This window comes from Pan troglodytes, chromosome 9, assembly GCF_028858775.2.
Source record: "Pan troglodytes isolate AG18354 chromosome 9, NHGRI_mPanTro3-v2.0_pri, whole genome shotgun sequence".
NCBI lineage: Eukaryota > Metazoa > Chordata > Mammalia > Primates > Hominidae > Pan > Pan troglodytes.
Genome location: NC_072407.2, coordinates 37,696,905 through 37,821,706, shown reverse-complemented (window position 1 = coordinate 37,821,706; position 124,802 = coordinate 37,696,905). Strand labels below are relative to the sequence as shown.

At 41.4% G+C, this 124,802-nt stretch overlaps 3 protein-coding genes, 1 long non-coding RNA gene and 1 pseudogene across 9 annotated transcripts; 4 read left to right on the top strand and 1 right to left on the bottom strand.

Annotated features, from left to right (window-relative positions):
• Positions 1-7,745: 7,745 nt before the first annotated feature.
• Positions 7,746-38,839, bottom strand: LOC107967061 (uncharacterized). Its single transcript, XR_001707236.3, has 6 exons — positions 38,674-38,839; positions 38,062-38,171; positions 37,088-37,239; positions 34,240-34,273; positions 8,051-8,134; positions 7,746-7,929 (listed from the first exon to the last, which is right to left on the bottom strand). It is a non-coding gene; the product is annotated as an uncharacterized LOC107967061 (long non-coding RNA).
• On the top strand, positions 25,509-26,356 carry LOC738658 (transcription factor Spi-C-like; annotated as a pseudogene).
• A 37-nt stretch (positions 38,840-38,876) lies between the features above and the next one.
• Positions 38,877-72,453, top strand: FBXO3 (F-box protein 3). 3 transcript variants are annotated; one of them, XM_508358.8, is made up of 11 exons: positions 38,877-39,042; positions 42,615-42,704; positions 44,425-44,588; positions 54,823-54,937; positions 57,450-57,654; positions 58,925-58,970; positions 61,795-61,879; positions 62,740-62,862; positions 64,495-64,610; positions 66,086-66,276; positions 71,325-72,453. In XM_508358.8, exons 1-11 carry the CDS (start codon positions 38,939-38,941, stop codon positions 71,499-71,501), a joined length of 1,416 nt encoding a protein of 471 aa, XP_508358.2. In that variant the 5' UTR covers positions 38,877-38,938; the 3' UTR covers positions 71,502-72,453. The 3 variants fall into 3 exon arrangements, with proteins under 3 accessions (XP_508358.2, XP_016776142.1, XP_009458473.1); XM_016920653.4 differs by lacking the exon at positions 71,325-72,453 and adding an exon at positions 70,251-70,636 and having other exon boundaries at positions 38,900-39,042; XM_009460198.5 differs by lacking the exon at positions 71,325-72,453 and adding an exon at positions 67,344-70,636 and having other exon boundaries at positions 38,900-39,042.
• Positions 72,454-77,172: 4,719 nt separating this feature from the next.
• Positions 77,173-108,420, top strand: CD59 (CD59 molecule). 4 transcript variants are annotated; one of them, XM_054661179.2, is made up of 6 exons: positions 77,220-77,294; positions 80,068-80,183; positions 82,211-82,255; positions 91,235-91,319; positions 96,228-96,329; positions 103,320-108,420. In XM_054661179.2, the coding sequence occupies exons 4-6, from the start codon at positions 91,253-91,255 to the stop codon at positions 103,583-103,585; spliced, it is 435 nt and encodes a 144-aa protein (XP_054517154.1). In that variant the 5' UTR covers positions 77,220-77,294; positions 80,068-80,183; positions 82,211-82,255; positions 91,235-91,252; the 3' UTR covers positions 103,586-108,420.
• Positions 108,421-112,878: 4,458 nt separating this feature from the next.
• Positions 112,879-115,425, top strand: C9H11orf91 (chromosome 9 C11orf91 homolog). Its single transcript, XM_016920652.3, has 2 exons — positions 112,879-113,460; positions 115,167-115,425. Exons 1-2 carry the CDS (start codon positions 112,965-112,967, stop codon positions 115,250-115,252), a joined length of 582 nt encoding a protein of 193 aa, XP_016776141.1. The 5' UTR covers positions 112,879-112,964; the 3' UTR covers positions 115,253-115,425.
• The last annotated feature ends 9,377 nt before the right edge of the window (positions 115,426-124,802 follow it).

Here is a 124,802-nt window from a genome sequence, read left to right as displayed (position 1 = left end):
TTATGACTTAGCTAAATTTACTTAATAGTCCAGGAGATTTTAAAAAAGATTCCTTATGATTTTCTATAAATATGACCATGTCATCAGCCAATAAAATTTGTTTCCTTCTTTTCCTATCTATATGCCATTTTGCACTTGCTGAGACCTCCAACACAATGTTAAATAAAACTAGTGAGACCAGACATCCTCCACTTGTTTCCATTAGTAAGGAGAAGGTATTCAGTTATTCAGTATTCAGAAAGTACTCAGTATTCAGTGTATGTATATATGTATATTTAGTGTGTATATATATGTATCCAGTAAATTTTATATATATAATATATAGTATATCTAAATATAGTATATCATACCATTAAGTATGATGCTGTAGGTTTTTCATACATGCCCCTGATAAGGCAAAGGCTGAGGAAGTTCCCTTAAATTCTAAGTCTGCTGAGATTTTTTTTTTATCATTAATGGGTATTAAATTTTGTCAAATATTTTTCTGTATATATTTAGATTATTATATGGTTTTTCTTTTTTAAAAAAGTATAATGAATTACATTGATTGATTTTTGAATATTAAGCCAACCTTGGATTCCTGGAATTAATTCTAGTTGACCATGATGTATTTGTGTGTGATTGATATATATATATATATATATATATTTAGTGTGTGTGTATATATATGTATATTTAGTGTGCGTATGTATACACAGTACATAATTATATACATAATATATCTAAATAATATATGCATATGTTATATATAAATACACATACATACATACATACAGTCTTCAATTTGCATTGTTCCAATATGTACAAATTTCAGTCACCATGGGTTAAATAAATAACACGAGGGTGACCCAAAAATATCGTTCAAATCTCAAATCTCAGTTATCAAGGCATATTAACTGTAAGTAGTCGCATAAAGTGCAAACTTCACTGCTGGCTCCTCAGTCCAAAAGTCACTATATAAGTGACAGATGTGCATCATGATCAGTGACCAATCATGACACTTCTTTCAAAGCCTCTCTGATCTCTTACTGCACAACTCTTACTCAGTTCACACACAGACAGCAAAATATGTTGCTGTGTTACCTCCCCGTCTTCCAGTGATAAACTCATGTGGCATTCTATAAACAGGTAATCAAAATGAAAAGTGAGAAGGGTGGAGGTGAAATCTGAGTCAAACCTAAATGCAGTTAAAGATTAAATAGTTGACCATAGGAATGCTGATGCTGCTGTCATTTGAAACTACATCTGCAGCCAGAGGAACTTACTGAAGGTAAACTTATTGACATAAAGGTATAAGCGGTTATGACAAAAAAGATGATGTCTCAGAGGAAGTGTCTGTACTTAACTTTCCCTGCTTTCTCATTTCCTGTGCACTATTTTTTCATTTGTTTTCCTGTGAAATATATAATACATACATATACCAACATAACAATGTAATGTGCTCAGTTCAAAAAATTATAAAGTGCACATCCTTCTCCCTCCTGCCCTGCGGATGTATCCATCACTCTAGAAGTTGTGTTAAATGTTTCCATGTGTTTTTTTTATTGTTTTACTACACAGGAATTCATTCCTAAAAAATGCTTATCTTTTTCTCTTGCCTCACTTTTACTTTATGCAACTATCATTTTTCATGTCTATATTATATTTTTGAGATTGTGTCTGTATTGATTTATAGAACTGCAGTTCATTCATTTCCCCTGCAGTACTGCATTCTGTTTTATGACTGTATTATACTCAGTATGGATTAATCCCAGTCATGATGTAGAGCAACAGAATCTTATCACAAGAAATGACATACTGTGTGGTTCCATTTATATGCTCAAGAATATGCTAAACTAATCTGTGGGAATAGAGGTCAGAACAGTGGTTCTCTTGGGCGGGGGGCATGGAATGGAATGGGAAGGGGCACCTTTGGAAGTGTTGGAAATGTTCTAAATCTTGAACTGGATGGTGATGGCCCAAACATAATCATATTGAAGATTTGCAAATATTCACATTTACATGTTTAACAAAAAAGCTTAAAAAATAAATACATGAAAATATCGAGTTTATAAACAAGTATTAATATAAGCAAATATAAACAATTATTTATAAATTATTTCTGGAGTTTATAAACCAACACCTATGGCCACTTAAGAGATATTTTCAATACATAAATGCTGAGCTCTGAATTTTTCCCAGTTGTTGCCATTCCACTAGGCATGTTTTATGAAAAAAGTGAAGGGACACTGTGTATAGGGGTTTATAAGATTAGCTATTTAATATTTTTTAAAGATAGGCTTTCATGAGTTCAACTACGTTTTTCATTGAGAAATCTAGACATGCATTAGAAAGTGGCTTGCCAGGCATGGAAGGCTGGGGGCTGTGTTTAAACCTGCATGCCCATGTTGCCTGATCAAAATCCTTCACAAATGGTTTCTTCATGAGAATCTGGTCTTTCATCATGGCGGTCACCTTAGTCCTAGGGGAAAAGGATAGGATTTTTTTTTTTTTTGTCCTTCTATGTCATGAATTCTTTGTTTAACATCAAACTATTCTTACTGCTGAAATCCTACACCTGTTAAAACCTTACAGGTGAGGTGATAAAAAGTAAGGAATAAGATCTGAGCTGGAATTCTGGCCTGGTCTTTTACTGTCACTTAGAACCAGGCCTGGCAAAGGGCGAATATATGAGAAGGAATAGCTACCCACATTATCATTATTGCTTTTATTATTGCACCTGTTCTTGATGATTTTATAGTTTTTTTCTCTAAGAACAATGTAAAGTGTTTAGAAGCCCAATAAAAAGCATTGAGAAATACAATACAAAACATCCAAAAACTGCCCTTTATTGGAGTAACTCTCTCATGCCTAATGGTTCTGGGACTCCAGCTCCTCTTCTGTGCATGCTCCAAAAGAGGAACCAGTATGCCCGCTCAGTGCTTCCTTAGGGGAAAGGGACACCTTTCTCTGCTGGATTGGCTGGGCAGGTAGATGGGATCATCCCTGCCAGCTGTTTCCTCTTTACTTCAGAAGGCTGTGGTGAACCACAAAAGAGAGAGTGGACATGATGCTTTGAAAAGTGTGTATCGCCTTGCAGACAGAGGCTAGCGTCCATTACCTACTCTCATTTCTCCCCATCCCAACCATATAAAAACGCTGGGCAACCCGCCAGGATGTTTAGGAACAAATTATTACCCACCCATGCTTAGGGAGGCCCCAGTGAAAAAGGCCTCTTCCAGAAATGCCCAGCATCAGGAACAAGGACTCTTCCAAAAACACTCAGTATTAGGGAACAAGGCCTCTTCCAAGAACACCCAGCACTGGGAAAATGGTGTGCCTGTGTGGTGGCCGGGTGTCATGGAAAAAGGACAAAGGCAACCCTCTCCGGTACCATGTGGTATAAAATGCAGAGGAGGCCTTACTGGAGAGAATCCTACAAGAGGAGAAGTGGAGTGTTCATGAACCTCAGATCCATCCTCCCAAAGACAGGCAGGCAGAGCAGGGCAGTGCTGGGCTGGACGTGTCACAGACAACCCTGTGGTATCGCAAAGCACTCAAGACGTACGGGGTGGGTGGTGAGCTAATGCTGTGCTTCTAGAGCTTTCTCAGGTCGGGGTTTTTGGGGCTCCCCAAGAATGTCCTGCCTGGAGAAAGAGGAGAAGAGAGAGGGATGTCTCTTCACTCTGAACACCACTATCCCGTGGGGTCGTGATGTTCCCCGAAACTGTCAGACCTAGAAACGCCCCCAGTATGGAGTCCCTGCTGCTCACCAAACTTCTATTCCCAATCTTTTCTCCGGCCCTGTCCTCCTCCACAGCCCACCGTTAAGGGCATTCTTCTACTTCAGTATTCCATTCTACTCCACAAATACCTCTGGACACCTTCCAAAAGCCACCTCTTTTCTGTGTTGGGAGGATCTGGAAAGCATGATCCTAAAGTAGCCCCGGGTGCTGCCTCCCTCTGGGCCTCCAGTCTGGCTGCCCCCAGGGGTGTCTTTCTAAGGCCCAGCTCACAGGCGCCCCTCCCAGGCTCAGACACCTCTCGTGCTTCTTCAGGCATCCAGGCCGAGATCTAGAACATTCCATAAAGGGCCTTGAATCCTCTGTCTGGGAGTCAAGGTCTGTACTCTGGTGTTGTGCCCTCTTCCGTCTCCACAGTGTTAACTTCCTCTGCTGTCTGGCCCTCACCTTCCCCCACTCGTACCTGTGGCCCCATGAACACCCATTACTTCTCCTGATCCTCTGGTTTGGTTTGAAATGTGGCCCCCACCGTTCATAGGTCATTGAAATCCAACCAATCTCCTCCTCCTGCCTCATCTCCAGGAAGCCCTCCTTGACTGGACTGTGGCTGTCCTCACTACCTCACTCTCCCCATCCTCACGTCTCCTGAAACGCACGGGCATTGAACCTCATGCACACGTGGTTGGGAGGATCTCCAGTTGATTTCTGTAGGCCAGTTCTGAATTCTCCTGTCAGTGAGGAGCTCCTTAAGCCAGGAGGGACTGCACCGCTCTGCTCTCGGAGGGGAGGGGAGGAGTGGTCCCTGGTGTCCTCTGATGCCCAGGCCCAGCCGAAATATGGAAGACCACGTGCTACAGAGAGGAAGGAGAACTGGGCCGAATGTTAGGGTCCTGGGTTCTGGTGCTGTCTTCCAAGTACCCCTAAGCCTACTGTTTCTATCTCTGGGCCTCAGCTCCTGAAGCTGCAAAATGGAAACAGATGGCCTGGGCTGGCTGATTCCTAGAAGCCTTTACAGTTTTCACAGATTCAGTCCTCTCCGAGTGGTTTTCAACGTTGTGCATCAGACTCACCTGAGGAACTTTGAAATAATGGCGATGTCCACGCCCCACTCCCGAAGACAGGAGATGGCAATTGAAGTGAGCCCACCCACCTGCAGTTTTCTAAAAGCTCATCAGATGACTCCAACGTGCAGACTCAGCTAGCTTGGAGAGGAGGGCCGCTCATTAGGACCTGTCTGTTTTCAGACAAAGCGATGGACTCATGCTGCCCCCTGGTGGTCAGATTGCTCACTTCAGGCAGTTCCACATCTTAGGGTCTTGCCGTGGGGCAGGAAAAATGTACCCAATGAATAAGGATGAAAAGAGAAAAAGAAAGGAAGAGAAGAACACTACCTGGCTTCTCCATGACCCAAGGATTCACCGACTCGTGAGTATTCCCTTTCCCCACTGTCCCCTACAATAAAGTTTATATTATTTATAATAAATAAAGAGACTGAGTCCGGGGGGCAGTAATATCTGACTTTGAAACCAACCCAATAGTCCCATCGACAGTTTTGGGTGTTTTTTGTTTTTTGTTTTGGATAAACATAGAAATTGACCCTTATGACCTTAAAGCTTGAAACTTACATTTGTTTTTATCAGAATTTCAGAGTTTCTTCCTCCAGGAAAGGACCAGCAGGCCTCTCCAAAAAAAAAAAAAAGTATCAAAGATCTGAAACTCACCAGATCATTGCAACCAGACTAGAAACTCCAGGCCCCTCATTCATCATGATTGCTTCCTGACCCTTCCCGAGTTCCTGTTTTCTCACACAGTTACATTCCTTCCCTGCTGTATAAACCCCTAATTTTAGCTGGTCAGGGAGATGAATTTGAGACTCCTCTCCCAGGGAGATGATTTGAGGCTGACCTCCCATCTCCTCAGCTGCAGCACCCAATTAAAGCCTACTTCTTTGGCAATAATTGTGGGGTCAGTGATTGGCTTTCTGTGCCGTGAGCAGCAGGACCTAAGCCGAACCCCTTGTGTTTCGGTAACACGTTAGGCATGAAAAAGCCCCCTCTGGATCCACAGGCTGGGTGTAAGGGGAATTCAGAAGGTGACAGGCTTGGGGGAGCTTCTGAGACAGCAAAGCCAAGCAGGACACTTGAGATAATGAGATGTTAAGTACCTGGAAAAATGAGTACCCAGTGCTAGGTTTATCACTATTCACCAGTCGCCATGACATTGGGCAAGCTCATTTCTCTGAGCCTCAGTGAGTGCTGCTCACTATTCTGAACACCAAATGTGTTCCTGGACAAAGTCTGTCAAGGGCCACAGAGATTTAACCGATTCCACACTCTCCAAACTCCTGCCCATTCCACATGGAGTAGAGTTTCCCAAACCTGGTTGGAAGTCAGCAAAAACTGGGGAGCTCATTTCTTAAACATAATATAAGAGAATGTGTTCAAAGTATCATTTTATCATCATAATACAATCTATATAATATGTTACTTATAAGAAAAATGAATTTAAAAAGCAGGTATGTCTCATAGGCCACAGCTTAAGGACAAGATTCGGGGGAGTGGAAGTAAGGAGTAGGCTGGATAGCTCCCCAGTGCACAGTGGCCCACAAGGACCACATGGAGTGTGTCTGTTTCTATGGGTGACACCAGGCTGGGCAGTCTCCAGCATCAGCATTAATTATGCCAAGACTCGCTCTGTCAGGCCCCAGATCAGGGGAGACTATGTGTAGGATATTTGGACGACCCCACACATGGCCCAAGCTCCTTCTAACCTTCTGTGCCTCATAACACCCCTGCTTAATTCCAGCATCCCTCAGCTCTCACCTCAAACATCACTTTCTTGGGGAGGCCTTCCTTCACATCCCAATCAAGTCAAACGCTCCAGTTCAAATGTTCTCAAAATGATCCATTTCTCCCTCAGAGATCACAGTTTAATTCATTTTAAGAATTGTTTTGAGTCGCTATCCCCCAAATGAATGTGAGGCTTTGACAGAGGGGGCTGCCTCTGTATCTCCAGCACCCAGCACAGCACCTGGCCCCTTTGCAAAGGGCTCAATAAATTGTTGAATGAGTGAATCCCATCTTCAAGAGAAATAGCTCTTTTCTGATTGTTCCTTATTTATTTGTTATCCTAAATTTTCCTACCATTAATTCAAGTGAAAGTAATTCATTTTAATGTGGTCTGTATAGCTACTTTTTATTTATTTCAAAAAAGAAATACTTTATTTCTTAAGATAACTTGAGAACAGGTTATTCATACATTAGAAATAGGGCTAGGGGCCATGGCTCATGCCTGTAATCCTAGCACTTTGGGAGGCCGAGGTAGGAGGATTGCTTGAGGCCAGGAGTTTGAGACCAGCCTGGGCACAAAGTGAGACCTGTGTCTCTTTAAAAAAAAAATTTTTAATTAGCTGGGTATAGTGGTGCTTGCCTGTAGTGGCGCACCTTTAAACCCTGACCTGTCTGGCTAAAGTATTTCATGAAGCCTGTAGTCCAGATACTTGGGAGGGTGAAGTAAGAGGATCACTTGAGCCCAGGAGTTCGAGGCTGTGGTGAGTGATGATTGCGCCAGTGCACTCCAGTCTAGGTGACAGAGTGAAACCTTATCTCAAAAAGAAAAAAAAAGAAAGAAAGAAAGAAAAAGAAATAGCTGCAGATTATTGATCTCCACCTTTTTGCAATAAGATTTTCTTCTAGCATCCTTCTCCTTGCTGCCCATGTGCCCATTGGCTTTTCAGCTTTGTTTTTGAGAGAAAATATGAACACACACGCCTCCACTTGAGTTGTAGTATACTCACTATACAGGCCAAAGGTAACGTTTAGCTTCATAAAATTCCATCTGAACATAGACAGTCATTGTCCGAAACTCACAGTCAAGAATTGTGATTGTTTGCCTTCCATTGGTTGGGTTGATTCCAACAAGACCTTTGCTGCTTAAAATAGGGTCCCAGCATCAGGAACACATTAGCATCACTTGGAAGTTGTTAGAAATGCAGAATCTTAGTCCCCATCTCAGACCAAAGAATTAGAATATGTGCTTTAATAAGATACCTCAGTGACACACATGCAAAGAAAAGTTTCAGAAATGCTAGATTATCAAGCTGTTCAAAGTTTGTGGTTCTTCTGAGTAAAGCAGAGTACTCATGGCTGGGTCTGGAAAAGCTTTTCTCTTACAACTCTTCATGAAATCTTAACTGAATGTGAAAAGGCTAAAAAAAGGTTTAGTTAGTAATTTTCCAAGTAATCATGTTCGACAAGCCTGTATACTGCTTACAAAATTCGCATTGGTCTTATTTCTCTGATGAATGCCACATACTCACTTCTCTTTACCTGTTTCATGTTTGCATAGGTCCAGCAAAGGGATGTTTGGTTGGTCAGTATCACTGAGCTGTGGCCATGTTTAGAGGCTCATTCCTAGAAAAATCAATTAACTTTCAATTAGCAATTAACTTTCATTGCAAACAAAACGAAACAAAACAAAGAAAACCAACTTTAAACCTTGACCTGTCTGGCTAAAGCATTTCATGAAGCCATGGAAAACCACACGGTAAAGGATAAAAGATGGGTAAGTATTGAATATACTACAGATGTAGATTAGTGAAGAGGAAGGATAACTTATCTCTTTCATGGGTGATCAACTCACAAGAGCTCCTCATACGATGACAGCTGGTGGCTGGAATCAGCTCACTTTTGAAGCTCTGATTCCTCCCTAAGCAAACAAGCAATCATGTGGGGGTGTGAGTGTGTGTGTGTGTGTGTGTGTGTGTGTTGTTGTTGTTGTTGTTGATGGTTTCCTTTTCCAGAAAAAAAAAGATAACTAAATTAGATTTCTTACCATTATCATTTTTATATTAGTTTAGATATAAAAAGCCAGGTTTCTGAAGATTTGACTACCATTAAACAAGATGAAAAAGACTTGATAGACCAAATAATGGTGAAGTTGTAGGCAAAACTAAAGCCTGCCCTTTTATATCCAGTCAGCCAAATTGCCCTCCCAACACTGGATGTCGCAGACTCTAAACCAAATAATGAAATGTTACAGCTGGCAGAGCTCGTAAAAATCTAGTCTAATGCCTTATTTGTTCATGATGTAGTGTAGATGACACTAAGAAATTAAAGTGACTGGCTATCAAACCAAAAACTAGCATCTGGGTCTTCTGATTTGGAATCAAGCATTATGATTGTCTGAACCGCTCTATACACAAAACATAATACCTCTCCTTATGGAAAAACAGCAACAAAACAACAAAAATACATAAGGGCAGGGACTGTGACTGTTTATCGCTTGATCTCGGATAGCAGAAAATCATGTATTTACTAGCACTCAATAAGTACTTGTTGAATGACTTGCAACAGATGAAGATTTGTTAAATATCTACAGAGGGTAATTATCTACTGTAGATATTAGTTATATTACAAGTATATATTACTATATAATTATATATTACTATAATTAGGCAGTATATAGGGGCATGTTTACATTATTACTTTCATTTTATACTACTTTATTATCACTACCATTATTGTTGTTATCAGAGTCGTATACAGCTAACACATAAGGCAAAGATAGAGGTCATCATTTTCCCTCGTTTGGGAAAGAAGAAAAGGAAGACTGCTAGAAACTGGGTGTATATCATTCCTTGGAACCTGTAGATTTCTGGCTCTGCCTTCTACTGCCATTTACAACCAACCCTGGCACATGATAAATGCTAGATAAATGGCAGCTCTGAGTATCACCACTGCTGTTGTCACCATGTTACCATCATGGCTTTGTGCCAAGCCTAGTGCTCCATCTTTTCTTTTTAATTTTTTTGGGGGACTTGAGGGGACGAGGTCTTGCTTTGTTGCCCAGACTGTTGTCTCAAATTACTGGGCTCAAGCCATCCTGCCTCAGCCTCCCAAAGTGCTGGGATTACAGGCTTGAGCCACGACACCCGGCCACCTGCTCCATCTTGATTTTCCCCTGACCCATATGGATCCTGTGAATCTACCATAACAACTACTTCTCCCTAGGTGGACTGACCTCTCTGAACTTTGGCACTCACATTTTACACAGATTACAAAGCACCTGCTTATTCTCCTCCTGTCTAGTCAAATTACCAAGAACAATCTTCAGGTTTTGGATTTTTTTTTTAATCGAGTTTGTGAGACCCAATACAAATAAATTAACATGTACATCAGGCACTAGAGCAACAGACAGACACAGAGGAGAGAATGAATATATCTGAGTGTAGGACCCCAAAGAGGGCCGAACTGATCCTGACCCCAGCAGGGACCCAGGAACCTTCTAAGCCAACTTTTCCCGAGGAATATTCCTCAGTTACTTCCTTTGTATCCACATAGCACTTATGTTAGTGGCATTTAGACCAAGTCAGAGGATTCCTACAAATTCAGAGGGCTTTTTTTTTTCCTTTTCTTTTGTTGGTAAGAGAAAAAATATATTTTAATGATTCAATCAAGGCAAGTTTTAGGGGTACAGGTCACGTTTGGCCATGTGCTTGACTGTTTTAGAAGTCACAAGACGGGGTCACAATGAATATATCGATCAGGATGTCTGTGGACCCAAGCCTCACATGATATGTTATAGAAGGTAACTGTCACCTTCCATAACAATTACACAGAGTGATAAAAGAACAGACTAATAATAGTGATAACAGCAGCCATGTAAGCTCTGGTTCCAGCAAATTCAGGACATTTGGAAGCTCCTGAGGAGGCAGTGTGGGGCTGGGGACCAGATCCCAGATCTAGTCTGAGTTCCTGCTGACCTAGTCTCTGCAATTCCCTGAAAGCCATTCCAGGTTTTCCCATTGGGCCATAAACCTGCCAGGGTTTTTTGTTTGGAGAAGTAGTGAATTCCAGGCCAGATTTTTCTCTCAACCCATCAGCTGGGGCTGTGAGCCCAACTGCAGCCTTAGCCTGCGCTTTGCTTCTGCTGCGCTGGGTTGACTCAGCCAACCTCCCGGGTTGCGAGCGATGAGCAGCCTCAATACCCGGTTTCTCTTTCTGCAGCGGGTTTACCTCTCTTTCAAATGGCCCGCTTGCTTTGGGGCTTCAATGCTGGCAGAGTCCCTGCCACTCCTTCACCCTCAATCCCAGATATTAGAGCAGACTACCAACAGCTTGGTTCCTGAACTCCAGGCGGCTTCAGCTACCCTTGGGCTTGCAGGCACCGGGATCCTGGTCACCCAGTCTCCAGCCCAACTTGTCAGCTGACAGGACCCTTAGGAAGGAATGTTTCCCACCACTTCCAAAAATTAGAGACCACTTGGATGTGTGCCTTTGTGATTAGAACTGTCACGTAAAGGGCCAAGGACCCCACTAGGACCACACACCAGGACAAATAGAGTTCATGCAGGAAAGCTAGGACAGGGCAGGCAGGACCTCCTCCCCACCCCGCCTTGTCACACAGAGAGATGCGCACTCTGCACTTAGGTCTGTGAAAACAGCTCATTGAAAATCAACAAAAGGCGGAGGAAACGAATCTTCAGGGCAACCTGCATTCGTCCCTCCTTAATCAAAGTAGTGCCTTTCTTACCTCCAGGGCTTTACCAGCACAAACAACATTTCATTAATCTTTGTAACCCCACCAATACTGAGAAAGTAAAAATCGGCGCTGCCATTCATCAGGCTACGATAACAGACAGATAAAGCCAGCCGCAAAGTTAATAGCAAAGGATATTTCTCCCAAGGACACACTGCTGCTGAAAGGTGCCGTATGACCCCCTTCTTAGAGTGACAACCGCTTTCTTAATGAGTAACCCTGTCCTCTGACATGGGAGACTTTCAAAATTTTGCTGTTTGAAATTACATCAGTAACAATGAAACATCCCACTCTTACCTGGGGGAACTAAGACAGAGAAGCGACCTTGATTTACTGCCCCGGCGCAGAGGTTCAGATAAAGGTTTCTGGACACAATATTGGCATTTTCTTAATAGTGTCCAAGGAAATATGATCCCGTGTCCATTTCAGTCCAGACCTGATGATAACCCTTTTATACTCACACCGCATTGCTTAACACACATTAAAACACTCCTTCATTTAATTTTACAAAGACTCCATCTTTTCCAGAACTTTTATAGTTAACTATTTCTTCCTTCATTTGTCGAGAAGTTCCATGATTCTTCCACTATGTGATTTTTCTTATTGCAATCAGCCAAAAAACAAACAAACAAACAAAAACTGACTTTTCAGACTACAGATTTGTCCCTAGTTGTCTTAGGCTAAGTGGGCCATGACAGTACCAAGCACAGGGACTTGCATTTAATAGCGATGTACCTACTTCTGATGGATTCATAAACAGTCCATGTGGACTGTGAAATAGATGAAGATATGGTGTAATTATATAGAGATTGGCAGTGTTCATTATCCTAAGTGAGTGTATTTCCTTTTTCAAGTATTATCTAAGTGTTTTCCTAAGAAAGTGAGGTATATGAGAAAATGACAAATTTCTTTGTTTATAAAGTATACAATTCAGTGGTTTTTAGTGTAGCCACAGAATTGTGGAATCATAACCACTAACTCGAAGACTTTTTTTTTTTTTTGAGACAGTTTCGCTCTCGTTGCCCAGGCTGGAGTGCAATGGCTCAACCTCGTCTCACTACAACCTCCGTCTCCCAGGTTCAAGAGATTCTCCTTCCTCAGCCTCCTGAGTAGCTGGGATTACAGGTGCCTGCCACCACACCCGGCTAAGTTTTTGTATTTTTAGTAGAGACAGAGTTTCACCATGTTGGCCTGGCTGGTCTCGAACTCCTGACCTCAGGTGATTCACCCGCCTCAGTCTCCCAAAGTGCTGGGATAGCAGGTGTGAGCCACCCCGCCAGGCCCGGGACATTTTTATCACGCCAAAAAGAAACCCCATAACTATTAGCAGTCACCCCTGATTCCTTCCTTCCCATGTCCCCTGGTAACCACAAAACTACTTTCTGTCTCCAGGGATCTACCCTTTCTGGACATTTCATTTAAACGGAAGCACATAATATGTGGCCTTTTGTGACTGACATCTTTCACTTAGCATAATGTTTTCAAATTTCATCCATGAAAAAAAAAAAAACCGGCTCATCCACGTTATAGCACGTATCAGTTCTTCATTTCTTTCTCTTTCTCTTTTTTTTTTTTTTTACCAAATAATATTCCATTGTATGGCTATACTACATTTTCTTTCATCTATTCATCAGTTGATGTACATTTGAGTTGCTTCCACTTTTTGGTTATTATGAATAATGCTGCTATGAACATCTGTGTACAAGTTTTTGTACGAACATATGTTTTCCATTCTCTTGGGCATATATTTAGAAGTAGAATTGCTGGATCATATGCTAACTCTGTATTTAATTTTTCAGGAACTTCCAAACTGTTTCTCAAAGTGACTAACAATTTTATATTCCTACCAGTAGTATATGGGTGTTCCAATTTCTTCACATCCTCATCAACTCTTTTTATCTGTCTTTTTTACTATAGCCACCCTAGTGTGTGAAATTATGTCTTGTCATGTTTTTACTTGCATTTCCTTAGTCACTAATGATATCGAGCATCATTGGCCACCTTTGGAGAAATGTCTATTCCTTTGATCAGTGTTTAACTAGGTTGTCTTTTTATTGTGGAGTTGTAAGAGAATTTCTTTTCCTTTTCTTTTTTTCTCTTTTCTTTCTTTCATCTCATTCTGCTGGAGTGCAGTGGCACAATGATAGCTCACTGTAACCTAAAAGCCCTGGGCTCAAGTGATCTTCCTTACTCAGCCTCTCAAATAGCTAGGACTGCAGGCATGCACACCATGCCTGGCTATTAAAATTTTTTTTTGTAGGGATGGGGGTCTCACTATGTTGCCCAGGCTGGCCTCAAACTCCTGGCCTCAAATGATCCTCCCAACTCAGCCTCCCAAAGCACTGGGATTATAAGCATGAGCCACTGTACCTGGCCTGTAAGAGTTCTTTATATATTCTGGATACAAGCCCCTATTAGGTATTTTGCAAATATTCTTTTTACTATATTTGGTCTCTATATTTGACCAATATATTCTCCCAATACATTAGCTGTTTCACTTTTTTCATAGTGTCCATTAAAGTGCAAAAGTTTTAAGTTTTGATGAAGTCCTACTTATCTTTTATTTTTCTTTCATTGCTCATGGTTTTGGTGTCATATCTAAGAATTCATTGCCAAGATCATGAAGATTTACCTTTATGTTTTCTTTTAAAGGTGTTTTGGTTTTAGCACTTATATCTGGGTCACTGATCCATTTTTAGGTTTTTGGTTTTGTTTGTTTGTTTTTGTTTTGTATATGTTGTGGTAAGGGTCCTGCCTCATTCTTTTGCATGTATATATCCAGTTGTCCCAGCAGGATTTGTTGAAAATATTATTCTTCCTCCATTGAATTGTTTTGGCAAAGTTATACTTTGTTAAAAATTCAAAATGTATGAGTTTCTTTCTAGATTCTCAGTTGTAGTACATGATCTACATAACTGTCCTTATTTCAATAACACACTTTTGTATTTCAATAGTTTTATGGTACAGGTGGTTTTTGGTTACATGAATAAGTTCTTTAGTTGTGATTTCTGAGATTTTAGTGCACCTGTTATTCTAGCACACTTTTTTTTTTTATTATTGCTGTAGCTTTCCAATAAGTTTTGAAATCAGGATGTGTGAAGTTTCCAACTTTATTCTTCTTTTTCAAGATTATTTTGGCTATTTCAGGTCCCTGGAAGTTTCATATAAATTTTAAGATCAGTTTGTCAATTTATCTAAAGAAGCCATCTGAGATTTTGATAGAGATTGTACTGAATCTGTAGATCAGTTTGGGAAGTATTGCCATCTTAATAATAACTACTTTATTTCATGGATGATATTGGATCCATGTTATTGGATCCATGTTATTGGATTCCAGTTATTTGGATCTTCTGGAATCTATTTCAATGACATTTTATAGTTTTCAGTAAACAAGTCTTATATTTCTTTTGTTAAATTTATTCCTAAGTATTTCATTTTGATGCCATTTTGTTTTATTTTCATTTCTGTATTGTCTATTGCTAATACATAGCAATACAATTTCTTTTTGTATATTGATCTTGTATCCTGGCACTTTGCTGACCCAGCTCAATAGCTATATTTGTTTTTTGTGTAGATTCCTCAGGATTTACTATATACAAGATCATGTAGTCTGCCAATAGAGACAGTTATACTTCATCCTTTCTGACCTAGAAACCTTTTTTTTTTCCTTGTCTTTTTCCTGACTGAAACCCCCAGTGCTATATTGAGTAGAATTCATGAGAGTGGATATTCTTGTCTTGTTGCTGCTGAGAAAAGCTTTCGGTCTTTCATTATTAAGCACAGTGTTTGCTTTGGGGTTTTCATAGATGCCCTTTATGAGGTTGAGGAAGTTTCCTTCTATTCCTAATTTGATAAGTGGTTTTGTGGTTTTTGTTTGGTTTGGTTTTGTTTTAGCATAAAATGGTGTTGGATTTTGTTGGGTTACTTTTTTCCACATCTACTGAGATGATCTTGTCATTTTGCCCTTTATTCTATTAATTAGTGTATTAGATTAATTGATTTTCATATATTGAACCAACCTTGCAATCCTGAGATAAATCCCACTTGGTAACGGCTTATAATCCTTGTATGTGTTCCTGGATTTAGTTTGCCGGCGTTTTATTTTTTATCACTCAAATGGACACAGTATAGTTTGCTAGGATTTTATTGAGAATTTTTGCATCTATATTCACAACAGTGTTAATCTGAAGTTTTCTTGTGATATCTTTTTCTGGTTTTGGTACAATTTGGTACTTTCTATGAGGCCAGTATTATTCTGGCCTCATAGAATGAGTTGTTACCTCCTCTTCTATTTTTTGGGAGGGTTTATGAAGGATTGGTGACAATTGTAAACATTTGGTAGAATATACCAGTTATGTTATCTGGTTCTGGGATCTTCTTTGTTGGCAATTTTTTTAAATTGCTAATTCAATCATTTTACCTGTTATAAGTCTATTCAGATTTTAATTTATTTTCCAGTCAGTTTCAGTAGTGATGTCTTTCTAGAAATCTGTCCATTTCATCTAAATTATGGAATTTGCTGGCCTACAGTTCATAATATTCTGTCACCCAGGCTGGAGTGCAGTGGTGTGGCTAATTTTTTGCATTTTCAGTAGAGACAGGGTTTCACCGTGTTAGCCAGGATGGTCTCGATCTCCTGACCTCGTGATCCACCCACCTCGGCCTCCCAAAGTGCTGGGCTTACAGACGTGAGCCACTGCACCCAGCCCATAGTATTCTTTTTATAATCTTTATTTGTGTCGGGTTGATGGTAATGTCCTCTCTTTCATTCTTGATTGTAGTAATTTGAGTCTTCCTGTTTCCAAGTTAGTCTAGTGAAAGGTTTGCCAACTTTGTTGATCATTCAAATAATAACTTTGTTTTCTTGATTTTTCTCTACTGTTTTTCTATTTATCTTATTTATTTTATAACTCTTATTTCCTCTCTTATGCTTGTTTTGGGTTTAGTTTGCTCCCTTTCTAGTTTCTTAATGTGGAAAGTTAGATTATTATTATTTTTGTACTTGATATCCATCCCCACATCACCCCCATCCCCACCTTCTCACTACCCTTCCCAGACTCTGGTAACCATCCTTCTACTCTCTATCTCTGTGAGTCCAGTTGTTTTGATTTTTAGATCCCACAAATAAGTGAGAACACGTGATGTTTGTAGTACTGTCTTGCTTATCTCACTTAGCATAATGACCTCCAGTTCTGTCCTTGTTGCTGTAAATGACAGGATCTCATTCCTTTTTATAGTTGAATAGTACTCCATTATGTACACATACATTTTCTTTATCCATTCATCTGTTCATGGACACTTGGGTTGCTTCCAAATCCTGGCTATTGTGATGTGTTTCAACAAACATGGAAGTACAGATACATCTTCAATACACTGATTTCCCTTCTTTTGAGTATATACCCAGCAGTGGGATTGCTGGATCATACGGTAGCTCTATTTTCAGTTTTTTGAAGAACCTCCAAATTGTTCTCCATAGTGGTACTAATTTACATTCCCACCGATAAAGTACAAGTGTTCCCTTTTCTCCACATCCTCGCCAGCCTTTTTTATTGCCTGACTTTTGGATAAAAGCCATTTTAACTGAGGTGAGATGATATCTTATTGTAGTTTTGATTCGCATTTCTCTGATGATCAATGATACTGAGCACCTTTTCATACGCCTATTTGCCATTTGTATGTCTTCTTTTGAGAACTGTCTGTTCAAATCTTTTGCTCATTTTAAAAATCAGATCACTAAATTTTTTTCCTATAGAGCTGTTTGAGCTCCTTCTATATGCTAGTTATTAATCCCTGTTGGATGGGTAGTTGCAAATATTTTCTCCCAATCTGTAGGTTGTTTCTTCACTTTATTGATTGTTTCCTTTGCTGTGAAGAAGCTTTTTAACTTGATGTTATCACATTTGTCCATTTTTGCTTTGCTTACCTGTGCTTATGGGATATTTATTACTCAAGAAATTTTTGCCCAGACATGGCCAGATGTGATGGCTCATGCCTGTAATCCCAGACTTTTGGGAGGCTGAGGCAGGTGCATTGCTTGAGCCCAGGAGTTTGAGACCACCCTGGGCAACATGGCAAAACCCCATCTCTACCAAAAAAGTACACAAATTAGCCAGGTGTGGTGATGCATGTCTGTAGTACATCAACTCCCTCCAGCTACTTGGGAGGCTGAGGCAGGAGGATCGCTTGAGCCCAGGAGGTTGTGGTTGCAGTAAGCCATGAGCATGCCACTGTACTCCAGCCTGGGTGACAGAGTGAGACCCTGTCTCAGAAAAAAAGAATTTTTTGCCCCGACAAATTTCCCTAATGTTTTCTTGTAGTAGTTTCATAGTTTAAGGTCTTAGATTTAAGTCTTTAATCCATTTTGATTTGATTTTTGAATATGACGAGAAATAGGGGTCTAGTTTCATTCTTCTGCATATGCAATGATTGCTTTCTAATTTCATTCCATTATGGTCTGAGAACATACTTTGTATTATTTCAATCTTTTAAAATTTATTGAGATTTGTTTTATGGTCTATACTGGAGAATGTTTCATGAGAAGAATGTGTATTCTAGTATTCTCGGGGGAGTATTCTATAGATGTCTGTTAAGTCTTGTTGATTTGTGTGTTGCTTAAGTCTTCTATTTCTTGTTAATATTCTGTCTAGTTGTCTTGTCTAGAGTTGAAAGTCAGGTACTGAAATCTTCAACTATTATTGTAGAAATGTTCATTTCTTCTTTCAGTTCTATCAGTTTTTGCTTCATAGGTTTTAAGGCTGTTAGGTGCATACATGTTTATAATAGTTCTATCTTTTTAATGGATTAATCCTTAATTGTTATAAATTGTATTTGTCTCTAGAACAATTTTTGCCTTAAAATCCATTTTGTCTGTTATTAATACAATCACTCCAGCTCTCTTTTGGTTATTTTTCCTTAGTATAGCTTTCCATTCTTTTACTTTCAACCTATTTGTTTGTTTGGTTCTAAAGTGTTCTCTTTAGTCATCATATGGTTGGATCCTGTTTGTTTGTTTTTTAGTCCTTTCTGCCAATCTCTGCCTTTTAATTGGAATGTTTAATCCATTTATATTTAATCCAGTTATGGATACAGTAGGATTTATGCCTGCCATTTTGCTGTTTGTTTTATACAAGTCCTGTATCTTTTTAAAATTCCTCTAGCCTCTGATTTTTCTTTATTCATGTGATCTCAGAGCCATTTACTGAAAAAATTCAACCTTTCCTTCACTGACCTGTTATAGCACCTTCACCATATATTACATTGTCCATATATTCCTATTGCTTTTCTGAGCTGTCTATTCTAACGCATTAGTGTATTTTTTTCTATCTTTACGACAATACTGCCCTGAATTAATTGTTATAGATTTATATCTGGTAGGGCAATTCTCCCCATCATATTCATTTTCATCAAGAGTATTTTGGCGTTTTTTTGGACTAGTGCTTTTTCATCCAAATATTTAAATAAGCTTGCCAAATTTTACCAAAATATCCATTGAGATTTGTATTTTTATTGTTGGATGTTCAGATCAATTTGTGATCATTTATATTTCTATGATATGGAGTTTTAAAATCAATTTATTTGTAGTAAGTTAAAAAGTTATAGCTCTTCATTTATTTAGGTATTTTAAAATGCCTTTTATTGGTTTTATAATTTTTTCCAATAATTCTTGCACAAGTTTTGTTAGATTTCTTTCCAGGTTCTATTTTTCATTGCTATTGTAAATGTTACCTTTTTAAATTTCAGCTTTCTAATTGTGTGGTTTATGTATAGAAATATATATTTTTTTCTTTTTGAGACAGAGTCTCACTCTGTTTCCCAGGCTGGAGTGCAGTGGCGCAATCTTGGCTCACTGCAGCCTCTGCTGCCTCCCGGGTTCAAATGATTCTTGTGCCTCAGCTCCGAGTAGCTGGGACTACAGGCATGCACCACCATGCCCAGCTAATTTATTTGTACTTTTAGTAGAGATGGGGTTTCACCATGTTGTCTAGGCTGATCTTGAACTCCTGAGCTCAGGCAATCTGCCTACCTTGGCCTCCCAAAGTGCTAGGATTACAGGCATGAGCCACTGTGCTTGGCCTAGAAATATAATTTAATATATTGATTTTATATTCAGGAAACTGAAGATGCACTTATAGTAACTAACATTTTTCTGTAGATTCTTTTGGGTTTTCAAAATACATAATGATATAATCTGCAAATTATACAGTTTTATTTCTTCTTTCCAATATCTTTTACCATATATTTTATTTTCTTGCCTTACTTCACTGACTATTTAGTACAATGTTGAATTTAAGCAGTGATAGTGGACATTCCTGTCTCATTCCCAATCTCAAAGGGAATGTTTCCAATATTTCATCATAAATATGTTAGACACAAAAGACTATCTATTGTATGAGTCCAGGCATAGGACATTCTAGAAAAGGCATAACTCATCTATAGTGACAGCAGATCAGCAGTTGCTTGAGGCTGAGGCTTGGGGAGGAACTGGCAGCAAAGAGGCACAAAGGAATTCTCTGAGGGTATTGAAAATGTAGAACATTGTGATAATGGTTACACAGGCTTATACACCTGTCAAAACTCATTGAACTGAAAGCATAATATTGTATATAAATTATACCTCAATAGAGTTGGTTAAAGCACCCTAAGAAAGCTTTCTTCTCTCTACTGTACTGTATATACAAAAAGGTTTTGGGACCCTCACCGTATACGTGTGATTCTATTTCAGGTTTCTTCATTCTGTTTCATGGATCTGTCATTTATTTCACTAATACCACACTGTCTTGATAATTGCAGCTTTTTTTTTTTTTTTTTTTTTTTTTTTGAGATAGAGTCTCACTCTGTCACCCAGGCTGGAGTGTAGAGGTGCAATCTTGGCCCGCTGCAACCTCTGCCTCCCAGGTTTATGCCTACATAAAGCGATTCTCCTGCCTCAGCCTCCCAAGTAGCTGGAACTACAGGTAACTGCCACCACGTCCGGCTAACTTTAGGTATTTTTAATAGAGACAGGGTTTTACCATGTTGGCCAGGCTAGTCTCAAACTCCTGACCTCAAGTGATCCACCTGCCTTGGCCTCCCAAAGTACTGGGATTGCAGCCATGAGCCACCGCGCCCAGTCTGACTGCAGCTTTTATTAAGTCCTGAAGTTAAGACCTCCAGACTTTTTCTTTCTGAAGATTGTTTTGGCTATTCTAGGTCCTTTGCCTTTTTGACTAAATTTTAAATTCAGTTTGTCAATTTCTACGTATGGAATATATTTTTGTTACACAAATCAAATTTGCTGTTGCCTTTCCCTGAGGAGAATAGGTTTCTCCTAGGACAGCTTCACCTTGTTTCCTTCAAGGAAGCAGCATGGTAGAACAGGAAGAGGAGGTGCTTTGGAGATGGATCCATCATGTGTTTCCAGCACACTGCTTCCTGATTTTGTGTCTTTAAGCATGTCTCTTGGCATCTCTGAGACTCAACTTCACTAACTACAAAATATGAGTATGCGGAGCTATTCTAAACTTTTCTCTAAAGGGGCGGGACACTATACTCAAAGCTTCCTTGGTTAATATTGCTCTCCCTTTGTCTCTAGCATTGGGCAGAGCACAGTGCTCCATCAACCTTCATTCCTGCCATTAAGCAGTGTCAATTTGCATTCCCTTTCACGTTCTCTTTCCTCTGATCCTTCTGTAGAAGGATTCCTCCACTTCCCAAGTACAGTTTTTGTTTCCTTCTTTACACTCTGGTGCCACCTAGGACATATTATTATTCAAGCAATCACCACATGTGTTAGTCCATTCTTGCATTGCTATAAAGAAATGCCTAGGACTGGGCAATTTATAAAGAAAAGAGGTTTAGTTGTCTCACAGTTCTGCAGGCTGTACAGGAAGCATAGTGGCATCTGCTTCTGGGGAGACCTCAGGAAGCTTCTGATCATGGCTGAAGGTGAAGGGGGAGGAGTTGTCTTACACAGCAGGAGCAAGAGAGAATGAGGTGGGGAGGTGCTACATAAACAACCAGATCTCATGAGAACTTACTATCTATCATGAGAACAGTACCAACAGGGATGGTGCTAAACCATGCATGAGAATTCTGCCCCCATGATCCACTCACCTCCCACCAGGCCCCACCTCCAATATTGGGGATTACATTTCATTATGAGATTTGGGCTGGGACACACATCCAAACTATATCACCAAATATATTATAGTTGTTTCTTTACTTCTATGGCACTTTTAGGTAGAGACTTTATTATTCTATTTTGTAATTTCATGTTTATTTCATAGAATGGCTTCTCTCAGCTTGATAGAATACACATATTTTCTGCACAACTGCACTAGAAGCGTCTTGTGAGCAAGGTCTTGTTCTCTACTTTTTTTGTTTCCCTCATAACATTTATGCTTTTAAATACTTGTTATGTGAATGACATTTAGTTAGGATCATGGGAGTCATAAAAAATGAATCAACAATAGCTGTGATGTTGAGGTACTGAGTATTATTCAGAAACTATTTCAGGGGTTTATTTCAAGGGGAAATAATAAGACCCGCTAAAATAGACTGCAGGTTGGAATCACAGTGTTTTAGAACTGGAGGGAAGAGTCATGATTATCTCTTTCTTCTCCCTCATGTGGGAGGATACTGAAGCCCAGAGAGGTGTGACTTTCCCAAGGTCATGGGTCATCAAATGCCCAGGGAGGACTAGATTCTAGCTCTTCCAACTTTCTAGCAGTCAGAATCCCCTTCTTGTCCTACTCAAAAAAAAAAAAAAAAAAAGAAAAATGGCCAGCCTAGGGTTGAGGTTCATCCTTTTCAGCAAGCTTGGGACCATGAAGTCTCAATGTAGCCAGTGCACTCTATAGTAGCCATGAAATGATAGATGCTGGCCTCAAATACCTTAACCAACCCAGCATTAGTAAAGAGCTGCCCTCTTGAACCATAATTGTCTTGTAGTTCTAAAAGCTTTAATACCTCTTCTTCCAAAATTATAAAATGACCAGTTACCACCACAACAAAACAACACAAATGTATAAAAAGAACTAACCATCTTTTTTCATTCCCTTTTATTTTTCTCGCTCATCTTTTCTAGAATCTCCCCCTCTCCATCCCCAGGGCACTAGTTTTAACAGCTACCTTTTTCTATCTTCTATGCTTTTACAAACATACATCTCACACATACGTATACACATAGTGAGAGGATATGATTGTTTCTTCTCCCTCAAGACAGAATCATACTAAATTTAGAAGTTTGCATTTTGAAAACACTCATAACAACAAAGATAACTTAAAATACCTTTTTGGAAAGAGAAGTGATACGGACCTTATTTTTCTTATTCTATACTTATTATATAAAATACTGAAACTTAGTCATGGGATAGTCAACAGATAAATTCCTAAATATTTAAAATTAATGAAAAGATTTCCATATGGCTTTAACAGACTTTCCATTATTTGACCACACTTGGATCCATGCAATATATTCTTTTCATCGGATAAAGTAGGTATTAAATATATCTTTGCATGCTAACATCATCAGCTCATTACAGATAAGATATAAAATGACACATTTAATTTCTAGGAAGTTCATTTTCCATCATAATTGCTAGAAATATAAAGCAGGCTCTAAAAATAGATTGCCTGAATCAAAAGAATTCTACCTCTAAAAGAAAGCACATTATTTAAAATGATAAAGCTGTATAGTTAATAGTCCCATAGATGTCTAGAACTGATTAGGCATGAAAAATAATTCCAGCACTTTAAAAACAATCCCCCACTGTTACCACCACACCTAGACTTCACTCCCTCTCTACAAGCATTTCGCTTGGCAAAATCCTACCATCCCATAATGCTCAACTCAGCTGTCACATTCTCTGCGAAGCTTTCCTTCACTGGCCTGCCCTCCACTAAATTAATCACTTCCACCTTTGTACTTTTATGACACTCTGCTGAGACTGATTTTATCCTGGTTAATCCCACTGTGAATGTCAAGTTTTTCTTGCCTGCTGAACTGTCAGCAAAACATGAGAGTGTTCCATGTGGTCCCTCTTCCTTTGAGCACGCACACGTGCACACACACATACACACACGGAGCAAGATATTGAACTTATCCATCAATTCCACTATTTCCTACCCCCAATTCCTTCCATATTGCCTTTACCTTAATTTATCTATATATTGCTTCCCCCGAGTACATTTGTTCTTTGCTAACTTGAGTGGGATGCTTTGTATATTTACTTTTCTTTTTTTTAATACAGAAAATATTCAAGTTTTAAATTTGCTTGTAGGTGCAGTTTTGGCAGAAAAATTTTTAAAAATTATTATATGCCATTCTGGTTGTCATTCCTGTCAAATAATTTTGTAATATCAGTTTTAACTTCTTCTTTGACCAAAGAGTTTTTAAGAGGATGCCTTTACTTGTTTGTTTTTTGAGGTCAAATGGTTGGGCTCTGGGGATTACATATTTATTATTCATTTCTGGTTTTACTATATTTGGGTCAGAGAATGTGGTCTATACTACTTCTACATCTGGAACTCAATATTTTGTCTGCGGCTATTTTGGGGAGCCAATTAGAAATATGTGACAAACTAAAAAATTCTGCAACTTTTGACCCAGCAATGCCACACCTAAAATGTATGCAGTGAGCATAACTCATTGAAACAATTCACAAAAAATGAATGTTTAAAGATATTTATTACTGCATTGTTTATTATAAAAATTTCTAAATTTCTCACAATAAGAGACTGATTAAATAAAATATGATGCATTCATATTAAGGAACACTCTTATAGTCATTAATAATGATAATGTAAGTGAAAATTTCCTAAGAAGGAAAATACTTCACAATTTGTTAAAAATACAAGCTGTAGAATAAAAGAATAACCATTTTAAAAAATTTTGTACATTTTTTTCCTTTCTTTTTTTTTTTTTTTTTGAGACAGATTCTGATTCTGTCACCCAGGCTGGAGTGCAGTGGTGCCATCTCGGTTCTCTGCAACTTCCGCCTCCTAGGTTCAAGCAATTCTCCCACCTCAGCCTCCTGAGTAGTTGGGATTACAGGTGCCCGCCACCACGCCCAGCTAATTTTTGTATTTTTAGTAGAGATGGGGTTTTGCCATATTGACTAGGCTGGTCTTGAACTCCTGACCTCAGGTGATCCACCCACTTTGGCATCCCAAAGTGCTGGGATTACAGGTGTGAGCCGCCACACCCAGCCACATTGTACATTTCTTATATGTCTATGTTTATATGAGGAAAACACACAACTAAGATTTCATGGGACTTGGGGAAGGCACAGTATTTTTTCTTTATATATTACTATGAATTATTTGTGTAATAAAAAGAAGTGTTTGTTGAAGAAATAGAAGTTTCCAGAAGGCCTAAACTGCTAAGTAAGGAGGTTTGGTAATACTCTGTGATCAACAAAATGCTATAACAGATTTTTTTGAAAGCAAGGGACTGACATGATGAAAGCATTGCTTTAGGAAGATTAATATTATAGACATGTATTTTTTTCTTTTTCTTTTTCTTTTACTTTAAGTTCTAGGATAAAAGTGCACAACATACAGGTTTGTTACATAGGTATACGTGTGCCATGGTGGGTTTGCCACACCTATCAACCCATCATCTAGGTTTTAAGCCCTGCATACATTAGCTATTTGTCCTAATGCTCTCCCTCCCCTCGCCCCCAACCCACAGCAGGCCCTGGTGTGTGATGTTCCCCTCCCTGTGTCCATGTATTCTCATCATTCAACTCCCACCTATAAGTGAGAACATGCAGTTTTTGGTTTTCTGTTCCTGTGTTTGCTAAGGATGATGGTTTCCAGCTTCATCCATGTCCCTGCAAAGGACATGATCTCATTCCTTTTTATGACTGCATAGTATTCCATGGTGTATATGACATGTACATTTTTTAACAAATAGACAAATGTCAGCCTGTAATTGAAAGAGAGTAATCAGGAAGCTGTTCTGATAGCCTGAATAAAAGGAAATAAGATGAAGGGGGGTGGTAACGGAAAGAGTCAAGGTACATTTATTATAAAGAAAGCCTTGATTGCAAGGTTAACCCACACACAAACTGTGGGTTAACCACTGATAACTTCCACTGTTTCACAAAGCCCACTTCAAAAACTGAGTGATATGGGAGAGGCAGACATGTGTTTCAGGAGACGGGAAGGTTATTTCCACTGTGTACAAGTGGATGCTGCTTTGGACACTGATGGACAGAGCCATTGCACTGGAAAATAATTTTTTATTTTCATGATAGCCTACCGTTGAATTTACCATTCTGATATTAATGAAACATCTCTATAAAGGGTTGAAGTGTCTTCCTGCAACAATTGCTAAGGAACAGAATTGTCAATTTATTAATGAAATATGACATGTGTTGAACAAGAGAAGCTGGGTCAAGCATTTGAGGATGCTTTTGAGGTTCTGAGGCAACATTCAACTGGAGATCTTCAGTACTCGCCAGATTACAAAAATTACCTGGCTTTAATCAACCATCGTCCTCATGTCAAAGGAAATTCCAGCTGCTATGGAGTGTTGCCTACAGAGGAGCCTGTCTATAATTGGAGAATGGTAAGTAACAGTGCTGCGGACTTCTATTTTGAAGGAAATATTCATCAATCTCTGCAGAACATAACTGAAAACCAGCTGGTACAACCCACTGTTCTCCAGCAAAAGGGGAAAAGGCAGGAAGAAGCTCCGACTGTTTGAATACCTTCACGAATCCCTGTGTAATCCACAGATGGCATCTTGTTTTCAGTGGGTAGATATAACCAAAGGCATCTTTCAGTTTGTATCAAAAAACAAAGAAAAACTTGCCGAGCTCTGGGGGAAAACAAAAGGCAACAAGAAGACCATGACTTACCAGAAAATGGCCAGGGCACTGAGAAATTACAGAGGAAGTAGGGAAATTACCAAAATCTGGAGGAAGCTGACTTAGCATTTCAGTGAGGCCATTCTCCAAAGACTCTCTCCATCCTATTTCCTGGGGAAAGAGATCTTCTACTCACAATGTGTTCAACCTGATCAAGAATATCTCAGTTTAAATAACTGTAATGCAAATTATAATTATACATATGCCAATTACCATGAGCTAAATCACCGTGATTGCTAAATATACTCTCATATTTCATGGTTTACAGAAATCAAAAATCCCTACAAGTCTTAAGGATTTCTCCCTCTCTCTCTTTTTTCCCTCCTCTGAAGAAATTTAGGATTTTTCTCTTAAAGCAAATACTAAAGAGGAAAAAAATTAACTATATTGTTGCTTTTATCAAAGAGCATGTAATCTATACTAACTTGTTGGGAAATTCTACCAATGAACAACTTTTTTATAATACTTTGTGAAGATTCAATGAACAACTTTATTGTTTCAAATGATCAAGCACATTTGAAAGTATAGACTAAATGTCCTTGCTCTGCTCTTACTTTCTTTTTTAAAATTTTTATTTTTTTATTCTATTATTTTTTAAAGAGGTGTCAGCCAAGATAATCTTTTATTTTTATGGATTTAGGAGTACAAGTGCAGTTTTGTTGCTTTGATATATTGCATAGTGGTGAAGTATATTGTGTAGCATCCTCATCACCAGAATAGTGAACATTGTACCCAATAGGTAGGATTTCATCCCTCACCCCTCTGCCATCCTCCCACCTTTTGGAGCCTCCAGGGTCTATTACTCCATTCTGTATGTCCATGGCTAAGCTCCCAACTATACCCACTTTATTTTATCTTAAAAATTGTTTTCTTTTTCTGCATACGTCAATGGATGCAAAGTCTTTTTCTTCTTTTTTTCTTTTCTTTTCACAGACAATGACTTCTTTTTTTTGTTTGTTTGTGTGTTTGTTTTTGGCTGCTAACTCCCAAGCACAACACTGACAGTGACTTATATTTTTAATTTTTTTAAGAGGCAAAGCCTACCTCTGAAGCTCTCTTTTCTTTTCCCACTTCAATAAGCTGATCTAAATTCTTGTTATTCTCTATGCAACCACCTTCTTCTAGATTAACAGTGCCAGTACAGATGATTTTATTTATATATTGATTTCAGCGTTTTCTTGTCATGTACTCAGGTGAGAAAATTCACACCTTTATATCTGATGGCTTTACAAAAAAACTTTGTCAATGACTGCATATGATAAAGCCTTTGTGCCAAAATGGATTCATGGCTTTAAAAACATCACTAGAAATGTCTATTCAGGTTCCTTACACATTTTTTTCTTTCCTTCTCTTTTATCTTACCCATTTTTACAACTTAAAGCTTTTTTTTTTTTTTTTGTGAGACAAGGTCTCACTCTGTCACCCATGCTCAAGTGCAGTGACACAAACATGGCTGAAGCCCAGCTAATTTTTTTTTTTTTTTTTGTAGAGATTGTTTTGCCATGTTGCCCAGGCTGGTCTCTAACTCCTGGGCTCAGGTGATCTGCCCATCTTGGCCTTCAAAAGTGCTGGGATTACAGGTGTGAGCCACCAAGCTGGCCCCAAAACTTTTTTAATGTTTAAATTTTACCACTATATTAAGGAGGAGTTACCCATTTTTTTAATTGCCTTTTTTCTTCCTTCTTATTAGGGAGGGGTAAGGAAGAAGACTTGGTCAGCAGAAAGCAGGCCTTAATTGCTTTTTTGTTTGTTTGTTTCATTGCTATTGAGTTGTTTGAGTTCCTTATATGTATTGGATATTAACCCCTTGTCAGATGTCTGGCTTGCAAATATTTTCTCCCATTCCATAGGTTGTCTCTTTACTCTGGTTTCCTTTGCTGTGCAGAAGCTTTTTAGTTTGTTTTAGCTACACATCATGAACTAAGAAGCTTTTTAGTTTGATGTAATACCATTTGTCTATATTTAATTTTGTTGTCCGTGCTTTTGGGATCAAATCCAAAATATCATCACCCACACCAATGTCTTGTATGTTTCCCCTACGTTTTCTTTCTTTTCTTGCTCTTTCTTTCCTTCCTTCCTTCCTTCTTTCAGCTGTCATCTGACCCCCCTGTTTTCTTCAAGTAGTTTTAGGGTTCTTGGTCTTATGTTTAGGTCTTTCTTTTCTTTTCTTCTCTTCTCTTTTCTCTCTTTCTTTTTCTTGTTGACAATTTTCCTGAGCAAACTAATACAGGAATCTTTATGTTTTTAATCCATTTTGAATTGACTTTGGTATATAGTGTTGAAATAAGGGTCCAATTTTATTTTTCTGTTTGCCAAAATTCAGTTTTCCATACACCATTTATTGAATAAAGCTGTCTTTTTCTTTTTGGCAAAAAAAAAAAAAAAAAAAAAAAACTGAGTGATATAAGGAATAAGGCACCATGGGAGCTATCCAAAGCAAAGTCAGCGTCCATGTTCATCAAGGTGTCCTCGATCTGAGTTATGAGAACTCTCCATCCATTCCCTGAAGTCTAAATGGGAGGAGGGTATTGTTGCTTGTGTTAATTAATTATTTCTTGTGTCTTAGCTTGGGCCTACCCTTGTATAATCTCAGTGATGTGGGGCCTAGAAGGCTGAAAACTACATTTCCCTGATGCTTTAACAAGCTGAGTTTCTTTTAGATACTGGGAGGTACTCATAGAAGAATGGAAAGCAGGGAGCGAGGAGGATTCTCTCGCTGTTTTTCAGCTTCTGCAGGCCTTCCTCTGAAGGTCAGGCATTCTGAACCCCAGCCCCAGAGTCCCCTTTCAGTATCCAAAGCATTAGGTATGAGGTTGTCCCATATCAAAGGTCCAAGTACCAAACAAGAGGCACCCTCTTCAAGTAGGTCCTCTCTTCATAGCACATGTCCTGTATTTACTGATTGTGTCCTGTATCCTGTGTTGACTTTGTCAGGATGCCCTAAGTGCCCTCTATTCATATCTTTCAGTAAACAACAAAATATTGCCAGTTAGAGCTACTTTTCTGCCATAGTAGTTAAATCTTAAGTAACCTAAACGCAACATAACTAAAACCCATACCTCCGCAAATAAAGTCCATATGGTCTCTACTGCAGATTTGGCTGAGAGTAGACCAAAAGTGGGGATTCAGAGGAAAAAGTACTGATTTTTCATATTCAAGAAAGGAAAAGATGAGGCAGGGTGCAGTGGTTCATGTCTGTAATCCCAGCACTTTGGGAGGCCGAGGCAGGTGGATCACCTGAGGCCAGGAGTTTGAGACCAGCCTGGCCAGCATGGTGAAACCCCGTCTCTACTAAAAATACAAAAATTAGCCAGGCATCATGGCGAATGCCTGTAATCTTGGCTACTCAGGAGGCTGAAGCAGGAGAATCGCTTGAACTCGGGAGGCGGAGTTTGCAGTGAGCCTCGAGATTAAACCACTGCACTCCAGTGTAGGCAACAGAGAGAGACTTCGTCTCAAAAAAAAAAAAAGGAAAGAAAGGCAAAGATGATTATTTGGTCCAAGTCCCAAGTCATGAACAAGTAACCACCATTAATTAGAGATCACTTATGGTCTGAAAAATCAACCAGTGACAGACTCACTCTAATAACCACACATCTAAAAGTCAGTAAATCACTGATAGCCCCAAGCTTGTGAAATTCAGCCAGTCAGTGAGAGCTAGCAGATATTCAGTATACCAGCTCATAATGCTATGTTAAGCATGTTTTCTCAATAATGAATGTTCAGTGGGCAAAATAATAAGTTGGCTATGAACACTGTATAAGCTGTTACAATGTAAATGAAATATAGACAGTAAATGCAAGGAATTTTATAAACAAATTCTGCAAAACTAAGAAAACTTAAGGAGAGCCAAATCATCAGGGAAGTATAGTTCAATAAAGAGGTAGGTAATTTATGTGCTTCTTATTTCAGCTATTTCAGATAAAGAATGATTTTTATCATGTTTTATGTGGTATTCTTATTTTATTTCAAAGTATATACGCATAGGCAAGTACAAATAATTCAAATTTAACATTTTTGGGTTTTGTTTTCCATTTTAGTTCAGTTATTTCCCTTGTTTTTTGTTGGTGGTGGTAATGCTGATGGCAGTGGTGGTGTGTGAGCCTGTGTGTGCCTGTGTGTGTGTGTGTGTCTGTGTGTGTGTGTGTGTGTGTGTGTGTGTGCACTAAATGTGGCAACCCTACCTTCAAGGTTTTGAGCATCTGCTGTGTGTTACCTGCCATGAGATACAAGCACCAGCTGTGAGGTGTCCTCTTTCAGAGATCTCAATGCCAACTTCGTGGGACCTCTCCTGAGAGATCAGAGCATTAGGCCCTCAGGGAGCCCATGGACCACCAGCCAGTGGTGGCTCCTCTTTTTAGCCCTGAGGTTCTATAACCAAAGATCTTTTCCCCTTTGCTTCCACAGCCCTATGGTTATAACTATTTCTGGCAGTCTGTCTTTGTTCAGGATGCTGTAACAAAATACTGTAGACTGGATAGCTTATAAACAACAGAAATTTGTTTCTCACAATTCTGGAGGCTGGGAAGTCCAAGATCAAGGTGCCAAGCAGATTCACTGCTGAGGGCCCACTTCCTGGTTCATAGATAGTACCTTCTAGCTGTGCCCTCACGTGGTAGAAGAGGCAAGGCAGCTTTCTGGAGTTCCTTTTATAAGGGCACTAATCCTGTTAATGACCTAATCACCTGTCCAAGGCCCCATCTCCCAAAACCATCACTTTGGGGGTTAGGATTTCAACATATGCAGTTTGGAAGGACACAAACAGTCAGACCATAGCACTGTCTTGATTTCTGGATTAGCTCAGCATTCATCCTTTGCTCTTTCAACGTTCCCATATATGTGTAACAATTCCTTGTATTAAATCTCTTTTGAAATACCTAGCATGGTTTCTGTTCCCCTAAAGTACTTGGATACTCTCAACTGTGTGCTATTCCAAAAAAAGAGTGTGAGGAGAGAGTGTCCTCTTTCTGATTATACTCTCCTCTGCCTGTTCCTCAAGTCCTGGGTGCCTAGTTGTTTGGTCAAGGCAAAAGGTAGTATGGTGCTGTGTAACTTGTAGCCCAAAACAGCTAAACCTGCTAGGCTTGTAGACATCATCATGTCACCGATGGACAGACTGGCACAGTTGGCCAAGAGTATGAGCTTTTTCAGTAACAGTGGCTACTATGTGTGTTGATGAAAGAATTCCTGGTTGGGTATCCCTGGTCTTTTGGGTGGTTCCATTACTGTGGTGAGTTAGAGCATAGATTCAATGGGCTGTGGTAGGTAGACATGATGCCCATATATGCTTGATCAGTCTTTTCAGGCAGCTGTTTTCCTCTAGATTTTGTCACTTATAATCTTTTCAATGGGGAGATCCCATAATTATGTCCCAAAGGCACATAATTAATATGTGCCTTTATTAATTCAGTCTTTAGGTGGCCCATGGCCTGACTAAATAGCTAGGCTATTACTGATGTTTCTGTGTGTGATGGCCATGGGAATATGCCACTCAGATCTCCTGCTGCAGGTAGCATAGTTGACAGACAATGCCAGTCTGCGGCTCACCATGCTTTTGCATCAAAACCATACCTCCCCTGGGCTGCTCCTAGCCAATGGCTGAGCATGGCAGGGGATTAGTGCAGGCCAATTCTGTGTGTCTCTGGACTTTCTACCAGACAGCTTTGGCTCAAGGACTCTCCACTGGCCTGTCTGAGACATTCTCAGAGCTGCAGTCCAACCCGAGACTCTCCCTGCCAAATCCTCCTTCTTTCATCTTCTCTTTTCACAGGTGTCAGACCTGCATCGCGGTCTGAAGGCACTCCTTGCCTACTCCTGCTTCTTCTCTTTTATCCTTCATAAGACTTTCCTGCCCTCTGCCCAGCCCCCGAATATATCTCTCATGAATCTAATCCTATCTTCACATTTGTTTTTTGGAGAATCCTAGTTGACATATTGTGTAAAGGTTCATTTCCATCAATCTGGGAGCAGTATGCTCTACAGCCAAGAATAGCACCTGAAGTTTGGCCAATTATTCAGCATGCAAGCGTTGTGAGCCTCAGCAATTTATGGCATTGGTATTCCACGGAATTTGCCCATCTCAGAGGCAAGCTATTTCACCAGTGAACCATGCTTCTTGTCAGATGCAAGTCTTGTCAAAGAGGCCCCAATAGGCCAACAGCTTAGGTTTAACAGTAGGTGGGTCTCTCCATGTCTAATGGGTGGGCAGCCACCTGTTGTTCCTGAAGTTGGCTAAGGTATTGGGGACCAGACTTGAACCTTGTAGGTTCAAGTTGTAGGTGCCATTGGTTGTAAGTGCCATTTCCATATTGCTACAGAACTTTCTGGGTATCTCAGTTCAGACAGGACCCAATGCAAAGTGACAATGTCAGGTGGCAAAGTCATCATTTTTCCTTTCAGTGACATTCTCTTTTTCCAGAAGGGGCTAGTTTCAGGCACAGCAGCAGAAGAAAGTCCTTGCAGGCTTGTCCTTGGTAAGAAGGTGGAGTCTCATTTCCAAAGCCTGTAATCACTGTGTGATTGATCATTGATATCTGTAATTCCATCTGAATAAGATAGGAGGCTCCAGGACAAGGTTTGCTTTACTGATGCCTGGATCACTTTCAAGGCTTCTTGCCATAGGTGTCCCCTTCTCAAATATAGTTAATTATTGGGTATATAAAGCCTGTTGTGGAATTTCCAGGTATAAAGGGTGATGTTTCCAAAACAGGCCAATCAGAGGTTAGGCATTCATCCCAACAGCAGCTAGTGGCCACAAGATTAGAACTTTGACTTTAATAGAGGATAGACTGTCTTTTTGGGCTGTTGCACAAGAAGCCCCCAAAAAAGATGGGTGGCTGAATTGTTTCTTCTTCCTTGGAAGCCCATTCATCTTTGGTCAGCTTTTCTAAGCTGGAATGCAGTGGAGTTCATGCAGTACATTTGGTGTTGAGGTCATCGAGAGAGTGGAATGTTTGGCCCCAACCAGCAGTTCTCATTTTGTCAGCATTTGTTCAGCTCTCTGACAATGTACAATGTACTCCTGGGGAGTTTGTTACAGTACTGCTTGCCTTGGTGGATAAGGGCAAGTGATATCAGTCAGAGTCCTCTCAAGAAACAGACAAAACATGCAAAGGAACATAACTAAACAGAATTCAGTGGAGACAATACTAAGAGAGTTATGAACCGGATAAGGGAACCAATGCGGGACAGTGAGGTGCCCAGGGATTAGTAATGGGGTGGGGGAGGGAAGCCGTTACCAACCCTGAAAAAGCAAGAGGCACAGTTCTAGCAGCTGGAGGGAGGGAACAGTATCATCAGAGCTAAGTGAGCTGGAGGTAGGAAAGCAGGCGCTGACAGGAGCTGTCTCCACCGAGGAACACAGCCCCAACCAAAATCCCAGGAGGCGGAGATGTATAAATACCTGAATGTCACTTTTCTCTCCCATTGTTCTCTCTTTGTTATCTGGCTTTCTCTTCCAGAAGCCAGATAACAAAGAAGCCCAGGTGAAGAAGTACCTAAAGATCAGCCTCCTAGGGCATGGAGAAGGGTAGAAAAGGTATAAAGAGTATTTTTTCTTTTTTTTTTTTTTTAAGTATGAGCTGGATGTGGTGGCACAAGCCTGTAGTTCTAGCTACTCAGGAGGCTGGGGTGCGAGGATCGCTTGAGTCCAGGAGATAAAGACCAGCCTAGACAACTGAGCCAGACCTTGTCTTTAAAAACAAAAACAAAAACAAAACAAAACAAAAAACAAACCCCAGCATTAATCTATCCAAGCCTGCATGCCAAGTATCACTAATGGCACAATTCTAGTTCAGCCACTCATGATATCAGACACTACAAGAATAGTGGCCACTGACATGTTTAAGCCTCAACAGGGTACAGTAAGGTTCCATATACTAGTGGCTTCCCCAGCCCTATGGGGCTATGGAACTGGTGGATAGTGTTGTTCAGCACTCTGGCCTCTATTACGTCTCGGATAAGAATACTGCATTTTCTCTCCACCTGGTAGGAACCATTGTTTCAATGATGCAATCTTGGCAGGCTTCGGGATTACAGGCCATTCTTGGTCACATCCTTAGCCCCATATTAGAAGCCACCAACAGGGGACACTTTAAATGTATCTTATCAGAAGATCCACTCACCATGCACCCAGAAGGTTCCTATCAATTATACAGGCTGCAAAAAAGCAAGAGACATGTCACAGACAAAAACAAAGAAACTAGACATTGGTTGGGCAAATTCAGAAATATTTAAAGTATCCCTTAAGGAAGGAGCAGGGAACCAAGTCCTAGAACTTAGTGTGTATAGCTGCTGGAACTGTGCCTATAAATCTCTTATATCTGGTCCAGGCTTCCCGTTAGCCATGAGTTTGTCTGTGGTTTTGCTGCATAAGAGCAGCTAAATCCATTCCAGATTTTTGTGTCACCCCATCAGCCTGGCTGCTTTTCTGAGTGAGTAGCAGTGGCAGCCCCTAATCTCCACTCATCCCTGCAATTTTATCCTTCTCCCTGTTTTCAGCCATAAAGCGTAATTCTCCTGAATATTCCTGGGCTCCACAGGGGCGGGTCTCCTTTTTACCAATCACTGGCAGTCTTGCGGCCCAGGGTTTTTCTTTGGGTGTCACACTTGTTTGGGGGAATTAGTGCCCAGCAGTCCCACCATGATCCTCCCACCCTTTTATCTTCTGGGTTCCCAAATGCGAGGGCTGCCTCAGCACAACCAGGATTGCTGACACTGGGGCTTGGGTGACAGGGCCCCCTGGGAGAGAATGCTTTTGTCCCTGGGAAGGCCCAGTTGGACAAGGGCAGTTCCAAAAACACTTAGCACCGAGGCAAAGTGGAGTTTAACCTTCATGCGTGCGACTGCCTTTCAGGGGCCACAGACACACACTACCAATGCCATGTGGTATAAATACAACTTGGGTGGGGGAGGGGGATACAAGCAGAGAAGGAGGAGCATGTAAGCAACCCCCTTTCCCCATCCCACCATCCATCCCAGCCCCCAGCTTCCCTGTCCCGCTGAGAGATGTGCCAAGGCTGGGTTCATCTCGCAGAGTTCAATACAGAAGGATCTTAAACTCTGTTTTACAAATGCTGAGGTGGAAGCCGGGGATTCGGGGCACCTCTAGGCTGCCATTTAGTAGGAACTTCTAGATCATCCTGTTTTGCCTCCAAGCTAACTCAGATCTGCTGAGGCAGCGAGTTGCTAAACCATGAAAACAGGTGAGAAAATGAGTCTCCAGGGCCATTTGAATTTGCCTCTCCCCAACCAAACCATTAGGGAGTGTCTGTCACTTTCTAAAGGGCAGGTATGGCACTGTGTTCAGCTTGATCTCTCACAGTCCTGAGCCCGGATGCTTGTACTTGATAGGAATTAATGTCTGAAGGATTTACCTAAACAGCCAGTGGGAACCTCAAAGCCGATGAAACTACGATATGATTACCAAGAGGTAGGGTGTCGTTGCTAGGAGCTACTCATCATAAATAAGATGCCACTGGGGTTCTAAAGGAAACACGTAAGACTGTGTATTTCTCAAGCATTGTCCCTCTCTACTCCTGAGAAAAGGAGAAACCTTTTTTTAAAAAAAAAAAAATTCTACATCTGAACCCTTCTATTAGAACCTTCTGATTTCTTTTTAAAAAACATTTATTTATTTATTTAGAGACAGGGTCTCATTATGTCGCCCAGGCTGGAGTTCAGTGGCGCGATCACGGTTCATTGCAGCCTTGACCTCCTAGGCTCAAGCTATCCTCCCACCTCAGCCTCCTGAGTAGCTGGGACTATAGGCATGCACCACCATGCCTGGCCTTTTTTTTTGTAGAGACAGGGTCTCTCCAGTGTGGTCTGGAACTCCTGGACTCAAGCAATCTGCCTACCTTGGCCTCCCAAGGTGTTGGGATTACAGGCGTGAGCTACCACGCCTGGCCTTAGAACCGTCTGCTTTCTGATCTACCATAGAAATTAAAATGATAAGCAAATACTATTTTAGTGAAACTCTTTAGAAACCAGCTTCCAAAACAGTGAGCAAACTTGGAGGGACTGTTTCTTCCACCCAAGCTTAGCCCTGGGGATGTGAATAGCCAAATTCTGGACTCTCTCTTCCTACCTACCCCTTTTCCAGCCAGTATTGGGGGCAGGGTGGCAGGGGGTGGGGGAAGGGCAATAGGAAGCCCCAGCTCAGGAAAGGGCTCTCCTGGGTCCTGCCTACCTGCATTGCTCCCCCAACCTCTACCCCATGCCTCATACCATGCTGGGGAGAAAAGTGGAGCCTGAGCCAAAACCACCTCTCCAGAGGGGCCTGGGCTAGTGCAGCAGGGGATGGCAACCTGATGGCACTTTGCAAGGTAGGAAGTGGCAGGGCTTAGCAGCCTGGAAAAGAGGTGCTGAGGGCACATGGCAGAAGCTGTAAGCCCAGCCACATGGGAGAAGCAAGTCTTCCACCTGGCCAGACGCGGTGGCTCATGCCTATAATCCCAGCGCTTTGGGAGGCTGAGGCAGGTGGGTCACTTGAGGTCAGGAGTTCAAGACCAGCCTGACCAACATGGTGAAACCCTGTCTCTACTAAAAATACAAAAATTAGCTGGGTGTTGTGGTGTAGCTGTAGTCTCAGCTACTCAGGAGGCTGAGGTAGGAAATTCGCTTGAGCCCAGGAGGCAGAAGTTGTAGTGAGCTGAAAGCATGTCACTGCACTCCAGCCTGGGCAACAGCAGAGAAACCCTGTTTCAAAAAACAAACAAACAAAACCATAAAAAGCATGTATTTAGTGGTGCGCATTGTTTTTTCTTTTTGCATCAGGCTCTAATATGGCTTACATGGCACTGTGGGATCCTGTTTTTGTTTAAGAGTTTGGTATTTTGTTCACTGTGAATTTTTTTTGCATTAATTTTTATTTTTAAAAATATTGCATTAAAATGTTATTTATTTGATTATTCAGTTTTTTGGCACCTCTTCTTAAATTTGTGCCCCAAGCAAGTAGCTTTCTTGCCTCACCTTAGTTCTGGCCCTGACAGTTTGGTAGCTTCATACTTTGTCTTCTGCATTAGGTCATAGCTGCACCAAGTCCAAGTGCAATAGGACAGCAGAAGCAAATGCAGTGTACCTGAAACTCCTACCAGCTTTTGGATTTAAAACAGGTGGCCCATCTGAAGGAGAAAATGGAGACAAACATAAATCAGGATCAAATACCTTTACAAGCATTTGTCTATGTAAAAAGGTATGGTTCCCTTGTAAACAGAAATGATTATTCTGTCTTCATTCATCCATTCAACCTGAATTTAAACTTTCCAGTTGTTGAATAACTTGCTAAGCCCTGAAATTAGAAAGATGAGTCAGACTGAGAGTTTACAGTTTGACGAGAGAGACACAGAACAAGTACTTGAAATCCAATTCAATAAATGTTCTTCTAAGCATATGCATAAACAATTTGGAAGCACAGAGATGTAGGCAGAGTTTTTTGTTGCTGTTGTTCTGTTTTGTTGGCTGGGTGGCAGGGGTTATAACTATTAAGCAAAACCATAAATAGAACGCATTAATGGTATGAAGAATGGAGGAAATGGATTTTTTTGGGGCGGGGCATATCACTTCCACTCTTCCAAATAATTGAGAGAAACTTTCTCCAGGATATGGAAACGTTTGGAGAACTTAGTGACTGATGCATGTATAAGCTTGGAAAATTAACATTTATTGAGTATCTGGCCAGGCACTTTACATAAAGCGTTATCGCCATCCTTAGTTCACCAGAGGGGTGGTTTTAGAGATGAGGGACAGTCTCAGAGAACTTAGGCGTATCTACGCCAGCATTTCACTAGTAGTGAAATAAATGACGGGCGTGTGAAGTCCAGGTCTGTCTGGATTCCCCAAAGCCCCTTACACCATACCACCTTTGGAAAAGCAATGGAAAAGAAGAAATCAGGCAAGAGATGTATGGACCCATTATACTTCCCCCACTCTCATTTTAATATCACCTTGGCAAAGCTGAAGAGCAGACATCTTCGTGCCTCCATCAGTTATGCCCTCTGGGAGTCTCAGTTCATCCCTTCACACGCGGGATACTTAACTCTGCGGGATCTAAACCCTGGCCAAAATAAATTTTAAAGCTGGAAAAAATCCACACTGTACCCTTTGCATTGCCCTAATAGGCTGAAAATAGCCATGATAACCAAATTAAGGGACAGCGGCTGAGACTCAGACTCACTCCTTGTACACATTTTACTTAGGAAGGCGGGGAGGGGCGTGAAGTTAAGCCCTCAACAATTATTTCCTTAATTTGGGAGAAGGGCCTTCAGCTGGCGTCCCTGGCTGATTCTCAGCTCTGCTCTTGCTGAGTGGACAAGTCTCGGAGCGGCCCTGCTGTGTGCGGGGCACAAGCGGGGTGGGGAAGGCTGAGCGGGGAAAACGAGGGGTTCTCGGGTTGGAAAACAAAGAGAAGGAATGGATTTGGGGACCAAGGGCGTGGAGGAGTGTCAGATTTTGAGCGAGGCTTCCTGCATACTGAGTGTAAAATTTCGCAGGAGGAGTTGGGCAGACCGAGGCAGATTTGGCAACAAAAGGGTCCCGGGCTGGGCAAGTTTACGAACCGGGATGCGAGAACAGAGCTGGAGAGATTTGACGCGGAGCGCGAAGAAAGCGGGCTGAACTCGCACTGCGCTGCTGGCTCCCGGCTAGCTGGCGGGGTCTCCAGGGAGCCGCACCTCAGCCCACCCTGAGGGCGGGGCTGGCCCGGCGGTTACATAACAAACCTGTGAGAGCGGCTGGGGGCGGTTCGGGCGCTGGTGGGGGCGGGGCAGGGGCGGGGCCGGGGCGGGCCCGGGGCGGGGCCAGACCTGCACCGGGCCAGGCAAGATGGCGGCCATGGAGACCGAGACGGCGCCGCTGACCCTAGAGTCGCTGCCCACCGATCCCCTGCTCCTCATCTTATCCTTTTTGGACTATCGGGACCTAATCAAGTAATGGGACGACACGCATGGCAGGGGTGGGGGCATGGGGAGAGGAGGCGGTGAGGCAGGGGGAAAGGGGGTCGGGGCCGCTGACAGGACCCGAGCTTCCGCGACACCAGAAGGTGACGCCAGGGCCGCCCTCATCCTGCGGAGCCACCGGGGACCGGGGCGAGACGGGGGCGGAAAGGGTCTCGCCCTGAGTCTTCCTCCTGTCCTGGACCCAGGTTTGAGAAGCGACGAGATTATCTCTCTCCCAGGCCTCGGTGAGGCCCACTTGCAAGAGAAGGAGGTACTGGCCCTCGTGCCGCACCGCCGCGCTCCGCGGACCCCCGCTGGCCCCGCAGGTGCCCGCCCGGTCGGGGTCAGTCCCTGCTGCTGTGTAAAAGCCCCTGTCCCGGCCAGGCGCTCTTCTCTGCTGGGTCCGGGGTCTGCGGAGTCTGGCGCCGGGGTAGGCAGGTGGGCGAGCGAGAGGAGAAGATAGGCAACCCCTTACTCCCCTGGCGCGACTTCCCCAGCGCCAGAATCGCTGTCCGGGCTCACTTTCGGACTTCAATGCGTGAGAGTTGTTTTGCTGTCAGCATTGCTCCTTACGGTTCGATGTTGGATTTTATGTTTTGGTACTGACTTCCGGTGATGCCATACCGGTGACTATCTTTTCTCCTGGACACCTTGGGTTTCCCACATTACTAGCATCTGTTCCAGAAATAAACACCGGTTGCTGATAAGGGTGGTTCAATGCCCAGTTTCTTCAGAACTTGGGACTGTCCGGGGTGGTGGAAGAAATGGCGCTGCCAGCCCGCCCCCCATCTGTCAGGATTGTTTACACCCTTGACAGGGGGTGGCATGGCTGTGAGTTTCCTGTGCTACCGTATATATTTGCAGAGGATGCAAAGTCGCCCTCTTAGGATAGGTGGGCGAGATTTGTTTTGTGTTTGGATTAACCATTAGATTCTAGCCATTTGATGATTGTGCCCTGTGTTATTAGAGGTCTTTTTATAAATACAGATTTCTTGGAGTTACAGATAGTTGTTGGCCTAGCTAAGCGGTGATAGAGAGATACCTCAAGTTTTTGGTCACTACCTGTACTGGTCGCTACCTGTACCTGCTAGCAATTTTATTTTTCTAGAAAATACTTACAATTTAACTAACAGTCTCCAACTTTTGATTGCTGCCAGAGTGATCTTTCCAAGACACATCTGGTTGTCATTCTCCTTAAAACCTGTGACACCCCTATGTTTATAGACTATAACCTAAACTTCTGGGGCATTGAAAGCTCTTATCATCTGGCTTGTATATCTAAGGTCCTCCAGGACTTATTTCTCCACCACTATCACATTTGCACCATCCATTCTAACCAAATCAGACCTCTGCCAGCATACAACACACTTGCACTTTCTTTTTTTTTTTTTTTCCTGTGGCTCAAGCTCTCGACCTTGCCTGGAATGCCTTGCCTACCTCTTCTCAACTTGGCAAGGTGGAGAAGATGCCCTCTCTACCTTCTTCCTGCAGAATTGATTTGCCATGTCAGGTAGATGGCGTGCTTCTTGATTGTAAGGGCTGCCTTGCTTATCTTCCTATTCAAAGATTTTTTTTTCCTCGAGGGCTTGCTATGTGCCAGTCTGTTAAGTGTTGAGGGTACAGTAGTGAACAACGCAGATAAGGCAACTCTTATGGAGCTTACAATCCAGTGGGCAAGCGCATAATTGCAAGAGGTACTAAGTGCTGTGAAGGAAATAGATTGCTCTGTTAAGGAATAGGAAGTGAGAAGTGATCAAATCGGAAGGAGCTGCCATATATGAAGCAGGGCATATGCAGTTCTGGCAGAGGGAAAAGTATGTTCAGAGATTGACGGGACTGCTGAACGGTACTGTTCAACAGCATGGCCTGGTGGAAGATACAGAAGGCTGGCGTTGCTGGAGGTAGGGAGTGACTCACAGACAGTGATGAGATGAGGGTGGTGAGATCATGCAGGACCTTGGGAACCAAGGTGAGGAAGTAAGAGTTTACTTTAAATGCTTTAGGTAGTAATCACAATTTTAAACAGAAGTGACATGATCCCTCTGTAAATGTCTGTGGAAATAAATTGAGTTGAATACCATTTGAATTTTATCTACAGAAAGGTATCCAGTGTATTGCAGCTTTTTTCCTGCACCATACAGCCCAATTTTGTCAAGGGTCTAGTCTAGTGATAAGCTCTGAAGTTTTTGGTATGTATTTGCTGAACTGGATTGGGTTGGATTGGATTAGTACACTGGAATCATGTAGCATCAGTTGCATAGTTTGAATTGAGATGATCTGATACCCTCTCCATTTCAGAGTGATTTATTCTGAAATGGAGTGAATAAATGCCACACTGTGCATCAGAATGACCTGTGCATCAGAATGGCCTGTGGCACTTTTTAAACATACAGATGCCTGAGGTACAGATCTCAGTCCAAACCGACTGGATCAGAATCTTTAGAACAGTAGTTTTCACTCTCGATGTGCATTGAATTCATCTTTCATGCATATTCCAGATTCTTTTATGTCGTTTAGCTCCTAGGGCAGTGGAGGGACAGGAATCAAGAAGAGGGTATGGAAACTGAATGCACAAAACTGGAGGCATTCCTATGTTTACAAAAGTTAATTTGGGCATCTCCTGAGCTTGGCAGAAAAGGATGAGGATGATGTTTCTGTAAAATCTGAAAATCAAACAAAGGCAATTTTGTTTACTATAGATTGGTTTTTAACACACCTTAGTCATGGCCTTGACAAACCTGATGTGATTTAAGATTCTGTTGATTAGCTATTGCCCAAGTGAGATCTTTGAATACCTACTTTCTATTAATATAACTTGTAATTTCTCTCTGGAAAGGATAGAGTCCTAATCTTAGGTTCATTCTTTTTACAAATTAATTATGTAGGGTAGAATTTACAGGATTGCAACACTGTTGTGTTAGAAATCTTTATATAGTAAGAAAGTTATTTGCTTCTAATATTCGATGTTTTGGGGCAGCTGATAACTTGTGTAGCCATGACTATTGAATCAGAACTGTTATGATTCAGGCACCCTCTATAGGTGGACTTTCCAGTAGTTGCTTTAATGAAAACGTGGTTTTTGTGGCAATACTTTTTTCCTTTAAGTAAAAAATTTTAAAAAACAAAAATAAAAAGTCTGTGTATTTAGTAGCATACATCTTACAGATCTTGGGAAAAAACCCCAAGTCCCTTTGTTTATGACTAAATAACTTTCTTCCTATATGTAGAAATGAGTATTGTCCTGATAATAAGCATAGGACAACTCCTTGATTTGAGATTAACTCCAATGGCATATATGGTCTGTAGATATTTTTGTGAAAAATTACAATTGTAGATGTTTCAGGGTTTATTTGTGAACTCAGTTTCACTACTAACAAGGCAATTATACTACTTAACATGTTAAACAGGTTTTAGAGAATAGTTTTGTAATTATAAGGGTAATAAGTGAAAAATAAGAGAAACAAAAGGCATAAAACAAAACTTAACAATGAATATTTTAATCTTTATTTTTAAATTGTTTTCTTACTTTTTTTAATACTATCGGTGAATCTGGTTACTGCCAGCTGTTGTTATGTCAGTCGAAGACTTAGCCAGCTATCAAGTCATGATCCGCTGTGGAGAAGACATTGCAAAAAATACTGGCTGATATCTGAGTGAGTATTCGAGGAATATGTACTTCTGAAAACTGGCCCTTGGCTTCTTCCATAACACTAGTTTGTCCTGATTCTCCTCTCTAACCCTTGTCTCTTTATCTCCTTTGGTGGCTCTTCTCGTGCCTGCTAGTAAATGTTGGTATTTGCCAAGGTTCTGTCCTTAGCCCACTGCTGCTCTCCCTCGCTGAACTCTACTGCATGCATTGTTGCCATTTATAGTGACTATCTGCATGCTCCTAACTCCCAAACCTGAATCTCCCTCCCTGACTTCCCCACTGAGGTCTAGAATTGTTTGCACAACTGTCTGTTGGACCTTTCTATTGGCTGTCCCACACTTATTAACTGGATTCAGTAAATGTTAACAAATTTGACAGAATCAAAGTACAGATGACAGAAAGTGGGAGTTGAGAAAGGTGGAAGAAATGAGTAGGAATGCTAATATCTTTTCTTAGATTAAGTGGAGTCAGGTAGTGACTAAAGTTGGTGAAGTAAGAAGCGGAGGTTTAAGCATATTATTTAAAGCTGCAAGCTTTAGACAGAAGTGAAAATTAATAACAGAGCTATCAAACATTGGGAGGAAAAAGAACAGGGTAAGGGGAATTTTAAGTATTGCTAGATCTTCCCGTGTTTCCCTTTGGGGTATCAGTAGATACATGTGAAGTTGATAAATCAAGAATTAGAGGCATAAACATTTAGAACTATAGAGGTAACTTCTAGAAATACCTAAGATTTCCTTTGAGGAGTTGGACTTAAAACAGAAGAATAGTTTTTCATCGTAAGTTCTTTGTTACTTCTTAGTTTTAATAATCTATGTGTATATTATTTAGATTAATAAAAAGATGCTCCCCTTCCCTCTTCTACCCCCACAAAAAAAAAAAAACCCACCCTGAATTGTTCTTTTCCCCATTCCTAAACCTGTCCTTCAGCATTCCCAGTCTTCATAGCAGCATCATCCTCTCAGGCATCCAGATCAGAATTAGGAGTCATCCTAGGCGTGTCTCTCTCTCTCTCCCCACTTCTCTCCCTCCTTCTATATTCATCACAAAGGCTTACCAAGCCTTTCTTACTAAGCTCGTTAGTATGTTACCTTAAGGCCGTCTGTGGCTGCCTTACCCTCTATCACTTCTGATTCTTAATTTTATACTTCATTCTTTCTCACTGGTTAGACTCTTACCTTTTTTGAAGGCAAAAAATGTGCCTTATTTTTTTATATCCTCAGTGGCTAAGTGGACACTCAATAAATGCTTGGGGAATTTTACCAAATAGGAATGTTGAATCATGTAATTACTTTCATGTTCTATGATTCTCAACTAATTCAGTGTAGATATGTGTTAGATTAATATTATTATATCACAAGATTCTAAGTATTCTCTAAAACAATACATAATGCCTTTAAAAGTTTATAATTGGTATATTTTTAAGAATAAGTTGAAATTTATACGTTATTACTATTCATATTTTATTAAAGATTAGAAAACTGAAAAAAAATAAGTAGAAAGAAAAGGAGAAAATGAGGGCCTAACAATTCCACCATGCCAGTAGTAACTTTTGTTAAAATTTTTTTATGTATATATCACTTTTTGCTATCTGATCTTCATTTGTGGCTAAAATATAATGAAAAGGAAGAGAAAAGTACAAGTTCCTATATGTTGTAGGTATCTAAAATAAATGCTAATATTATTTTAAAAGATTTTAAATCTCATGTTTTTCATCTATTTAGGGAAGAGAAAACACAGAAGAATCAGTGTTGGAAATCTCTCTTCATAGATACTTACTCTGATGTAGGAAGATACATTGACCATTATGCTGCTATTAAAAAGGCCTGGGATGATCTCAAGAAATATTTGGAGCCCAGGTGTCCTCGGATGGTTTTATCTCTGAAAGGTACTGGGAATGCAGGGTCCCTTTCCCCGTTTCCATTACTGTTAGTATAAATAGGTTAGTTTAAACAACTTTGAATCTCTGTCATCTACGCAACTGTGTTAACCCAACTTTGTCTGTGATTTACTGTTCATATTTGGCCATGGAAGTAGGACCTTCACTCTAGTGCTTACCCTGTTTTTTCTCATCCTTGGGACCCACATGGTTATTTATCAGAAGGGAAAGCTGAACTTTTATCCTTATATTTGTTTTCTATTAAGAAAGTAGTAATGCTAAGATTGTGTGAGAGTAACTACGGTGATTTCTTTTAAAAGATTTTTTTTTAATTGTGAAATTTTGCCTACTGTATCAACACTGTTGATACAGTTTCAGTACAAGTTGATACTATTTTCAGTACAAGTAAATGTCTGATAGTCTAATATTCAGAAAGACCCTTGGTGTTTACCTGTGTAAGAGCAGCCTAGTAGAGTAAGGAAAACTTTTATCCTTATTTTGACATTTGCAAAATAGTAGAACTAAGATTTGAACTGAGGTCTGTTCAACTCCAGAATATGCTCTTTCTATTACACCATTATTGTCCAATTTTGGCAAGAAGTATTAAGCTATTTCCATTAATTTGATTTAATTAATGATCATGAAAAGAGACAGATTGTAGATTGATTGCTACTTACCTGCTTTACCCTCCAAGTTTTTTTCAGATTTCTACACTGAAAGGCATTGTATAGATGTTCGGTTTTGCTAAGCTAAAATTGGAATCAGTTCTTCTCAAATATTTTCTTCCCTTTAGAACTAAAGACTCTTTTGAAACAGTATTCCTTTTGCATTTTGTGTTTCCTCTCTAATTTCCCATGCAAATATTACTTTCATACAAATCACGGTTGCATGACGAGGTGCTTGAAACTGAATTGCTAAAAGGTAGAAGAAAGAATGATTTGGCAGGAAGAGTAGGGCTTTGAAGGAAAGTACCCTTGATTAATATTCTGAATAGCTTCTTTTCTTAGAAGAAACGAATAATACTATTTACTTGGTATGTAGGGTTGAATATTTCAAGAGGAAACTAAATCTGAAAATAGATATTTGGTGATGATAAGGTAAGGGCTTACAGTAGCTATTATTAATTAAACACAAAGCTAGGCACTGGCTAAGTATTTCTTGAGTATTACTCCATTTAATTGCAAAAGTCCTATGGGATAAATAATTACTATTCTCATTTTATAGGTGGATTACCCAAGGCATGAAAAACTAAGTAAGTTGTGGCCAGGCGCGGTGGCTCACGCCTATAATCCCAGCACTTTGGGAGGCCGAGGCGGGTGGATCACGAGGTCAGGAGATCGAGACCATCCTGGCTAACACAGTGAAACCTTGTCTCTACTAAAAATACAAAAAATTAGCCAGGCGTGGTGGCATGCGCCTGTAGTCCCAGCTACTCAGGAGGCTGAGGCAGGAGAATGGCGTGAACCCGGCAAGCGGAGCTTGCAGTGAGCCGAGATGGCGCCACTGCACTCCAGCCTGGGTGACAGAGCAAGACTCCATCTCAAAAAAACAAAACAAAACAAAACAAAAACTAAGTTGTTTAACCATCACAAAGGAAAGGCAAAACCAGGATTTGGATATAGAGCAGACTCCAGGGCTATGGTCTTAACATTGGCTGAAGGGAGACAGGACCTATCCTATTATGTTTGGAATGTCTTAGAATGTATATTGGACTAGAAGAGCTAGTTTAAATATTAGGACATTTGGAATATGATATGGTATATGGTTCTGCTCTTAGGCTCAGAGCTATCAAGAAGATAAAACTAAGGATATGTAACAGCTGCTGCTGCTGCTTGTTTTTCTTTTCCTTTTTTTTTTTTTTTTTTTTTTTTTGGTGCATGAATTTTGGTAGTTCCAGGCTCCCTGTACTACCTAGCAGTTGGAAGTGAGGTTGTCAGATAATTCCTTGACAGCTCCTGTTTTACTCCACAGTGCCAGTTCTCTGGGGCTTTGCCATGAGTTGGAATAGGATAAAGGCTCTTTGATGTCTGCAGTGCTGTGGGTTCTTGGAACCGTAGGCTTATGAATTTTAAAACCAAGTCAGGAACCTAGCTGCTCACCTCAGCTGCCACAGTCTCTGATTCAATTGCAAGGTTATAGAGGTTGCAGATAAAAAGGAAAATCAGAAAGCAGATAGGCATTGGACTTGGAGAAATTTTTATGGAGCATCTTGAAATTAAGATATATTGTTGTCACATATTTTCAAATCTCATATTTACCTTAAGTTTTGGCTTAGAATTTTAGAGTTGGAAGGCAACTTAGAGACTGTTTAGACGAGGGGTTGGCAAACTTTTTCTTTAAAGGACCAGACAGTAAAATTTTAGGCTTTGTGGGACACATGGTCTCTGTCACAACTCTTCAACTCTGCTGTTGTTGTGGAAAAGCAGCCAAAGATGATGCATAAATAAATGAGTGTTGCTGTATTCCAATAAAACTTTATTCATTCAAGGAGGCAGCAGGCCAGGATTTGGAGTGTGGGCTATAATATGCCCATCCTGATTTATGCTAGTAAGTTGAAGAAACATACCCAGAGAGTTTAAGTGACTCATGCAAGGTATCAAACCAGTGACCAAGATACAACTCTAATCTAGGCTTCTTGGCTCCTCATAACTTTTTCACTGTTTCCTTCTATGAGTAGGTTAAGGGGAAAAGAAAGTAAATAAATATTTACTGAGTATGAGTAAAGCACTTTATTAATCCTCACTGTAATTCTCTAAGGTAGGTGGTATTATCCCCTTCTTGAGGATGAAGAAACAGGATTAAAGAGGTGAAATAGCTTGCTAGAAATCATGCAGTCAGTGTGTATCAGTCCATTCTTGCATTGCTATAAAGAAATGTCTGAATCTGGGTAATTTATAAGACAAGAGGTTTAATTGGTTCACGATTCTGCAGGCTGTACAAAAAGCATGGTGGCATCTGCTTCTGGGGAGGCCTCAGGGAGCTTTTACTCATGGGGAAAGCAAAGTATGAGCAGGCGTGTCACATGGCAAAAGCAAGATCAATAGGAAGAGGGGGAGGTACGGCACACTTTTAAATAGCCAGATCTCATGAGAAGTCACTCACTATCTTGAGGACAGCACCAAGGGAAGGATGCTAAACCATTCATGAGAAAAAATCCACCCCATGATCCAATCACCTCCCACCAGGCCCCCCTCCAATATTGGGGATTACAGTTCAACATTAGATTTGGGAGGGGACAAGTATACAAACTATGTCAAAGTAGTAGAGCAAAGATTAACTCTGGTCTTTCTGCCTCCCAAATTCTATTACAGTTGGATACCTCTTTCAACCTTGATTTTACTGTATTGTAAACATACATTTCCTTTTAGTTTTCTTTTTGCCATGTCTATTTTTGTCTCTCTTCTTCAAGAAATTCTTAGTTTGTTAATGTTACATGTTAAGTGTCTAACATGTGGCACATACCATATAAATATTAGTTTCTTTCCTCATCCAGTAGTTCAGGTTACCATTCAGCTTCGTTTCTTTTATACTAAAATTTCTCTTTTTTTAAAATGAACTTTTTATTTTGGAGTAATTTGAGATTTACAGAAAAGTTGCAAAGAGAGTTCAGAGAGTTCTATACACCCCTCACCCTTTACCCTTATATATCCCACTGTGGGACATTTATGAAAACTAAAACATCTTCATTGGCACATTACTATTAACTAAACTCCAGACTTCACTTGAATTTCCCCCGATTTTCCATTATTGTCCTTTTTCTGTTCCAGGATCCAGTCCAGAATACCACATTGCATTTAGTTGTCATGTCTCCTTGGTGTACTCTGATCTGTGGCAGTTTCTTTGTCTTTTATGACCTTGACAGTTTTTTTGTTTGTTTGTTTTTGCTTTTGTTTTGAGACGGTCACTCAGGATGAAGTACAGTGGCATGATCTTGGCTCACTGCAACCTCTGCCTCCCAGGTTCAAGCGATTCTCCTGCCTCCGCCTCCCAAGTAGCTGGGACTACAGTCACGAACCACCACACCTGGCTAATTTTTGTATTTTTAGTAGAGACAGGGTTTCACCATGTTGGCCAGGCTGGTCTTGAACTCTTGACCACAAGTGATCTGCCCGTGTAGGCCTCCCAAAGTGCTGAGATTACAGATGGGAGCCACCGCACCCAGCACCTTGACAGTTTTGAGAGAGTACTTGTCAGGTATTTTGTATTAGGTTAGTGCAAAAGTAATCGCAGTTCCTCAAATCAGCTTCGTCTTGATATTTTACTGATGATTAGACTGGAGCTGGAGTTATGTTTTTTTTTTAGAAAGATAACTGCAGACGTGAAGTGCCCTTCTCATCACATTATATCCCGCGGTACATGCTGTCACTAATGGTTTTAAGTAGCATACAGAAATAGGCATAAATTGTAAGTGCACAACTCATTGAATTATCACAAGGTAAACATGTCCATTGTAACACCCTCCAGATCAAGAAGTAGAATATTATCTGTACCTAGAAGCCCTCCTCATAGTCCTTCCCTCTTTCACAGAGGCAACCACTATTCTGATTGTTAATGCTATTGAGTAGTTTTCTTTTTTGAACTTTATGTAAGTTGTAGATTATTTTGTATGGATTATTTCTACTTTGTTTGTGAGATTCAATCTTTTTGAGTGTAACAGAGTTTGTTCATTTTGGCTGCAGTATAGTACTCCATTATCTGAGTAGACTATTCCTTCTACTGTTAATGGATATTTGGGTTATTTCTATTTCTGGCTATTACAAATAATGCTGTAAATTTTTATATACATTGTTGATGTCTATATGAGTATATTTCTACTGGGTAAATATCTGGCATTGAGTTTGCTGGGTTATAGAATTGCTTATGTTAAACTTCAAAAGATGGTGTTTATTTTTGAAAGTAGTTCTACCAGTTTACATTCTTACCAGCACTTTAATGTTGTCATTCTTTTTATTTTAGCCTTTTTGGCAGGTGTATAGTGGTGGTTTTAATTTGCATTTCCCTAAGGATGTAGAATAATGACAGTTGTATTTCTATCTTTCCAAGCCTGGTATATCATGTATTTCTTTTTCTTGCCTTACTGCACTGGCGAGGGCCTTCAGTACAGTGTTGGAGAGGAGTAATGATAGGATAGCGGGCATCCTTATCTTTCTGATTGCAGAGGGAAAGCTTTAAGCATTTCACCTTTAAATAAGATGTTTGCTGTAGGGTTTTTTTTTTTTTTGTAGATATTCTTTATCAGATTGAAGATAGTCCCTCTGATCCTAGTTTGGGAAGAGGGTTTTTGTTTTTGTTTTTTAAATGGATAATTTCTATCAAATGCCTTGTCTGCATTATGATTCTCATGATTTTTCTCCTTACTCTGTTAATGCAGTGAAATGCATTAATTGCTTTTCTGAATGCTAAACCAACTTTCTATTCCTGGAATAATCCTACTTTGATTGTAATATATTATCTTTTTTATATGTACTGGATATAATCTGCTAGTATTTTATTGGAATTTTTACATCTATGTTCATGAGAGTTTGGCCTGTAATTTTCCTTTCTTGCAATGTTCTTGTCAGGTATTGGTATCAAGATGATGCTGGCCTTATAAAACGAGTCGAGAAGTGTTGCCTCTTTTTCTGTTCCCTGGAAGAGTTTATGTAAGCTTGGTCTTATTTTTTGCTTAAATGATTAGTAGAATGCACCAGTGAAGCCATTCAATTCTGGAGTTTTCATTGTAGGAAAGTTTTAAATTATGGATTCAATTCCTTTATTAGATATAGGACTATTTTGATTTTCTATTTATTCTTATGTCAATTTTGATAAGTTGTTTTCTAGGAAATTGTCCACTTCATCTATTTTCAAATCTATTGACATGAAGTTTTTCATAATATCCTCTTATCTTTTTAGTGCTTGTTGGATCTGTGGTGATACCACGTTTTCCATTTCTAATATTAATTATTTATACTTTGGCTGTTTTTCTTCATCAATCTTGCTAGATGGGGTGAATTAATTTTATTAATCTTTTCAAAGAGCTGGCTTTTGCCTTTGCCAATCCTTTACTGTATGTTTGTTTTTTATTTCATTAATTTCTTTGATGTCTTCGCTTTGAATTTACTGTGATTTTTTTTTTTTCCTGACTTGGGATCATTGCTTAGATCATAGATTTTCAGCCTTTCTTATTTTTTTAAATGAATTTAGAGCTCTCAATTTCCCACTAAGCACATTAGTTTGTCCCATAAGTTTTAATACATTGTATTTTCATTACCATGCAGTTCAAAGTATTTTCTGATTTCTTTGATTTCTTCTTTAACCCATGAATGATATAGAAGTGTATTACTTAATTTCTAAATATTTTGGACTTTTAAAGTAATCTTTTAAATATAATTTATATTTTAATTCCACTGTGATCACAGGATATACTTTATGTGAGTTCAGTCATTTAAAATTTGTTAGGACTTATTCTGTGGTCCGGTATATGATCTATTTTGGTCAGTGTTTTGTGTATACTTAAAAACAATGTATTTTCTGCAGTTATGGAGTTCAATACTGTATATATAATTAGGTAAAATTTGTTAATCTTGTTCAAATCTTCTACACTCTTACTGAATTGTGTATTTTGTCTGCCTGTTCTGTTAGTTATTGAGAGAAGTATGATAAAATCTATTGCTGTGGTAGGCAGAATTCTGAGATAGTCCCAAAATTCCCACCCACTGGTGTACATGCCTGGTATAATGATCTCTCCTTGAGTGTAGGTGGTACTGTGAAAATAACTGATTTTCTTCCATTAGATCATATTATATGAAAAAGGTGAAGGGATTTTGCATATGTAATTAAGGTCCCAAATTAGTTGAATTTGAGTTAATTATTAATCAAAAAGCAAATTATCCTGACTGGGCCCCACTTAATCAGATGAGCCTTTAAAAGGGACTGGGGGCCCTTCCAGAAGTCAGATTCAATGTGCCTCTCCTGTTGACTTTGAATAAGCAAGCTGGCATATTATGGAGAGGGCCACATGGTAGAGAATGGTGGGTGGCCTCCAGGAGCTGAGGGCCTCAGTCCTAAGGAATTGAATTCTGCCAACAACCAGTGAGCTTGGAAGAGGATCCTAAGCATACGATGCATAAGATGAGATAGCAGCCCCAGTTGATGCCATACTTTCAGCCTTTTGGGGCCTGAGCAGAGGATCCAGTTGAGTCATATCTAGACTCCTGACCTACAGAAACTGTGAAATAATAAGTGCTTTAAGCTGCTAATATTACAGCAGGAGAAAACTACAGCCACTGTGATCGTAGATATCTTTTTCCCATTTTATTTGTCATTTAAAAATATATTTTAAAGCTCTTATTAGGTACATAAAATTAGAATTGTAACACCTGTGTAGTGAATTTAACCTTTTTGTTATTACGAAAAGTCCTCCATTAGCTCTAATAAAGTTGTTTGCCTTAAAGTCTCATTTCATGTGATTTTAGTAGAGCTACTCTAGCTTTGTTTTCTGTATTTACTTTAAGATGTGTCTTGTATATAATTTTTTGTTTTTTATCTGATCTGTCAGTTTGTCTTTTCATTAGATTATTTAGTCTATTCATATTTAATAGATTTACTAATGTGTTTGAGTTGAGCTATACCATGTTTCTGTTTTTCTATTTGTCCCACCTGTTCGCTGTTCCATTTCTGTAATCTTCTTAATTATGTTTTATTCCATTCTCTTCTCCTTTCTTTTTTTAGTGATTAGAGATTAAAACATTGCATCTTTGACTTTTTAAAGTCTAATATAAATTAGTATTTTTTCCACTTCCTGGACAATGAAAGAACTTTAGAATGCTTTAACTCCAATCACCTCCCGCCTGCCTTTTGATTTATTGTTTTTGTGATTTTGTTTTTTAACATATTTAATTTCCCTGAAAACATTCTTATTTTACATATTCAATATTCTTTTAGACTACCTTCATATTTATCTTTTCTGGTTGCCCTTTATTCCTTCCTGTGTCTTCATGCTTCCATCTGGGATCATTTTCCTTCCACATGAAGAATTCCTTTTGGTATTTCTTCTAACTGCTGCTGCTGAATTTTTCTTTCATTTATCTAAAAATGTATTTATTTCATCTTCATTGTTGAAGATATATTCACTGGTTATAGGGTTTTGGTCAGCAGTGATTTTTCTTTATCAGTTTGAAGATATCATTCTTCTGACTTCTATTATTTCTTTTCTTTTTAAAGACAGGGTCTTGCTTTGTTGCCCAGGCTGGAGTGCAGTGGCACAGTCATAGCCCATTGCAGCCTCCAACTCCTGGGCTCAAACAATCCTTCCAGCTCAGTCTCCCGAGTAGCTGGGACTACAGGTGCGACACCATCCCCGGCTAATTTTTAAGGTTTTTTTTTTATAGATGGGGTCTTGCTATGTTGCCCAGGCTGGTCTCGAACTCCTGGCTTCAAGCCACCCTCCCACCTCAGCCTCCCAAAGTGCTGGGATTACATGCATGAGCCACTGAGTCCAGCTAACTTCTATTGTTTCTGTAGAGAATTTAGCTGTCAGTCTTATTGTTTCTCTTTTGAAGGTAATTATACCCTCACTTTACCCACCACACTGCTTTTAAAATTTATCTTTGTCTTTGATTGTAGCAGTTTTCCAAGATGTATCTAGATAACTTTTCTTTGTAATTTTTCTCCATAGGGTTTATGGTGCTTCTGAATCATCGTTTGACATTTTCATCAATTTTGGAAAATTCTCTGCTGTTATCTCCAAATACTGCTTCTACTTCATTCTGCTTTTCCTCTCCCTCTGGGATTCTAGTGCATGTATCATAGACCTTTCTGCCATGTCCTCCCATATGTGTCTTAGGCTCTTTTTGTGTTTTTGCATCCCTTTTTGTCTTCTGACCTGGCTTCCAGTTTATAATTCCCTCTTTAGCTTTAAAACTATGATTTGCTGTTAAACCCTTTCAGTGTATTCTTATTTTAGTGTTTGCATTTTTCAGCTCTAAGATTTCCATTTGATTCATTTTTATAGTTTCTAGTTCTCTGCTGAAATGCTCCATCTTCATTTAATTCATTGAATATATCAGTTGTGGTTATTTTTAAGTCCATGTTTACTAACTCCAATAATGATGTATTATGGATTTGGTTCTATTTTCTATTTTTTCCTCTTTCTTTAGTCAGATCTTGTCTTGGTATAGGCCTAGTTCTTTTTAATTTATTGCTAGACATAATTTGAATTTTGGGGTAATGTTATTTTCTTCTAGAGATTACTTTTGCTTTTGGCTAGCAGCTAGTCAATGGGCAGATCACTGTAATGCAATCAGAGATTGATATGATTGAAAGCTGGGCTTTAGTCTTTGTGAGAACTAGTCTTATTTTCAGTTCATCCTTTTTCCTAGGATGTCAGTCAGAATCCTAGCCCAAAAACCTTGGGTTTTACCAGGTCCCTCTCTCCTTTGTGGACCCTGAACTCTGTTTGTTTTGCCCTCTAGCCCTGTGGTACTGCCTAAAGCTTTGCTCAGCTTCTTGGCCACTCAACCTCATATTTGCTTTCAGAATTGACAGCAATTCTTGTCTAAAGACAAGGTGGCTTCCGATGCCTGGCTCACCTCTCAGTCTCTCTCTTCTCCTGGACCTCTCTCCCCTAGCGTTGTGACTCTTCGAAAGTCTTCAAGCCAATTTTTTGTTTTCACTATTCAGCAAGAGGTTTAGTCCAACAACCTGGTGGGCTGTTGCTGAATGTCGATCTCATCTCTTGGTATTTGTCATTATTTCCCACTTCTCAAAGCTAGAATATGTGGCAAGTTTACAAATATGCAAAATAGAGTTCAAGTTAATGGCCTCCTCACACATGAACCATACCTTATGTCCTATATTTCCCATTGAGAGTCAATGTTAAAACTCTTAAATAACATCAGTTTAGAGAACTTCCAGGGGTTTTGTTTTTTTTATTTATTTATTTTAAATAAAGCAGTATGAATATTTTAGATTTAGGAAATTTAGAGGTTTGTGTTATAATGTGAAAACATTATTGTGGATCTCATTGGTGCCCACTTTCCATGTTTTACTAAGTGCCAGTGTTTTCCCTGTTGGGAGGAAACTAAGAAATTTGCTTTCTCAGTGCTTCAAATTAGTTTTCAATTCATTTCCTTCTATTTCAGCCATATATTTCGGACAGAATTCACTCATTCCAAGATTGTTTCATTAGTTAGCAGATAGATTGCATTTCTTCTTAGATTTAAGGCTGTTTCTTCACAATTCACTCTTTTTTGTGCCTTTATAGAGGGTGCTCGAGAGGAAGACCTCGATGCTGTGGAAGCGCAGATTGGCTGCAAGCTTCCTGACGATTATCGATGTTCATACCGAATTCACAATGGACAGAAGTTAGTGGTTCCTGGGTAAGATATTCAATGTTTTGGTTATTTTTAATGATGCAAGTTATTTTTTAGAATGAAAGTAAATAAATTGTATTTGTAGTTACCCTTAACAAATTAAAGAAGCATGGGAATTCCCTCTTTCTCCTTTATAGCAATCCATAAGACAAAATCTATAGCTTGAATTAGATTTTACCAAAATAAATATATCTCATAAAAACACAATTTTTAATCAATATATTTGTATAGTTAAAATGAAGTCTGGTATGGGATGGGGGATGGGACATACAGTAAAGGTATGTGCGATATATTTTAACCAAATTCTTCAGAACTCTTGAAATGTGTATCTTATTACATACAGGCCAGGCAAATTATTTTGGGAGCTTGACGCAAATTCTACCTACTATACATGTAAAGAGCAATCATTTGTCCAGAGCTGCATACACTACACTAAATAAAATTGTTTTGTCATATTAAACACAGTCTATAATTGAATGGCCTGTTTAAAATTTAATTCTAAAGAATGAAGTATTTATTGTGGAACTTTTTTTTTTTTTTTTTTTTTGAGACAGGGTCTTGCTTGGTCCCCAAGCCTGGAGTATAGTAGCGTGATCTCAGCTCACTGCAGCCTTGACTCCCCTGGCTCAAGCAATCCTGCTACCTCAGCTGTCCCAGTAGCTAGAAGTACAGGCGCACCACCATGCCCGGCTACTTTTTTGTATTTTTTGTAGAGATGGGGTCTTGTCATGTTGCCCAGGCTGGTCTTGAATTCCTGGGCTTAAACAATTCCTGCCTCAGCCTCCAAAAGTGCTGGGATTACAGATGCAAACCACTGCACCCAGACTTTTTTTTTTTTTTTTTTAAGAGATGGTGTCTTGGTGTGTTGCCAGGCTAGTGGTATTTAACTCCTGGGCTCAAGCAATCCTCCTGCGTCTGCCTCCCAAGTAGCTGGGGCTACAGGCATATACCACTGTGCCTGGCTCAGCTTTTTTTTTTTTTAAAGATTTGTTTTATAAACTTTTATTATTTTAAATTTTTATTTATTATTATTATTATTATTAGAGATGGGGTCTTACTATATTGCCCAGGCTAGTCTTGAACTCCTAGGCTCAAGGGATCCTCCTGCCTCAGCCTTCCAGCCACTATATCCACGTTACATTGTGGAACTTTTGGGTAAAAGTAGACCATGCAGTAGTCATCAAAACTCACCCACAGTTTTAGAAGGCATATATGCTTTGAATGGGTCTACTCCTTTTGTACTTTTATGAAAGTAAGCTATTTCAGAGACATTGTGCTTGTGAAATGCTAATAAGAATTTAAGGAGAACTTTGCATTGTTCTTATTGGAACCTGGTGTTCCTTTGTATGTGAAGAATCATGTGAGGCTCTGTTACAATTTCAGATGAGGGTTGAATGAGTACAGGGAATCCCAGAGGTGATCACATTGAGATTATAAGGTGGTATTCAGAAGTCAAATCTTGGGGGCAGGGCGTGGTCGCTCACACCTGAAACTAGCTCTTTGGGATGCCAACGCAGGAGGACTCCTGAAGTCAGGAGTTCAAGACCAACCTGGGTAGCATAGCAAGATCCTGCCTGTCTCTATAAAAAATTAAGTTAAAAACAATTTGCCAGACTTGGTAGCATGCACCTATAGCTCCAGCTACTCAGGAGCTGTGGATCTCTTGAGCCCAGGAGTCTGAGGCTGCAGTAAGCACTGCACTCCAGCCTGGGTGACAGAACAAGATCCTGTCTCAAGAAAAAAGAAAGAAATCAAATACTAGGCATGGGTCAGACATAGAAGTCAGTTAGGACTAGATGACCCTAAATTATTGGCTATTTTTTCCTATTGAACTGAAACTTGACAAAGTTGAAAAATTGTCAGATTTTAAGAGCAAACAGGAGAGAACTTTGTTAGAAGAGTTGCCCAGAACCGACATGACCGATAGGTCATAAATTGCAACACAGGGATTTTTATCTATACATGGCTCAAGCATTGAGACTTAGGAATCTCATCAAGGAATACCTTGATACCTGTATTGCTATATATATATTTAATGAGATTAATCTATACCCCAGGCATCCAAGTTTTTGAAAATTTGGACAAGGTTTAAGCTGCTTTACATTTATACTGTCTGGTTGCATAGGGTAAGCTAAAGGTTGTATCAAGATAACAGCATCAGAGAATTTACTTCTTTAAACATTAAATTGGCCACACATACATGGCTAGCAAAACACCAGCAAATCAATATATCATGGCAGGATAGATTCTTGAAAACAGTAAAACTGTATTTCTTTTTAAAACATTGCCATTTAGACATTTAATTAATTTTCAATTTAAATCAGAATCTTTTTTCCAATCAAAAGAGTTTGAATTAAATATTTAGAAATTATAGTGCTTTGGGTATTCCTGATTTAGAATTGTCATGTTAATTAGTACTTATAAAGTTGTGAGTGGGAAATTATTATTCATCAGAAAGATGAAGCACAGCTCTTTGGCACTGCCGTGTATTACATGTTTGAGTCTGTATGCTCCTCAGGTTATTGGGAAGCATGGCACTGTCTAATCACTATCGTTCTGAAGATTTGTTAGACGTCGATACAGCTGCCGGAGGATTCCAGCAGAGACAGGGACTGAAATACTGTCTCCCTTTAACTTTTTGCATACATACTGGTTTGAGTCAGTACATAGCAGTGGAAGCTGCAGAGGGCCGAAACAAAAATGAAGTTTTCTACCAATGTCCAGTAAGTAGAACGTGTGTTTAAATATGGCATTAAGATGTGTTCTGGTGGTTGTATAAATGCATGCATTAGGTATTTTCAGGATTGTAGAATGGGTATAGAATATTATGCATTTTAGTTATAGACCTCTCTAACTAGAGTTAATATTCTGACATAATGGCATGGAACCCAAGAGAAAACTTGACAGTTGGACATAAAAAACTGGTGTATATACAGAGGAAAAGCTGCAATTTGTCTTAAGGTATTTTAAGGAAAATTAATGAGGAGCTTTTTGTTGAAGTAATTAATTGTAATATGTGTTTCAGACTTTCCAAAAATTTAGCCTTTGAACATCCTTTGATTCATGCTTTGAGTGCAATAGAAACTTTTAAAACTTTGTTCAGTGGGTATTTGACATATCGAAAAATGTAGTTCTTTTTTAGGAGACTTTTATTGTTTTAATGTAACCCCAGAAAATATGGTATTGGTTTCATTTAATAAAAATGAAAAAATAATTTTCAGTTATCAGTAATTTCTCAGTTACACAACCTCTGCCTTCATTTTTGCCTAGATATGAACTTTTTACTTTAAAAAGGAATTTAAAATAGAAAATTCTAAATTTTGGCTGGGTGTGGTGGCTCATGCCTGTGATCTCAGTACTTTGGGAGGCTGAGGCGGGTGGATCAACTGAGATCAGGAGTTTGAGACCAGCCTGGCCATCATGGCGAAACCCCACCTCTACTGAAAAAAAAACACAAAAACTAGCCAGGTGTGGTGGCGCATGCCTTAGTCCCAGCTACTTGGGGAGGCTGAGGCAGGAGAATTGCTTGAATCCGGGAGGCGGAGGTCATAGTGAGCTGAGATCGAGCCACTGCACTCCAGCCTGGGCAACAGAGCAAGGCTCCCTCTCAAAAAAAAAAAAAAAGAAAATGCTTTTCATAGTTGAGACATGTGACTCTATATAACATTTTACATATTTAAAGAGCTTTTATAGCTTTAACTTTTTAAAGCATTTTCATACTTTTTATCTCATTTTTTTACTTGATGTCTCTGTAAGGTTGTAGGATGGTAGCTTGGTCTCTCCATTTACTGAAAGAAGTGAGCAACCTAGAACTGTTCAGATCTCTTGACTCTGATTCAGAACCCTTTCTTCTAGGATAACAAGCCATATATCTTCTTATCTCAACTTTATTTTTATCTGTTTTGCCTCGTCTCCAGGGAAAGATACAGATAATGAACAATGAAAAATTAAGTAAAATGTGTTTTTATCGATTGTATTCTTTTTCTCACCTAGGACCAAATGGCTCGAAATCCAGCTGCTATTGACATGTTTATTATAGGTAGGAAAGAAAAAAGTCTTTTTTCCCCCTTCTTCTTCTTCCTGGATGTAATAAAAAAATTAAAATGGTAAAAACTTTTTCAGCTACTTTAGCAGCTGGCAATTTCATACTTGGATTTCTTTAAGGTTTGCTGGTTTATAAAGTACTGCATCTAGGTTTTCATTAGAACCGTTTTTGTATTGAATATTTTTAATTTTGAAAAAAGCCAGTCCATATACAATCTCACGCTCTGAGGACTCTTCTATAAGGCAATGAAATACGTAGAAGTGCTGTGAATGTGTATATATTTTTCTTAACATGCACATGTATTATTCATTATATTCATGTATAATTGGGGATACAGATATATAAAGCAACTTTAAACTTTTTTTCTTTTGGTGCTAATGCAGTAGCATTAAGATACTAAATCACATTAGAGACCTCCAAAGCAAGTCTTTAGGGACTAATATAAACTCTATGCCTCCTAAACTCCTTGGTACAACTAGTTTTTCTTGGCCTTAAAAGAGTATTTCTTATAGGTTTTGAGAACCCTTCAATTTGTAAGTAACTACAGCTCACCCCTTTGCTATTTATCCCATCTTGTCTTGTTTGGATTTTGATCATCCAGAGAAGATTCCTCCAGACTGTCCATTCTGCTTTTTAAGGGTACTGACTGACATACATTAAACATCTCCATATATGAATAGTAAAGGGTCCTTGTAGACTGAGGCATTTGTATTCACTTCTGTCTTCTCATTGGAACTTTGAACAATGTATAAGTCTCTATTTGTTCCATACTATGGCACATTCCACGTTCATGGTGTACTTCATAATATCAAGATCTCACTCTTACCTAGTAAGTTATAAAAAGCTTTTAAATGTAGGTCCTAGGTTTCAGCTCACTCTGACTCATGTGGTCTCTGGTTTCTAAGTTAAGCACCCTCTGGAGGTTTTTCCTGTGCTCATTGCCCTCGTTGTTATTTTTGCATAGCACACACTTTCAGAGATTACCATAGTGGCTGTGGTCCAGCAGTGCTACTCAGTTTATAAATGGAAGGCAGCTGAGTGCTAAGGTAAGCTGCTGCCCAGCCTCTGTGAGTTCCTTACTCTTAGTTTGGTGCTCATCTGACATGGTATGTAGAACCTCACCACTCCAGCAGAGTACTAAGGTGTAATAATACTATGCCAGTAGCTGGGATTTCTCTTAAAATGGGAGAGCAAAGCAAAAGATTGAGAGACACTGAGAAGAGATGAGGTGAGAAGTTAATGCAGGGAGGAAGGACGAAAAAGGAGCTTCCTTTCAGCTGCCTTGATAAAGCTCCAGAACCATCAGAGAGACCCCAACACATGGGCTTACTTTAAAAGGTAAATTACCTTAGAACATATAAATTGCATCTTGATTCAACTAAGTTTGCTTAGACTGGTAACACACAAAATGGCATATCCTGGTGTTCAGTGTACTAATAATAGATATTTAAGAAAACTGGAATCTGTCAGATAAGTTTAGTAGTGAATGCTGCCTAGTCTGTCCTCATCTTAAAGAATACACTCTGGTACGTATTGTAATAAAATAAGGTAGATTAAAATACACCATGCCAAATTTTTTTATGCAAACCACAAATTTGTTTTTACTTATGTAACTTTTTTCCACAAAATATACATATATATGATTTTTAAAAACTCAGAGAAAGTACTAGTGCTAAAAATGAATTTTAATGACATTCTTTATATAGCTTCTTAATATCTTACTCAAAGTAGGTACATGATCAGTGAACCTTGAATACAATAGTGTTTAATAAATAATGGGTCAGAATGGGTCATTAATAGATATTGAGGAAAGAGCCAACTATTATAGTTTGCCTTCTCTCAGTTGATGCCTTTTAAAAGTTTAAAGCCTTGTACCCTTAGATATAAGCCAAATTGTATCTTTTATCATTCCCTAAATAGAATAATTAGTAAACACTATAAATTTAGCATCTGACATTCAGTGTGACAGAGTGTAGAAACTGGGTTAATTGAAACCAGATTACAAAGAAATTCATTGTTGAACAACATTAATTAAAGGACTAATATATTCTAGGCACTGAGATGTATTAACAGTAAATAATGGGGGGTCTGACAGAGTTATGTTAAATATTACCTAGAAGGGGTGAACGTTATTAATTCATGTAAATACTTGTTATAATCCAATCATTAGATCACAGATATATGGTCTGGACTAGACTGTTCCAGTAATCCTTTTCTGCTTTGAGCTGGTCACTAAGAAGATGGAGGACCGCTGTGCAATTAAATCTATAGTAGTGTGCAACTAGACCACTTTGGGATTGGCCCGATGCACAGAACTCCACAATGCCATGTCCCTGGTAGATGTCCAGACTGAGCCTGGCTTCTGCCAAAATTTTGTGCTTGAGTCAGGATGTACCTGGACCAGGGACGTCTGAGAATAGGTGCTGATATTTTTCTTGTAGTTTCTTCCAAGTCATAGCTGTATTTTCTTTGTTCTATATGTTCAATAAATTACAGACAGAAGGCTTTTCATTCTTGAACCAGAATGAATTAAAGTTTAAAATTTGATTAATTATAAGTGTAAAAAAATAGTCTGAAGGTCATTGGAGGATTCTCTAACAATAGCTGGGGGGATGAAGAGGGGGAGACTCCCAAGGAAATAAGGTGGATAGAATTGAGAATAGAAATTGATCTTATAAATAATTAGTACAATTATATCTATAAATGTTTCTAGTTTTGGTATCACATTCTAAAGCATAGAGGAATTACAATTGTTTCCTGTATAGATTTTACAAAACTATTTGTTCTTTTCTTTTTTTCTCCCTTTCCTGGTTTATAGGTGCTACTTTTACTGACTGGTTTACCTCTTATGTCAAAAATGTTGTATCAGGTGGCTTCCCCATCATCAGAGACCAAATTTTCAGGTATTTTATTTGGGTCTTTTTGGATTGAAATGATTGTAAATCAGAGAAAAATGATAAGTCACAGATCATGAAATGAAGTTTCCCAAGAAGGTTGATAATAGAACCTCTCTATTGAGGTTGATAATAGAAGATTGTCTTCAGTCTCACTATTTTATTCTCACTTTAAAGCCAAACATCTAAATGCTTAGACAACTGGTATTTTTCCTATCCAGAAGAGTCAAGAAAAAGCTGATTTTGATTTAGAAACTATGGGCTAATAGTATCTATATAATTTATTTTTGAAAAAAACCAAAAAGTTATTTGGCAACTGATAGATTTATTATGAATAGCAAGTCGGTAACTGTTAATTCCTGGCAAATATTTGTTACCTCTAAATGGAACATTCAGGTATTGTAGGGAGTACTGGAGGTAATACTGGTTCATAATAGCCTGGTTGGCAGAAATGATAGATTGATTATACATTAGAGGCTTCTGAGAACAGCATACTTGCACATTTTTATTGTCAGAGCCATCATTTAGCATTGGACATCATGCAGCTGGGTTTTCAGATGTCCCAAAAGTTTCCTTAGCCCTGGAAACTGAATAAGCTCATTTTTGTTTCCAAGCTAATTACCAATCCATTATTTGAACCACTGATCATTGAACCTTGATTGCTGTCATTACTGATCCAGAGTCACCAAGGTTTTGTAGTTTGTTTCTAGTTTCCTTCTAAGTTTAATAGGACTATACCCAAATATTATTGAACTTTTCTGGGTCTGAAATATGATTTAAATTTTTTGTCCTAAAGTATAACCTATTTTGCATCATATCTTTTAAATCCTGTAGTTGATTTTAAAATGTTTAATTTTTAAATTACCTAGATATGTTCACGATCCAGAATGTGTAGCAACAACTGGGGATATTACTGTGTCAGTTTCCACATCGTTTCTGCCAGAACTTAGCTCTGTACATCCACCCCACTATTTCTTCACATACCGAATCAGGTGAGAATTTTAAATGGGGTCGCCTTTCAGTTAATGGTGGGATATATCCAATGGACATGTTGCTATTGTCCCATTTGACATGATATGTAAGACACATTTTGAAAGAACTTGCTGAAGTTTGGAGGAAGGTGGATACATTTTCTACAAGATAGTGTTCATGGAGGACTTTGACTTCATATTAACCTCTAAGTTAAGTTATTTCTTGAAAATATACTGGGTATTAAGTATTGTGCCAGGTACTGTGGAAATGGACCACTAAGTTGTAGTCGTCATTAAAGCTCCAAGTTGTAATGCATTCTAGAAGCTGTCAAATTGCCATAATAAAGTCATGCATTTTAAATTTCATCTGGCCTATTTATATTCAATTAAAAAATCTAATAAATGTGTATTGAGTGCTTCATGGATGTCAGACATAGTGTTAGACATTGAATTTTATTAAATAAGAAGCAAATATTTTAAATTTACGTTAGTTAGAAGTATTCTGTGCTATGACACAAAGATAACTCATTGCCCTAAGGGATTAAGGATACTGTGCTTTAAAATATATTTTTATATATTTTATGTAATATATAAGTATATTTTAAAATACACATACATGCATATATGCATACTGGAAGTATTTGAGTAAAATATAACTACCAGGAAGCATCCTAGGATTTAGATACTGTATGCAACCTTTGCTATATCCAAATACACATGTATAGATATTTGTCATTTACTTGTTTGATTTAGATCCTGCCTAGGATTGAGATGTGCTCAAAATAAAAATACCAACACATACTTATAGGGTACTCAAAGTGAAAATAAGAGACACCAGATTCCTAGGGAAAGGGGAAAGTGATAGCATTGGGAAACAGAGTCAAAGTGTAATCCCAGGCTGGACATGGTGGCCCACGCCTATAATCGCAGCACTTTGGGAGGCCAAGGTGAGAGGATTGCTTGAGCTTGGGAGTTCAAGACCAGCCTGGACAACATAGTGAGACCTTGTCTCTACAAAAATTTTTTAAAAAATTAGCCTGGTGTGGTGGCCCAGCTACTAGAGGAGCTGAGGTGGAAGAATGGCTTCAGCCTAGGAGGTCAAGGCTGCAGTGAGCCCAAGATTACACCAGTGCACTCCAGCCTGGGTGGCAGAGTGAGACCCTGTCTCAAAAAAAAAAAAAAAAAGTGTAATCCCAGTAACTGGTGACATCTTGCCTTAAACTGTCTAGAAACTAATGGAAAAAAGGGAAATGGGTTGTATAGTCTTATGCAGTTAAAGAGAGACTTTCAGTTCTCCGGAAGTTTTTCATGGCACTATATTCTAGAAAGCATTTGCCAAATTGATCTTTATTTGAACAGCGAAAGATTGTTGTCACCATTATGTTGCACATTTTATGTTGCCCTTTCTGTTGTTGATCCACACTGACAGTCAAATGCATAAGTTGAGTGAAAGCATTTTTGTAGGGGGATCAAGTTAATGAAGCCAGTATCTTTGAGAACTTAGAAAAATAGATGGCTAACATGGACTTTGGGTTGGGTTTCTTAATTTTTTGGAAATTTTTCTTCATAGTATTAGCCTGAATACTGTATCTCTTAAACCAAAGAAACAAAGAAGCCAGATTTTTGTCTCTACCACCCCATTCCCTTCTCTAGGATTGAAATGTCAAAAGATGCACTTCCTGAGAAGGCCTGTCAGTTGGACAGTCGCTATTGGAGAATAACAAATGCTAAGGGTGACGTGGAAGAAGTTCAAGGACCTGGAGTAGTTGGTATGGAACCCAAGATTTAGGTTTATACATTAATTCCTTAGAAGAAATGTTAGACTTTGCATCCTAAATATAACATATAAATGTATAAAGGTCATTATCCTATTAATTTAATCCCTTAAGCATTAACTTTTCTGAAATAATAGCAAACTTAATTATTCAGGGATTGATTTCCCTTTTTGTGGATCACCTGGAGTCCTTTGCTTTTCCTTCTTTTATTTTTTTTTAACTGGTTCATTATTCATTATATTTTGTGGGTTAGAACACATAGGGCAGAAAGGGGGAAATAAATTTTGTATTCGTCATGTTTTTTGAAATTTGGGGGAAAATGTTAATGGCATGAATTTTTATTGTTCGTAGATTTCAGTCACTTTAATTCTGGTTACCATTGTCATTTGGCTTTCTTAAAGATTATGATTATCTGAAGTCTCTGATCCCTCAGATTCTTCAGGTTTGAATATATGCTCCAGGAAAATAACATATTTATGCTATGTACTTCTGTTATCAGTTCTAAGCATATACAGAATTCAGAATTCAGTTTAACGTTTTCTAAATTCATTGCCATGGATAGATCTACATGTTTACTTAACAAATTTTTTTCCTGGGCTTCAGTCCAGGAATTTTTTCTGGATCTAGTGCTAAGAGAGAGGCTTTATTAAAGCCACAGTTCTTTTTCTGCCATTTGGTCCAGTGGTATAAGGACTCTCCCTTGTGAGTGCCATTTTGTCTGGTCTGAATGCTTAGGACGCATCTTCACAATTTTATGTTTTTGTTTCTTGCTACTTTAAAAATATTTAGATTACCTTATCTTTGAACTGGTGTCTGTGATGCTTTTTATTACTCATGTCTTAAAGGTTGTGTCTTCAATGCCTCAAAGCTTTTTGAAAAAGAAACATGCCTGTTCTGTTTTTTTTTTTTTTTTACTAGATACTTCCCACTTTCTACATTGTAGGGAATTTGAGGAATACATTTAAAAAATGTTGAGAGGGCTAAGCGCAGTGGCTCACGCCTGATATCCCAGAACTTTGGGAGGCCAAGGTGGGCGGATCACCTGAGGTCAGGAGTTTGAGACCAGCCTGGCCAACGTGGCAAAACCCTGCCTCTACTAAAAATACAAAAATGAGCCGGGCATCATGGCAGGTGCTTGTAATCCCAGTTACTCAGGAGGCTGAGGTGGGAGAATAGCTTGAGCCCAGGAGGTGGAGTTTGCAGTGAGCTGAGATCACGCCACTGCACTCCAGCGTGGGCAACAGAGCAAGACTCTGTCTCAAAAAAAAAAAAAAAGTCAAGAGGAATAAAATACCTACTCATTGTCCTATCACTGTTAACATTTTGTTACATTTTCTTTTGGAATTTTTTTTTCTAACTGTGCATTTACTATTATATAGTTTACATAATGCCATGGAGACCATACCTTATTTATTGTAATAAAGAAATGAATTTTATACTTTGGTTTATTGTTACTGTTTTCCCTGCAGGTGAATTTCCAATCATCAGCCCAGGTCGGGTATACGAATACACAAGCTGTACCACATTCTCTACAACATCAGGATACATGGAAGGATATTATACCTTCCATTTTCTTTACTTTAAAGACAAGATCTTTAATGTTGCCATTCCCCGATTCCATATGGCATGTCCAACATTCAGGGTGTCTATAGCCCGATTGGTAAGTTAAATTTTCCTCTAGTGCTGATTTACATGACTTTGTAGGGTTAACACTGCAGATAAGCCAGGCAAATAGTTTATAAATAGTGTTCCAGAGAACCCTAGAGATTTTGAGAAAGTATCTTAGGGATCATGTGAATTTGTTGAGAGAAATGGACAAGTAAATGAGGCTCCATAGTCTCTAACCAGAGAATTTCTGCTGTTTTAAAGATTCAACTTGTTTTTCACTGTTCAGTGGCCTAAATGTAGATTATGAGAAATACCACATTAGACCAGTTAGAATCAGCTTTAAGACTGCGAAAACAACTTCTTACAGTGTTTTTGCTCAAACTTCCAATTTAATGTCAAATAAACAAATATTCCATAAAGATCATTATAAAGAAAATTTAATGTGTAGATGTGTACTTTTGGCAGTCTCTCTGGGATCATTTCTTAAGTCAACTAGGTATATTTTTTAAAATCTTGTTTTTAGGGTTACCTTATGACAAGTTTAACAGTAACTCCAACCTTAGAGACTATAACATGATTAAAGAAAATTATGAAGCTCCAGTTATACAATGGGGATAAAATATGAATTATATACCCAGAATGCAATTGAGTTGTAGGTGTTGAATCTTTGGAAAATGCCCTCTAGCTTCTGGAATGACCCTGATGGATGGGTTTAAGTTTGGAAAGATGGACATGATATTAATCTGACCCAGAGCTGACACATTTTCAACTCCAGTTTGAAAAGAGAAGGATGATAATGAGACTTTGGGCCATTACCTGTGTGGCATATCTAGTGAAAAGAATCTACAGTGTGCGTTTGGAAGCGAAGATTTAGATTTCTTCCCAGTGGAGGAATGCCAGAAACTGTATTTCCAGTACTGGGAATTTGCTGCTTTGCATAACAGAATTCCTTTTTTGACTGGCCCAGTATCTGTATGAGTTTGGAATAATCTTTTCCCTTAATGTTTGATATGATTCATCATTGAAGTTATCTGGGGCTAGAGTTCTGTTTGTGGGAAAATTTTGAAATTTGAATTTAATTTCTTTAATATTCATATTTTCTATTTCTTCTTGTTTCAGTTTTGGTAATTTGTGCCTTTCAAGGAATTTGTCCATTCCATCTAAATGTTGAATTTATTGGTATAAAGTTATTGACAGTATTCCCTTGATATCCTTTTAATGGCTACAAAAGCCATAGTCACTTGTCCTCTTTTGTTCTTAATATTGTTAATTTATATCTTCTCTTTTGTTCATTGCTTTAGTTAGGGGTTTGTAATTTTTATTGATCATTTAAAGGAGCAACTTTTGGTTTTACTATTTTTCTCTATTTGCTTATTTTCTATCGCATTGATTTCTGCAGTTATCTTTATTTCTTTCCTTCTACTTTGAGTTTAATTTGCTTTTCTTCTAGCTTTTTTAAGGTAGAAGTTTATATTAGTAATTTTAGACCTTTTCTCTCTCCAAGCACTGTTTTAGCTGCATTTCACAAGTTTTGATGTGTTTTCATGAACGCGTAGTTCAAAATAGTGTTAGATTTCCCTTGTAATTTAATTTTGATCTATGACTTTTCTAGAAATGTGTTAATTTTCAAACATTTGGGGAGTTTTCAGTTATCTTTTGGCTATTGATTTTTTAAATTTATTGTGGTTAGAGAATTTGCTGTGTATTTTCAATCCTAAATGTTTTATGGCCCAAAATTATGGTTTATCTTGGTAAATGATCCTTGTATATTTGAAAATAATGTACATTCTGCTATTTTGGGGAATATTATTCTATAAATGATAGGTCAAATCGGTTGACAGTTTTTTTCAAGTCTTCTGTATACTTGCTGATTTTTTTTTTTTTTTTTTGGTCTTTGTCCTATCAACAAGTGAGAGATGATTGTTGAAATCTCCAAATATAATTATAGTTTTTTGTTTCTCTTTTTAGTTCTGTCAGGTTTGCTTCATGTATTTTGAAGCTGTATAATTATATGCAAATATGCTAAGGATTATTATGTATTTTTAATGACATAATTCTTTCATCATTATGAAATCTCCATCTTTATCGCTGATAATATTCCTTGTCCTAAAGTTCAAAGAGCATTGAGGTGTGTTTTGGCAGGCAGTTGAGTTACTATTGGGTCGACTTGATCCTTTGGAATCTTGTTTGTTTTTAATGTTTGTTAGGGTGGGTGTAAAGTTGTCTTTATTTAAGGACGGTGGTTGTCAACTTTCAGTCTCATGACCCCCTGAAACTCTAAAAACTTATTGAGGACTCTGAAGAATTCTTGCTTATGTGGATTGTATTAACACTTACCATATCAGAAATTAAAACTGAGAAAGTTTCACAATATTTACTTATTAGTTCCTTTTCAAATGACAATAATAAACCCATTTCATGTTCAGCTCTCTCTTAACTATGTTCTTTCTTATTAGTTTTCATTTCCTTCTAACCACAAATAAACATATAAAATCTTGACCTGCCTTGTGGAAAATGTTTTCTCTCAAGGATGAGAAATAAAATGAGAATTCTGGACTTACTTCTTATCAACATTAAAAAAGCCATGGGGGTTGTATTTGTTGACCTTTCCTGTTTGTATATTAGTTTCCTGATATGGAGAATTGTTCTGCTTTTTTGTCCTCTACCAGTCTGATTAATTCGTAGGCTTAACACTTCCTTTTTCTTTCTCCTTGGAATGCCTCTTGGGATATGCATTAGTTGGTCTTATGTCTTTTCTTGGTCTAGGTGGTGTGTGTGTTTGGCTTGTTTGGGGCACTTTTAGAGGCTCCAGCTGCACATTTCCACTCCTCTCTGTGTGTTCCTCTCTGCATCTGCTGTTTGTGTGTGTACACTTTTTTTCTGAGCAATCTTTCTCCTTAGCCACATTGAGTTCTTTAACAGTTTTTCTGTTTTCTTCTTCATTAAGATAATTAATAATCATACTACTCAGATATCATGTTTTAGAACTTCCTAAGCCTTTCCCTTTCCCACCTTTTGGACCTCCTAACTGAATTTCAAAGTCTTCATTCCTTAGATTAAAAAAATAAATCCAAAGATAAAAGAATGTAATGTCTTATAAGTCGTATCAGTGTATATTTTCTCTGTTATTGTTGTTAGTGTTATAATAAATCCTAAGTGACACAATTCCTTTCTCCTACATTAATTCATTTGCTTGTACAACAACTGTTTATTGAGCACTGTGATTAACAATATAATCAAATTCCCTGCCTTGGAATTTACATTCCAATTCAAAGAGACAAACTGTAACAATAAACACTATGTCCTTATATTAAGTAGTAATAAGTGCTGTGGAGAAACAGCAGAGTAAAGGGGATAAAGAACGTATTGTTAGGTTGTTCTAATATAGAGATGTGTCAGGAGAGGCCTTGGTGACATTTAAGCTGAAACGTGAAAGGAGCAGAGGGAATTAGGTGGATATGTGGGAGACGAGTGGTCGAAGCAAAGGAGCAGCACATGTGGAGGTTCCGAAACAGTAATGTGCTTGGTGTGCTTGACCCAAGGAGGCCAGTGTAGCTGGAGTGCAGTGAACAACAGGGAGAGGGGCTGGAGATTAGATCAGAGTGTTAATGGGGTGGTGGATCACGTAACACCATAAAAGCCTTGGTGGAAGGACTCTGGCTGACATCACGCCCCAAGTTGCCCCATACTTTCCAGAATACCAAGTAGGTCCTTGCTGTTCAGAATTCTGTTCAATGTAGCAGCCCCTCCCATTGCGTCTTCAAATGTGTGAGAGAGAACATTGACAGCAGAGTAAGTCATGGCTTGATTACAGACATTGCATGGGCAGAATTGACATTTCCAAGAGATATTCAGATGCACGTTCAACATCACTACTGTCCTAATCTGAGAGCCTCCAACAAGGTAATTTTAAAATAGAGGCTGTCATTTCCTTCCAGTGTGGGTTGATCTTAGGGTATATACTTATAACGAATCGGCAAAGTGACACTGTGATTTCTGAGTTAGAAAAAGGTAATATTCCTTCAGCCTAGGGTTCTGTCTTTCTCTCCTGGGACATGTGTCTTTGACACCCTGAGCCACCATGTAAGAAGTCCAGCTACCATGAAGCCGTCATGCAGAAGAGACCATGTAGAGACATCACACAGAGATAGAGGGAGGCACCCAGGAGCCCCAGCTGTTTCAGACCCCAGATATTTGGATCATCCTGCGTGGGTACCAGACATGTGAATGAAGAAGCTCGTGAGATGACTGCAGTTCCAGCTACCATCTGACTGCAACATCACGGGACACCCCAACCCAGAACCACCCCACTGAATACTTCCCAAATACCAACCCACATGAACCATGAGAGATAATAATGACTGTTGTTGTTTCAAGCCACTAAAAAAATAAAAATATTTTTTTAAAAAGTAGAGGCTACTGATGGTTGAATTGAAATGATGTGTCTTTATGGTAGGAGCTCAATAAAAATCTTAGATCTCTTGTTGACAGTGCATAAAAGTTACCAGTAGAGGTCATACTTGATTAATATTTTCATATCCTCTTTTCTGTAAGTATATAGCTTAATAATTATTATTCAGTATATGAATATAAGCTCAGTAAAACTGTATCTTGGATTGTTACAAGTGGTCTGTTTGCTGCCTTCTGTGAATTACCAACTACTGTGTAAAAAATAAGTACTGGCTTAGTGAAATATTTACCATTAAAACCATACTGAGCTGGGCTGGGTCGCATGCACCTGTAGTCCCAGCTACTCGGGAGGCTGAGGTGGGAGAACTGCTTGAGCCCAGGAGTTTGAGGCTAGCCTAGGCAACATAGCAAGAAGTCGTCTCTAAGAAAAAATAATAATTTTTTTAAAAAGAAGATCTTCCATTAAACAACAACAAAAAAACCACACTGAGCATTATTTAACACAAGATATAGAATCCACTCCAGAATCTTGCATCAGCATGTGTGTTGTGAGAATCCACTGTTCAAGTCTATGGAAATTCATATTTGGCGTGTCTGGTTGTTTGAATTCTAGATAAATGAGAATTTACATGAAATAACTAAAAAACTGATAGATGCTCTTCTTATCAAAAGATTGTTTTCTCTTTCAAGGAAATGGGTCCTGATGAATATGAAGAGATGGAAGAAGAGGAGGAGGAGGAAGAGGAGGAAGACGAGGATGATGATTCAGCAGATATGGATGAATCAGATGAAGATGATGAAGAGGAGAGACGGAGGAGAGTCTTTGATGTTCCCATTCGCAGACGCCGCTGCTCACGCCTTTTTTAGCAAGCCTTCTGCTGATGGAAGCACTAGGATGATTCTAGGCTGTTAAATAGATTTCTCAATAATGTAAATAACTAAATTGTTCTCTGCATATAGCAGGAAAACTAGCATGAAATATTGTTTCAGGCCCTGGGTTCTATGTGACACTACATTAGGAATTGGATTGTTTGGGTTTGCTTTGTGTTTTTGAGGTAGAGGAAGAAATGGGAATCTTTTTTTTCTCTTCCAGGAGTCAGTGGAAGAATAGTTCTCTAGCTAAGGAACGGACATACCTTTGTTTTAAAATATTTTATACTTACAAAAATCTAGAAATGGAGAGGGAACTGTTTTGAATAAGGATTTAAAATACCTGCACAAGGATAGAGAGAAACTATGTGACTCATTCTATGAAAAGACTTCTTGCAGTTGTGAGTTATTTAGAAATGATCAAAATTTGTAATTAGGCTAATCCATTTAGTGATTCCTAATATTTTGTACTCACAGAGAACTAATTGACTAAACAACTTGAACGCTAGTGGTTTGTCCTTAGACAATCTGTCTTTGAATTTAAAGTCTTTATCGCTAAGACCTTGACTTTAAATTTTTCATCACTACAACCTTCAATTTAATTTCAGGTCTTCAACATGATGACCTTGGATTTAATTTAAAGTCTTCAACACTATGCGCTTTATCATATTATTCACAGATGCATTTTTGAAATGTAGTATGTAAAAGTATGTAACGTGCTATTTATTAACAAAAGATTGTTCACAACATCCCATGTAGTTTAAATTTGTAAATACTGCTTCTGTTTTGTTTCTCCTTTATACACTTGACTGTCTTTGTGATAAGTGACATGAATTTTATGTTAGGATTAAGTATGTTTTCCTGAAGCTTGGATTTTTTTTGTAATTATATAATTGAGAGTTAAGAATGAAATCCTTCAAGTGTTAAAAACTCACATTTTAAAAGCAAATTTTGGTTCCAATTCTGTATTTTGTATAATTGCGTATTTTCCATAAACTAATATTAGTCAGCATTTGCTTTTAAGGTAGAAGATGGGATGGATTCTTGCTGACCTGCTGCAAAAGTAGCAGGTCCACTCAAAGTCATCTCCTAGCTTTGACTGTACTGTCTTGTGTGCCCCACCATCCATTTTCCCCCAAGAACAGTTATTTTGTAGAGAAAACTAAGAAAAGGAAGTGGCATTCAAGGCTAAGCAGCTGCCATCAGGGAACATGAAGACAAACTTATCCTTTCATTTTCACACATGTCAAGGTGTTCTGAAATAGACTAAGTCATTTTTCATGTTTACTTTTCATTTAATAGAGTATAATCAGGCTATCAAATCCTATTATGGCTATCCTTTTTTTTTTTTTTTTTTTTTTTTTTTTTTTTTTTTTTGAGACGGAGTCTCACTCTGTGGCCCAGGCTAGAGTGCGGTAGTGTGATCTCGACTTACTGCAAGCTCCACCTCCCGGGTTCACGCCATTCTCCTGCCACAGCCTCCCAAGTAGCTGGGATTACAGGTGCCCACAATCACGGCCGGCTAAGTTTTCGTATTTTTAGTAGAGACAGGGTTTCACCATGTTAGCCAGGATGGTCTCGATCTCCTGACCTCATGATCTGCCCACCTGGGCCTCCCAAAGTGCTGGGATTACAGGCGTGAGCCACCGCCCCCGGCGGCTATCCTTTTTAGAAAAAAAGTCAATTGTCTTTATTTAGTTTGTTATAACAAAATACCTTAGACTGAGTAATTTACAAACAATAGAGATTTATTGCTCACAGTTCTGGAGGGTGGGAAGTCCAAGATCAAGGCATCAGCAAATTTGGTGTCTGGTAAGTACCCACTCTCTGCTTCAAAGATGGCACCTTCTTGCTGTGTTTTATGTGGTGGAAAGAGCAAACAAACTTCCTCAGGCCTCTTTTATAAGGGCACTAATCCCCTTCATGAGGGCAGAGCCTAAAGGCCCTACCTCTTAATACTATTGCTTTAGGGATTGGATTTCAACAATTTGGGGGAACAAAAACATTCAGACCATAGCGTCAAACCACTTAATTTTTTCAAAACCGAACTTTTCCAATAAAGCAGTATCAAAAACTAGTAAATCTTGGCAATTAAAGCTGGCCCTGGAATCCCTTGCCATTTTTTCTTTCTCTTTTCTGATGACCTCTCTATTTCCAGAGTACTTATGATGCCCCAAATCTCCCTTCCAACCCTGTCTAACCTTTGCTCCTCAGAATGCTTTGATTTGCTTTATCCTCTCATCAGAATTCACATTCTCTTAGTATGTTGAATGAGTGACCTCTAGTTCATACTGAGGTGTAGTTTTTTGTTTGTTTTTTCAGACAGTCTCGCTGTGTCTCCCAGACTGGAGTGCAGTGGCATGATCTCGGCTGACTCCAACCTCTGCCTCCCAGGTTCAAGTGATTCTCATGCCTCGGCCTCGTGGGTAGCTGGGATCACAGGTGTGCACTACCATGCCCTTTTTTGCATTTTTAGTAGAGCCAGGGTTTCACTATATTGACCAGGCTGGTCTCAAACTCCTGTCTTTAAGTGATCCTCCTGCCTCCGGCTCCCAAAGTGTTGGGATTACAGGTGTGAGCCACCGCGCCCGGCCTAACGTGAAGTTTGTTGGTAACAAGCTTCTGTATTTTCTGCTATTGGCAAGAATGCTTATTCACACGTAACAGGAATTTAACAGTTGGCATTAACGTTGCCCAAACCAGACTCTACTTTTGGTGGTGAAAAGGCCATTTCTGGCTCTGAGGCCCCTTGAAAACACAACTGATTTTTTTTATTAATTTCTCTGAGGCTTGATATATCACTAGAATAAGACAAATACCTAAATTAACAGTAGCTTAAATAGTTTGGGGGTGGTTATTCTTGCGAATAGTCAGAGGTAGCTAGTTCAAGGCTGACATGATGGCACAGTGGTGTTATCAACAGTCCAGATTGGCTCCATCTTTCTGACCTGCCATCCTTAGCACAAGACTTTTCCTCTCAAAGAAGATCATGGTTGCATACTGGCTGCTGCAGGCATATTGTATTCACAAAAGGATGATGATAACAAGGTAAAATGAAGTGGAAAATGAAAAGTGAGGCATGAGGCTGGAGAGGTAAACTAGCCAGGTCTCTAGCAGCCGTGTGGAGGGCAAGCAGAGAAGGGGCAGGGGATGCAGGAATTAACATGGGCAACATGGGGACCTGGTATTAAGGAATTGTAATGGCTCAAGCAACGCAAACTACCGATCTGAATTAGCACAGTAGCAATGTGAAAAAGGAATGATATTGAGATATTGAAATGGTAAAATAGGCAGGAATGGCTGAGTAGATGTGAGGGAGTGGAAGAGGTCAACGTTGATTCCTAGGTTTCTGTCTTCATTTATGAAAAAAATTCAGGAAAAGCAATCACTCTTTAAAGATGAATTCAGATTTGTGCACATTAAGTTCAAGACGTCTGTGGAACATATAAGTGGAGATGTCCAGCAGTCAGCTGGATATAATTATGAAGATAGGGGGAGTGGTCAGGGATGGAGACAGACTTTTGAATCATCTGCAAACATACATCCCAAGGTAAAAGAGTAGATACACTATAGTCTCCCAGGGAGCACACATAGCCATGGTTCTCAGTCTAATCCTGGGACACCAAATTATTAGTGGGTAAAGGAAAAGAATCTCAAGACCGAATGGTCAAGAAACTGGGAGGCAAACTAGGAGAGAGTGGCATCTCAGAAGCCAAGCGTGTCAAGGAAGGAATAGCTAATAGGATGTGTGTAAGGTAAGTACACGAAAGAGCTTTGGAATCCATCTTAGGAAATATACAGTATTAGCTGTTTTAAGGAGACATGCTTTAAATATCAAAGCAAGTCATCCTGATTTAAAAAACTCCCATTTGTATAGAGGAACACCAGGATTTGAGCACCACCAAATGGAACTCATTCCCTGACATCCCCAAGCCATCAGAATAACAGTAGAAGCGTTACCAAACACCGCATATTCTCACTCATAGGTGGGAATTGAACAATGAGATCACATGGACACAGGAAGGGGAATATCACACTCTGGGGACTGTGGTGGGGAGGGGGGAGGGGGGAGGGATAGCATTGGGAGATATACCTAATGCTAGATGACGAGTTAGTGGTGCAGCGCACCAGCATGGCACATGTATACATATGTAACTAACCTGCACAATGTGCACATGTACCCTAAAACTTAAAGTATAATTAAAAAAAAAAAAGCGTCAAGACAGTTACTATATGATTTTCCCTGCAAGACATTCAGTAATCTATGATTCCCCCGGCTTAAATTTTATCTCATGCCTTCTTCCCTGACCAGTTCAACACAAGCAGCCCTGAGATGTAATATCTTCTCACCCTGACCCTCAAAGTGTGTCTCATGCTTTCTAACAGAGGCCATCCTCTTGGAGGAAGACTTGTACTTTTGGCCTGTAGCCCCACCCTCCCTCCTATAGCGTTCTTACAGTCAGTTCTGCAGTGAGTGGGACACTTTCCAAATATAATAGCAAATGGAAACTTCTAATTACATCTGCACATAAAACTAATGTTCCAAATGGTGGTTGCGGTTCTGGTGAGTGCTTATAATTTTTTGTTACCTCAGCATCCATTTTCGAATATGTTTAACTTTTAATAACAGAAGCAAGTCTCAGTCACCATTGACAGTTTCCAGTACTACACCCCACGCAAATGGCTCTAGCTGGTGGCCAGAGATAAACATGCAGTGATGTGATAACAGGGCACTACTGCAGCTTCAAACTCTGGTTCAAGTTCCTCCCACCTCTGCCTTTTCACCTGCTTGCTTTAAATCCACCAGTTAGAGCTCTCCAGAGGAAACTTAACTGGATAAAGTTGCTGGCCCAAAGGTCCGTCCCTCCCTTCCTTCTCCCTGTGCTCCCTGATCTCCGTGTGTGTGTGTGTGTGTGTGTGTGTGTGTGTGTGTGTGTCCTCTAGGCAAGCTGTGTACCACCCAGGGTCCGTAAGTACTAAAAACTCTTAAACTTTCACACCGCTGTGTTATTGAAACCATGCCTACAATCCAGTCCCTGAGGGCGAGGCCACCCTGAAGGGACAGACTCATGCAGGCGGATCCCCTGCTCTTGCTCTTCTGTCCCTGCCTCTGGTGGCTGCTGGGGAACAGTAGCTACCAGCTAAGTTGATAGAGACACTCGAAGAGGTTCATTCAAAACACTGGTCCCCGAGCAGCCCAGTAAGCTTTTAAACGCATAACATTTTGTTTGGGTCTCAAACAAGTCACAAGGCACGGATACGGATGCGGCTGTGGCTGATGGCTATTTGGATGCTGCCCAAGCCTCGCAGTAGGAAGCAGCTTCAGACTACAGCAGGGCCGCATAGGCCGATAGCCAGGCCCTGGGGCACCCAGGGCACCAGCAAGACGCACAGAAACGTTTTGGAAAACATTTTAATATACTTAAAAAAACGTAAAAGGGAAAATCAGAAGTCTTTGGAAGTTTCCTACTGTTTTTATGTCCCATAGCAAATCCGAGGAGGACGCCCCAAACTTTCAGTTCCCTGGGGTTTTGAAGGTGCTCATTGGGTCCTGGCCACCCGGCCTTCTCAGAACCTGGGCCAGGAGGCTGAGCTCCGCGCGGGGGTGGAGGGAGAGGAGGAGGGTCCTGCCGAGGCGCGGCTGCGCGGTGCGGGAGCCCGGAGCCTGGGACGGCAAGGGCATCCTGAGGGGCGGGGCCGGGGGCGGAGCCTTGCGGGCTGGAGCGAAAGACTGCGGGGGCTGAGCGCAGAAGCGGCTCGAGGCTGGAAGAGGATCCAGGGCGCCGCCAGGTAAGAAGGCCCGAAGGCCTGCTGGGGTTTGGGTGAGCCGAGCCGAGGTGGCGGCGGCAGTCTGGGCCCGGGCGGAGGGTCTGTGGGGGCTACCCCCGTCCTCGCTTTCCACTCGACCCCTGCCGGGCGAGCCTCCCGAGGCCTGGCCCTTCCAACCCGTCACCGCTGCCCGGTGTCCTAGCCGAACGCTGGCTTCATTTTATCTACGAGGAAGGAGAAACGGGGAGCGCGCCCTCTCCCAGAAGCAGCCCCGTTACCCCCGTCGCGCCCCCCATTCCCTCGGGGGCAGCCTCGCACCCGGGCCCCTGCCATCGCTTTCCTCTCAAGGGAAGCTCTAGCGGTTCAGAGAAAGTGCGCCGGGGGAAAGGCCAGCCCTCCGTGGTCACCGCGGTTCCTCTCTCCCCTCGCGGTCTAAATGTGTAATTTTGAAAAGCAGGTGTCGGGCGAAACAGACTTTTTTTTTTTTTGAGATGGAGTTTCGCTGTTGCCCAGGCTGGAGTGCAGTGGCGCGATCTGGGTTCACCGCAACCTCCGTGTACCGGGTTCAAGCGATTCTCCTGCCACAGCCTCCTGAGTAGCTGGGATTACAGGCATGCGCCACCATGCCCGTCTAAATTTTGTATTTTTAGTAGAAACGGGGTTTTCCCGTGTTGGTCAGGCCGATCTTGAATTCCTGACCTCGTGATCCGCCCGCCTCCGCCTCCCAAAGTGCTGGGATTACAGGTGTGAGCCACCGCGCCCGGCCGAAACGGACGTTTTAAGTACAACGTGATGTTTTGTTTTCTTGGGTCGGCTCGGGCCGCACGCTTCTTAGAGTCTGACTGCTGACTTTTCAAAAAACAACATTAACCCGGGAGGCTGAGGTAGCGGTGAGCCGAGATCGCGCCATTGCCCTACTGCCTGGGCAATTAAGAGCGAGACTCCGCCTCAAAAACGAACAAACCCCACAAAGAACAAACAAACAAAAAAACCAACATTAGGCAGTGTGCCTTTTATGGCCGTTTAGTGATACCCAGGCTCTTCACTGGTCATTTCTGGAAGTATTTAACAGCACTTGATGGGTAAAACAATAGGCTTCACTTCACAGGGTGGTTGAGATGATTGACGGAAAGCGCTCAGCACAAACGCGGCGGCTGCTGATTATTTCAGGTACCCTGCGATCCCTGAGCAGTTGTTCAAGTTCTCCACTCCTGGCGGTTTACTCCCAGTTCCCTGAAGAAGGCACAGAGCCCCGAATGTTGAGGGAGATGGCAACGTTTGCCAAAATGTGGCTATTTACGTGGCAGTTTATGAAGGAGAGGCAGAAAGGGAGGCTGCCTCCCCTACAAGCCAAACAGTCCTAAAACTTGTGGCCTCTGTATTTTCACAGTGGAAACTAGAAACTGTTTGCTGAACTTAGCTCTAAGAAAAACATCCCATTAGCTGAGTGGCTTAGGAGATAAAAGCCTAAATAAAATGGATCTTAGGGTGAGAGAGTGGGGTGCCTAATGGCATTCATCTTTGACAGCTGCTGGTAGAAGCTCTTGAAAAGTAGAGCATGGAAAATTCTGGGCCACCTCTTTAAGAACCTCAGCCAAACCGCCACAGACATTACCAAGCCCAGAAGTGCTTGAGGCTTTCTAAAGGCAAAGACTTCTTTTTACTTATGTCCTATATCTTAGGAAACATATTCACTAAACCTTGGTTTTGCATGTGTACTTAACACGGGAGGGGCCGTGAGTGCAGAGATAGGACTCTTTGGAGAGTTAGGGATTGGCATTCCGGAACAAACTGCAGGAAAGGCCGTTGTAGGGGAAGCTGCAGATTTGTTTGGTCCAAAGAGTTCTGGCCTAATAAGTGGGAGCTGACCAATGAGAACACTTGGACACAGGGAGGGGAACAACACACACTGGCGCCTGTCGGCAGGTGGGGTGGGTGGGGATAGAGCATTAGGAAAAACAGCTAATGCATGCTGGGCTTAATACCTAGGTGATGGGTTGATATGTGCAGCAAACCACCATGGTACACGTTTACCTATGAAACAAATCTGCACATCCTGCACATGTACCCTAGAATTTATATATATATCACACAAAGAGTTTTGGAGTGGTTATTCCTGGCATGAGAACCTTGGCTGGATTGGAAAGCCTTTTCCGTTATGATGGTTGTTTTCTCTTTGTCTCTTCCTGCTGATGTAATTTGTTCCGTGAACTGAGTGATGGATATTTGTCTGGGCGCTTCAACAGGCATGGCTAGAGCAGGTATTGTGTATGTCTCCAAGGTGACACGCAGACCTGGAGTTCAAAAGCTCTAGTTCTCTGACATTGCTGACACTAGGTATCTTGTGAGTTGCCAGCCCCTGGCGAATAGAAACAAGATCCATCCAGGGTGGTTTTGCGACTAACATGTTGCCTTGGGACAGGTAATTTCATCCCACTGGGCCTCCACTAATTTCCTATAAAATAAAAACATTGGGTTTTATTTTGAGGACACTTCTAGCCTTAAAATTCTTCAGTCTGTAAGGCCTCAGGCTCCTAGGAGGAGTAACCATACTCATGGGCAACTGTGAATCTTGTGGAAACACCACTGATGTCAAATCTCTTCTCTAGTGACCTCAGCTTAACTAATGTATTTCAGAAGCTGAATTTCTAAGAAGTCTCCCGTCTCCCCACTAGAGTTTAACTATGGTTCACTCAGAGCTTAGACCTGGGTTTAAATGCTGTTCTACCAGTTTCCAGTTCAGAGGTTGCTATAATAATTTTAATAATTTTTTTTTTTTTTAATTTTGAGACAGTCTCTCTCTGTTGCCCAAGCTGGAGTGCAGTGGCACAGTCTTGGCTCACTGCAACCTCCACCTCCTGGGTGCAAGCGATTCTCGTGTCTCAGCCTCTGAAGTAGCTGGGATTACAGGTGAGTGCCACCACATCTGGCTAATTTTTGTATTTTTTTTAGTAGAGACAGGGTTTCACCATGTTGGCCAGGCTGGTTTGGAACTCCTGGCCTCAAGTGATCCACCTGCCTCAGCCTCCCAAAGTGCTGGGATTATAGGCATGAGCCACCACACTCGGCCTTATAATAATTTTCTACTGCTGCTGAAACCACCACAAATTTAGCTGTTTCAAATGCCACAAGTTTATTAATCTTTCCATTCTGTAAATCAGAAGTCTGACACAGGTCTCACAGGGCTTTAATCAAGGTGGCAGGGCTGTGTGCTGCTCTGGAGGCTCTAGGGGAGAGTCTGTTTCTGTGCTTATTCAGGTTCCTGGTAGAATATAGTCCTTGTGACTGGAGGACTGAGGTTCTGTTTCTTTGCTGAGTGTCAGTTGAGGACCATTCTTAGCTTCTAAAGGCCGCCTGTGTGCCTTGGCTTAGGGAACCCTTCGTGTCTTCATCTCATTCTTCAAATTTTTTGCCTCTTTTTCTGTTGTCGGTCATGTGTCTTTGACAGACTCTGCTACCTTCTTCCTCTTTCAATGACCCCTGGGATTACATTGGGCCCATTGAATAATCCAAAATAATCTCCTTAATCTCATCTACAAAGTCACTTGCCATGCAAGGTCGCCTGTTTTCACAGGTTCCTGGAGTTAGGATACGGACATTTTTGGGGAAGAGAGGCATTATTCTACCTACCACATAAGTTAGTTGCATAAATTAGTTCTCTTCCTCCATCTTGTTTCCTCCCCCTGTAATTGGAGGCAAAGGTTCAGTTTACCTTATGGTATTATTGTGAGGATTAACTCCAGTTACTATGTCAAGAGCATCTATCTTATATCTTAGCAACTGGCCCTTGATATTTGCTCACCAATGGAAGTTAACACAGGAACAAGGTGTATTAGTCCATTCTCACACTGCTATAAAGAAGTACCTGAGACTGGGTAATTTATAAAGAAAAGAGGTTTAATTGGCTCACAGTTCTTTGGGCTGTATAGGCTTCTGCTTCTGGGAAGGCCTTAGGAAACTTAGAATCATGGTGGAGAAGGGGAAGCAAGCACGCCTTACTTGGCGGGAGCAGGAGGAAGACGGCAAAGTGGGAAGTGCTACACACTTTCAAACAACCAGATTTCCTAAGCTCTGCCACAAGACAGCACTAGGGGGATGGTGCTAAACTGTTAGAAACCACCCCATAATCCAGTCACCTCCCACCAGGTCCCTCCTCCGACACTGGGGATTAAAATTCAACATGAGATTTTGGAGGTGTATTAGTCCATTTTCATGCTGCTGATAAAGACATACCGAAGACTGGGTAATTTGTAAAGAAATAGAGGTTTAATGGACTCACAGTTCCACGTGGCTAGGGATGCCTCACAATCATGGCAGAGGGTGAAAGGCACGTCTTACTGGCAGCAGACAAGACAGAAATATGAGAGCCAAGTGAAAGGGGAAACCCCTTATAAAACCATCAGCTCTTGTGTGACTTATTCACTACCGCAAGAACAGTATGGGGGAAACCGTCCCCAGTGATTCAATTATCTCCCACCAGGTCCCTCCCACAACACGTGGGAATTATGGGAGTTACAATTCAAAATGAGATTTGGGTGGGAACACAACCAAACCATATCACAAGGTCTTGCCTAATGGCTTGCATTCAATGTTATAATCATATGGGCCCTTAAAAGTAGAAGCGGCTCCTAAATATTTAAGAACTGACAGCTTCTTTTATAACCCTGTTGGAAGAAACATTTCCAACCCAATCTAAAGTAACCTGGCCCTTATGGCAGGTCACCCTCTAATCCAGTGGTTCTTAGTGTGATCCCTGAACCAGCAGAAACGCAGCACCTGAGTGCAGGCTCAAAATGCACATTCTTGTACACTAGCCCACCTGAATTAAAACCTCTAGGGCTGGAGTCTAATCATCTACTTAAGAGCCTTCCAGGTGATTCTGATGCTCCCTAAAGTTTGAGAACCACTGTTATGACCCTCTTTTATTTTTGTCCTAGTCTTTAGCACCAGTTGGTGTAGGAGTTGAGACCTACTTCACAGTAGTAAGTATACTGATGAGTGAATTCCTTAAATGTTATTAAATAATTATTTGATGTGTTAAATGTTTTATGTTCAATTTCTTTGGATTGCATATATATATGTGCATATATATGTGTATTTGTGTGTGTATATATAATATAATGTATGTGTATATGTGTTTTTACGTATATATGTAATATATATTATATATGTTTATATACACTTGACCCTAAAACAATGCAGGGTTAGGGACACTGACCACCTACACGGTTGAAGATTCAAGTTTAACTTTTGACTCCCCCAAAACTTAATTACTAATAGCCTACTGTTGACCAGAAACTTTACCGATAACATAAACAGTTGATTAACACACATTTGGTGTGTTGTATATATTGCCTACTGTATTCTTATGATAAAGTAAGCTAGAGAAAAGAAAATGTTACTTAGAAAATCATAAGGAAGAGAAAATCCATTACAGTTCTGTACTATAGTTATTGATACCATCAGTTTATGTCGTCTGTTTACAAGATGAATTACTTGTCTGAAATGGCAGGCGGCCACAACTGCAGACCTCAATCTGTAGTACATATCAAGTAGTTCAACTGTTTTTTGGTAACATCATGACTTTTTTCTGCTTCTTGGGAGCGTGGCCAGCATCACTTGTGGCACCCTGTAAGGGTCTCATGTGTCATTCAAATTTTACACTATTGCGCTTAACACGATAAAGAAAATACTCAAGAACTGCAAGAGATCACCTTTTACTGTGATATGCAATTTCTTAAAGAGGCAAACAGCTCACAGATAATTAGCATCACATGATACTAATCATATCCCTGCTGATAAGTAGATCCTTGCAACACTTGAGCTCACTGCAATAGCAACAGGAGGTGGCTATAGCATTATTAACAGTATATACTATAGTTGATTTTATGCAGTATGATTTAATACTGCATCTTTACATTTGTTTACATTTCTCTTTACTTTGGTGCCATGTCTGGTCTGTGTTTGTGTGTGTAAGTTTTAATAATCTATTTTTTTGAGACAGGGTCTTACTCTGTCGCCCAGGTGGGAGTGCAGTGGTGTGTCTCGGCCCACTGCAGCCTCAACCTCCCAGGCTCAAGCAATCCTTCCACCTCAGCCTCCTGAGTAGTTGGAACTACAGGCACACGCCACCACACCTGGCTATTTTTTTTTTTGTAGAGATGGGGTTTTGCCAGTCTCGTCTCAAACTCTTGGCTCAAGCAATCCACCCACCTCGGCCCCTCAAAGTGCTGAAATTACAGGCAAGATCCACCATGCCTGGCTGACACATTTTAACTTTATAATAGATTTGTGTATGTTTTTGGGTAGTGATAAAATAGACTAGTATCTATATACATTTTATACATTCATGACATACCTAAATTTTTCTTAATTTTAAAAAATATTTCTAGGCTATGCAGTTTATCTAAAGTTTTTTCAATTGCAAATCTCCAAAATATTTTCCAATATATTTTCAGAAAAAAAATTGCATATAAATGGACCCCTGCAGTTCAAACCTGTGTTATTCAAGGGTCAAATGTGTGTGGGTGTATATATATATTTAATTGATATTTGGGGGGCCGGTTGGGGTTTTGGATGGACAGTAACACGTTTTCCTACTTAAAATAGTGGAAATAGACTCATTACATTTTCTACCCAAATACCCAGAACATTTGCTATCTAAAATATTTTCAGGAACTTGATAAGAAGTGCCTGTATTTTTTTTTTCTCGGAGATATGGAGTTTAAGCTCTTTTTTAAAAATTATACTTTACGTTCTGGGGTACATGTGCACAACGTGCAGGTTTGTTACATAGGTATACATGTGCCATGTTGGTGTGCTGCACCCATCAACTTGTCGTTTACATTAGGTATTTCTCCTAATGCTATCCCTCCCCCACCCCCCAACTCCCGACAGGCCCCGGTGTCTGATGTTCCCCTCCCTGTGTCCATGTGTTCTCATTGTTTAACTCCCACTGACAAGTGAGAACATGTGGTGTTTGGTTTTCTCTTCTTGTGTTACTTTGCTGAGAATGATGGTTTCCAGTTTCATCCATGTCCCTGCAAAGGACATGAACTCATCCTTTTTCCTGCAAAGAACTATAACTCATAGTATTCCATGGTGTATATGTGCCACATTTTCTTTATCCAGTCTATCATTGATGGGCATTTGGGTTGGTTCCAAGAATTTGCTATTGTGAACAGTGCCGCAATAAACATACGTGTGCATGTGTCTTTATAGTAGAATGATTTATAATCCTTTGGATATATACCCAGTAATGGGATTGCTGGGTCAAATGTTCTAGATCCTTGAGGAGTCACCATACCGTCTTCCACAATGGTTGAACTAATTTACACTCCCACCAACAGTGTAAAAGCATTCCTGTTTCTCCACATCCTCTCCAGCATCTGTTGTTTCCTGACTTTTTAATGATCGCCATTCTAACTGGCGTGAGATGGTATCTCATTGTGGTTTTGATTTGCATTTCTCTAATGACCAGTGATGGTGAGCATTTTTTCATAAGTTTGTTGGCTGCATAAATGTCTTCTTTTGAGAAGTGTCTGTTTATATCCTTCACCCACTTTTTGATGGAGTTGTTTGTTTTTTCTTGTAAATTTGTTTATTTGTAGATTCTGGATATTAGCCCTTTGTCAGATGGATAGATTGCAAACATTTTCTCCCATTCTTTAGGTTGCCTTTTCACTCTGCTGACAGTTTCTTTTGCTGTGCAGAAGCTCTTTAGTTTAATTAGATCCCATTTGTCTATTTTGGCTTTTGTTGCCATTGCTTTTGGTGTTTTAGTCATGAAGTCTTTGTCCATGCCTATGTCCTGAATGGTATTGCCTAGGTTTTCTTCTAGGGTTTTTATGGTTTTAGGTCTTACATTTAAGTCTTTAATCCATCTTAAGTTAACTTTTGTGTAAGGTGTAAGGAAAGGATCCAGTTTCAGCTTTCTGCATATGGCTAGCCAGTTTTCTCAGAACCATTTATTAAATAGGGAATCCTTTCCCTGTAGCTTGTTTTTGTCAGGTTTGTCAAAGATCAGATGGTTGCAGATGTGTGGTGTTATTTCTGAGGCCTTTGTTCTGTTCCATTGGTCTATATATCTGTTTTGGTACCAGTACCATGCTGTTTTGGTTACTGTAGCCTTGTAGTATAGTTTGAAGTCAGGTAGCGTGATGCCTCCAGCTTTGTTCTTTTGGCTTAGGATTGTCTTGGCTATGCGGGCTCTTTTTTGGTTCCATATGAACTTTAAAGTAGTTTTTTCCAATTCTGTGAAGAAAGTCAGTGGTAGCTTGATGGGAATAGCATTGAATCTATAAACTACTTTGGGCAGTGTGGCCATTTTCATGATATTGATTCTTCCTATCCATGAACATGGAATCTTCTTCCATTTGTTTATGTCCTCTTTTATTTCCTTGAGCAGTGGTTTGTAGTTCTCCCTGAAGAGGTCCTTCACATCCCTTGTGAGTTAGATTCCTAGGTATTTTATTCTTTTTATAGCAATTGTGAATGGGAGTTCACTCATGATTTGGCTCTCTGTTTGTCTGTTATTGGTGTATAGGAATGCTTGTGATTTTTGCACACTGATTTTGTATCCTGAGACTTTGCTGAAGTTGCTTATCAGCTGAAGGAGATTTTGTGCTGAGACGATGGGATTTTCTAAATACACAATCATGTCATCTGCAAACAGACAATTTGACTTCCTTTTTTCCTAATTGAATACCCTTTATTTCTTTCTGTTGCCTAATTGCCCTGGCCAGAACTTCCAATACTGTGTTGAATAGGAGTGGTGAGAGAGGGCATCCTTGTCTTGTGCCAGTTTTCAAGGGGAATGCTTCCAGTTTTTGCCCATTCAGTATGATATTGGCTGTGGGTTTGTCATAAATAGCTCTTATTATTTTGAGATACATTCCATCAATATCTAGTTTATTGAGAGTTTTTAGCATGAAGGGCTGTTGAATTTTGTCGAAGGCCTTTTCTGTGTCTATTGAGATAACCATGTGGTTTTTGTCGTTGGTTCTGTTTATGTGATGGATTATGTTTATTGATTTGCATATGTTGAACCAGCCTTGCATCCCAGGGATGAAGCCGACTTGATTGTGGTGAATGAGCTTTTTGATGTGCTGCTGGATTCAGTTTGCCAGTATTTTATTGAGGATTTTCACATAGATGTTCATCAGGGATATTGGCCTAAAATTTTGTTGTTGTTGTTGTGTCTCTGCCAGGTTTCGGTGTCAAGATGATGCTGGCCTCATAAAATGAGTTAGGGAGGATTCCCTCTTTTTCTATTGATTGGAATAGTTTCAGAAGGAATGGTACCAGCTCCTCTTTGTACCTCTGGTAGAATTCAGCTATTAATCCATCTGGTCCTGGACTTTTTTTGGTTGGTAGGCTATTAATTATTGCCTTAATTTCAGAACCTGTTATTGGTCTGTTCAGAGATTCGACTTCTTCCTGGTTTAGTCTTGGGAGGGTGTATGTGGCCAGGAATTTATCCATTTCTTCTAGATTTTCTAGTTTATTTGCATAGAAGTGTTTACAGTATTCTCTGATGGTAGTTTGTATTTCTGTGGGATTGGTAGTGATATCCCCTTTATCATTTTTTATTGCGTCTATTTGATTCTTCTCTCTTTCCTTCTTTATTAGTCTGGTTAACAGTCTATTCTGTTGATCTTTTCAAAAAACCAGCTCCTGGATTCATTGATTTTTTGAAGGGTTTTTTGTGTCTCTATCTCCTTCACATCTGCTCTGATCTTAGTTATTTCTTGTCGTCTGTTAGCTTTTGAATTCGTTTGCTCTTGCTTCTCTAGTTCTTTTAATTGTGATGTTAGGGTGTCAATTTTAGATCTTTCCTGCTTTCTCTTGTGGGCATTTAGTGCTATAAATTTCCCTCTAAACACTGCTTTAAATGTGTCCCAGAGATTCTGGTACGTCGTGTCTTTGTTCTCATTGGTTTCAAAGAACATCTTTATGTCTGCCTTCATTTCGTTATTTACCCAGTAATTCAGGAGCAGGTTGTTCAGTTTCCATGGAGTTGTGCGGTTTTGAGTGGGTTTCTTAATCCTGAGTTCTAATTTGATTGCACTGTGTTCTGAGAGACAGTTTGTTGTGATTTCTGTTCTTTTACATTTGCTGAGGAGTGTTTTACTTCCAATTATGTGGTCAATTTTAGAATAATTACCATGCGGTGCTAAGAAGAATGTATATTCTGTTGATTTGGGATGGAGAGTTCTGTAGATGTCTGTTAGGTCCACTTGGTCCAGAGCTGAGTTCAAGTCCTGGATATCCTTGTTAATTTCCTGTCTTTTGATCTGTCTAATATTGACAGTGGGGTGTTAAAGTCTCCCACTATTATTGTGTGGAAATCTAAGTCTCTTTGTAGGTCTCTAAGAACTTGCTTTATGCGTCTAGGTGCTCCTGTGTTGGGTGCATATATATTTAGGATAGTTAGCTCTTCTTGTTGCATTGATCTCCTTACCATTATGTAATGCCCTTCTTTATCTCTTTTGATCTTTGTTGGTTTAAAGTCTTTTATCAGAGACTAGGATTGCAACCCCTGCTTTTTTTGCTTTCCATTTGCTTGGCAGATCTTAATTCATCGTGAGTAGCCTTCCACGCCCATTACTTTTCCTGGCTATGCAGTTCCCCACCATGGAAGTGTACCATAGTATACTCATTTCCTTATTGTTGGATGTGTGTATCACTAAATTTTTGCTATTTTAAAGAATGTTTGTATGCCCTTGACTATTTCTTATTCCTGTGATGAAAGGCCTACTTGGAGCTCCCATTACGGAAATGACTTTAGAGTCAACTTACGCACCACCCAGGAAAGCCTGCCGTTCCTTCATCATGGGGGAAGACTTGTTGCTACATATCTTCTTTGTGGGATTTTTCAGTTGTGCATTCTTTAGAATGATTAAAAATCATTCAGAACAATAGCAGTATTATTAGAACAGTCGTTAGGGACAAACCCACCGTTATTAATGAATCCTGAAATGTTTGGAAAGGAGTTGAGTGTTGATGCTTTCTGAGTGTATCTTGCATTTAAGTGCTTGGTTTGGGTGGAATGGCAACACTTTTGGTTCATTTACCATCTTATCTACACTTAACTTATGGGCATCTTCTTTTTTTTTTTTTTCCTTAAAATGGAGGGTGTTTTAGTCTAGGGAGTAGTTTTACCAAAAGATAGATGATCTATGACTACTAGAAAAGGAACATTGTCATGTGTGAATTTTCCTGATGTTTCTGATTGTAAAAGTAATACTTGGTTAATTATAGAATATTTGGGGAAAGGATGGCAAAAAGTAAAGGATCAGGAAGAAAAATAAAAAGCCATAAATGATCTTGCTTAGTGTTAGTTACCATCTACATTGTAGGGCATTTATAAAATAGCCTTAAAACAATCAGCTGTTTCTTTTTCTGCCTCCCGCCCTCCTCTGCCCCCCATACACATACACACACTCCATATGAACGTTTTGCTCTTGGAAATTCATATTTTGGCAGTGGTTCATAAAGGCCTGGTCTTATTTTGATCGAACAGCCCGACCTTGGCATCTACACATAGCTACTTCCTTTCTCTGCTGTCTTGGCTTCCCCTGCAGCATGTCATGGGATCAGCTATAGCAACAACCAGCCAGTCATGTGGAACTTAGGCTAAGACTTGACACTCCCCAACCATCCCAGAAAACTTAGGGCTTCCTTAGGTTTGATGCCTGAGGTCTCCCCTGCTCATTCAACCCAGGGTGTTTCTCTGGCTTCCTCACCTCACATCACCCTCTGTCTGCCTTCCCACCGTTCACCCCCCAACACTCCCTCCCCACGCAATTTCTTCCTCAAGTAACCTCATTACTCCTGAGTAGCACTAACAGTGGCCACAGCTTTTTGAGTGCCATCTTTGGCCAGGCATTGTGCTATGCAGTACACGTAACTATCTCCATGCTTACTAGCCAAAGCGTGATCAGAGGTTAACACATAGCAAAGAGGTGACAGAGCCAGAACTATCTGGCCTTGTTCAGAGGCCTCCAGATTGGACTGGAATGCCTGTGCTATGAACACTTTCATTTTGTTCTTCCTGCTTTCTTAGCAGGCCACTTCTTTCTAAGGTACTTCAAAGAACAGCTCCCCATCAGGGACCCTGTGTGTTGTGGCAGTGTGATTTATGTCAAGGACCATTCCAAGGGAAGTGTCCTGAACCGGCAGCTCCTGCTAGCCTGACACCTTTCCAGTGCCTAACCCGAGTCAGGAGATTCCTTCCTTCCTCCTTCCATGGGGATGCCTGACATTGTAGCTACATTGGGTTTTTGTTTGTTTGTTTGGAGAGAGGGTCTTGCTGTGTCACCCAGGCTGGAGTGCAGCGGCACAGTCACAGCTCACTGTAGCCTTTACCTCCTGGGCTCAAGCGATCCTCCCACCTCAGCCTCCCAAGTAACTGGGACTACAGTTATGTGCCACCACACCAGTCTAATTTTTTTTAATGTTTTTATTTTTGTAGAGACAGGGTCTCACTATAATACCCAGGCTCCGATCATGCTACGCTTAACTTTTAGGAAGTGTCTGGAGCTCTCTGTTCGGGGACCTCAGACCAATACCTTCCTCTCACTGCTCACTTGTAGCAGTTCCTTGTATACTGGAGCCCTGTCTAACCTGAGTCTATAAATCACCCTTTCTACTCAGAAACCGCTGAAAATGGGGAACCAAGCAAGCCGCTGGCATGTGCTGGAGCCCAGGTCTCCTGGGAAGGTCCACATGGGGGATGGTGTCCCGTAGCAGGCTGTAGGTTTCAGAGCCCAGCGGGTGGTGGGGAGCCCTCAATTTGTAAGGAAAGGCCAGATGACAATTGTCTTTCTTCCTGGTTCCTCACATATCATAAAACCACCTCTTTCTCATCTCCACCACCCCCATCTCCAGGCTTGACTCACTGATTGTTTTCTTTTTTGGACAATGTCAGACCCTGCCCTTTTCCTGGAACTTCTCAGTCCTCCACTGGCCTGCGTCAGCAAATTCCTAAGTAGCAGATGACCTTCAAGATGTGTGGTGATTCCACAGAACTTGGAAGGAAGGGACAGGAATGATTGTCAGGATTGTCAGTTCCCCAGGGAACTCTGCATTTCTGACTTAGGGAGGGTAGATGACTCACCCTTCCAAGAACTCATCTGTCTGTCCGGGCCTGTGGGGCTCTGGAGAATAGAATATGGAGTACCCTGGTTTACAGGCACTGCCACCTCCTTATTTCAGGATGGGTTCAGGGATATAGGGTTGGAGTTGGGAGATTTCTTAGTTCTGCTATGGATGCTTTGTACTTAGGCAAGTTCAAAACCTCCCCAAGCTTTGGCTTCTTTACTGGGTAAAGTAGGGTTAGAGGCATTTCAGGCTTCCCTTCTTCTCACCTGATGCTATCACTACATATCTAGGCATTCACGTAATGGAAACTTACAAAATTGCTCAATACCTCTCTTCATGTCCCCAAAGAGAGCAAGCAAGTGTCCCCATTATACTTCTTACAGTGAGGAGCCAGAGCTTCCAGGTATGCTAAGCCATTGCTCCCTGTTCCACTGCTGAATGCATGCTGGTGCCTTCCAGAGTCACCCCTTTGGTCTGATTCACTTAGTGCTGTGGCTCCGAGAAGTGGCCCACTCTTTTCAGCCAGCAGCTTGGGGTGGGGCCAGTAGAGTGGGAACCACAGTGGCTATATGAGTCAATTTGCTCATATTGTCATTTGACTCACTGACCCTGATGGGGAAGATAGTGTTATTCCCACAGTGTGGTAGTACACACTGGGGCTTATAGGGACTGAGCCTACTCAAGGGCATATGGTGCTGTGGGTCAGAGCTGGGGCATGGCCCAGGAATTCAGTGTGCCTTGACTCCCCCTGTAAATGTTCCTCTCAGAAGCCTCCTTGGCCTTCCAGCCCTTGGTTTTTGAGACAACCAGCAGTCATTTGTTGGTTCCTGACATTCCTTCCTGTCCCTTCCTTCCAGGTTCTGTGGACAATCACAATGGGAATCCAAGGAGGGTCTGTCCTGTTCGGGCTGCTGCTCGTCCTGGCTGTCTTCTGCCATTCAGGTGAGTGCTCCAGTCTCAGGACATGGATCTAGGCTGCCTTGGCCATGAACTCCCTTCTTAAGCCTCAGTTTCAGCCCCAGCTGCTCCTCCAGGCCTGGCTTTGGTTCTTTTGCCTTCCAGTGTTACAGGTCTGGGGTTGTATGACAGCTCCTTCCTATGTTATGACCTTGTCCTCAGTGGGGCATCTTCCTGAGTTACAGCCCGTCCTGAGTTACAGCGTGGCTTTTGGCAGGGGTGGGTCAACACTCGGCGGCTGAAGTTTCACTCCTGTCACCATAAGCTGCTTGGGGACACCAATGGATACCATTCTTAGAGTGCTGTGCAAGTCCCTTTGGGGTCCACTCTGCTTAGAGCCATCTGAGCTCAGTCCTTCTGCTCTGAGGTTCCTCCTATGTTTTAATGATGATGATGGTCATAGTGACAGCAGCAGCAGCTAACTAACCCTGAAGCATTTATGTGCCAGTCACTACTCTAAGCATTTTACGTGTATTTGCTTATTTAATCCTCATGCCAACCTGATGGAGTTGGTGGTATTTTTATCCTTGTTTTACAAGCAACAAGATTGAGGCCTCCCCAAAATTAATAACTTGTCAAATAACACACAGAAGTGGTACACGGGAATGTGAACACATAGTCTGGCAACAGAGTCCCTGCTCTTCCCTCCTGCTCCAGGCCATCTGTCACTGGGCCACCCCCTCTCCTCAGCCACCCCTCCCCTGGTTGCTGGAGGAAATTGTGTGCTTCTGAGTCAACTTCTATAACAGTGGAAACACACATGCTTCATTGTAAAGATCAAATGTGGTTGTCTGCCTGTGTCATGTTGGTATAATATCTTGGCCACTGCTGGTTTTTTGTTTTTTATAAATATGGTTGGTGGGGGGAGCAGAAAAGAAAGTGGCAATACAATGAGCAATTTAAAAAAAGATTTCCACACCACTGTAGCATGTCTTAGAATATTAACAGCAACCATATATTGACTGTTTATTGTTTACTGGGGACTATGCCAGAGCCTGTCTCATTTAAATCCGTCCAGCCATCCCGGGAGGTCGGTACTGTTACCTCCCATATTACAGCTGAGGAAATGAAGGCAAAGTAGTAACTTGCGCCAGGACACACTTTAATATGTTCTCCCTTTCTGAGCAGAAAGAGAAGTCATGGCACCCCTTCTTCCCCACCTTCCATGATTCTAGCCAGGGTGCACTGTAATGTGGTTCACCTGTGTTATAACACTATATTTTTTCTATAATTTTTTTTATTCATTTTTCTTGGTTCCTTCTTTTTTTCTGTCTCTGCTGCTTAAGTTGGAATATTTTCTAGAATTTTAATAGCCCAGTGACATCCTACTTCCAGCAGTCTGCATTTGTTTATGGAGCAAGCTTGGGACCATCAGCTCCTCTGTGACAAGTCTTGGGGTGCACTTCAGCCCTTTCTCAGAGAATTGAGATGTGAAGCTCACATGCCCACAGATGAGAGGCCTTCTTTGCTGCTGCCCAAAGGGGTCTCAGGACCCTGCAGGGGAACTTTCCTCTGAGCTCTGCCTCTTATGGCCCAGGGGAAATCTCGTCTACCCTGGCTTAGTGGCTAAAATATCAAACCATTGTCCACTGACCTATTGCTTGTTTTTTTTGTTTGTTTTTTTCAGGGGGATGGAGTCTCACTCTGTCGCCCAGGCTGGAGCGCAGTGGCGCGATCTCGGCTCACTGCAACCTCCGTGTCCCAGGTTCCAGCGATTCTCCTGCCTCAGTCTTCTGAGTAGCTAGGATTACAGGAGCATGCCACTATGCCTGGCTAATTTTTGTATTTTTTTTTTATTTACTTTTTAATTTTTGTATTTTTAGTAGAGGCGGGCTTTCACCATGTTGGCCAGGCTGGTCTGGGATTCCTGACCTCAAATGATCCACCTACCTCAGTCTGCCAAAGTGTTGGGATTACAGGCGTGAGCCATTGCACCTGGCCCTGTTGCTTGTTTTTGACCTCAGTTTCCACCATAATCTAGAGTTTCCTTCTCTTCCCATTCAGGTCAATTAGAAGAACATCATGGTTAACCAAGCTTGGATTTTAGAACTGACAGCCTGAGTTTGAGCTCAGCTCGGTCACTTAGTAGCTGTGTGGCTTTGAACAATTTAGTTAACATCTTAGTCTTAGTTTTCTCTTGCAAGGTGGGGATGAAGATAATTGAGCCTAGTTCTCTTAACAATCCTATGAAGAGCTTAGCACATCGATGCACATATATTTGAACACTGAATGAACATGTTTGCCATGAATATTTTTGCCCACAGACGTTCCAACCATGGGTTTTAGCCTTTCCTTCTAAAGGTTTCTTAAGAGGCCAAATGAGCCCGGGATCTAGCCAGCACAAAAATCCATGTCTACAGGTAACCTTTTAAAATGGCCCTCAAACATGGCCAGTCTCAAGAACAACACCCTTCATCTTAGACTCTTTTCATTTCATGCGTGTGAATACATGTCTGGCACAAGGAAGGGACCAAAGAAAATTTGCATCTTTGCGCCTTCTCCTTGTGGCTTCCCTCTCACACGGGCATGACAGCCACAGGCTGACAGTGGGGGAGAACAAACAAAGCTTGGTGGATGGGGCCCTGCCCACAGGCCCCAGGGCTGCCACCAGCTCTGCTGCTTTGTAGCCAGGTGTCCTTGTGTGAGTCACATCACCTCTCCAGACATCTGTCTTGTCATCTGCAAAAAAGTGGGGAAGGAGGAGGTTGGTTTTTATTTTATTTTATTTTATTTATTTTTTAGACATGGCCTCGCTCTGTCTCCCAGGCTGGAGTGCAGTGGTGCAAGCTTGGCTCACTGTACCCTCCACCTCCCAAGCTCAAATGATTCTCATGCCTTAGCCTCCTGAATAGCTGGGATTACAGGCATGTACCACCATGCCCAGCTAATCTTTGTATATTTTGTAGAGGCGAGGTTTCACCGTGTTGGCCAGGGTGGTCTCAAACTCCTGGCTACAAGTGATCCACCCACCTCGGCCTCCCAAAGTGCTGGGATTATAGGTGTGAGCCACCACACCTGGCCTAGTTTGTTGTTGTTGTTGTTTTTTAAAACTAATATTTCAAGGCATTAAGCCGGAACCTTCACAAGTCAGAGGATCCTCTATTGGGTAGGATTTCACACCTGTGAGGGCAGGCATGGCCATTTCAGATGCTCTAGAGAACTGGGTTCCTGTCTGTGCTTGGAAAGTGAGGACCCACCTTCCTTCCACTGGACTTTCCACTGAAAAATCTATTTCCATGGTGATAAACCTAGCCTTCAGCCTTAGAACTAGAAGTCAGCTGTTGGGCTCTAAAACCCACACTTGGTTTAACCATGACATTCTTTTGTGAGATTTTACATGTTTCATCTTTGAAAATGTCTTTTCACAGAGGTAGGTACTGCCAAATACTGATTACATGGTAGAAGTCATATGGCATGAAGATAGTTTATCTCTGATGATGGAAATGGGGGTATCCATACAAACCAGGAAGATTTCCTTCCAACTCTTGCTTCCTCATTCTCTCCCCATCACACGTGTGGACTGTAACTCATCTTTTTCTTGTCACTGTTGTTACAAAAATGGAGAAGGAAAAATAACCCAGCAAAAACTGACAGCTAGCAAGGATGAGTCCTAAGAATTGACTGGGAGCAATAATTGTTTTTCAAACTAGGGAACTGGAGGCAATTTGCTTCTGATGTAAGATGACCCTCACGTTGTGTCTGCTGGTACCCAGCTGTCCTATGCCCATGGGTTTAAGTGCACAGCTGTTGTCTTGTCTTTGACAGTGTGTACTCCTGGCATTTGGTCAGTCCCTTAGAAGGGGGTAGTTCAGTAACGATACCCTATCCCAGAGGTTATCAAATTTTTTCTGTACAGGACCAGATAGCAATTTTTTTTTTTAAACAGTTTCGCTCTGTCACCCAAGCTGGAGTGCAGTGGTACAATCTTGGCTCACTGCAACCTCTGCCTCCTGGGTTCAAGCGATTCTCCTGCCTCAGCCTCCCAAGTAGCTGGGATTATAGGTGTGCACCACCATGCCTGGCTAATTTTTGTATTTTTAGTAGAGATGGGGTTTCGCTATGTTGGCCAGGCTGGTGTCTAAACTCCTGACCTCAGGTGATCCACCCTCCTCGGCTTCCCTAAGTGCTGGGATTACAGGCGTGAGCCACTGCGCCTGGCCCAGATAGTAAATATTTTAAGCTTTGCAGGCCAAGAGGCAAAATCAAGGGTATTGTGAGACTTACCTCAATAATAAGAGAAGAAACAAAATTTCCACAGATTTTTTTATTGACAAAATTCACAACATAATTATTGAGTCCAGCATAATAATACACATCTACTAATGAGGGGAATAGAATTCTTTTTAGGGGGATAACCATTTGCTTAATTGGGGTTCAAAATTAGTGTTCCCTCGCATCAAATCAATTGTGATGTTCATCTATTAATACTAATCTGTGATGACATTTTACATATTTCATTTTGAAAATGTATTTTCATGCAGATAGGTATTGCCAGACACTGATCATCAGCCCACGAGGATGTGATTTAATTGGGCATATTCATCGCTTGGAAGACACTTACAGAATTCTGTTTGTTTCTCGGTAATTTCTTCTTAACACATCATTACATTGCAGACTAATCTCCTTCCAGTTGCAGGTTAGGAGGAAGCTTCTCAATTGCACAGTTAGATGGATTTTCAAATGTGGATGTTTCCTTTGTGCTTGCATCAGGGTCCAAAAAATGTTGCTGGAACTGTAGTTTGAATTTGGAAAGATATAACTGCTATACATTTGTGCGGGAGTGGAAGTATACCACAAGTTGCTGACTTTGGGCCCATATTAATGGAGATGGTGGGCTGCCAGGGGACAAGTCAGTGCTGCTTTAAGAGATCCTGATTTTCTTCCTGATTCTAGGTCATAGCCTGCAGTGCTACAACTGTCCTAACCCAACTGCTGACTGCAAAACAGCCGTCAATTGTTCATCTGATTTTGATGCGTGTCTCATTACCAAAGCTGGTAAGAGCCTCCCCTGTCTGTCTCCTAAATGTAATGGGGTAATAAGTGCCTGGGAAAAAAACTGTGCCACTGTAATCCTCATTAGGCTTGCATCAAGTAATAGCTACCATTTATTAGCATCAGGTGTGTATTGGGCTAAGCACTTTCTTCATACATTTTAAATTTAATGTTTTGCACTTACTTCTAAGGGTGATCTTTTATTTCCATTTGATAAATGTGGAAATGGAGGCTCAGATTAAGCAAGAAATTATGGTTAAGTAACCGACTCAGGAATTGAACATGGAAGTCCATCTGATTCCAAAGCTTGTGCTCTTTCACAGCAGCCCTGTGCTGCCTCCCAGACCTTGGAGAACCTACTGTGTGCCCAGCATAGGGTTAGGAGCTAGGGATGCAAAGATAAAGAAAGGACACATACAATTAAAATTATGACAAAGGCCTGTTTGGCTGTCCTAAATGTCATTATATATGCCTCTGTCTCATTCCATGGGGTATCTGGTATATTCAGAGTCCTGAGGAGACTCAAGCTGAGCTCAAAGGACAAGTAGGAGGTAAGAGGGCTAAGAAGGGAAGGGTGTGCCTGGGAGGGGCAACAGCAGGTGCCAGGGCTCGGTAGCCTCAGAGCAAGGTGCTCATGAATGTGGGAGTGGGCAATGCTAACATGCACAAGTCCTGTCCAGTCTGCATTTTCCAAATTTGTTAGACTACAGAATATTCACCTCCATCAACCCTGTTAAAATAGAGTTTAGGAAGTGGTAGACAGAGGAAAGAAACCAGCAAACACATGCCCTCTGTTCTTGCTGGGGTATGGTTCTGGATAGAGTCGATGTGTGCAAATGATGCCAGCGAGGAATGGCAGTTTCAGAATGTTCTTAGTGTGCAAGGTAAAACCCTCAGGCTTAGATTTCTAAGAGATTAATAATAAAAACACTCCACAAGGTTATTTGTACTCTTAGGCCTTCTACACCAGCTCCCCCCAGTGTCAACATCAAGAAATGGTGAACATGTCAGGTAAACTCAGAAAAGTCTTGGGACACCCACATGTTCAGAAAAACCTGAGATAAAGATGATTAACTTCCCCAGAAAGGAGAAATCCCTCAATAACTAAAGACAAATTATAGTTACCCTGTCTAAAAAAACAGGGGCATCTGATAATTTTGATATATTTAGCTGGATTTGATAATTTTGATATAATTTAGCTGGATTGCAGCTAAAACTCCAAACCTTCCATTCAGAGCTCTTGATTCTGTAGGGGACCAGTCCCTCTGCCCCCACTGGAAGACCATATTCATTCACTGTTAATGTAGGAAGCGTAGTAAGGCCCCTAGAGAGAACATGGTCATTATGTACGAGCACGGAAGACTTGGCTCTTTAGCTTGATCAACTGTGTCTCTTGGACTCCTCACTACTAAGTATAATTAAACTAAGTATAGTTTCCAAATGAGACGATAAGGGCAATTACTATGTGTTGAATGAATATTACAGCAGCAATTAGAGCTCTGACTTCTGTCCTGCCACCAGCTAGCTCTCTCCACCTCTGTTTTTCATTTATGAAATGTATGTGTTGGACAGCAGAGGTAGGGAGGAGAGGAAAGGAGGTCAAAGCCAAGATCTTTTTCCAGCTCTTAAATCCCAAAATTTCTTATAAATGGTTAATGTAAACAAAAATGAGACACACCTATTAAAATGGCCAAACTCCAAAACTCTGACAACTCCAGATGCTGGTGAGGATGTGGAACAATGGGAACTTTGTTTTTTTGTTTTTTGTTTTCTTTTTTGAGACAAGGTCTTGCTCTGTCACCTAGGCTAGAGGGCAGTGGTGCAATCTTGGCTCACTGCAACCTCTGCCTCCAGGGTTCAAGTGATTCTCATGCCTCAGCCTCCTGAGTAATTGGGATTACAGGCATAAGCCACCATGCCCAGCTAATTTTTGTATTTTTAGTAGAGACAGGGTTTCACTATTTTGCCCAGGCTCATCTCAAACTCCTGGCCTCAAGTGATCTGCCTGCCTCAGCCTCCCAAAGTGCTGGGATTACAGGCCTGAGCTACCACGCCCAGTGGCAGCAGGTACTTTGATTCATTCCTAGTGGGAATGCAAACCAGTATAGCTACTGTGGATGACAGTTTGGTAGTTTCTTACAAAACTAAAATATAACACAATATATAATACTTGATATTTTGATAATTATGTACAGTATATAATATTTTATAATAAATGTGTTACTGGTTTGTGTATTTACTATATTTTTTATCATGTTAGCATGTGCTCCTTCTACTTACTAAAAAAATTAACTATAAAACAGCCTCTCGGGAGGCTGAGGCAGAAGAATTGCTTGAACCCAGGAGGCGGAGGTTGCAGTGAGCCAAGGTCGTGCCATTGCACTCTAGCCTGGGTGACAGAACAAGACTGTCTCTACAAAAGAAAAAAAAAAAAAAAAAAAAACAGCCTCAGCAGGCAGGTCCTTCAGAGGGTATTCCAGAAGAAGGCATTGCTCTCCTAGGACAGGACAGCCCCATGAGTATTCTTACCCCTAAGACCTTCCAGTGGGACAAGATGAAGAGGTGGAAAACAGTGATACTGATGATCCAGACCCTATGTAGGACTAGGCTAATGTGTGTGCTTGTGTCTTCATTTTTAACAAAAACAAGAAAAGTTTTTAAAGTAAAAATTTTTTAAAATAAAAAAGCTTATAAAATAAGAATAGAAAGAAAATATGTTTGTGCCACTGTATAACATGTTTGTGTTTTACCCTGTTTTATTACAAAGGTAAAAACATTTACAATTAAAAAATTTCTAAAGTAAAGTGGCAGTAAACTAGGGTTGATTTTTTAAAATAAGCGTAGTGTGGACTAAATGTACAATATTTAAAACATCTACAGTAGTGTACAGCAATGTCCTAGGCCTTCACATTCGCCCACCACTCATTCACTGACTTCCAGTCTCACAAGCCCCATTCACGGTAAGTGCCCTGTACAGGTGTACCATTTTTAAAATCTTTTGTATCATATTTTTACTGTACTTTTTCTATGTTTAGATATGGTCAGATACACAAATATTTACCACTGCATTACAGTTGCCTACAGTATTCAGTATAGTAACTTGCTGTACAGGTTTGTAGCCTAAGAGCAATAGGACATACCACATAGCCTGAGTGTGTACTAGGCTATTCCATGTAAGTTTGTGTAACTACACGCTATGACGTTTGCACAGCGACAGATATGATGGTGCTATACAAAGTAAGTCTAGAAGAGAGACGGGTTGGCTGCTAATTCAACCAATATTTACTGGCATCCTAGCAGTATAAACCATGGAAGTGTAAGCAAGGTTAAATGTACTTAGTCTTGAAGGAGCCTCTGATGACAGTGTCAAGTGGTCATTGCTGTAATGACGTTCTGAACAAGGGCCACATTTAAGGGTGCCTAGGACAGCTGAAGACTGTTGACTTTAGATAGACTTGAGCCAAAGTCTTCAAAAAGAGTGGGGAGGAGAAAACCTGTAACACTCCAGGGATTCTGATATAATCCACTTTTATGTGGATAATTCCGAGGCTGGCTTTGGTGAGAAGATTACCATTGTTAAGGCTGTTGTTTGAATATGATAATTCAAGTAAAGCACTTTGGTACGCTGCATGACACATAGTAAATGATTAATTGGTAGCAATTATTCATAAATTACTGTCTGTTCTCCCCAAGCTTCTAGACTTCCCTAATTAAAATTCTGGTAGCTTTAAAGCTTTTCAAGTTCCAATGCCTAATTACTGTTACAAAGCAGTAACTTGTCTGAATCACCAGCAGCCTCTAGTACAATATTAGAAGCTTCCAGTTATTTAGTTAAGACTTCAGCAACTAGAGCCATTTCTGGAATACTCTATGTGGAGTCTGCCACTTGACTAAACTTCATTAAATTCCAATCCGGATACCCATCCCCTCAGAGGAGGAGGACAGGACAGTTACGCCTGCAGTTATAAACTGAGAAGTGTTGTGTTCCAAGCTCTGCATGGAATTGGGTAAATTAGCTACAAGCCTGAAATAAGGAAGTATGCATCTGCGTTTTTTTCTTTCCAGCACAGAAGATAAGAAACCAATTTCAGGGCAAGGACAAATACCTTCTTATACCCCAGTATCTAGCACACAGGCACTCAGTTATTTTTGGAGAAGAAAATCTACCATAATACCACTCTCTCAACTAATACATTTTTCACCTAACATGCTTTTTCTGAATATTAAAAAAACTGTGATAAGATACTTGGAGTATATACTTCTGGCCTTTATTTTCCTGTGTGCCCAAGGCTATTTTTCCAAAAATGGGACCATGATGGCGTGTTTTTTGTAGAAACTTTTCCAGTATTACTGAATAATCTAATGATTTTTAAAATGAAGTTTCAAATATTTTAAAAATAAATCATCCATGTGGCAAATTAAAAAAACTCAATAGAAACATAAACGAAGTGTATTCTTCCATGATGATAACACTATTAAATTACTTGGGAATCTTTCCAGAGAAAAATAAATGCACTTACCTCAATGTATATGTGCTTTATTTCCACAAATGGGTCACATTCTATACACTGTTCTGCATCTAGGGTTTTTATTGAGATATAATTCACAGACCAGAACATTTACATTTTAAAGTGTATAATTCAGTGGCTCTTAGTATATTTACAAGGTTGTATGACTTACCGCAACTGTCTAATTCCAGGATCTTTCTGTCACCTTGAAAAGAAACCTGTCAGCAGTCAGTCCTCATTCCTACTTTCTGTCTTCATAGATTTGGCTCTCCTGGGCACTTCATATGCAAGGAATCATACAGTATTGTGGCACTTTGCGACTAGCTTTTTTTTCACTAAACATAATGTTTCCAAGGTTCACTCATGCTGTGGCATGTATCAGTACTTCATTCTGTTGTGGCCACATAGTATTCTATTGTGTGGATATACCACATTTTGTTTATCCATTCACCAGTAATGGACATATGGGTTGTTTCCACTTTTTAGCAATTTTGAATCATAGTGCCATGAACATTCATGTGGAAACTTGTGTGTGAACGTAGTTTTCAATTCAAACTACGATAAGATACTTGGAGTGTATACATCTGGCCTTTATTTTCCTGTGTGCCCAAGGCTATTTTTCCAAAAATGAGACCATGATGGCATGTCCTTGTAGAAACTTTTCCTGTATTACTGAATAATCAAATGATTTTTAAAATGAAGTTTCAAATATTTTAAAAATTGTCCATGTGGCAAATTTGAAAAACTCAATAAAAACATAAACGAAGTGTATTCTTCCATGATGATAACAGTATTAAATTACTTGGGAATCCTTCCAGAGAATGGCAGAAGTATGTACACTTGTGAGTGGAATTGCTCAGTCAAATGGATAACTCTATCTTTAACTTTTTGCAGAAATGCCAAATTTGTCCAGAGTATCTATACCATTTTACATTCCCACCAGCAATGTTTGAGGGTTCCAATTTTTTCCACTTCCTTGCAACATTTGCTATTTACCATTTTCTTTATCTTAGCCATCCTAGTGAGTATAAAATGGTATCTCACTGTGATTTTCATTTGCATGTTCCTAATGACTAATGATATCAAGCATCTTTTCATGTACTTATTGGCCATTTGAGAATCTTCTTTGGAGAAATGTTTATTCAAATCCTTTGCCCATTTTTTTTTAAAGAGGCAGGGTCTTGCTTTGTTGCCTAGGCTGGAATGCAGCAGTACAATCATAGCTCACTGCAGCCTTAAAGTCCTGAGTCCGAGTGATCCTCCTGCCTCAGCCTCCGAAGTAGCTAAGACTAAAGGCGCAACACCCTGCCTGGCTAATTTTTTTATTTTTTATTTTTGTAGAGTTGGGATATCACTATGTTGCCCAGGCTGGCCGCAGGCAATCCTCTCACTTCAGCCTCCTAAAGTGCTGGGATTACAGGTGTGAGCCATCACACTGGCCTCATTGTCCATATTTTAATTGGGTTAGTCTTTTTATTGTAGAGTTTAAGAATGTTTTCTATATCCTGGATACTATGCTCTTACATATGACTTTAAAAAAGAAATAGAGAGGGGGTCTTGCCATGTTGACCAGGCTGGTCTGAAACTTCCCGCCTCAAACAATTCTCCCATCTCGGCCTCCCAAAGTGTTGGGATTACAGGTGTGAGCCACCGCACCTGGTGGTTTACATGTGATTTGCAAACATTTTCTCCCTTTCTGTGAGTTATCTTTTTATTTTTTGACAATGTCCTTTGAAGCACAAAAGTTTTAAATTTTGATGGAGTCCAGTTTACCTATTTTTCTCATTTTTTTTTTTTAAATCAAGCTCCTTCCATGTTAGCAGTTGAAGGCCCATGTCATTTCTTATCTGCATGGAACTTGCATTGTAAGGAATTCTATTGTAATTTCTTTAACACTTTTTAAAAATTAATGGACTGGGTTTTTCAGGTTTTATTCTGACCATTCTTGAGCATATATCTTATACATAGCTTTGGCTGGGCATGGTGGCTCACCCCTATAATTCTATCACTTTGGGAGGCTGAAGCAGGAGGACCACTTGAGCCCAGGAGTTCAAGACCAGACGACCGGGCAAGAAAGTGAGACCTTATCTCTCTAAAAAAAAAAAAAGAAGAAAAGGAAAAAATCCCCAAGTAACTTCATAGCGTAAATTCTAAAAGTGGAATTGCTGGATCAAAGGGGGCATGTGTTTAAAATCTTGGCAGATATTACCAAATTTCCCTCTTAACAGTATAAATGCCTGTTCCTCCTCCGTCCCACCCCCATAACTATACTGGCTCTGATGAGACCTTGGTTTTCTATAAAAGCTCTATTTAGAGGTGTATCATTATTTACTTAATTGTTCTCCTTTACAACCCACCTGGGATGAGCATCTTGCCTAGATGTCTCTACTTGCACAGGATACATACGAAATAGAATTGAGGATTCAAAAGCAGATACAGAACTCTTCCCACTTACTTTCTTACCCTTGTGTGTGTCTCCCCACAGGGTTACAAGTGTATAACAAGTGTTGGAAGCTTGAGCATTGCAATTTCAAGGACCTCACAACCCGCTTGAGGGAAAATGAGCTAACGTACTACTGCTGCAAGAAGGACCTGTGTAACTTTAACGAACAGCTTGAAAATGGTGGTAACGAACAGCTTGAAAATGGTGGTAACGAACAGCTTGAAAATGGTGGGACATCCTTATCAGAGAAAACAGTTCTTCTGCGGGTGACTCCATTTCTGGCAGCAGCCTGGAGCCTTCATCCCTAAGTCAACACCAGGAGAGCTTCTCCCAAACTCCCCGTTCCTGCGTAGTCCGCTTTCTCTTGCTGCCACATTCTAAAGGCTTGATATTTTCCAAATGGATCCTGTTGGGAAAGAATAAAATTAGCTTGAGCAACCTGGCTAAGATAGAGGGGCTCTGGGAGACTTTGAAGACCAGTCCTGTTTGCAGGGAAGCCCCACTTGAAGGAAGAAGTCTAAGAGTGAAGTAGGTGTGACTTGAACTAGATTGCATGCTTCCTCCTTTGCTCTTGGGAAGACCAGCTTTGCAGTGACAGCTTGAGTGGGTTCTCTGCAGCCCTCAGATTATTTTTCCTCTGGCTCCTTGGATGTAGTCAGTTAGCATCATTAGTACATCTTTGGAGGGTGGGGCAGGAGTATATGAGCATCCTCTCTCACATGGAACGCTTTCATAAACTTCAGGGCTCCCGTGTTGCCATGGAGGCATGCCAAATGTTCCATATGTGGGTGTCAGTCAGGGACAACAAGATCCTTAATGCAGAGCTAGAGGACTTCTGGCAGGGAAGTGGGGAAGTGTTCCAGATAGCAGGGCATGAAAACTTAGAGAGGTACAAGTGGCTGAAAATCGAGTTTTTCCTCTGTCTTTAAATTTTATATGGGCTTTGTTATCTTCCACTGGAAAAGTGTAATAGCATACATCAATGGTGTGTTAAAGCTATTTCCTTGCCTTTTTTTAATTGGAATGGTAGGATATCTTGGCTTTGCCACACACAGTTACAGAGTGAACACTCTACTACATGTGACTGGCAGTATTAAGTGTGCTTATTTTAAATGTTACTGGTAGAAAGGCAGTTCAGGTATGTGTGTATATAGTATGAATGCAATGGGGACACCCTTTGTGGTTACAGTTTGAGACTTCCAAAGGTCATCCTTAATAACAACAGATCTGCAGGGGTATGTTTTACCATCTGCATCCAGCCTCCTGCTAACTCCTAGCTGACTCAGCATAGATTGTATAAAATACCTTTGTAACGGCTCTTAGCACAGTCACAGATGTTTGAGGCTTTCAGAAGCTCTTCTAAAAAATGATACACACCTTTCACAAGGGCAAACTTTTTCCTTTTCCCTGTGTATTCTAGTGAATGAATCTCAAGATTCAGTAGACCTAATGACATTTGTATTTTATGATCTTGGCTGTATTTAATGGCATAGGCTGACTTTTGCAGATGGAGGAATTTCTTGATTAATGTTGAAAAAAAAACCCTTGATTATACTCTGTTGGACAAACCGAGTGCAATGAATGATGCCTTTCTGAAAATGAAATATAACAAGTGGGTGAATGTGGTTATGGCCGAAAAGGATATGCAGTATGCTTAATGGTAGCAACTGAAAGAAGACATCCTGAGCAGTGCCAGCTTTCTTCTGTTGATGCCATTCCCTGAACATAGGAAAATAGAAACTTGCTTATCAAAACTTAGCATTACCTTGGTGCTCTGTGTTCTCTGTTAGCTCAGTGTCTTTCCTTACATCAATAGGTTTTTTTTTTTTTTTTTTTGGCCTGAGGAAGTACTGACCATGCCCACAGCCACCGGCTGAGCAAAGAAGCTCATTTCATGTGAGTTCTAAGGAATGAGAAACAATTTTGATGAATTTAAGCAGAAAATGAATTTCTGGGAACTTTTTTGGGGGCGAGGGGGTGGGGAATTCAGCCACACTCCAGAAAGCCAGGAGTTGACAGTTTTGGAAGCCTCTCTCAGGATTGAGATTCTAGGGTGAGATTGGCTTACTGCTATCTTGTGTCGTGTACCCAGTTTTTGGCCAGACTACACTGGGAAGAAGGTAGTCCTCTAAAGCAGAATCTGAGTGCCACTAAATGGGGAGATGGGGCTGTTAAGCTGTCCAAATCAACAAGGGTCATATAAATGGCCTTAAACTTTGGGGTTGCTTTCTGCAGAAAGTTGCTGTGACTCATGCCATAGACAAGGTTGAGTGCCTGGACCCAAAGGCAATACTGTAATGTAAAGACATTTATAGTACTAGGCAAACAGCACCCCAGGTACTCCAGGCCCTCCTGGCTGGAGAGGGCTGTGGCAATAGAAAATTAGTGCCAACTGCAGTGAGTCAGCCTAGGTTAAATAGAGAGTGAAGAATGCTGGACAGGAACCTCCACCCTCATGTCACATTTCTTCAATGTGACCCTTCTGGCCCCTCTCCTCCTGACAGCAGAACAATGACTGCCCCGATAGGTGAGGCTGGAGGAAGAATCAGTCCTGTCCTTGGCAAGCTCTTCACTATGACAGTAAAGGCTCTCTCCTTGCTGCCAAGGCCTGTGACTCTAACCTGGCCTCACGCTGGGTAAGCTTAAGGTAGAGGTGCAGGATTAGCAAGCCCACCTGGCTACCAGGCCGACAGCTACATCCTCCAACTGACCCTGATCAACGAAGAGGGATTCATGTGTCTGTCTCAGTTGGTTCCAAATGAAACCAGGGAGCAGGGGAGTTAGGAATCGAACACCAGTCATGCCTACTGGCTCTCTGCTCGAGAGCCAATACCCTGTGCCCTCCACTCATCTGGATTTACAGGAACTGTCATAGTGTTCAGTATTGGGTGGTGATAAGCCCATTGGATTGTCCCCTTGGGGGGATGAGCTAGGGGTGCAAGGAACACCTGATGAGTAGATAAGTGGAGCTCATGGTATTTCCTGAAAGATGCTAATCTATTTGCCAAACTTGGTCTTGAATGTACTGGGGGCTTCAAGGTATGGGTATATTTTTCTTGTGTCCTTGCAGTTAGCCCCCATGTCTTATGTGTGTCCTGAAAAAATAAGAGCCTGCCCAAGACTTTGGGCCTCTTGACAGAATTAACCACTTTTATACATCTGAGTTCTCTTGGTAAGTTCTTTAGCAGTGTTCAAAGTCTACTAGCTCGCATTAGTTTCTGTTGCTGCCAACAGATCTGAACTAATGCTAACAGATCCCCCTGAGGGATTCTTGATGGGCTGAGCAGCTGGCTGGAGCTAGTACTGACTGACATTCATTGTGATGAGGGCAGCTTTCTGGTACAGGATTCTAAGCTCTATGTTTTATATCATTTTCATCTGTACTTGCACCTCACTTTACACAAGAGGAAACTATGCAAAGTTAGCTGGATCGCTCAAGGTCACTTAGGTAAGTTGGCAAGTCCATGCTTCCCACTCAGCTCCTCAGATCAGCAAGTCTACTTCTCTGCCTATTTTGTATACTCTCTTTAATATGTGCCTAGCTTTGGAAAGTCTAGAATGGGTCCCTGGTGCCTTTTTACTTTGAAGAAATCAGTTTCTGCCTCTTTTTGGAAAAGAAAACAAAGTGCAATTGTTTTTTACTGGAAAGTTACCCAATAGCATGAGGTGAACAGGACGTAGTTAGGCCTTCCTGTAAACAGAAAATCATTTCAAAACACTATCTTCCCGTCTGTTTCTCAATGCCTGCTACTTCTTGTAGATATTTCATTTCAGGAGAGCAGCAGTTAAATCCGTGGATTTTGTAGTTAGGAACCTGGGTTCAAACCCTCTTCCACTAATTGGCTATGTCTCTGGACAAGTTTTTTTTTTTTTTTTTAAACCCTTTCTGAACTTTCACTTTCTATGTCTCCCTCAAAGAATTGTTGTGAGGCTTGAGATAATGCATTTGTAAAGGGTCTGCCAGATAGGAAGATGCTAGTTATGGATTTACAAGGTTGTTAAGGCTGTAAGAGTCTAAAACCTACGGTGAATCACAATGCATTTACCCCCACTGACTTGGACATAAGTGAAAACTAGCCAGAAGTCTCTTTTTCAAATTACTTACAGGTTATTCAATATAAAATTTTTGTAATGGATAATCTTATTTATCTAAACTAAAGCTTCCTGTTTATACACACTCCTGTTATTCTGGGATAAGATAAATGACCACAGTACCTTAATTTCTAGGTGGGTGCCTGTGATGGTTCATTGTAGGTAAGGACATTTTCTCTTTTTCAGCAGCTGTGTAGGTCCAGAGCCTCTGGGAGAGGAGGGGGGTAGCATGCACCCAGCAGGGGACTGAACTGGGAAACTCAAGGTTCTTTTTACTGTGGGGTAGTGAGCTGCCTTTCTGTGATCAGTTTCCCTAGGGATGTTGCTGTTCTCCTCCTTGCTATTCGCAGCTACATACAACGTGGCCAACCCCAGTAGGTTGATCCTATATATGATCAATGCTGGTGCTGACTCTCAATAGCCCCACCCAAGCTGGCTGTAGGTTTACAGATACATTAATTAGGCAACCTAAAATATTGATGCTGGTGTTGGTGTGACATAATGCTATGGCCAGAACTGAAACTTAAGAGTTATAATTCATGTATTAGGGTTCTCCAGAGGGACAGAACTAGTAGGATATATGTATATATGAAAGGGAGGTTATTAGGGAGAACTGGCTCCCACAATTAGAAGGCGAAGTCGCACAATAGGCCGTCTGCAAGCTGGGTTAGAGAGAAGCCAGTAGTGGCTCAGCCTGAGTTCAAAAACCTCAAAACTGGGGAAGCTGACAGTGCAGCCAGCCTTCAGTCTGTGGCCAAAGGCCCAAGAGCCCCTGGCAACCCACTGGTGCAAGTCCTAGATTCCAAAGGCTGAAGAACCTGGAGTCTGATGTCCAAGAGCAGGAAGAGTGGAAGAAAGCCAGAAGACTCAGCAAACAAGGTAGACAGTGTCTACCACCACAGTGGCCATACCAAAGAGGCCACCAATTCCTTCCTGCTACCTGGATCCCTGAAGTTGCCCTGGTCTCTGCACCTTCTAAACCTAGTTCTTAAGAGCTTTCAATTACATGAGCTGTCTCAAAGCCCTCCAATAAATTCTCAGTGTAAGCTTCTGTTGCTTGTGGACAGAAAATTCTGACAGACATACCCTGTAAGTGTTACTGTCAGGATAACATGAGAACGCACAACAGTAAGTGGTCACTAAGTGTTAGCTACGGTTATTTTGCCCAAGGTAGCATGGCTAGTTGATGCCGGTTGATGGGGCTTAAACCCAGCTCCCTCATCTTCCAGGCCTCTGTACTCCCTATTCCACTAAACTACCTCTCAGGTTTATTTTTTTTAATTCTTACTCTGCAAGTACATAGGACCACATTTACCTGGGAAAACAAGAATAAAGGCTGGTCTGCATTTTTTAGAAACTTTTTTGAAAGGGAGATGGGAATGCCTGCACCCCCAAGTCCAGACCAACACAATGGTTAATTGAGATGAATAATAAAGGAAACACTGTTCTGGGCTTCCCAGAATAGCTTGGTCCTTAAATTGTGGCACAAACAACCTCCTGTCAGAGCCAGCCTCCTGCCAGGAAGAGGGGTAGGAGACTAGAGGCCATGTGTGCAGCCTTGCCCTGAAGGCTAGGGTGACAATTTGGAGGCTGTCCAAACACCCTGGCCTCTAGAGTTGGCCTGTCTATTTGAAATGCCGGCTCTGATGCTAATCGGCGACCCTCAGGCAAGTTACTTAACCTTACATGCCTCAGTTTTCTCATCTGGAAAATGAGAACCCTAGGTTTAGGGTTGTTAGAAAAGTTAAATGAGTTAAGACAAGTGCCTGGGACACAGTAGCCTCTTGTGTGTGTTTATCATTATGTCAGCAGGTCAAAGAAGCAGCTTCTCAGGTGTGAGGCTGGCGCAATTATCTGGAGTGGGTTGGGTTTTCTAGGATGGACCCCCTGCTGCATTTTCCTCATTCATCCACCAGGGCTTAATGGGGAATCAAGGAATCCATGTGTAACTGTATAATAACTGTAGCCACACTCCAATGAGCACCTACTAGTTGTCCCTGGCACTGCTTATACATATGTCCATCAAATCAATCCTATGAAGTAGATATTGTCTTCATTTTATAGATCAGAGACAATTGGGGTTCAGAGAGCTGATGTGATTTTCCCACGGTCACAGAGAGTCCCAGATCCAGGCACAACTCTTGTATTCCAAGACACAAGCAGTACATGTCCAAAGGCTGCCCAGAGCCACCGGGCACGGCAAATTGTGACATATCCCTAAAGAGGCTGAGCACCTGGTCAGGGTCTGATGGCTGACAGTGTGTCCAGATGCAGAGCTGGAGTGGGGGAGGGGAAGGGGGGCTCCTTGGGACAGAGAAGGCTTTCTGTGCTTTCTCTGAAGGGAGCAGTCTGAGGACCAAGGGAACCCGGCAAACAGCACCTCAGGTACTCCAGGCCCTCCTGGCTGGAGAGGGCTGTGGCAATGAAAAATTAGTGCCAATTGCAGTAAGTCAGCCTCGGTTAAATAGAGAGTGAAGAATGCTGGACAGGAACCTCCACCCTCATGTCACATTTCTTCAGTGTGACCCTTCTGGCCCCTCTCCTCCTGACAGCGGAACAATGACTGCCCCGATAGGTGAGGCTGGAGGAAGAATCAGTCCTGTCCTTGGCAAGCTCTTCACTATGACAGTAAAGGCTCTCTCCTTGCTGCCAAGGCCTGTGACTTTCTAACCTGGCCTCACGCTGGGTAAGCTTAAGGTAGAGGTGCAGGATTAGCAAGCCCACCTGGCTACCAGGCCGACAGCTACATCCTCCAACTGACCCTGATCAACGAAGAGGGATTCATGTGTCTGTCTCAGTTGGTTCCAAATGAAACCAGGGAGCAGGGGCGTTAGGAAGCTCCAACAGGATGGTACTTAATGGGGCATTTGAGTGGAGAGGTAGGTGACATCGTGCTTTGGAGCCCAGGGAGGGAAACGTTCTGCTGAAGTTGAATTCAAGACTGTTCTGTCTTTCATCACCAACTTGAGTTTCCTGGACATTTGTTTGCAGAAACAACCGTAGGGTTTTGCCTTAACCTCGTGGGTTTATTATTACCTCATAGGGACTTTGCCTCCTGACAGCAGTTTATCTCAGTGTTCATTGTGGCACTTGAGTTTTCTTGCATACTTGTTAGAGAAACCGAGTTTGTCATCAACTTCTTATTTAACCCCCTGGCTATAACTTCATGGATTATGTTATAATTAAGCCATCCAGAGTAAAATCTGTTTAGATTATCTTGGAGTAAGGGGGGAAAATCTAATTTTTTCTCCACAACTAGATATATACATAAAAAATGATTTTATTGCTTCATTTAAAAAGTATAACACAAAATCTCTTTTCCTTCTAAGGGCCTTCAATATGTAATAACAAGAGCTAATGTTGAACACAAGCCATTGCCAGGTACTTAAACTGTCTCACTTAGTCTTGCCAACCTAAGCAAGTAGATGCCATTACTATTCCCATTATATTGATGAAAAAATGAGGTTGAGAAAGGTTCAGCCGCACAGCCAAATACATAGTGGATCCAGGGTTTGGTCCCAAGTCTTGAGTCCAAAACCCTGGTTCTTACCATTACTGTGGTTCTGTAGGGGTGAAAAAATTTTTCTTCTAATCTCTTGGGTTCAGAGCCTGGGGCCTGAGAATTAAACTGACAAAGACAGATTAACAGAAGACAAAGTTTATTACGCAGGTACATGGGGTTCTTACAGAAACAAAGTGAAAACCCAAAGAAGTGGCTTGAGAACTTATATACAATTTTAACAATGGGCGATTGTAGAAAAGTGATAAGACAAAGGAAAAGAGGTTTGAGCTTCTGGGGGCAGTAAATTATGGGAAGTTAAATATATGGGGGAAACTAATGGAAGATAAGGGTATTTTTTATTTTATTTATTTTGAGACAGGGTCCTGCCTTGTCACCCAGGCTGGAGTGCAGTGCTATGATTGTGGCTCACCGCAGCCTCAACCTCAGCCTCCTTAGTTCAAGAAATCCTCCCACTTTAGCTCCTGAGTGGCTCCAGGCAAATGCCACCACACCTGGTTAATTTTTAAAATTATTTTGTAGAGACAGAATCTCGCTATGTTGCCCCTGGCTGTTCTGAAACTCTTGGCCTCAAGAGATCCCACCTCAGACTCCCAAAGTGCTGGGATTACAGGCTGGGTGCTGAGCTATCGCACATGGCCTGTATTAGCCATAGACTGAGGGGAAATACATTTTCTTGAGAGCCTCAGCCTAGTGATCACTGGTATGAATAAACAATGATGGGTGGCTGCCAAAGTCAGAGAGCAAATACTGCGTGTGACAACTAAGTGTGGGAAGCTCAGTGTGGGAAGAAAAAGCTTCCCAGTTTCAGACATGCCCCTTAATAGGGACAGCTGCCTCTTGTGTTTGGACAAAGTGTCCAAGTTCAAGTGTTTCACACACACACTGTTCCGTCTTCTGTTTGATCACAACCCTATGAGGCAGCCTGGTTTTCTTATTTCTATTTTATAGAAAACCTACAAAAGTCAAGCAACTTGTCCAAGGCTACCCAGCTTGAATATCTGACTCTCTCCACTTTGCTGCTACACACACACACACACACACACACACACACACACAGTTTGCACTGTGTGTGCAGATATATATGCATATATATATTTAACTTGTGAAGCTGATACTGACTCTTTAACTGCCCTCCACCCATCACTATTCATACCAGTGATCATTAGGCAGAGGCTCTCAAGAAAATGTATTAGTTATTTCCCCTCAGTCTATGGCTAATACAGGTTACTCACATAAATGAGCTGTCATGTCCTTTGGACAAAATGTCCAAATCGCTCATAAGCAATGGGTGAAGTATTTGAGGTAGGGCGGACAGGATTTCCTTTTGGTGGTTAGCTCGTTGCCTGTTAGCTCCTGGTGGTATCTGTGTTTGGAAGAGAACTAAACTGCATTTCACTGAAAACACTCCTTCAGATCTATTACAAACCAGATGAGGATCCCCTTTTCTAGAATCTTCCTCAACACTGCTAACGTTTGGCAGATACATGGGTTGGCTCTAACAGCCATTCCCAATCAATCCTCTTCTCCTTTGTCTGCCTCCCACAGTAGTGGATGAAAAATCAGACACTGATTTTCTCAGACTTCTTTGCTGTGGGCGCGGCCAGTGAGGCAATGAGGTAAGTCTGCTGGTGCAGGGGCCAGGTTTCTAGGAAATACTTTTCTCCCTCATGGGAGAAAGAGAGGAAGCCTGAAGTAAGCCTTCTTCCGCAGCCCTGGCCCGCTGCCTGTTCTGGATGAGGGTATGCTGGGATATGACAACGGAAGCCAGCGGCGTCGCAGAGCAAGAGCGAGGCGGTGGGCGGAGTCGAGGGACGGGAGGCGAGGCGAGGCGAGCCAGGGGGCGTGGCTTTCGAACTGCGGGGCGCGGCCAGCCGCCGGTGGGCGGGGCCACGTTCCGGGACGTGGTCGTCCGGGCTTTGGAACCCCGCCTGTTAGGGGCGGGGCTGAGGCGAAAGGGTGGGGCCGCGCTCCATCGGGGCGGGGCTTGTGGAACCTCGAAACCCCGGCGACTCGGGGCCTGAGCGCGCGTCTCCCGGCGCGGGGTTCCTCCCACGCAGACCCTCATTCAAACGATGCCAAAGGGGCGGCGCGGCAGCCACAGCCCCACCATGAGCCAGCGGTCGGCTCCGCCCCTCTATTTCCCGTCCCTGTACGACCGCGGCATCTCCTCGTCCCCGCTCAGCGACTTCAACATCTGGAAGAAGCTCTTCGTGCCGCTGAAGGCGGGCGGGGCGCCAGTGGGCGGGGCGGCGGGGGCCCGGTCCCTGTCCCAGGCGCTCCCCGCCCCGGCGCCCCCGCCCCCGCCACCACCCGGCCTGGGTCCCTCCGGCGAGCGCCCCTGGCCCTCGCCCTGGCCCTCCGGCCTGGCCTCCATCCCCTATGAGCCTCTGCGCTTCTTCTACTCGCCGCCGCCGGGGCCTGAGGTGGCTGCCTCGCCCCTGGTCCCCTGCCCCTCGACCCCCAGGCTCGCCTCTGCCTCCCACCCGGAGGAGCTCTGCGAGCTGGAGATCCGGATTAAGGAGCTGGAGTTGCTCACCATCACTGGGGACGGCTTCGACTCCCAGAGCTGTGCGTGACCTCGCCAGGGCCACCGAGCCCAGCCTTAGCCTGCCCTAGCTCCCTCCTTGGCTCCGTGCCCCGACCCGAAATGTAGCCTGGTTTGACTCCAGCCCCCAGTAGTCCCAGATCCAAAATCTATCCCCTAGCACCCAGACTCCCTTATCCTGGACTTCAACCGACTCCTCCCCCCACCACAGATCTGAACTTCATGAGCCTCTTAGTCCCAAACTCCATCCTCCCTCCTTCCTAAACCCTTTGGGTCATCTGGACTCTGAGCCTCCACACCTGGAACTCCATCCGCCACCACCCCGTCCTGAACTTGAATCCTCCTGCACAGTCATCCTCCTACCCTGTACTCTGGAGCTCCACCCACCACAGACAGTCCCTAAGCTTTAATGTTCGGTCTTAAACCGGGGCTCTCCATGGGGGAAGGTGAAGTAGGTGACTGTCAGTTGTCTGTAGGGGGAGGTGGGAGTTGTGCAAGAACCACAAGGCCCAAGGCCGTTTCCAGGGCAGCTTTGGGACACTCCACTTCTCAGTGCTGGGGGGCAGCCCCCCTGGGATTCTGTGGCCTTGGCGCCGGTAGTTCTCTCACCAGGATCCTGGGCCGATATCTGGTCTTAGGTCTGAAGTCTTAGGGCTCTGGACCACGTGTGCTGATGCGGGCAGGATCCCTTAGCCTACGAGCTGAATGACTCCTCCCTGTTGGAGGGTAAAGTTGTTAAATGCATTGTACTCCAAGAAGGACCTATTGCAAAGTAGAACTTTCAGTAGCGGTAGGTTGTCCTGCAGACTTTGTCTTTCCCGTCACTTGTTTTGGCTAAGGCTTGTCCTTGACCACTGGAGAAGGGTAGATAGTTCTAAAAAGATCATTCCAACTATTGTATATAACGGCTTAAGTTGGCTTCCCCTGCCACACAGAGAAGGGAAGTATGAAATAACCTAAATGCTTAGGTCCGTGTGGCCATGGAAATGGTCTTCAGTTCAGCACCCTTTCTCATAGCCATGGAAGGAAGACAGTCCCTAGAAAAACTGGGCTTTGCTAAGTCCTGGATTTCTTAACTATGAATACATACATAATACTATGTATTCATAGTTAAGAAATCTTAACCGAATACATAGTTAAGAAATCCAGGGGCCGGGTGTGGTTGCTGGCACCTGTAATCTTAGCACTTTGGCGGGGCCAATGCGGGCGGATCATTTGAGGTCAGGAGCCTGACCAACAAGAGGATCATTGAGGACCAGCCTGAGCAACATGGTAAAACCCTGTCTCTACTAAAATACAAAAATGAGCCGGGCTTGGTGGCACGCATCTGTAATCTCATCTACTCGGGAGGATGAGGCAGGAGAATCGCTTGAACCCAGGAGGCCGAGGTTGCAGTGAGCCAAGATTGTGCCACTGTACTCCAACCTGGGTGAAAGAGTGAGACTCCCTCTCAAAAAAAAAAAAAAAAATTAGAAGAAGAAGAAATCCAGGACTTAGCAACTCTGACTGTAAAAACACATGTAACTGGATGTGTTGCATGTACAGTCAGAACCAGTTACATGTTTTTACAGTCAGAGTTTTCAGTTTTTTGTTTTTTTCTCTCCCATCTTGGATCACAAATGGAGTTTTAGGTTGGAGGAAGCACAGTTGCTTCCCAAGAGTTTGCTTTGGAAGTGTTAGGAAAAGCCCTTATCTCTATTACGGCTAAGTTTGTTTTGCTCTCCCGCAGACACATTCCTGAAGGCGCTAAAAGACGAAAAGTTACAAGGACTGAAGACCAAGCAACCCGGAAAGAAGTCGGCCTCTCTCTCCTGAGGAGCTGCCCACCAGAGCTTGGGCAGCCACCTCCTTAGGTGTTAGTGCTTAGATAATGTGTCCCATTTGTTGTCATTTCAAAGATGGTTATTTTCTGTTCTGTATTTACCGCTGTTGTTGTTGCTACCAGCATGTACTTCACATACAGTGCCCGCTTTGTGTGGTAAATCTCATGGTCTCTCTCCTCTCTATGTGCTGCTGAGGGAGCTCTCTCATGGTGTCTAGAAGCTGCTGTCCAGCCAGCATTCAAGGTCTCCCGAGACCAGGGAGGGAACCCCCAACACTACCACAGTCATGCAAACCAGAACAACAGATTATCAGGAAGGAATCGGGAGAAACCAAGGGCAATATATATATTGGTTCTACTGCTGTGTCTCTGCTCAGAAAGGTTCTTTGAGGACTGGAATAGTGGGGGTTTGGTGTGTGGTTTGTTTTTTTTCCCAAACATATTTACTCCTTGGAAGTGTTTGGTGTTTTCATTTTTTTTTTTTTTAATGTTTTTTGGACCACAAACTCTCTGATAATCTTATCAAAGCCCTGGCCCTTCCTAGAAATTCATACATTCAAGAAATATTTATTGAGTGCTTATTTTGTGCCTAGGCACTTGGGATTGGGGATGGGGGAGAGACAGACAATAAATATTATAAATAAGTAAATCATAATATGGTATCATAGAAGATGACATGCTAAGGGGGAAAAAAAGCAGAGTAAGGATTGCCAGGGTGGGTCAGAGGAAGGCAGGGCAGAATTTCACATGGAGTTTCTTGAAGAGGTATTATTTAAACAAGGTCTGAAGGAGGTTGAGGGTCATAGCCATGTGACACCCTAGGGAATGTTCCAGGCAGAAGGGCCAGTGCAAAGCCTGCTCCAAAGATGGGAGCATGGCAGCATTTTTGAGAACCAGCAAACAGTCCAGATGGCTGGAGCAGGAGGAGTGAGGGGAGAGTGGTAGGGGTGAATACACAGGGGGCCCATTTGTATAGAGCCTTATAGTCACGGTAAGGACTCTGGGCTTTACTCCAAGTGGGACAGAGTCATTAGACAGCCTTCTGGGGAGTGACAGGATCTGACTTGTGCTGCTGTGATATGAATAGACTACCGGGGTGCAAGCAAGGAGGCAGGGAGAGCAGTCAGGAGGCTGTAGTAATTAATATTCCAGCTAAAAAGACCATGCTGAGCCCGGCGTGGTGGTGCACACCTGTAGTCCCAGCTACTCAGGAGGCTGGGGTGGGAAGGATCGCTTGACCCCAGGTGTTCAAAGTTACAGTGAGCTATGACCATGCCACTGGCATGCCAGCTTGGGCAACAGAGCAAGACCCTGTCTCTAAAAATTAACCAAGTAAAAGATCATGCGGGTAGCAGTGGGTGTGGTGAGAAGTATCAGGCAATTGAAGCACAGAGTGGTAATCTAAGATAGGAGAACACAGGTGGAACAGGTTTTGGTGAGAAGGAGGAGCACAGGTGGAACAGCTTTTGGGGAGACAATCAGCAGTTTTATTTGGGATATGTGAAGTTTTTGGTGTCTGGTAGACCTCCCGGTGGAGAAGCTGTGTAGCAGGGGCCCATATAAGCCTGGAGTTCAGGAGAAAGCCTGGGCTGGAGGTACACGTTGGGGAGTTGCTGACAGTTAGGTTTATTTAAAAAACGAAGTCAAATGAAATCACTGAGGGAGTGAGGGTAGGGAGAAAGAGAACCAAATATTGAGGGTGGAGGCACTCTCACTTAAGAAGATGGGGAAAACAGGAGGAACCTGCAAAGGAGAATGAAAAGGAGTGGAGTCAGGTGTCTCGGCAGCCAAAGGAGGAAGTGGTCGCCTCTGACAGACAGTGCCGACAGGCCAAGTAAGGTGAGCCTGAGAATTTGCCCTTGGATTTTGCCGCATGTTAGTACTGATCTTGCCAGAGCAGTTTTGGTTGAGTGATAGGGGTAATGCCTGACTGGGGTGGTATTAAAAGTGAATGAAAGGGGATGATTTGGAGACAATGGGTGTAGCTCACTCTTTAGAGGAGTTAAGCTGCAGAAGATCACAGAGAATGAGAGCAGTAGCTGGTAGGGCAAGTGGGGATAAGAGAAGGTTTTTATTAAGATGGGAGAAATAACCATGGCCTGAGAGAAATGACCCAATAGAGAGAGAAAAAGTGATGATGTAGAAGAGATCTGGGAAATTGCTGGAATCGTGTCCTTGAGTGGTCAAGAGAGGTGGTGTCTTAGTCTGTTTTGTGCTGCTATAACTTCACAGACTGGAGTATCTATAAAGAACAGAAATTTATTCTCACAGTTCTGGAGGCAAGTAAGGTGGAGATTAAAGCACCAACAGTTTGGATCGTGATGTCTCTGCTTCCAAGATGACGCCTTGAATGCTATGTCTTCCAGAGGGGAGGAACAGTTAGCTCTGTCTTCTCATGGCAGAAGAGCAGGAGAGAAGAGGGAACCCACTCCAGCAAGCAATTTTTTTTTTTTTTTTTTTTTTGAGATGGAGTCTCGGTCTGTCGCCCAGGCTGGAGTGCAGTGGTGCAATCTCGGCTCACTGCAAGCTCACGCTTTTAATAGCGACATGAATTTATTCATGAGGGCTCTGCCTAGATTCTAAACACCTCTTCTTAGGTCTCTCCTCCCAGTACTATTACACTGAGGATTAAGTTCCCAACACGTGCATTTTGGAGGGGACAAAAACATTCAAACCACAGCAGGGGGGATCTAGTTTACAGTAAAGAGATTGGCTTTTGAGGGGAGACGAGATGGCTCATTTGTAGTAACAGGAGTTACATCTGTGGCATGGGGGTGCAGATGCCGGTAGATGGGTAAACGGGGAGGTGGGAACCCTAGAAGTTGCGTACACATGCACAAAAGTTTGTCCAGCTACCTCTATCTTGAGGACACAGAGGCACATGCCTACAAGGCCAGGCTGGAAACCTGGAACTGCGGCCAGGAAGCCAGGTGGAAACTGGCAAGCCACAGAGCTCGTGCCCCCACTACAGGGGCAGCGGACACCCAGCTCCAGCTTGTTGTTGCCAGGGCAGCAGTGTGAGCACAGGGCCAGGTGAAAGCTGCTGGTTTCTAAATCTTAACAATGAATTCAAATGTTTCCAAAACACTAGGCAGGCCAAGTAAAATAAAGGTGGAAAGTCCCCCAGACATGTTAACCTCTGCTTTACACACAGAAACCCTCCTACTCCAGGCAGAGATTCCAGGCCCTTCTGGGATCCAGATATTGATTCCAGGAATCAATATCTCCCCAGGAAGAAGCCAGATTTGAGCCCTAGGCTGGTTGCTACCAGAGAAGCTCCTTTGTTCTCCCAGAAAACTTCAGGCTGGCCAGGCCAGAGGGCAGTGAAGGGCGCGGGGTGGGGGTGGAGAATCTTAATAAGAATAAATGGGAACAAACCAGGCATCAGGAAAACCAAGTGCAGAGCTCAGATGGAGACAGAGATGTCTGGCATGGCCTTGTTTCTTTCCCCAGAGTCCCAATAGCCCTCCCTAGGCCATATTCCTTAAAAGTGCCCACCTGCTAAGTGCAAACCATGTGCTGGGCACTAAGGGAGTCGGTGGAGTTGAATAATTTAATTCTCACTGCCAGCTGGTGAAACAGATACTGTTCTTGGCATGTTTTACAAATGAGGAAGCAGAGGCTCAGAGAGGGAAAGTGGCTTACCCACAGTCACATGGCTAGGATGTTGCAGGGTTGGGTTTAGAACTCAGGTCTATCAAGGCTACCCCAACCTCTCCTTCCACAGTGAGGTGCCAATACAGGAGAAGCTTGAGGTGAGCCATAAAAAAGAAGCATCCAGCATTTCTTCCAGGAACTCTCATCCCCTTGCAGCCATCAGGTGTCCTCTTGATGCCCTTAAAATGGTGGGTGGCAGGGCAGACCATTGGGGATGATGACGCAACACTTGCTTGGCCCTGACCCCTCGGTGCTCACACACACACCTGTGGGTGGAGGGGGCGGGGAACACCTGCAGTAGGTACGGTCTCCTGTCCTGAATCCCCTGTGGCAGCTGAGACCAAGTCTTCTGGAGATGGCTGCACCAGGCTGCCACCACTAGACACTATTCACATCAACCGACAACTTTCTCATTTCCTGCAGACCCAAACCAGAGAAGATACATAGGTTCATATCTCAAGTACTAACTCCCATCTGCACTTGGGAGCTCTTGTGGAGAACTGGAGACCTTAATTGGGCTCAATGGAAACCAGTACCATCATGGGGGTACGGGGGCCCATGTGCCATTCCTGTGGTACAAATCCTTTTAATCCAGGTTTAGCTTCTGGGTCTCCAGTTATAGAGAGAAAAATCTGGAAAAGAACAAAGAAGAGTTCACAATACAGTAAGGGAAATATAATCAAAATAGTTTCACTTACGATGAATAAGTTCTGGAGCTCTACCTGCAGCATGATGAATATAGTTAATAATTGTTGCATACTTTTAAAAAGCAATGTAATAAAAGTCATCAACACTTACTGGCAGTTTGTAGGTATCACATATTATATTAGGTTTTTTACATGGACCATCTCACTCCATCCTTAAAATGACCTTTCGAGGTGGGGACTGCTGTCCTCATGTTACAGGTGACTAACATGGAGGCACAAAGAGGTAAAGTAATGTGAGTCTGGTATTGCAGCTAGTAAATAGGAGAGGTAGAATTCAAACTCAGGGCTGACTCCAGAGCTTGTGTTCTGGTCCGCTGGGCCCACAAAGCCTCCTGTGAGCATAATGAACAGAGCAGTGTGGGGAGTACAGAGGGAGGTCCACCAGGTTCCTGAAGGAAATGCATGGAACACCCAAATTGGCTAATTTGAAGAGCATTTAATAAAGGGATTATGCTATAAACTGAATGTCTGTGTCCTTCCAAAATTCATATGTTGAAACCTAATCCCCTGTGCAATAGTATTAGGAGGTGGGATGTTTGAGAGGTGATTAGGTTATGAGGGTGGAGGGTGGAATGAGATTATTGCCTTTATAAAAGAGGCCCAGCAAGCTTATTCACCACTCCTACCTTCTATGAACTAGGAAGCTGGCCCTTACCAGCCACCGAATCTGCTGGCATATTGATCTCGGACTTCCCAGCATCCAGAACTATGAGAAATTTCTATTGTTTGGACACCACCCCGTCTATGGTATTTTGTTATATCAGTCTGAATGGACTAAGACAGAGTGTTTACAAAGGTGCAGGCAGGGAATGCGGATTATCACCCAAGCTGTTGCTAACCCTAGGCGGGTAGGTGTGAGAGGAGGGAGTGGTTGCCAGAACCTGAGAACAGACAGGGCTGTGTGGAAAGGGTCCTTCATAAGTGTGACCCTTGTCTAGGGCCACAGGTAGCCCACAGTGACCCTGCAGAGGGGGAGCCCCTGCAGGGAGGGAGCCCCTGCAAGAGACAGATGGGGAGGACAGTGAGGTCAGGGTCTTCCAATACATGTAAATACTGGTAGGGGGTGGTTTTGGTGTTGGCTAGGTTGCTTCCCACAACTTGGCAAGAGAGAATGGGGTTGGTAGTTTGGTAGTATTACAGCCAAGGTCCCAGAAATGCCCACACTCAGGCCTGCCACCTCCCCACTCACCCCATGGCTTGGACTAACTTTGGGCACAGGTCCTGTTATCGTCAGTTGGTGGGATGTAATTGTCATGTAATTGACAGCCCCTCAGAACAAAATGAAACAAAAGAGGCTGTTCCTCAAAGAAAAGGGCGCTTGGCAGAGGAAAGCAATAGAGAGCTTGATTGAGAGAACACCACATGCAAGGAATAATAGATAAATGCAGTGGTGTGCCGGAGCCAGTTTCTATGGGCTCACGAGAACTAATTGCCAAATTTTCAGGAATGTTATGAGCTGGTTATTAAATACAACCATTATTAAAAATTAAACCATATCAACTTTTAATTAAATCATATTTAAGACGAAGGTAACAAATATTCACAATTCATCACTTCCTAATTATTTTGCTACAGTTTTCTATCATCTGTATTCCTGAGCTCATTTATGCCTATTGTGTCTGTGTGGTCGAAATACTACATAATGGTGTGCTAATGTGCATATCTTCTGAATGATGTCATGTGGGGTTTTTTTAAATTGGCCACGGGGAGTGTATTTACAACAAGGAAATTGGCAAATGTACAAATCAGGGTTGGCTCCCTCAGACCTCCACTGAGAAGAGCTGGTTGAAAAGAGTTTACCAGCACACCACCAGCTACATGAAAAACAAAAGCACCGCTTTATTTGTAGCTGAGCTAGAAGGAAAGCTGTTTTGGAGCATTCAAAGCTGGGATGATGGTATAAATGAAGCTCGCTGCTTCCTCTGGCTTGATTTGCCCACTAAGTGCCAGACAGGAAAGAGACAGACAAGAGCCTGATTCACCCGTCCATGGAGGCAGGCTTGTCCTGGGTCTGACTATTGCATGAACTCAGGGAAGAAGGAAAGCCCAACGTGCTGACTTTATTTATTTTTTCTTTTTAATGCTTTTTAGAGACAGAGTCTTGTTCTGTTGCCCAGGCTGGAGTGCAGTGGTGTGATCTTAGCTCATTGCAGTCTCGAACTCCTGGGCTCAAGTGATCCTCCCACCTCAGCCTCCCAAGTCTTTGGCTAATTTTTAAATTCTTTTGTAGAGGCGGGGGTCTCACTTTGTCTCACCACCAGGCTGGTTTTGTACTTCTGGGCTCAAGCAATCCTCCTGCCTTGACGTCCCAAAGCACTAGGATTACAGGTGTGAGCCACTGCACCTGGCCCCCATGTACTGACCTTTAAGATGTAGTAAACCTATCTACTGGGAAAGTGGGGTCAAAGGAATTGTCCTGGACTCTGGCCAATCGGATCAATTAGTGGTCTTTACTTTCAAGAAACTAGGGTAGAGGGAAAGCTGAGGTAGAGGCCTGTAGATGGAGGCTGAAGGCCTTCTGCAGTGCTGACTGTTTGGGCAAGATGAAGCATGAAACCTGATAGAACAGATAACCAGCTCTTTATATCATGATCCTTTCATCATAAGCTTATTACTCCTGAGAGAAATATAGACTTCAAGTGTGATGGGAAGACCTCCTGCTACCTTATCCAAGTCACCTGTGCCCACCCTCTGTGCCAAAGCGGTCAGGCAGGGTTCAGTGGAAGTCAGCTGGGAACAGAAGGAAGAGACATTTAATTACTGCTTTACGGCTTTTGGTCTCACTGGAGGTAAATACCTTGTTGGTGCCTCAGGGAATATTGGCCTTTTCCTTTGAACTGTGTCCTGATTCTGACATTAATCAGATCTGCAACCTTGGGAAAGTTACCCAGCCTCTCACAGCCTCTTTCCACATCAGGCAAATGGAGACGCTGCTTTCACAGGATGGGGGCTGGGAGTGGGGACAACAACAAAAAATGACAGATGTGAAACTGCCCCAAACTGGGAATCATTTTAATATTATTTTCCTGTTTGTGTAGTACACAGCCCTCATTGTTGAGTCACTGGTGCTGGAAGTGGTGGTGGCCACGAGATGTGAGCTGGAGGGAGGCCCGGTCCACAGGGAGGGAGAAGCACTCAATGCGCAGGCCCTGGAGCTCAGCCCCATAAGCAGCGACAAAGGGGGTGAATGTGGCTGGGAAGCAGTTTGGGGCAGAGGGGTTTGTTTTCTAGAGGGAGCCAACCACATTCCTCCCAGGCAGTATCACATGGCCCACACCCGACAGACAAGGCCAAGGGCATGGCCTCTCTGTAGGCAGTCCCCAAAAGGAAGGGTGGATGGTCACCACCCAATCCTGTCATTCTGTCCACACCAGCGCATGAGCATATCCGAGAACATATCTGTGCCGCAGCTGCCATGAAAGTGACTAAATAGTAATAACTTGCCTTTGTCAGACTTCCCACCTAGCAGAAGTTTTGTGATTCATGAGGACATCCTGTTTCTGAGTAAAGAATCTTATCGTGATTTCCTTAAACTGTTGGCATAGTGGTTAATGCATGCCTGACATGGAAAAGGATGCTGATTTGCTTCTGAATCATGAAGTTTTGCTGATTTGTTTCTGAATCATGAAACTTTGCTGTCTTGCCCGTAGACATTTTAGCCTGTAGGTTGTCATCTGTAGCCAGTGACTAATCTCTCTATTATACCTTCCAATAACAAAAAGACAACTCTTTGTATGAAGAGTCCTCCTCCCCTCTTCTAAACCTTCCCATAAAAGCTTTCTAACTTGTAACAGACTCTAGGACACTCCCAGCTTTGTTGGTGTGTCTTCCTGGGTCGATCCTCACATTTGGCTTCCAATAAACATTTATCAAGTTATTTCTGGTGAAACAGCTGTAATTTCAATCGACAATAGGAATCCAGAAAATCTATGATGCAAAGCTGAAGTATCACCTATTCCAGGTGCTCTTTGGTTTTGGGGGGAAACAGGCCACTCAAACTGACTTACTTGAGTAAAGAGAGTGACTGGCAATGGGCTTCTTGGATTACAAGCAATAGAAACTAAACTAAGGGAAATTTAAAAAGGCATCATCTGAACAAGGAAAGCAAAGGAATGAGGTGCTGCCACTGGACAACTCAGCTCCAACTACCAGTTCTTAGAAAATGTGATTGGCCCAGCTTGGGCTACATTTCCATCTCTGTCCATGTTGTGGAGGAGGTGGCCAGGGTCCTGTGGTTGCATCCCCACCAGAACCACTTGGAACTGTGGAGCAGCTGCTTCCCAAAAGAAGGACCCTGGCTGCCAAAGATACATGGCTCCCTCATGGGCCTCGCGCAATTGGCACCAGGGCCTGGAAGCCACCAGGAGCCCAGGCAGCTCCCCTCCCATCTCTTTTTCACTGCATCCTCCTGCCTTTTGCAGTCAGCTTCCTTCCAACTTGGCTCCCAGGGTACTCACAAGAGTGGCATCAGGCTCCAAGTACACATGATCGCGAGCAGGCTGCTCTCCATCTCTCATATTTTCTCTCCAAGAAATGGTAGTTGGAGCTGAGTTGTCCAGTGGCAACACCTCATTCCTTTCCTTCTAAATGTTCGGACGACGCCTTTCTTAGTTTCCCTTAGTTTAGTTTCTGTTGCTCATTATCAAAGACACCCATTGCCAGTCACTCTCTTTACTTAAGCCAGGAGGAATGGCAGGGTGTGGCTAAGTATGCCCAGTTTATTCTTCCCCAAATTATGAATCACAAGTCCCCATCAATCACTGGGCATTGGGCGGGTAAAGAGGCAGGAAGAGGCCAGGACTCCCGTACTGCTCTTGGAAGGAAGCTGAAGGGAAGTGCTCCTCTCCCAACAGCATGGATGTCACTTCCTCCAGGAAGCCTTCCCTGATTCCAATCCCCAGTCTGGGCTATGTGTCCCTTCTCTGAGCTCCCTTTGTACTCTGGGCATCCCCTTTCCTGGGACTTACTACCTGGATTATAATAGCCCATCAGTATGTCTCCCTAGCTCGACTACGATCTTCTTAAGGTTAGGGCCTGTGTTGTCATCATCGTCATCCTGAGCACACAGTTTTGCACAAAGTGGACCCTCCATGTGCTTAAGGAGCACATTGCTGGCTGTGGATAGAGGGGGAAATGCAGTCTCAGCCTTATGGTTTGACTTATGGTGGAAACGTCAATT

What these genes read in the sequence shown, in the direction of transcription:
- FBXO3 (XM_016920653.4), top strand. Translation starts at nt 38,939, where the DNA reads ATGGCGGCCATGGAGACCGAGACGGCGCCGCTGACCCTAGAGTCGCTG. An exon ending in GATGGTTTTATCTCTGAAAG is followed by an intron (nt 44,589 to 54,822) that starts GTACTGGGAATG and finishes GTGCCTTTATAG; the next exon opens with AGGGTGCTCGAGAGGAAGAC. An exon ending in AAGTTTTCTACCAATGTCCA is followed by an intron (nt 57,655 to 58,924) that starts GTAAGTAGAACG and finishes TTTCTCACCTAG; the next exon opens with GACCAAATGGCTCGAAATCC.
- C9H11orf91 (XM_016920652.3), top strand. Translation starts at nt 112,965, where the DNA reads ATGCCAAAGGGGCGGCGCGGCAGCCACAGCCCCACCATGAGCCAGCGG. An exon ending in CGGCTTCGACTCCCAGAGCT is followed by an intron (nt 113,461 to 115,166) that starts GTGCGTGACCTC and finishes GCTCTCCCGCAG; the next exon opens with ACACATTCCTGAAGGCGCTA.
- CD59 (XM_009460159.5), top strand. Translation starts at nt 91,253, where the DNA reads ATGGGAATCCAAGGAGGGTCTGTCCTGTTCGGGCTGCTGCTCGTCCTG. An exon ending in GGCTGTCTTCTGCCATTCAG is followed by an intron (nt 91,320 to 96,227) that starts GTGAGTGCTCCA and finishes TCCTGATTCTAG; the next exon opens with GTCATAGCCTGCAGTGCTAC. An exon ending in GTGTCTCATTACCAAAGCTG is followed by an intron (nt 96,330 to 103,319) that starts GTAAGAGCCTCC and finishes GTCTCCCCACAG; the next exon opens with GGTTACAAGTGTATAACAAG.